The sequence below is a fragment of the Nelumbo nucifera genome, chromosome 4 (genome assembly GCF_055504915.1).
Source record: "Nelumbo nucifera cultivar China Antique chromosome 4, China Antique-T2T, whole genome shotgun sequence".
NCBI classification, from domain to species: domain Eukaryota; kingdom Viridiplantae; phylum Streptophyta; class Magnoliopsida; order Proteales; family Nelumbonaceae; genus Nelumbo; species Nelumbo nucifera.
Genome location: NC_142652.1, coordinates 68,575,661 through 68,719,839, shown reverse-complemented (window position 1 = coordinate 68,719,839; position 144,179 = coordinate 68,575,661). Strand labels below are relative to the sequence as shown.

Here is a 144,179-nt window from a genome sequence, read left to right as displayed (position 1 = left end):
TATTTTTCTAAAAGAAGTTTGTATGTTCCGAGCTGTGATTGTTATGAGAGGTTCAGCTTCTACCAACTTGGTGAAATAATCAATTGCTACCACTAAGAACCTCCTCTGGCCCGTCGCTGGTGGAAACGGTCTGAGTATATCGATCCCCCATTGTGCGAAAGTCCACGGGCTGGCGAGATACTTGAGGTCGGTAGCGGGCTGATGGTGGATATTGGCATGCTTTTGGCACTTGTCACACTTTCTGACGAGCTCGATCGCATCTGCTTTCATTGTTGGCCAGTAGTTCCCCTATCGTAGCATTTTTGGGCGAGGGCCCTGCCCCCCAAGTGTCCGCCGCATAGGCCCTCATTAGTGTCACAGAGCACGAGCTCGGCTTCGGAAGGTCGCAAGCAGCGCAGGTAGGGGAGCGTGTAAGATCTTTGGTACAGCCATTCGTCTATCATGACGTATTTGGCCGCCTGACGCTCTACCCTTCTAGCGGCATTGCGGTCTGCAGGGAGGGTCCCGTGTACCAGGAAGCTCGCGAGCGGATCAATCCAGCTTGACTCTGCTTGAACGACAGGAGTGACCTCCTCTGCCCCCCCCGAGAATGCTAGGCCGAGGCAGGTTCTCTATGTACACGGTTCTCATGGTATTATCACTGGTGCTGGCTAACCGGGACAGGGCGTCGGCCTCAGCGTTCTCCAATCTCGGGATTTGCTTGATGAAGTGTGACTGGAAGTTGAGCAGAGTCTCTCTTACTTTGGCTAAGTAGGCAATCATAGTTGGTTCGCGAGCTTCGTATTCGCTTAACACCTCATACTTCGATTCATTGTTGGATGCCGCAAATTCAAAGCGTAGTGCATACTCTAGTTTCGTACCGCTTGGGTCGTATAGAACGGTTCCGACTCCGTTGCCTTGCTGGTTTGAGGAGCCATCTACGTGAAGTATCCAGGGCTCCTCATCCTAGTTCGCGCTTGGCCTAACTAGGAGAGATGCCGCACTGGTTGCTACTTCATGGTGCTCGAGCTCAACCGGCCTAGGAGCTTCGGGATCGCCCGAGCTGGGGGCCTCGTGCTCGACCGGCCTGGGGACTTCAGAGCTGAAAGTGCATTCCGCGATGAAGTCTGCTAAGGCTTGGGCCTTGATAGCAATTCGCGGCTTGTATTGGAGATTGTACTCGCTGAGCTCAACGTTCCACTTCGTCAGTCTACCGGAGACCTTGAGCTTGAGTAGAACTTGCCTTAGAGGTTTGTTGGTGAGGACGATGACAGTGTGATCTTGGAAGTATGGACGGAGCTTCCGGGCTGCAATAACTAGTGCATAGGCCAACTTTTCTATCTCTGGATATCTTGTCTCTACTTCCTACAATACTTTACTAACATAGTAGATAGGTCGTTGGACCCGATCTACCTCTTTTATCAGTACCGAGCTGACCACCTCGTCACTTGCCGAGAGGTACAACTCTAAAACATCGCCCTCCTCGGGCCGGGTTAAGACCGGTATACTTGCGAGGTACTTTTTGAGCTCGTCAAATGCAAGCTGGCATTCTTCAGTCCACTCAAAACCTTTGCTCTTAATTTCCTTGAAGAAAGGTAGGCAGCGGTCTGCCGACTTGGACATGAAGTGACTCAGAGCAACTATTCGGCCATTCAGCCTCTGAGCCTCCTTCATTTTTCGGGGTGGTCTCCTGTCTAGGATGGCCTTTATTTTGTCCAGGTTGGCTTCAATGCCATTCCGGTTAAGGATGTACCTAGGAATTTACCCGAGGTAACACCGAAGACACACTTATTGGGGTTCAATTTCATGTTAAATTTACGCAAAATTTTGAAAACTGAATGCAAGTCATGTATTAAATCATGCGAAAATTGGGTCTTGATAACCATGTCATCTACATTGCATTCTATTTTTCTGCCAATCAATGGCTCAAACAATTTATTCACAAGTCGCTAAAAGGTTGCCCCAACATTTTTCAACCCGAAGGGCATGACCTTGTAATAGTACAAGCTGAGCTCGGATATAAAGGCAGTCTTTTCCTCATCAGCTGGGTCCATCCTGATCTGGTTGTAGCCCGAATAGGCATCTAGGAAGGTTAGCAACTCGTGCCCTGAGGTCGCATCCCCCAGACGGTCGATCCTGGGGAGTGGGAAGCAGTCCTTTGGGAAAGCTCGATTCAGGTCGGTGTAGTCGACACATGCACCATTTACCATTAGCCTTTTTTACCAGAACAGGGTTGGCCACCCAGCTCGGGTAGTGGACTTCCCTAATAAAGTTGGCTGCGAGGAACTTCCCGACCTCCTCGTCGATTGCCCTGCATCGCTCTGCGGCTAAGTTGTGTTTCTTCTATCTAACGGGCCTAACTACAGGATCAATATTAAGCTTGTGAGTTATGATGTTGGGGTCTATGCCGGGCATCTCTACCGCGGACCATGCAAAAACATCTAAATTTTCAAGTAAGAAGTGTACCAATTGAGATCGTAGGGGCTCTTCTATGGAAGCGCTGATCTGAAGTGTCCGAGCTGGATCCTCTGCTGATGCCGTGATGGAGACAGTCTCTTCTATGGGCGCAGCTCGCTCCTCGCACTGCTCCGTAGGTCGCTCCAGCTCGAGGTCGTCGGCCACCTTGTCTTTCCCTTTGAGGGTGGCGACGTAGCACTTGCGAGACTCAAGCTGGTCACCTCGCGCTATCCCGATTCCGAAGTCCGTGGGGAACTTTATCGCCAAGTAGTAAGTGGAGACCACTGCACGTAGGGCGTGGGTGATCGACCGACCTACTATGGCATTTTACGGGGAGGGGGTTGCGACTACTAAGAAGTCGTGGTTAAGCCTCACAATGCTAGGCCAGGTGCCAACTTCCACAGGTACTGTAATCCTTCCCAGGGGTCTAACTTCCTCTCCGCTGAAGCCTACCAGGGGAGTGTTCGCGGGCTTCAGGTCACTTTCTTGGAGCTGGAGCTAGTCGAATGCTATTTTGAAAAGGATATCTGCTGAGCTGCCGGAGTCGACAAGGACACACCTGACTTCAAAGTCGTTGATCTTTATCTTTATAATGAGCGCGTCACCATGGGGGTAGTGGACCCCGCCACGTCGTCCTCCGTGAAGAAGATTGGATCTTCCGTCCTTGGCCACTTCGGTGGGTTATGTTCTTCCCTAGCGGCCTCGCGAGCTGATGTTCGAGCTATAGCTGTGGTACAGCCCATGACAATTGAACCTCCAACGATTACATCGATAGTCCCCCGAACTAGTTTCTCTTCCGGGGGCTGCCTCTGCGGTTGCTCTGCTTGCCTGCTGGATTCGGGAGCATCTCTATTCTACTCCCCTTGCTGACCTGCTTTATTATTATTATTTTGTACAAAATTTTTCAAGTATCCATGACAGATGAGCTCCTCTATCTCGTCGCGGAGGTTTTTACAAATTTCGGTGCTATGACCGTGATCTTTAGGGAAACTACAATACAAATTTTTATTCCTTACACTAGGATCGGCCTTCAACCGAGGTGGCCACTTCACATACGGGGCGTCCTTGATTGCCATAAGGATCTCGGCCTGCTTCGCGTTCAGGGGTGTATAATCCATTCTTTTTGCTGCTGGAGCTCGGAAAGGCTGACTCGGCCTTGCCCCCCGAGCTGGGTATTTTTTCTTTTTACCGTCCCCTTGAATCGAGGACTCGCCTTCCCTTTTTCTCTTTTTGGGTGCACTTGCGTGCTTCTGGTTGATTTCCTCCTTTGTCCCTATAAACTGATCTGTGAGCTTGAGGAGCTCGGTTACAGTCTTGGGCTGGTTAACTACCACATGCCACTTGAATTCTTTATGAGTGATGCCTCGCTTGGCCGCGGTGAGATGAACTGTGGGGTCCAGGTCAGGTATTTGCAAACAAGCATCATTGAACCGCTTGATGTAACTCCAAATGGACTCCCCTTCCTTCTGGACTATGCCAAGGAGGCTCTCTTGAGTTCTTGGTCACCTCTTTCTGGTGACAAAGTGGGAGGTGAAGACTTGTACGAACTGTGCCAGCTTCTTATCGATCCGGGCGCAAGGTTTCGGTACCATGTGCGGGCCACCCCTTTGAAGGTGGTGGAGAAAGCCACGCACATACAGGATTCACTGGTCCTTGCCAGGTGCATCTGGGACTAGAAGGCGTCCACATGGTCGTTCGGATCGAAGGATCCGTCGTACTTATCCAGGGGCGGGAGCTTGAAATCTTTCGGCATAGGGACTGCAAGAAGTTCTGATGACAGAGGCGAAGGGACCGACAGGAGAGGAGTAGCTTTTACTTCATCTGAGCTTACCTCCTCCTTACCCTTGAGCTCGGGCAGGACACGGGTGGCGGTTCGGCAAGCTCGTCGGTGCCTCCGCTGTTGCTTCGTCAGCTCGGCGTTGGTGTTGCTGGCTTCAGTATTGCTGAGCTCGATGGGCTCGGATTGCTGATGATAGTTGTGAACTGAAGGGCCCTGCCTGTAATCTGCGGCTAGGACCTCAAGCTGGTTTTCTGCGAGCGGGAGCTCAAACTGAGAGTGCTGAGGTGATGCAGACCTAACCGGCTGAGAGGCCCCCGACCTGCCTACAGGCTGTGAGGTGGGGGTGATTGGTCTCTCCTTCCTGCCATGGGATGAGGCTTGGCTTTTGGAAGGATTTTGGGTTTGAGAGGCCTCTCCCCAGCAAGGACGTTCGCTCCGGTGACAGGGCTCGGCTTGCTTCGAGGCCGGATGCCGAGGGGGACGCGACTACTGGGCCTGAGGTAGTGAAGGGAACTGCTGTTGGTACTGGTACTGAGAAACTTGATGCAACACTTGCTGCTGGTAGAGTTGAAACTACTGGAACTGTTGCATTTGAGTCTGCATGGCTCGCATGCACTGCACCAGGTCTTCAAGCTGGTTTTGGTTGCTCACTAGGGGAACAACGGAAGGTTCAGTAAAGGTTGCTCCAACCGCGGAAGAGAGTGAAGCGTTCACAGGTGCCACTGTGTGAGGCACGTTCAAGCTGGGATTTCCGTCCGCGGAGAGGGGGACGGTGAACTGTCCGATGCAGATAGTGGGGACCTGAGGTTGTTCCCTAGAGGCCTTCCGGTCAGCACCACGTCCGACATTACTAGAGGAAGCCATGAATGCTAATTTTTTGAGAAGGAGTTGTGGAGATTAGAGGAAGGCTTTTTGAAGCGTTCTCACAGATGACGCCAAATGATGTTGCGCAATCCAGGCACTCCTAGCTGGCAGTCGACTGGCTCCTAGCTGGTGACAGACGGTACCTGAGAAGAAGACGGTGAAGGATTCCCTAGCGGACTTGCTCGGTGGGAATACTCCGATGCTTAAGTTAGAACACCTGAGAAAGCGGTAAGGAATGCAGAGAGAGCTAAGTGTGCGGGTAGCGCAAGATCAATGAAAGTTTGAGATTAACTCAAAATACAAGATGCAAGATACCTTCGCCCCTTTGACCCTGGGGTGTTTAAACACAGGTGTTCTTGTCAAAACGGGTGTAACCGCCACTGGCTCTCTGTCGCAGCCGTTATTTGCCAGGGCTGCGCAGGTAACTATTGTAGGGTACTGCCCAATCGGATGAGAGACACATACCCGAAAGAGACAGACATGCCACCACCTATCGAGGGACATGGGTGCAGTCTACTGGGTTGGCAGAGACTGCACCGTCAGCAAGGAGACGTGATGCAGTCTGACGGGTATGGTCTTGTCAGATAAGAAGCTTGTTGAGAACTCCGCGTCGCTTAAAGAGCTGCCTTGTAGGGAGCTCTTGGATGGGTCCCGAGGTGATTCTGCTTGAGGTTGCCTTTGGGGCAGTCTTCTTGCCTAAGTATTGGAGCGAGCTGGTTCTCTCAGCTCACGAGTTGGGATAGAATTGTCTTGGAGTATTCCCTTTCAGCATACTGGGGTTCTCGAGCTCGTGCTGTATCGAGCTATAATGTAGCGAGCTATCCTACGAGCTCGTTACTTAATGACGGGTTGTCGAAGCCCTCAAAATTAATGCTAGTCCCACAATAAATTTGTAGTAGTAGTGGTACTAGGTCAAATCCCACAGGGAGCTAGGGAAATAATTTCTCAGCCGAGTGTGCAGTATAAAGAGTGGGAAAATTAAATAATTAAAATTAAAAAAGAATCAAGAGAGCAATATCAACTTAAGGAAATCAGTCTTACTGAATTCTGATTCAAGGGTTTGGATTTAATCAATTGGTCATCGATACCTTAGATTTATTAGGATAGCCATAATAATTTGAGTTGCACATGTGATGGAGATCGTATCTTTATGGTGCCAAGGTCGGCATACCTTGAAATTTCTATTCTATTCAATTCTGGTCTGTAAATAATTTTTTTTTTTTATTTTTAGACAAATTGTATAGGAATTTGATGTTATGCAATAATAGAAAAATTAGGTTTTTCTATTTTATTTCCATTTGGAGATTGCTGGAGTGCGCAACTGATGAGAATGAAAAATATCATATTTTTCTCCCTTAATATTTAGTCTTTTATGCTTATTCGCCACCGTGTCGTAATTTGGGCATAACTCTTTCATAAGAACTCCGATTGAGATGATTTAAGATACGTTGGAACTATAAGGAAAAACTATACAACTTTCGTGTTTTGAGTTTTGATAGATACTAACTGCATCGAGGTCGAAATCGGGTCCGAAATAGCTGCAACCGCACTGCTGAAGTGCTGGAAACATTCCTTAGCCTGCAAGTTTTCATACGCGAAATCACCACTCTCCCACTTGCATTAGAACTTTATTTTATCTTATTTTTGAATTTTTTCTTGATAAGTCAGACTTGGAGACTGTTATCTAGAGAGAAATTTTAGAAGATTTTGTAGGCTTCTCTTGGGGGAAGTAGAGGAAAAGAAATGAAGAGGAAAACAAGAAAGGAAATAATCAGACCTAGGCTGCCGCCCCTCTCTTCTTCCTCTCCAATTCTTTCTTGAGTTTTCACCATGACCATGCCTGGCTAAACTCTGATACTTGGTTGAAGGAAACAGAAGCCTCAGAATCAACAAAACTGTGAGATCTAATTTGATTATTATTGTTTTATTTACACTTTGAATATTGAATGTTCTTCTATGTTTATGTTCATGATTGTTTTGTCTGATTGCTAGGAGGCCTACTATTTTATTATTCGTTGCAATCTACTGCTAGGTTAGATATCAGATCCGTAATTGTTTGATCCCTCTAATCTGCAAAGCAACTAGGGTTTAATGATTTGCTGCGTCAGAAATTGTTAGATCATAGGAAGAATACTCGACTAAATTAAATCCTATCTCGGATTGCAGAAGAAGTAACTGTAAAACCCTAGGTCAAATTCTTGTAATTCTAGATTAGTGTTTCCTCCTTTCTTAGTGATTAAAAAACCTCCTAATCCTATTAAGAGTTATCCCATTCCAAATCTGTATTTGGATTAGATAAGCCCACTCCTGATCTCATCAGGAGGTTAATCTTAATCCCATCTGCAGATACGCCCCCTTAAGTGGGTGATCATCAGCCCAGGTCGAAATGGGCTTTTAGGCCCATTAAGAAAAACAATGCTCAATAAGTTTCCAACTGCTGCCCAGTTGGGCTTCTTTGTATGGCGTGGGACCCAAGCATTCATCTACACATCAGCCACATAGGTTCGGCCCAGCCTTTGTTACAAGGCCTATCCGAACGGAGGTGTTCACGCCTAGGGAAAACACCAAAGACTGCTTCCACTGAAGATGACACAGCATAGGGTAGAGCAGAATCAGCAGGTGGTTCTTCAGCAAGAACCGGACTCTTCAGCAAGAATTCGATGGAGGGTGTGAGAGCATGACTTCATATCATTTTTTCACCAAAAACTGATATCAAGAACACTTCTTGATCACTCCTACTGGTGGAGAATGAACTGGCAATGGTGGCAGCAATAGAGGGAGGCAAGAGCAGAAAATGGTGTCAGTCTTACTAGAGTTGTCTTCTCTCTTGAATCTATAATTAGCTTGGGTGAATTGGGGTTCGCCCTCCTCTTCTATTTATAACCTTAAAGAGAGCTCCTCCTAATCCAATTAGGAGTTTTCTAATCCAAATCTTATTTGGATTTGGTCTCTCTTTAAGAAATAAGGATAGACCCTTATTTTATCTGCAGATAAAGATCAGCCCTCCTAATCTTATTAGGAGTTTCCTAATCCAAATATTTATTTGGATCTGAACTCTCTGAGTGGATAGGGATAACTCCCTATCCTATCTGCGGATCTAAATCCCCGAACTGCCCCTCTTTAATTAATCAAATTAAACCAGTTTGATTTGGTCTTTAGGCCTATTAAGTCCATGTGCTCACTTATCCTCCAAATTGCTGCCCAATTGGGTATCCTTGTATGGTGTGGGACCCAAACATTGATCTACACATCAGCCACATGGGTTCAGCCTAGCCTTTGTTACAAGGCCTGGTCGAATTCACTGTAGGAAACAGTGAACCGCTGAGTCCATCACCATGTGCTCTTAATGGGCCCAACACTTACACTAAGTGGTCCCTGGGTCAAACCACCTTATAAAAACCCAAGGACTGTGGGCAGATGCAAGATTATCCCATCAGGTATTACCCTCAATGATCTTACACTTAACCTCTCAGCTCATAATGATCAAATACTGCCTGACAGGAGAGGACCTCTCCCTCAACTACAAGGAACAGTGTTGCACTCTCTACTCACATGGATCTCGGGAATTAAAACCTTTTGCAAACATTTTGAAACGATAATATATATATATATATATATGTATATCTCTATATAAATATATTTTGCAAAACAAATTTCAACGATTGAAATCAACTGCTAGCAATTTTGGTTTCCATTAAAGAGAGTGCATCCCCGATCATTCACTTTGTCCGACAAAGGGGCTGATCCTGTCACTAGATCACCCACTCAAATGAATTCTCGGACTGTCCCAACATACCCAGGTTTTGACCCCCTCTAAGGATCTCACTGATTGGCATATCAAAGACAGCACAATCCGACACCTAGTGCAGTATCATAATCGAGTCTAGGGGTCAGGTGTAGCATTCCAATTTTGCCCATCAATCTCCAAGGTCCAAGGCAATACTAGAATTCTGGTCCGGTTCAGGGTTTCATGAAAACCCACACTGCATGTACCTCAGGTCTCACCCTGGCAGCTGAGAAAAGCCACCCCAACCAACTTGGTGGCACATCAGTGTCAGCCATGGCAGGATAAATCTCCCCAGATCTATCCTATGTGTCCAGTTTAAGGGTTTTACACAGAAACACACCATAATAACATGAATCAAATATGTACTTTATTCATTTACATTAAATGTCATAAGGTACCTCATTCTGATTGGAGCTAAGGGCATACACTGTCTAACAACGGCCAATTCTCAACAATTCGGCTATAGGCTTGACCCTCCATCAAAGCATGCTAATGAGGTAAATATCTCTTCCCTTGAACAACAAATTGCGAGTCTAACTTCTCTTGTTCGTCAAATGGCTGTAGGTAATATGCAAACGGTGAAGCCTTGTGGGATTTGTTCGGTAGTAGGGCATCCAACCGATATGTGCCCAACTCTTCAAGAGGATCACATTGAGCAAGTGAATGCGGCAGGCGGTTTTTCAGGGCAACCATAGAGGAAGTATGATCCCTATTTGAGCACATATAATCCAGGATGGAAGGATCATCCCAATCTCAGATATGAGAATCCACAAAACTGCCCAAGTTTCCAGCAATATTAGCCGCACCCCCCTAGACAACAACCAGCCCAAACTTCCAATTCTGGTATGTCTTTAGAGGATATTGTTAAATCTCTTGCCACTAACACTTTGCAATTTCAGCAGGAGACGAGGGCTAGTATCCAACGTTTGGACAATCAGATGGGCCAGATGGCGACCGCAATTAGTCGGTTAGAGGCGCAAGGTTCGGGGAAATTACCCTCTCAAACGGTTATGAATCCAAAAGAACATGCAAGTGCAATCATTTTGAGAAGTGGTAAGGAGGTTGAGGCTCCAGCAAGAGTAGCCTTTGCATCGTCGAAGCAAGAAAAGGAGAAGGACATCATTCCCAATGACGATGAAGTACCCAGGCGTAAGTTTCCACCTCTTTCTGATTATAAACCGGTACCTCCTTTTCCTCATGCTTTAGCAGGATCTAGAAAAGATGAGCATTTTAAAGATTTTTATGAGACTTTTCGTAGATGCGAGGTAAATATTCTCCTTTTAGATGCTATTAAAAAGTGCCTCGTTATGCTAAATTCCTGAAAGAATTGTATACACATAAGAGGAAAAAGAAATTGAAAGGATGTGAGAAGGTGAGAGTAGGGGAGAATGTTTCTGCAGTCATTCAAAGAAAACTCCCTGCAAAGTGCAAAGATCCAGGTATGTTCACTATCCCTTGCACGATAGGTAACACTAGAATAGAGAAGGCCATGTTAGACTTAGGAGCTTCTATCAATGTCATGCCATATTCTATATATGCTTCTTTGAAACTTGGACCTTTGAATAAAACTGGTGTTGTGATTCAATTGGCTGATAGATCTAATGCCTATCCTAAGGGTGTAGTTGAGGATGTTCTTGTGAGAGTAAATGACTTGGTTTTCCCTATTGATTTCTACGTGCTTGATATGGATAATGGTGATCAAACCATTCCTATTTTGCTAGGGAGACCATTCTTAAAGACTTCAAAGACTAAGATAGATGTTCATAGTGGCACACTCACCATGGAATTTGATGGTGAAATTGTTAAGTTTAACATTTATGATGCCATGAAGTATCCTGCTGATGATAATTCTATTTGTTTTGTTGATGTGATTGATTCTTTGGCACAGGAAGTCTTTGAACTTGATGAGAATGATAGATTGGAAATTTCCATTAGTAAGCATCTTGAGAAAGAGGAGTCAATGTTGAATGCTGATTTGTAGGAAACTGTTGCAGCATTGAATGATTCGCCGGAGTTACAACAATCAGGTAATGTTCCTTATATTATGTTGCCAATTTCTGACAGGAGACCTTTACCCTCTGCTTTGCAAGCCCCTATTCCAGATTTGAACCCACCCATGATGGATGAAAGGGGAGAACACCGGAAGTTACAACTACAAGAGTTGGAGGAGATTCAAAATGATGCCTATGAGAGTGCAAGAATTTACAAGGAAAGGACGAAGGATTTTCATGACAAAATGATCTCTAGGAAGGAGTTTAAAGTTGGTCAAAAAGTCCTTTATCATTCACGGCTTTGTCTGTTTTTAGGTAAGTTGCATTCTCATTGGATTGGACCCTTTGTTGTTACTAATGTTTTTCCTTATGGTGCAGTTGAAATTCAAAGTCTAGCAACTTCCAAAGCGTTCAAGGTGAATGGCCATAGACTCAAACATTTTTATGAAGGCTTCCAAGTAGAGAATGTGGAACAATTGGACCTTGAGGAGCCGATTTATGCTGATTAAAAAAAAAAAACAAGGAAGTTTGTTTTTTCTTTTTCTACTTGTTTTCGCATTTAGGTTTTAGTTATTTTTGTCTTTTCTTTGCATTTCACCTTACATTGGGGACAATGTAAGTTTTAAGTGTGTGGGGGGGATTTAGGTTGTGTTTTAAAATTTTAATTAGGTTGTGTTTTAATTCTGCATTTTTTTTGAAAAAAAAAATAGTTTTGCTCCTTGTTTTTGTGGTTTTCAATGATATTTTTTTTAGGTTGTGTATGCCATGAGCAAGATTCAATTAAGCTTGAAAAGTTCATAACATGATTGGATAAGTAATCTTCCAACTTAGAATTAATTAATCTAGTTATTTTCCTTGAGAATGGTATGACTAAATTTAGTAGACAAAAGCTGGTGATATTTTGAGCCTTTGGACTAACACATCCACATCAGTCCCACTATTTTTTTTCATGTGAGATATTCTTCCATGGATTTGTTTTTCTAGAACTTGCCTTGGTTTTCTTCAAGATCATATTGACACAAGCATGCATGAACATGATTAAAGCCCTTTTTGTTATAAGCTACATAAGCCAAGTAGCCTACCTTGTGATAAATTATCCCCTTTGTTGCACCCCTTTGAACTTTATTGACCCTTGTTGTTCATTGCAAACCCATGTTACAAGCTTTAGACCCAAGAAAAAAAATAATACCCTTACCCAAGCCATAAAACTAGTGGAGCATTATTCATCATTATGATATGTATGGATGTGCAAGTTTCAAGTGTGGAGGTGTTTGGATTCATGGTATGGTTGTGAATGGTGAAATGGAACATGTTTTCATTCTCAATTCGTGAGTTCCAATGGTTGATATGTTTTGAAAAAAAAACACCAAAAATAAAGAGAAAAAAAAGAGGAAGAAAGAAAAAAAAAGTAAAGATGAAAGAAAGGAATGGAGGAAATTGCTTTTGATGTTACATACTATCCATGCCCCTCCTAAAATTCCAAGAAAAAAGGGACTGCTTATACATAGAAAGGTGGAAGTTGTTGTGAAGAATTGTTCCCTACTGTAAACAAAAAGTGTTCATTTGAATGATCTCTTTTCCAATGCAGGAGTTTTACATGCTTTAAATGCATTAAAGCAAAATTGAAGAAGTTTCTGAATGGAGTGATTGGTTTGACATGTCTTATACTTTCGAGCTTCAGATGATTCAGTTTTGCTCTACTAGTTTCGATTGCTTTTGAGCTACATTCCCAAATATTCCCCACCTTGATCCTAAGCCACGTTACAACCCTTGAAAAGTCCTTTTGATTCGTGTTATGCATGTGATCCTAGTGGTGGAGAATGAGAAGATATGCAAGCCTATGGTAGACCATTTTCATTGGAATGAATTTGAGCGAAACACCTACCCTTCAAACATGAGAGTTGAGTGTTTATTTCCATGAGGATCTACTATTTAGTTTATTCCATCTTCGAGTGAAAATGCTTACTAAGTAATTGAGAGTTGTTAAGAATGTTTGTTCATGATGTGTTATGAGTATTGAAGAGCTTGGTTGTTCTCTATTGATGGCATTGTAACCTTGGTGTTTTTGGAAAAGTGAATTCGAGTTTTGCCCGAGGACAAGCAAAAGCTAAGTGTGGGGGGATTTGATGAGAATGAAAAATATCATATTTTTCTCCCTTAATATTTAGTCTTTTATAATTATTTGATGCCCAAATGCACTTATTATTCTTATATTTTGATTTAGGGAACAAATGAAGGCGTTAAGTGAAAAACAAGGCTAATCGGGTAATTCTGGACAGTTTCGGCACCACGTCGTAATTTAGGCATAACTCTTTCATCCGAACTCCGATTGAGATGATTCAAGATACGTTGAAACGATAAGGAAAATATCTACAAATTTCATGTTCTGAGTTTTGATAGATACTGACTGAATCGAGGTCGAAATCGGGCCCGAAATAACTGTAACCGCACTACTGACGTGCTGGAAACATCCCTTAGCCTGCAAGTTTTCATACGCAAAATCACCACTCTCCCACTTGCATTAGAACTTTATTTTATCTTATTTTTGAATTTTTTCTTGATAAGTCAGACTTGGAGACTGTTATCTAGAGAGAAATTTTAGGAGATTTTGTAGACTTCTCTTGGGGGAAGTAGAGGAAAAGAAAAGAAGAGGAAAACAAGAAAGAAAATAATCAGACCTAGGCTGCCGCCCCTCTCTTCTTCCTCTCCAATTCTTTCTTGAGTTTTCACCAGAACCATGCGTGGCTAAACTCCAATACTTGGTTGAAGGAAACGGAAGCCTTAGAATCAACAAAACTGTGAGATCTAATTTGATTATTATTGTTTGATTTACACTTTGAATATCGAATGTTCTTCTATGTTTATGTTCATGATTGTTTCGTCTGATTGCTAGGAGGCCTACTAGTTTATTATTCATTGCAATCTATAGTTAGATATCAGATCCATAATTGTTTGATCCCTCTAATCTGCGAAGCAACTAGGGTTTAATGATTTGCTGCGTCAGAAATTGTTAGATCTTAGGAAGAACACTCGACTGAATTAAATGCAACTGCTTGTGCTTGTGTTGTTTAGCTTCATCAATCTCTAATGCTTAAGGTTACTGCTGGATTAAATCTTTAACGCTTGTTTAGGGGTTGTTCAGTAGTAAGGGTTAAGAGGATCGCTTGTTTTCTGATTAACTGAGATTGGGGAGATGCAGGAAAATAATTCCTACGATGAATACTCAAAATCTGAATTGATATATCTTTGCATCGATGAGCAGTAGTGAAATTCTGATGGTGAATGTTGACATAGACCAAGACTCATTCTTTTGATTAATTTCAGTACTCTGAATTGCATTGTTTCTCATTTGATTTTCGTTCTTTTTAATTCTGATTTTCTTTCTTTTTATTTTTGGTTCGTTACATCCAACCCCCCTCCATCTTTGTTCATGTGACACACAAACTAGGTTAGATACTCTTTGTGGGGAAGATCCTTACTCGCACTACTGCATTTATTTTTAGGAGTATAGGTTTTACTTTTGGGTGCCTACGACAGCACACCAGCAACAAAGGAGAAGAAATTTTCGCAGAAACAAGTTCTGCGATCTGTGATTTTGCAGATATTGATTCTACAATCTGCGATTAACTGTTCTTTGCAGGTTTGCAAGATGTCCAAGAAAATCACAGTGCAGCCCTCTAATATTAGTTTCTTGATAATTTGAATAACTTGAATTAATTTATTTTTAGATCATTATTCTTGAATTAAATCTTGAACTAGACACCAAAACTTGGGTCGATTTACACGAGGTTTGGTCTAAACTGGTTGGACTGAATTGTTGGTTCGATGGGATTTGTTTTTCTAAACCTAATTCGATTCAGGCCAGAGAGTTGATGGCCAACTTCAATCTTTAATTCGGCCCACCTCTGTAAAAACTGAATTTTAATATGATAATGACTAAATCAGCCCTAAATTAGCTACATGGGTCGAACTGCCTTTTGCAGTACAACCCATGTACCTAGATAATGTTATATGATAACATTATGGGCTTTGTTGAGCTGATACTGATTTAATCTAATTAATTAAGGTTTTTACAAATATTCTATTTGATTGGATCAATTTATTTCTTGCATGTGATGTATGGATGTGTGATATGCTACGTACATGGACCATAAGTACTTAGCCCATGATTATTTCGATAGTGGCTCTTTTGCACTCCATGGCTGAATGAACATCATTGCCATGGTGTCCATAAAATCATTAGATGATCTCCCTGTTCGGAGGGCCCCATATCAGTTTCCTCCCCAAGAGGAACCGTGCGGAACTCTAGCCGTTTAGGGCCCATCTAAATCTGGCTTTGAAAAAGTCAGTGGGAGCCACTTTGGTTTGACCTAAATAAAACTAAGGCATAATATTTAGTTCCTTCCACTGAAATATGAGTTTATGTGATAGGGAGATTCATATGATGAACTCTCTAAAGGCCTTCCATCATTAATATTAAGATGGGTCATTCAGTAATGAGGAAATGCACCATAAAAGTGGGTTATCCATTTGCTGCTGGATCTGTTGGATTGTTTCACAAGATGATAGAGGCGTCACAAATACGATGGGTAAGCACTCATTGAACAGAAAGGTTTAACCTAAAATGGCAATGAACCTTGTCTGACAGAGGCCAAAGGGAAATCTCATGAGATGAGTGGATGTGATCCTTTATAGAAGGTGGTGGGGTTATGCAACTAAAATAGTTGTCTCCATGCACCCTATGTGGTTTCCCACATTTCTAGAGACATAGTTCACAGTCTTCGTCACTAAGATAGGAGGGAAATCTCAGAGATAAACAAATGGAAATGAAACATAGATTAAAAGCCATATCTATGTAGATAACATGAATCAAATCAGGTTGTGGACTAATATTTGCTTTGCCTTTTATCTGGATTGGGAAACGGACAATTCGCCAAACTGTTGGACGACAACAAGCTTAAGGTCCCAAATTATGCAGATTGGTATCGTAACATTATGTTGATCCTAACGTCCAAGAAATTGGACAAGGTTGCTAAGAACCCTACTCTGGATCGTTCGGGTGATAAGGCTTTTGAGGCCTGTAGGAGGGAGTATTAAGAATGGGAGGAGAAAAACTCTCTTGCCCGATGCTATATCATAGCCTCCTTAGTCAATCAGATAACGATAATTCGATCAGATCAAACTGTCCAAAGATATCTTAGATAGTCTAAGGGCAATGTATGAGTAGCAGAATCGTTCTACTCGTCAGAAGGTCCTAAAACAGTTTATGACCGCATAAATGTCCAACAACCAGCTATTTCATGACCATTGCCTTAAGATGATGGGGTACATCAATAAACTAGAGGCTCTTGGATTTGCACTAGATCATGTCACCAAAGTTGATGTCATCCTGAACTCTTTGCCTCCATCATTCAATCAGTTCATCATGAATTACAATATGAACAAGCTAAATGTTAGCATCCAGGAACTCATTAATATGTTGCAAAGGGCTGAGGAACTGATAAAGAAGGATGAGCCCATCGCCATGCTTGTTGAAAGTGGAAAATCATGCAAGAAGAAGAGGAAGGCAAAGAAGAAACCTCAGAAGAAAACTAGCAAGCCAAAAAGATAGAGGAAGGACAAGGCATCAAATGCTTGTCACTTCTGCAACAGGCCAGCCACTGGAAGAGGAACTGTCCTCAGTACTTGGAGACCAAGAAATAAGGTCATTTTGAATCCTTTGTCATAGAAACAAATATGTTGGTGACTTCTATTTCCTGGTGTATTGACTCTAGGGCTTCCACTCATGCATGTAACACATTGCAGGAGTTTAGGACAAGTAGAAGACTAAGTGACGATGAAGTGTTTCTTTACTTGGGGACTTCTGCAAGCGTTGCAACTACAGCCATAGGAACTATAGAAGTGTATTTCAGAGAAGGATCAATTACATTAAAAGATTGTCTTTATGTACTCAATTTGAGAAGAAATTTGATTTATGTTTCAAAACTGTGTGTGGATGGATATTTTGTTCTCTTTAGTAATATGATTACTATCAAAAGAAATAATAAATTCCTCGCATACGGAGAACTCGAGAATGGTATCTATGTTCTCCATCATTCTCTGGAAACAAATATAACCGAAACTACGTCGGATAATAACCCCAAGAAAAGAACCCGTGATATAGTTAATCCTACGTGCCTGTGGCATTACCTACTTGGCCACATTAACATAGATCGTATCACAAGGTTGGTAAATGATGGTCCTTTGGATTTTCTAACTGTAGAAGATCTTTCAACCTGTGAACCTTGCCTTCGGGGTAAGATGACGAAATGACCATTTAACGGTAAGCCTGAAAGATCAACAGGCACACTTGACCTTATACATACTGATGTATGTGGTTCCATGAATGTTATGACATATAACCAGCATGTTTATTTCATAGCATTCACCAATGATCACTCTCAGTATGGTTACGTGTACCTAATGAGTCACAAGTCTGAATCATTTGAAAAGTTCAAAGAGTTCAAGCAAGAGGTTGACAAAACAGTTAAGGAGACACATTAAGGCCCTTCGATCAGATCGAGGTGGCGAATATCTCTCTGACGAATTCAGGGACTACTTAAAGGAAAATAGGATAGTATCAAAACTAGCTCCTCCTGCTACACCACAATTAAACGGTGTGTCAGAAAGGAGGAACATGACTTTATTGGATATGGTCCAATTACTTCTCGTACACTCAGAATTATCCACATCCTTTTGGGGTTACGCATTAGAGATTGCGATATGCGTGCTAAACCGGGTCTAACCAAATCTGTTCCGAAGACTCCCTATGAGCTTTGGACTAGTAAGAAACCAAGTGTAAGACACTTGAAGATTTGGGGTTGTTCGGCACATGTTAAAAGAATAAGTGTTGACAAATTGAAATCTAAGACTACTCGTTGCCTATTTGTAGGTTACCCAAAAGGCTCTGTAGGGTATTTATTCTATGACCCAAGAGAACAGAAGGTGTTTTGTAGTCAAAATGTCGATTTCTTGGAGGAAGATTATATCCTGAACAATCATCGTTAGGAAGTTGTTAATGATGAGGAGAGCTCAGGAGTAGTGGGGGATGTCCCACAAACTCCAACTAACCTAGGAGATATACCCGGGAATCTAGGCCCCCAATTTGTTATGTCTATGGCCAAGAAAGCTACTTGGTGGAAGCCACAACCAGTGAGGAAGATCCCGTAACTTATACGGAAGTAATGTTGGACATAGATTCCTTCAAGTGGGTGGACGCCATGAGAGTTGAGATGGACTCAATGGAGACCAATGAAGTCTGGACTCTAGTAGATTTGCCCCTGGGGTAAAAGCAATTGGTTGCAAATGGATCTACAAGAGGAAGAAGGGCCCTAATGGTAAGGTTGAGAGCTACAAGGCTCGTCTTGTGGCGAAAGGGTATACTAAAAAAGAAGGAATCGATTATGAGGAAACATTTTTGCCCGTGGCCATGCTTAAATCCATTAGAATCCTGCTAGCTGTAGCAGCATACCATGACTACGAGATTTGGCAAATGGATGTCAAAACCGCGTTCCTGAATGGAGATTTTAATAAAGATATCTATATGCAATAACCACAAGTTTTTATAACTACAAATCAGGAACACATGGTATGTAAACTTAATCGATCCATATATGAACTTAAGCAAGCTTCTATGAGCTGGAACATCCGGTTTGACTCTATTATCAAATAGTTTGACTTTGAGCAGAATCCGGATGAGCCCTGTATTTACAGGAAAATCTGTGGGGATAAGGTTATATTCTTGGTTCTGTATGTAGACGACATTCTACTCATTGGGAATGATGTAGCAATGTCGACTATGATGAAAGTATGGCTTTCACAGCAATTCTCCATGAATGATCTTGGAGAAGCCTCTTACATCTTGGGACTTCGACTCTATAGAGATAGATCGAAGAGGATAATAGGATTATCCTAGTCTACTTATATTGACAAAATAGTCAAGAGATACAGTATAGAGAACTCCAAGAAAAGAAATGTTCCTTTCAAGCATGGAGTCACTCTCTCCAAGGGTATGTCTCCCAAGACATCTGAGGAGATTGAAGGCATGAAAGAAGTTCCCTATGCCTTTTCCGTAGGGAGCATCATGTATGCCATGCTGTGCACTCGGCCAGACATTGCTCAGGTCATGAGTGTGGTAAGTAGATACCAGTCTAACCCAGGACAAGAGCATTGGACCATTGTAAAAGAACATACTGAAATACCTTCGAAGGACAAAAGAGTTTTGTCTGGTATTTGATGGTAGTTTACTACAGATCCTTGGGTATACCGATGCCGATTTCCAGTCAGATCCAGATGATAAAAATTCTACATCTGGATTCATCTTTACAGTGGGGTCCTGTGTAGTTAGCTAGAAAAGCAGCAAACAAGGGTCCACTATAGATTCCACAATCGAGGCCGAGTACATTGCCGCAAGTGAAGCTACCAAAGAAGCTCTATAAATGAAGAAGTTCATTCAGGAATTAGGAGTAGGTCCATCCAGCACATCACCCATTCCATTGTTGTGAGACAACACTGGAGACATTGCTCAGGCTAAGGAGCCACGAGCCCACTCGAAGTCAAAGCACATCGAGAGGAAGTACCATGTACTACGGGAGATAGTTAGAAGAGGGGACGTCCTGATTCAGAAGGTAGCATCAGCGGAAAATGTAGCAGACCCATTGACTAAGCCAATGACAAAGAAAGTGTTTGAGAAACACGTGGAAAGTATGGAACTCCATCTTGTACCCGATTGGACCTAAGTGCAAGTGAGAGTTGTTAGATACTATATGCCCTTAGCTCCAATCAGCATGATGTACATTATGACATTTTTTGTAAATGAATAAAGTACATATTTGATTCATGTTATCTTGGTGTGTTTCTATGTAATACCCTTAAACTGGACACATATGAGACTCGTGTTAGTTTAGAATCTTCACAGTCATTGGATAGATCTGGGGAGATTTATCCTACCAAGGCTGACACTGGTGTACTGCCTAGTTGGTTGGGGTGGCTTGTCTCAGCTGCCAGGGTGAGACTTGAGGTACATGCAGTGTGGGTTTTCTTGAAACACTGAACCAAACCAAAATTCCAGTATTGCCCTAGACCTTGGAGATAGATGGGCAAAACTGGAATGTTACACCTGACCCCTAGACTCGATTATGATATTGCACTAGGCGTCGGATTAGGCTGCCTTTGATATGCCAACCAATGAGATCCTTAGAGGGGGTCAAAACTTGGGTATGTTGGGACAGTCTGAGAATTTATCTGAGTGGGTAATCATAGTGACAGGATCAACCCCTTTGTCGGACAAAGTGAATGATCGGGGATGCACTCTCTCTAATGGAAGCCTAAACTGTCAGCAATCGATTTCAACCGTTGAAATTTGTTTTGCAAAATATATATATATATATATATATATATATATATATATATTATGTTTTCAAAATGTTTGCAAAAGGTTTTAATTCCCGGGATCCATGTGAGTAGAGAGTGCAACACTGTACCTTGCAGCTGAGGGAGAGGTCCTCTCTTGTGGGGCAGTGTTTGATCATTATGGGCTGAGAAGTTAAGTGTAAGACCATTGAGGGTCATACCTGATGGGATAATCTTGCATTTTCCCACACTCCTTGGGACTTCATAAGATGGCTGGACCCAATGACCATTTAGTGTAAATGTTGGGCCCATTATGTGCCCTTAGTGATGGAGTCAGGGGTTCACTGTGTTCAATAGTGAATTCGGCCAGGCCTTGTAACAGAGGCTAGGCAGAACCTATGTGGCTGATGTGTAGATCAATGATAGGGTCCCACACCATACAAAGAGAGCCAAGCTAGCCAGCATTAAAGTGGAAGTGAGCCTGAAAGCTTAATGGGCCTAAAAGCCCATTTCGAACTGGGTTAATTAGATTAATTAAATAGGGGCGGATCTGGGATTTGGATCAGTAGATAAGATAGGGGATTATCCTTATCCACTTAAAGAGTCCAGATCCAAATAAAGATTTGGATAAAAGGAACTTTTAATTTGATTAGGAAGGCTGATCTTTATCTGCAAATAAGATAAGGGATTATCCTTATCACTTAAAGAGTCCAGATCCAAATAAAAGATTTGGATTTGGAAACTCCTAATGGGATTAGGAAGTTGTCTTTTTAAGGCTATAAATAAGAGAGCAGGGCGAATCTCAAAACATACATTCGCGGAATACAGAGAGAAGACAACTTAGTTAGACTGCTCTTGCCTTTTGCTCCTTTTCTTCCTGCTCTTGCCGCCCCACCCTGTTCGATCTCCAGTTCTTGGATTCGATCAAGATTGGATCTTGATATTATTTCTTGTGAGAAGAAACAATCTAGAAGCTGTGCTCACTGTCCCATTCAATTCCGGTTGAAGAATCTCTAGTTCTTGGTGAAGAACTACTTGTTGATCCTGCCTCACCCTAAGTTGTGTCATCTTCAGTGGAGGGAGGATTTGGTACTCTCTTTGGGCGTGAACACCTACGTTGGGAGAAGCATTCTTGCATGGATTCTATATCAGGTATATCTCTCCCTTAATTTGGTTTCAGATTTGGTATGGTTTGGTTACAAGAACGAACCTTGAAAATGCAGTTTTCTAAATTAGGAATAGGATTCCTAGATGGGAGTAAAGAAATTTTTACAATTTCACCCAACCTTCCTGCAAGGTTCGGCCATCCATATGATGGATCTCCCATCACTTCACTTGGGATATTGCAGACACTATTAAAATGAAGCAGTTTTTGAAAATCATTCTTGGAGGTCCCATCACCTCCATTTCTGTAACTGATGGGTGGCAACTCCATTCCCAGCCCCAAGTGAGCCATTTTCCCAATGCTCACAGGCGGTTGAGGCATGGTAGCCAAATTTTGCCTTGCCTTGGTAGCCTCAGTCTCAGCTTAAGTGGTGTAAGCCTCAGTTTTAGTGAGAAGTAGGCCTTTAGCCTTTCACCTCAATTTACATGAGGCGCTCGCCTCAAGTGAAAAGGGTTTTGGGTAGGGAAAACTCGAAGTCATGATGGGTAATTTTGGAAAAAAATAAAAGGAAAAGTGAAAACCCCAAAAAAATGTGGGTTTCCATCAACTAAAACTACTATTCCCTCTTTTTTGTTAAACTGAGCTCAAGATTTCAAAAAGACTTCTCAGTTCTCACAAACTGAACTCAAGATTCAAGATCAAGAATATTGGAGGGAGGAAGACAAATCGAATCGTGCATATAGAGGTACAGGTCCTCCTCCTCCTCCCCCTTCTCCTATATGAATCTAGATTCAATATTTCCTTAATTGAAATGCTTTCCAGAAATATATAGAATTTGGATCAATATTAATTTTTTATATTGTTAATTTGTGATTTACGTATTTATTAATTTGTTATTTCAATGAACATCATAAGAGTTGTAATGATACATGTTGCATACAATGAACATGATATTGTTATTTAATAATTTGACTATATATTTGTTATTCTCATTTGAATGTTTCCTTATTTTGTTGATTTATCCTTGGGTTATTTTTTATACAAATTTTGGCATGTTTAACTTGATTTGAACAATCAGAAATTATTGAATCATACATTAAGTCACAAACAAATGTATAAACTTTCAATTATTTATTTTTTCATAATTTTTAATTTTTTTCATTTGAGGCTTATGACTCAAACTGCTTCGAGGCTAACGCCTCACCTTTTTAGCACCAAACCGCCTTGCCTCTGCCTTTAGCCTTTTAAAACCTTGCACTAAGTTGCCCTTGATTGACACATGGAATGGAGGAGAGGTGTGTTGGCCACCAAACTGACACGGGAAGTTTTACGAAGTCCCATGATTCAAATCTGGCCCAAATGGGATGCCTAATTAGCCATGGCCTTAGCTGACGGAGCGAAATGGACCTTTACAGGAAACCACCATTTCGCTCCATCAAACCTACCCGTAACTCTAATCGGAATGTGATTCGCTCCAAGCATTGGGGGAGGTTATACTACCACACTATGCTAGTCCTACAGCCCGTACCTAACCCAAACTCTTAGAGCTCCATACGTAGTCAAATCCACTAAGTTGCCCCTGAGTGGCACGTGGACCGAAGGAGGGGTGTGTTGGCTACCAAGCAGGATAGGTGACTCTGTAAAGTCTTGTGGTTCACATCCAACATGAACGTGATGCCTAATTGCCCACGGTTGTGTTGGACTCATATATGAAATTTTAGGGCTGAGAACAGCCCCCATCGAACCACAGATTCGGTCTAACCAATTTGGTCCAATCTGGTTTGAATGGGTCTAGGGTTTGATTTTTAATTCAAGATTCAATTTGAGAATGATGATCTGAAATTAAATAACTGATACAAGATAATGAAAAATTAGATCGCTAACCAACAAAACAAAAATTAATCGCAGAATGCAGTTTCCAAAGTTGAAAATCATAGATGGCTAAACCCAAATCTGCGAAAATTTTTCCTTTGTGCAATCTGCTTCATCATCGAATGAAATAAAATAGAAAACCAACCTATTTTCTATTAATATTAAATCAGATTTAAATTCCTATACATTCTGTCTAAAAGTTAAAAAAAAAAAAATTAAATACAGACCAAGAATGAATAGAACAGCAGGTACGCAGATTTCTTGTGCCATTAAAGAATTCGATCTCCACTATACTAACAACCCAAAAATCAAGAAAAATATATAGAACAATTCTAAATATAAATCAGATTTATAAAGATTTAATTTCAGATCAATCGCCCAAAACTAGTAACCAATTTCCTAGAAAAACGTTAACTGTGCAAATCGGGTAGAACGCCTTCTGCCCATATGCGTAGATCCAAATCTGGTTTAATTTCGTTTAAGATTTGAACCTGGATTTGATACCACTGAAGGGATGAAAGATCCATCATATGGATGGCCGAACCCTGTAGGAAGGTTGGGCGAAATTTCAAAAATTTCTCTCTCTCCCATGTGGGAATCACATTCCCTATTTTAGAAAACTACATTTTCAAGGATTTATCTTGAAACAAACCAGACCATATCTGAAACCAAAAAGGTAGGAGAGGGATATACCTGATACTGAGTAATAGTAAACCCCCAATGAAGGTGTTCACGTCCAAGGAGAAAACCAAAGACTACTTCCACCGTAGATGACACGGTGTGAGATGAAGCAGAATCAGCAGGACGATTCTTCAGCAAGAATATGATGGAGGGCGGGTGAGCACGACTTCAGATTGCCTCTTCTAGCAAAAGGCAATATCAAGAACTATTCTTGATCACTCCCACTGGTAGAGATCAAACTAGGCAGGGCGGCAAGAGCAGGAACAAGAGCAGAAGATGGAAGCAGTCGAACTATGTATTGTCTTCTCTCTTAATTCAGCAGAATATCTGTTGTATTTGTTGTATGTCTGTAGGTTTGCCCTGCTCTCCTATTTATAACCTTATAAAAAGGATCTCCTAATCCCATTAGGAGTTTCTTAATCCAAATCTTTTATTTGGATTTGAACTCTTTTTAAGAGATAAAGTTAATCCCTTATCTTATCTGCAGATAAAGATCAGCCTTCCTAATCAAATTAGGAGTTTCATGATCTAAATCTTTATTTGGATCTGGACTTTTTGAGTGGATAGGGATAATCCCTTACCTTATCTACTGATCCAAATCCCAGAACCGCCCTCATTTAATTAATCTTATTAAGCCAGTTCGAATTGGGCTTTAGGCCCATTAAGTTTATGTGTTTACTTAAGTTCTTAGTCTACTGCCCAGTTGACTATCCTTATATGGCATGGGATCCAAACATTTATCTACACATCAGCCACATGGGTTCAGCCCAGCCTCTGTTACAAGGCCTGGCCAAATTCACTGTAGGAGACAGTGAATCCCTGAGTCCATCACCATGGGCTCTTAATGGGCCCAACATTTACACTAAATGGTCATTGGGTCAAGCCACCTTATAAAAACCCAAGGACTGTGGGCGGATGCAAGATTATCCCATCAGGTATTACCCTCAATGGTCTTACACTTAACCTCTCAGCCCATAATGATCAAACACTGCTCGACAAGAGATGACCTCTCCCTCGGCTGCAAGGTACAGTGCTGCGCTATGTACTCACATGGATCCCGGGAATTGAAACCTTTTGCAAACATTTTGAAACCATAATATATATATATATGTATATCTCTATATAAATATATTTTTTAAAACAAATTTCAACGGTTGAAATCGACTACCGGTTTTGGTTTCCATCAAAGAGAGTGCAACCCCGATCATTCACTTTGTCTGACAAAGGGGCTGATCCTGTCACTATGATCACCCACTCAGTTGAATTCTCAGACTGTCCTAATATACCCAGGTTTTTACCCCCTCTAAGGATCTCACTGATTGGCATTTTGGTCCAGTTCATGGTTTCAAGAAAACCCACACTACATGTACGTCAGGTCTCACCCTGGCCGCTGAGACAAGTCACCCCAACCAACTTTGCAGCACATCAGTGTCAGCCTTGGTAAGATAAATCTCTCTAGATCTATCCAATGGCTGTGAAGATTCTAAACTAACACGAGTCTCATAAATGTCCAGTTTAAGGGTATTACATAGAAACACACCATAATAACATGAATCAAATATGTACTTTATTCATTTACATTAAATGTCATAATGTACATCATTCTAATTGGAGATAAGGGTATACACTGTCTAATAGCTCCCACTTGCACTTAGGTCTAGTCGGGTATAAGCCGGAGTCCCAATGCTTTCCACGTGTTTCTCAAACACTTCCTGTGTCAGTGGCTTAGTCAATGGGTATGCTACTTTTTCCGTTGATGCTACCTTCGGAATCAGGACGTCCCCCTCTTCCAACTATCTCCCGCAGTACATGGTTTCCACTTGATGTGCTTCGACTTCGAGTGGGCTCGTGGCTCCTTTGCCTGAGCAATGGCTCCAGTGTTGTCACACAACAATGGAATGGGTGATGCGCTGGATGGAACTACTCCCAATTCCTGAATGAACTTCTTCATCCATACGGCTTATTTGGCAACTTCACTTGCAGCAATGTATTTGGCTTCGGTTGTGGAATCCACCGTGGACCCCTGTTTGCTGCTTTTCCAACAAACAACACACGGTCTTATCGTGAAGATATAACCAGATGTAGACTTTCTATCATCTAGATCTGATTGGAAATCGGCATCAGTATACCCTTGGATCTGTAGTGAACTACCATCGAATACCAGACAAAACTCTTTTGTCCTTTGAAGGTATTTTAGTATGTTTCTCACAACGGTCCAATGCTCCTGCTCTGGGTTAGATTGGTATCTTCTTACCACACTCACTACCTAAGAAATGTTAGGACGAGTGCACAACATGGCATACATGATGCTCCCTATGACTGAGGCATAGGGAACCTCTTTCATGCCCTCAATCTCTTCGGGAGTCTTGGGAGACATACCTCTGGAGAGAATGACTCCATGCCTGAAAGGAACGTTTTCTTTCTTGGAGTTCTCCATTCTGTATCTCTTGACTATTTTGTCAATGTAGGCAGACTGGGATAATCCTATTATCCTCTTCGATCTATCTCTATAGAGTCGAAGACCCAAAATGTAGGAGGCTTCTCCAAGATCTTTCATGGAGAATTGTTGTGAAAGCCACACTTTCACCATAGTTAACATTCCTACATCATTCCCAATGAGTAGAATGTCGTTTACATACAGAACCAATAACGTAACCTTATCCCCACTGGTTTTCCTGTAAACACAGGGCTCATCCGAATTTTGTTCAAAGTCAAACTGTTTGACGGTAGAATCAAACCGAATGTTCCAACTCTTAGAACATTGCTTAAGTCCATATATGGATCGGTTTAGTTTACATACCATGTGTTTCTGGCCTACAATTATGAAACCTTGCGGGTGCTGCATATAGATGTCTTCAGTAGGATCTCCATTCAAGAACGTGGTTTTGACATTCATTTGCCAAATCTCGTAGTCATGGTATGTTGCTACAGCTAGCAGGATCCTAATGAATTTAAGCATGGCCACGGGTGAAAAGGTTTCCTCATAATCGATTCATTCTTTTTGAGTGTACCCTTTCGCCACAAGACGAGCCTTGTAGGTCTCAAACTTACCGTCGGGGACCTTCTTCCTCTTATAGATCCATTTGCAACCAATTGCTTTTACCCCAGGGGTAGATCTACCAGAGTCCAGACTTCATTGGTATCCATTGAGTCCATCTCTGCTCTCATGGGATCTACCCACTTCAAGGAATCTATGTCCAACATAACTTCCGTATAAGTTACGAGATCCTCCTCACTGGTCGTAGTTTCCACCAAGTAACTTTCTTGGTCATAGTCGTAACGAATTGGAGGCCTGGAATCCCCGGTAGATCTCTTAGGTTGGTTATTAACTAGAGCTTGTGGGACATCTCCCACTACCCCTGAGCTCTCCTCATTAAGAATAACTTCTTGACGATGATTGTTTAGGATGTAATTATCTTCCAAGAAATGAGCATTTCGACTACAGAACACCTTATGTTCTCCTGGGTCATAAAACAAATACCCTACAGAGCCTTTTGGGTAACCTACAAATAGGCAATGGCTGGTCTTGGATTCCAATTTGTAAGCACTCATTCTTTTAACATGTGCCGGACAACCCCAAATCTTCAAGTGTCTTATACTTGGTTTCTTACCGATAAAAAGCTCATAGGGAGTCTTTGGAACATATTTGGTTGGAACCCGGTTCAGCACGTATATCGCAGTCTCTAATGCGAAACCCCAAAAGGATGTGGGTAGCTCTAAGTATACGAGAAGTGATCGAACCATATCTAAAAAAGTCTGGTTCCTCCTTTCTGACACACCGTTTAGTTGTGGTGTAGCAGGAGGAGCTAGTTGTGATACTATCCTATTGTCCTTTAAGTAATCCTTGAATTCATTAGAGAGATACTTGCCACTTCGATCTGATCAAATGGTCTTAATTTCTCTCCCTAACTGTTTCTCGACATCTTGTTTGAATTCTTTGAATTTTTCAAAAGATTTAGACTTATGTCTCATTAGGTACACGTAATCATACCGTGAGTAATCATCGGTAAAGGTTATGAAATAAATGTGTTGGTTACGTGTCCTAACATTCATGGAACCACACACATCAGTATGTATAAAGTCAAGTGTGTCTATCGATCTTTCAGGCTTACCATTAAGTGGTCATTTCATCATCTTACCCTGAAGGCAAGGTTCACAGGTCGGGAGATCTTCTACGGTTAGAAAATCCAAAGGACCATCATTTACCAACCTTGTAATGCGATCTATGTTAATGTGGACAAGTCGGTAATGCCACAGACACGCGAGATTAACTATATAACGGGTTCTTTTCTTGGGGTTATTATCCGCCGTAGTTTCAGTTATATTTGTTTCCAAAGAATGATGGAGAACATAGAGACCATTCTCATGTTCTCCGTATGCGAGGAATTTGTTATTTCTTTTGATATTAATCATATTACTAAAGAGAATAGAATATCCATCCGCACACAGTTTTGAAGTAGAAATCAAATTTCTTCTCAAATTGGGTACATAAAGACAATATTTTAATGTAATTGATCCTTCTCTGAAATACAATTCTACAGTCCCTATGGCTGTAGCTGCAAAATTTGCAGAAGTCCCCAAGTAAAGAATCACCTCTCCGTCACTCAGTCTTATGTTTGTCCTGAACCCCTGCAATGTATTACATGCATGAGTAGAAGCTCCAGAGTCAATACACCAGGAAGCAGAAGTCACCAACATATTGGTTTCTATGACAAAGGATTCAAAATTACCTTGTTTCTTGGTCTCCAGGTACTGAGGGCAGTTCCTCTTCCAGTGGTCAGCCTGCTTGCAGAAGTGACAAGCATCTGATACTTTGTCCTTCCTCTACCTTTTGGGCTTGCTAATTTTCTTCTAAGGCTTCTTCGTTGCCTTCCTCTTCTTCTTGCCCGATTTTCCACCTTCAATAAGCATGGCAATGGGTTCATCCTTCTTTATCAATTCTTCGGCCCTCTGCAATATATTGCTGAGTTCCTGAATGCTAACATTTAGTTTGTTCATGTTATAGTTCATGATGAACTGATTGAAGGAAGAAGGCAAAGAGTTCAGCATGGCATCAACCTTGGTAACATGATCTAGCCCAGATCCAAGAGCCTCCAGTTCATTGATGTATCACATCATCTTAAGACAATGGTCATGAACTAGCTGGTTCTTTGACATTTGTGCGGTCATTAACTATTTTAGGACCTTCTGACGAGTAGAACGATTCTGCTCCAAGATATCCTTAGATAATTTGATATAATCGAATTGTCGCTGTATCTGATTATCTAAGGAGGCTATGATATAGCACTGGGCAAGAGAATTTTTCTCCTCCCATTCTTGATAGTCCCTCCTACGGGCCTCAAAAGCCCTATCATCCGGACGTTCCAGAGTAGGGTTCTTAGCTACCTTGTCCAATTTCTCGGACATTAGGACTAGCATGAGGTTACAATACCAACCAGCGTAATTTGGGCCCTTAAGCTTGTTGTCGTCCAACAGTTTAGCGAATTGACTGTTTGCCATTTCTGATAAAGGGCAAAGCAAATATTAGTCCACAACCTTATTTGATTCATGTTATCTACATAGATATGGCTTTTAATCTATGTTCCATTTCCATTTATTCATCTCTGAGATTTTCCTCCTATATATCAGTGACGGAGACTGCAAATTATATCTTTGGAAATGTGGGAAATCACATATGGTGCATGAAGCCAACTATTCCAGCTGCATAACCCCACCACCTTCTATGAAGGATCATATCCACTCATCTTATGAGCTTTCCCATTGGCCTCTGTCAGACAAGGTTCATTGCCATTTTAGGTTCAACATTTTTGTCCAGTGAGTCCTCACCCATCATATTCGTGAATGCCAAGGTACCGTGAAAATCTTCCATTTTAGGATAGGCCCCACCCACATCGGTCTATGACGCCCCTATCATCTTATGAAACAATCCAATAGACCCAACAACAAATGGATAGCCCAATTTTATGGTGCATTTCCTCATTACTGAAGGACCCATCTTCATGTCAATGATGGAAGGCCTTTAGAGAGTTCATCACATGAATCTCCCTATCACATGCACTCATATTTTAGTGGAGGGAACGAAATATTACACCCTAGTCTTATTTAGGTCACACCAAAGTGGCTCCCATTGACTTTCACAATGCCAGATTTTGATGGGCCCTAAACGGCTAGGGATCCGCACAGTTCCTCTTGAGGGGGAAACTAGTGTGGGGCCCACCACGAAGGGAGATCATTCAATGATCTTAAGGACACAATGACAATGACGTGCATTCAGCCATGGTGTGCATAAGAGCCATATATCGAATCAGCATAGGCCAAGTACTTATGGCCCATGAATGTTGCACATCATACATCCATACATCACATGCATGAAGTCCATAATTGATCCAATCAATTAAATAACTGTAAAACCCATAATTAAAGCCCACATATCTTCATAATATTACTAATTAATATTATCTAGGTATATGGGATGAACTACAAAGAGCAGTTCGACCCATATAGCTTTTACGCTGAATTGGGCAAAAACAATTTTAACAGATTAAAACTAGGTTTTATAGATGTTGGCTGAATTGCATCTTGCAATTAATCATCAACTCCTGGACCCATATATGAAATTTTAGGGCTGAGAATAGCCCCCATCGGACCACATATTCGGTCCAACCAGTTTGGTCCAATCTGGTTCAAATGGGTCTAGAGTTTGATTTTTAATTCAAGATTCAATTCGAGAATGATGATCTAAAATTAAATAACTGATACAAGACAATCAAGAATCAGTAGGAGGGTTGTTCGTAGGACTACTACCCTACAAAACAAAAATTAGATCGTAGAATGCAGTTTCCAAAACTCCAAATCGCAGATGGTTGAACCCAAATCTGCAAAAATTTCTCCTTTGCGCAATCTGCTTCATCATCGAATGAAATAAAATATAAAACCTATTTTTCTATTAATATTACATCAGATTTAAATTCCTATAAATTCTGCCTAAAAATTAAAAAAAATTAAATACAGACCAAGAATGAATAGAACAGCAGTGCACATATTTCTTGCGCCATTAAAGAATTCGATCTCCACTATACGAACAACCCAAAAATCAAGAAAAATATATAGAAAAATTCTAAATATAAATCAGATTTATAAAGATTTAATTTCAGATCAATCGCCCAAAACTGGGAACCAATTTCCCAGAAAAACGTTAATTGCGCAAATCGGGTAGAACGCCTTCTGCCCATATGCACAGATCCAGATCTGGTTTAATTTGGTTCAAGATTTGAACCTGACTCTGATACCACTGAAGGGATGAGAGATCCATCATATGGATGGCAAAATCCTGTAGGAAGGTTGGGCGAAATTTCAAAAATTTCTCTCTCTCCAATGTGGGAATCACATTCCCTATTTAAGAAAACTGTATTTTCAAGGATCAATCTTGAAACAAACCAGACCAGATCTAAAACCAAAAAGGTAGGAGAGGGATATACCTGATATGGAGTAATAGTAAACCCCCAATGAAGGTGTTCACGCCCAAGGAGAAAACCAAAGACTGCTTCCACCGAAGATGACACGGTGTGAGATGGAGCAGAATCAGCAAAACGATTCTTCAGCAAGAACCGAATTCTTCAGTAAGAATATGATGGATGGCTGGTGAGCACGACTTCAGATTGCCTTTTTTGGCAAAATGCAATATCAAGAACTATTCTTGATCACTCCCACTGGTGGAGATCGAACTGGGTAGGGCGGCAAGAGCAGGAACAAGAGTAGAAGACAGAAGCAGCCGAACTGTGTATTGTCTTCTCTCTTAATTCAGCAAAATATTTGTTGTATCTGTTATATATCTATAGGTTCGCCCTGCTCTCCTATTTATAGCCTTAAAGAAAGGATCTCCTAATCCCATTAGGAGTTTCCTAATCCAAATCTTTTATTTGGATCTGGACTCTCTTTAAGAGATAAAGTTAATCCCTTATCTTATCTATAGATAAAGATCAGTCTTCCTAATCAAATTAGGAGTTTCATGATCTAAATATTTATTTGGATCTGGACTTTTTGAGTGGGTAGGGATAATCCCTTATCTTATCTACTGATCCAAATCCTAGAACCGCCCTCATTTAATTAATTTTATTAAGCCAGTTTGAATTGGGCTTTAGGCCCATTAAGTCTATGTGCTCACTTAACCTCTTAATCTGCTGCCTAGTTGGCTATCCTTGTATGGCGTGGGACCCAAACATTGATCTACACATCAACCACATGAGTTCAGCCCAACTTCTGTTATAAGGCCTGGCGAATTCACTATAGGAGACAGTGAACCCCTGATTCCATCACCATGGGCTCTTAATGGGCCCAACATTTACACTAAATGGTCCTTGGGTCAAGCCACCTTATAAAAACCCAAGGACTATGGGCAGATGCAAGATTAGCCTATCAGGTATTACCCTCAATGGTCTTACACTTAACCTCTCAGCCCATAATGATCAAACACTGCCCGACAAGAGAGGACCTCTCCCTCGGCTACAAGGTACAGTGTTGCACTCTCTACTCACATGCAAGGTACAATGCTGCACTCTCTACTCACATGGATCCCGGGAATTAAAACCTTTTGCAATCATTTTGAAACCATAATATATATATGTATATCTCTATATAAATATATTTTGCCAAACAAATTTCAACGGTTGAAATTGACTACTGACAGTTTTGGTTTCCATCAGAGAGAATGCATCCCTGATCATTCACTTAGTCCGACAAAGGGGTTGATCCTGTCATTATGATCACCCACTCAGATGAATTCTCGGATTGTCTCAATATACCCAAATTTTGACCCCTCTAAGGATCTCACTCATTGGCATAACAAAGACAGACCAATCCGACACATAGTGTAGTATCACAATCGAGTCTAGGGGTCAGGTGTAACATTTCAGTTTTGCCCATCTATCTCCAAGGTTCAGGGCAATACTGGAATTTTGGTCCAGTTCATGGTTTTAAGAAAACCCGCACTGCATGTACCTCAGGTTTCACCCTAGCAGTTGAGACAAGCCACCCCAACCAACTTGGTGGCACATCAATGTCAGCCTTGGCAAGATAAATCTCTCCAGATCTATCTAACGGCTGTAAAGATTCTAAACTAACACGAGTCTCATAAGTGTCAAGTTTAAGGGTATTACAAAGAAACACACCATAATAACATGAATCAAATATGTACTTTATTCATTACATTAAATTCCATAAGGTACATCATTCTGATTGGAGCTAAGGGCATACACTATCTAACAAGTGTTTGATCATTAAAGGCTAAGATGTTAAGTGTAAGAGACCATTAAGGGTTGTTTTACCTAGTGGGCTATATCTCAATTAAGTCCATTATCCTTGGGCCTTCATAGGATGGCTGGACTCAGGGGTTCACTGTGCTTAACAGTGAATTTGGCCAGGCTTTTCCACAAAAGCTAGATCGAACCCATATGGGCTTATGTAAGGTTATTGTTGGTGTCCCATGCCATACAAAGAGAACCAAATGGGCCAACAATTAAATAGGGTCGTGAGCCACTTTCTTAATGGGCCTAAAGCCCATGATTAATTAGATTAATCAAGTGGTTACATGACAGGTTAAGTCATGTGACATGGGCAAATATGAGTATGGATATGGATTTGGATCAACAATTAAGATAAGAGGATAAGTCTTATCCACTTAAAGAGTCCAAATCCAAATAAAGATTTGGATTAGGATACTCCTAATTGGATTAGGAGTGTTGATCCTTAAGGCTTATAAAAGGAGGAGGGCGAATTGCTCCAGTTGTCAATCTGCTCTCAATTCTCTCTTTCTACTCTTGTCGCCCACAAACCCTAGTTTGACTTCTAGTTCTTGAACTGATAAAGATCAGTTTTGATTTCTGACTTTTGCAAGAAAATATCATATTCAATTCCTACTCACCACTCTTGTTCGATCCAAGCTGTTGGATTACAGTTTTTGCTAAAAAATTGTGTTGCTGAACCGGCTTCAATTCAAGTTGTGTCTTATTCAGTGGAAGCTGGTTTTGGTACACTCTTTGGACGTGAACTACCACTTTGGAAGCTACACTTGTGGATTCCGTATCAAGTATACTTCTCCCTTCATTTTGGTTCCAGATCTGGTCCGGTTTAGTATAAGAACGAACCTTAAAAAATGTAGTTTTTTTAAAATTGGGAATACGATTCCTTGAAGGGTAAAAGAAAATTTTTGAAATTTTGTCCAACCATTTAGCATGGTTCGGCCATCCATATGATGGATTTCCCCTTCCTTCATCGTCTTCTTGACTCGATATTCTGATACAATATTCGCTTGAAGTCTTCAAGCACCCTCTAAAAAGCAACATTACCCATCATCTTCTCCACATAGAAGGATCAACTTCATGCGATCCAATCTTTTTTTTTTATTTTTTTTGGGAAAATTCCCGATAGGTACCCTGTACTTTAGGCCGAGTGCCAATTTACTACCCGAACTACAAAATACGACAATCTAGTAGATGGCAAGACCTTAACGACTCGCTTGTCGTTAAGGTCGACTATATTGATGACGATTCCGTTGATGCTGATGATCGTGATTCTTCTAAATCTCATGGTAGCAACTTAGCTATAGGTCTGGCCAAGTTCTTGCTATATAGAATCATCTCGAAGTCTCTTCAGTTCCTATAGCAGACCCTATCGGGAAAAGAAAAAAAATGTGTGTTGCTAAGGTTTCTTGTCTAGAGGTTCATGAATAGATTGAACTCAATCATGTAAAAGAATATTAACCTAAAAGAGAAAATAAAGAAGAAAAATAAAGGAAAAGAATATTCACCTCTTCTGGCCGGAGGAAGACGCACTCACCTAGAACAATAACGGTCCCAAATTGATCCAATATCTTCACAAACTCCAAAGCTTGATCGGAATTGGAGCAACCTTCCATACAGATCTGAACAAATTCCGAATATGGAATAGAACTCTTTTGGATCTGTCTCAATTTCGACTTTAACATTTCCAACTGTGATAACCTAAGCAATTTATGTGCGTCTTCAACCGAAATCCCATCCCTGGGATCCGTTTGCATCACTGGAGGAATCAAACCGTCTAATCGAAGACGGTCTTTGTTTATGTCCATTCCTCTCACCTTCTCCATTAACTTATCTCCGATTGGCAGAGAACGAAGCTCCAACGACATTGCTGGTTGAACTAGCGGCCTCTTATGAAGGAATCTCCGGAAGAAGCCATTCTCGCCGGAATTCGTTGAGGTGAGGAAGCCACACCGGAAGGTTGGGGTGGCGGGATTTGTGGGGACAATGTTTTCAAACGACGGAGAAGAGACAGATGAGTGTGTTAGTATTAGATTTGGGGAGGAGATTTTGGTTACATTGAAAAGACGGTGAGGTAGGGTTTACCTCAACGCCATTGATTTACAGAAGAAGATAACCAAAAAAAAATCTATATACAGAAATAGAAGAGGGAGGTGGAATGGGTTTCCTGTTTGGCACTCCAATTTTCGAGGGTGTATTTGTTTGAATTTCATGAACAATGGAGGCATTGGGACCTGTTTATATAGGTTCCAAGGCGAAGGAAGTTTGAAAGAAGGGGAGAGTATTTTATTAGGAGATGGAAAATTGGAAAATTTAACAAACTAGAGAGGAGAGGAGACTTCACTCGACTCCGACCTTTCTCTTTATTTCGAGCACACCCATTCCATCCCGGTGCCAGCAAAAAAAAATACCCTGGTTGTCTCTTCTAGCGCCGACAACAAGAGTCGTCTTCTCCGAAAACAACACTGGTTTCTTCGATTTTAACTTTTCCTGCATTGCACTCGAGCATCGATTTCAACTTTTCTAGTGGCGCATTTGCTTGACATAATCGGCGTGAGAAGCTGGTTTTCAAAATCTTAGGCAACTGCAAGTGTGATGGGTAATTAAGGCCCCGTTTGGCATGTCTTTCTACGCGGTCTTTCGGCTTCTTACAATCCGAGAAAACCAAAAATCGGTTTATTTCCATTTGGCACGCGGAAGATCTCGCCGTTAAAAGACGGGGCGTGGTAAAGACGTGGGAAGCCCATTTTGGGCTGATTTTGGGAAGCTCCAAATGAAGCTTTCTGCATCTTCTACGTTTTAATCTTGTGCGGAAAGACCCGAAACGATGCATGGAAAGATGTGCATTTGCCAAACGATCTTCGGGCTGCTCAAATCTTATGTCAAAAGCTCAATGCGTTTATGCATTTATTGACCTCAGAGCTGCGAGAAAATCTTCTCAAAAAGACTTGTCAAACGGGCCTTAAGTCTTTTTGTCTTCTAATTGACGATAAGTTAACGCTGGATACTATATTGCCACAAAATGAAAAATTGGATATTAAATTATCACGTTTTAAAATTCGAGTATTAAATTAACACTCGGCCTAATAAAGTATAGGATACCTATTGGAAAATTTCCCTATTTTTTCGTCACTTGAAAGTAATGTTCTATATTGATTTATAGAGAAGAAAAAGAGGAAGAATGGGCCGAAGCCTCTATTTTGTATTTGAACTAGAAAGCTAAATTTATTCGAATATGCGAATATGACTGAACTTTTGACTGACCTTTCGAGTCCTTAGCATATACTGTTGCTTCCCTCAGCAGATCCACCGATTTCTCCTCAGCTTTCCTCACTGTGTTAGGGAGCTATTTTGTAGGGGATTCCATCGTGGGATTCAAAACGCAGACAGGAAGAAGCGGACAAAGATTTTGGGAAGAAGTCTCGAGCATGGAAGCATGTATTAAATATGAGGGGCATTTTGGTAAGTATATTGATGACATGTAGTGGAGGTGGAGTTGAAAATAAAAACCAATTTATAAACCGATTGATACTGTAATTTGAGCCACCGTAGACGAAAATTTGAATTCTGCGGTGGAGAGATCGATAAAAACCTAGAATGTTTTGTTGATTAATAGAAATAAGGGTTCTTTTGTCATTACAGACTTTCTTTTGTGTTTTAAGTTTTTAAAGAGATTCTCTAATGGTGTTATGTAGTCTTATATCTAAGCCTCTCACGATGATTTACTGTTCTATGGAGGCTAATATTTCTTATTTTTATTTATATAATTTTATATCTTATAGAAGTAAGTCTAACGGTCTAACCAAACGATCAGACCATTAGCTCAGTGATCCAAATGTTTGTACGCTCTCTTCAAATCTGACAACATTGGTCTAGTGTATATAATAAGTACAAAAAAAAAAAGCCTTGTCACAGGTCTTGCTTACAATCCAAGGTCAAAGAATATTCTGGCAGATGGTGAGGCAAGTGACTAGCAGAATGTGTTTTTGAAAGTAATTATTCTGATGCCTTGAACAGCAGAAAATAAGGGCATATCAAAGATGTTCTTTTTGTATATTACAGTTTTTAGAGAATACCCAGCTTTAGTTCAAATGATTTCTCCAACCGTAATGGGGTAGCCCATGCTTTTTAGCTTTTTCATGTGTTTGAAGTTTTGTTTCTTTATGTTCAAAGAAATTTCCTTCCTCGCAAAAAAATTGAAAAAGTGAGTATTTGTGGGCACGATTTTCTATTAGCCAGTGGATTGGCTGGAGACAAATTCATGCACACCGGGCTCAGCTACATATCACGGATAAACACGGCAGTGTGATGAGACTAAAAAGCACCATATTTTTATCCCCTAATATTCACTCTTTTACATCAATTTAGCACTTAAATGGACTCATTACTCTTGTATTTCGATTCAGGGCAAGAAAAAAGGCAATTGGAAGAAAACTGGGCAATTTGGATGATTTTGCACAGTTTTGGCAACAATAGTCAGTAATCTTGGCATAACTTTCAATTCCAGACTCCGAATTGGACAATTCAAGAGGCATCAGAAAGATGAAAGAATGACCCACAACTTTTATGTTTTGGGTTTTGACAGGATCGGACCACATCGAATACGAAATCGGGCCCGAAGTCGGAGCAAGTTCGTAGCCAGACCCATTTCACAACTGAAGCCCAACTCGCAGAAGAACCATGTAGCAGCCCAAGTTTTAAAGCATCCCAACTCGAATTCAAGAGCTTAGAGTCCCAATTTCAAATGTAACCTCCAGAAGGAGAGTCTTATTAGATTTAAATTCTTGAATGTAATCCTATAAATATAAGAAGATTGGATTAAATCACTAGATAAGAGATAGGATAGGATTAAGTTCAAAACAGATCAGGACTTTCTAATTTGAGGTTAATCTCCTAGAAGGAGTTGGAGAGAGCCCCTCCCCCTAAAGCTATATAAAGGGGGGGAGCGGACCAGCTCTAGCATCACATCAATCCAAGATCCTAGAGATCATTCAAGCAACTCAAGCTACCAAGAGAGCAGTTCGGCCACTGAGAAGCAGAGCATGGAGAGTTCGAAGATCATGAGCAGCTAAACTTCTCTTTTCTGGTTCAAGGGGGGAGGTTCGATTGAGTCATTGTGAGGTTCTGTATTTGATTTAAGTTCTTGTTTTCTAATTCAAGTATTCATTGATTCTTGTGCATATTTTCATTGGATGATTAATGTTATTTAGTCTGACAAACTGAATTAATGTTGATTTTCCTACTGCAATTCATGATTCGGTGATCCGTAATTGTCACAAATAGTGGTACAAGTAGCAATTAGGTTAATATATTTCTGGGTCAATTGTTCGTGACAGCCTTTGACCAATGCATTGACATGTTTTAACCTAAAGGGAATCGATGGAACAGAATTCGATAATTGCAGCTATCTCAATTATTGTTATTTTGGTTTAACTATTTTCACAAAGCTTGATGCTATCATTAGTTGATATGGAACGCTATCGTACCCAGTTGATTAGTGATAAGTGTTGATCGAATGCTGGGTTTGGTCAGCTGATTTAGGAAAATGCAAGGTTTATTATGGCTATCCTAACAAATCTAAGGTTAAATGCTTGAATTGCAAGACCACCGAAGTTTACCTATGATTGATGGCCAACTAACTAAACCGAACCCTTGAACCAGAATTCGGTAAGACTGGTTACTTCTTGTTAGTTGAATTTTCTATTGCTTTCTTGTTCTTTCAATTTTAGTTATTTAATTTTCCCACTCAATTATATTATTCATTCGGCTGAGAGATTATTGTTTAGATCCCTGTGAGATTCGACCTAGTACCACTTTTACTACAAATATTTTGTTGTGAGACTAGTACTAATTTTGAGGGCTTTGACAACCCGTCAAAATTTTGGCACCGTTGCCGGGGAGCTACTTTAATTTCTTAGCTATTACATTCTTTTTGTTAACCTTCTTGTTTTATAACTCGTGCTTCTCAACGAGGTGAACTCGAGTACAACCCAGAAATTGAGAGGACTACTCGTCGTTTAAGAAAGGAGGCAAAGCAAAGGAAGGATCGTTCGCCTAAAAGGGTGAACTCGGATTTCGATCTACCAGCTTGTGATTTACCCATTTTCGAAGAAGGAGAAAGAATGGCTGACAGAGAGAGGACATTGAGGGAGTTGGCTGCACCGATTATAAACCAATAGCCCTTATGCATAACATATCCAACTCTTGAGGTAGCTTTTGAACTGAAATCTGGTTTAATACAATTATTGCCTATTTTTCATGGTTTTCCAGGTGAGGACCCTCATAAGCATCAAAAGGAATTCCATGTTGTCTGTTCGAGTATGAAGCCCCAAGGTATGACCGAGGACCAGGTAAAACTTATAGCCTTTCTAGTTACTTTACGAGATAAAGCAAAGGATTGGTTGTATATTCTTCCTCCCGGTTCAATACGCACATGGGATGAGATGAACAGGATATTTTTGGATAAATACTTTCCTGCATCCCGGGCTGCAAACATAAGAAAAGAAATATGTGGAGTTCGGCAATTTGGTGGTGAGACGCTATATGAATATTGGGAAAGGTTTAAACAACTTGTTGCTAGCTGTCCACACCACCAAATACCCGAACAACTGTTAATCCAATACTTCTATGAAGGGCTCCAGCCCATGGATAGAAGTATGGTAGATGTAGCCAGTGGAGGAGCTTTAGTGAACAAAACACCCGAAGCGGCCAGGGAATTAATTTCCAATATGGCCGAAAATTCACAGCAGTTCGGTGCAAGGACAGATGGTACCATTAGACATGTAAATGAGGTAAGCCATACTAATTTGGAAAATCAGATTTTAGATTTAACTGCTTTGGTTAGGCAACTCGCTGCAGGACAATTGCAACCAGCCAGGGTGTGTGGTATATGTTCGATCCCTGGTTATCCTACGGACATGTGTCCATCACTACAGGATGGATCGATGCAGCAAATAAGTGTCGTAGGAGGGTTCCCGGGCCAGCCCCAACGAAAATACGATCCCTACAATTACTACAATCCAGGGTGGAGAGATCATCCAAATCTAAGCTACGGGAACCAAGGAGGACAGCAGAAATACCAGCCCCAATTTTTCAGTCGACAGCCCCATTTTTCAGCACCTATCACAACGCAAGGCCAACCCCAAAATTCAGGTATGTTATTAGATGATATAGTTAAGGCTCTAGCTACTAATACTTAGCAATTTCAGTAGGAAACAAGAACCAGCATTCAGAATTTGGGGAACCAAATCAGCCAACTTGCCACTTCCATTAGCAAGTTGGAGGCGCAGTGCTCCGGGAAACTACCATCACAAATGGTAGTTAACCCAAAGGAGAATGCTAATGCAGTAGTGTTGAGAAGTGGAAAGGAGTTGCAGCCCCAACCAAGCTCACCATCGAAGGCAGCCAGGGAAGAGGAAAGACAAGGGTTAAACGACAGCCCCATTGAGGTAATATCCGACCCCCCTCTCCCTAAAGTTACTAATGTTGTTGTACCACCTTTTCCTAGCAGGTTGGGAAAGTCCAAAAAAGAGGAATATGAGCAAGAAGTGCTAGAAACCTTCAGGAAGGTGGAGATCAACATCCCTTTGTTAGATGTAATAAAACAAATCCCAAAATATGCAAAATTTTTGTAAGAATTATGCACTAACAAAAGAAGGTTGTGAATCGATGAGAAGGTAAGAGTTGGAGAGAACGTTTCAGCCGTGCTCAAGAGGACCTTGCTGAAAAAATGTGTTGATCCAGGAATGTTTACCCTACCTTGTGTGATTGGCAATAAACGAAGAACGTGCCATGCTGGACTTAGGTGCATCTATTAATGTCATGCCATACTCAATTTACTGTGCCTTGAGACTAGGTCCTTTGAAAGAGATTAGAGTTGTTATTCAATTAGTTGATCGTTCTAATGCCTACCCAAAAGGGATTGTTGAGGATGTATTGGTGCAGGTTAACGATTTAATTTTTCCAGCTGATTTCTACATCCTAAAGATGGAGGAGGACACAGCCACAAGCTCAACCCCACTTCTATTAGGCAGGCCATTCATGAAAACGGCCAAGACCAAAATAGATGTGGATGAGGGTACCCTCTCCATCAAATTCGACGGAGAGATTGTAAAATTTAATATTTTTGAAGGAATGAAATATCCTAGTGAATGTCATTCGATCTGCTCTATTGATACCATTGATTCGATTGTGCAGGAAGTCTTTGGAGAGGAGGACATGGATGATGAAATGGAATACAAGGCACAATTGGACAAGGAAGAGGAGTTCGATGCATCCTATGATACTCCGGAACCGATGTCGAAACAAGAGGTAAGTAATTTTGATATTCCATCGACAGTTTCTCACACGAAATTGCTGCCTTCTATTTTGCAGGCTCCGCAGTTGGAACTAAAGACCCTACCTGAGCATCTTAAATATGCATACTTGGGCGAAAAAGAGACACTACTCGTGATCATTGAAAAAGGGTTGACTAAGGAGCAAGAGGGGAGGCTCATCAAAGTCAAAGCGGCGATTGGTTGGACCTTAGCCAACATAAAGGGGGTCAGCCCCTCGATTTGCATGCATAGGACCCTTTTGGAAGATGGCACTAAACCTGTTAGAAAACCACAAAGAAAACTCAACCTGGTAATGAAAGAGGTAGTAATGAAAGAAGTACTTAAACTGTTAGATGAAGGGATAATTTATCCAATTTCGGACAGTAAATGGGTAAGTCCTATTCATGTTGTACCTAAGAAAACTGGGATTACTGTAGTAAAAAATCAAAATAATGAACTAATTCTCATGAGGGTACAAAGTGGCTGGCGAATGGTAATAGATTTTCGAAAACTTAAACTGGCCACTCGAAAAGACCACTTTCCCCTACCCTTCATCGATCAGATGTTAGAGAGATTAGCAGGTAAGGCCTTCTTTCGTTTTCTTGATGGGTTCTCAGGATATTATCATATTGTTATTGCGCAGGAAGACCAAGAGAAAACAACCTTCACTTGCCCATTCGGCACCTTTGCTTACAGACGAATGCCCTTTGGTTTGTGTAACGCTCCAGGCACTTTTCAAAGATGCATGATGAGTATATTTTCTGATTTTATTGAGAAATGCATTGAAGTGTTCATGGATGATTTTACTGTTTATGGTGACTCATTTGATGACTGCCTAAATAGTTTAAGTAAAATTCTGAATCGGTGTGTGGAAACAAATCTTGTCTTAAACTATGAAAAATTCCACTTTATGGTGAAGGAAGGCATTTTGTTGGGACATGTCATTTCAGCTAGAGGAATAGAGGTCGACAAAGCCAAAATTGATTTGATTGTGAGCTTACCCTACCCTACAAATGTTAGGGAGGTTCATTCCTTGGACATGCAGGGTTTTATCGCAGGTTCATCAAGGATTTTTCAAAAATTGCCTTACCATTGTCCAATTTGCTGCAAAAGGATGTGCCTTTCGATTTTGGTGATGAGTGCAAAGAAGCATTTGACAAGCTTAAGAATTTATTAACAATTGCACCCATTATTCAACCACCCGATTGGAACTTGCCCTTTGAGATCATGACCGATGCAAGCAACTATGCGGTAGGGGCTGTTCTAGGTCAACGAATTGATGGGAAGAGCCACATCATCTACTATGCTTCCAAAACATTGAATGTTGCACAGAGCAACTACACAACTACTGAAAAGGAGCTACTGGCTATTGTGTTTGCTTTAGAAAAATTTCGATCATATTTGCTTGGCTCTAAAGTACTTGAATTTTCTGACCATGCAGCTTTGAAATACCTACTAGCAAAGAAGGAGTCAAAACCGAGGCTGATAAGGTGGATACTCTTGCTCCAAGAGTTTGACTTAGAAATTAAGGATCGAAAGGGAGCTGAAAACTCGGTGGCGGATCATCTAAGTAGGTTGGTGAAAGATGAGGACTCCTCACCCATCTATGAGTTATATCCTGATGAGCAGTTGTTTCACATGAAAGGTATAGTTCCATAGTATGTTGATATTGTGAATTACTTGGTCACCTGATTTTTGCCTAATGACCTTAGCAAATCCATGAGGAACAAAATCAGGTACGAGGCAAAATATTATGTATGGGATGAACCCTATCTATGGAAATTCTGTTATGATCAAATGATTAAGAAGTGTGTCCCTGAGGAGGAGCAGATGTCGATTCTGACTTTTTGTCATAATTATGCTTGTGGTCGCCATTTTAGGCCAAAGAGGACTGCTCAAAAGGTCTTAGATAGTGGGCTGTATTGGGCAACCCTATTTAGAGATGCATACTTGTTTTGTAAAAATTGTGAAAGATGTCAGCAAACAGGTACACTATCTCGCAGGAATGAGATGACCCAAACACCCATTATTATATGTGAAATATTTGATGTTTGGGGTATTGATTTCATGGGACCCTTTCCTCCCTCTTGTGGTTTTTCTTATATACTTTTGGTAGTCGATTATGTCTCAAAATGGGTGGAAGCAAAAGCCACAAAGACTGATGATTCAAAGTGTGTTGTAGGGTTTATCAAATCTAACATCTTTAGTAGGTTTGGCATTCCTCGAGCCATCATAAGTGATCAAGGGACTCACTTCTGCAATAGACCCGTCGAAGCCTTGTTGAGAAGGTATGGGGTGCATCACCGATTCGCCATTGCCTATCACCCCTAGACTAACGGGCAAGCTGAAATTTTCAATAGAGAGGTAAAATCCATCTTGGAAAAGACGGTGAATCCGGGAAGGAAGGATTGGAGCCTACGTCTAGATGATGCTCTCTGGGCATATCGAATAGCTTACAAAACCCCAATAGGGATGTCCCCTTACAGGTTAATTTTTGGCAAATTTTGCCACTTGCCGGTCGAAATTGAACATAGGGCCTATTGGGCAATCAAGCGATGCAATATGAATATGGAAGAAGCCGGGAAGGAAAGGAAGCTCCAATTGCAAGAACTGGAAGAGTTGAGGTTAGAGGCATATGAAAATTCAAGAATCTACAAAAATAAGACCAAATTGTTCCATGATAATTTACTCTCAAGAAAACAATTTAAAATTGGACAAAAGGTCTTATTGTACAATTCTCGACTCCAACTCATGCCAGGTAAGTTGCATTCCAGGTGGATGGGTCCATATATTGTGACTGATGTGTTTCCTTATGATGCAGTAGAGATCAAAAGTCTCAATACAGGTAAGGTTTTCAAGGTGAATGGGCATCGATTGAAGTTGTTCCATGATGATGCAGATGTCTCTTCTACGGTAGACATCTCGTTGGACATTCCTCGTTATTCATCGAGTTGAAGAAGCAAAGGAGGACGTCGAGCATAACGGCGTTAAACAATTGCGCTTGTGGGAGGCAACCCATTGTGTTTAGTTAATTTTGTTATTTTGTTTGGTTTTGATTTTTGTGTTTAGCAAGAACCTAACAAGGTGAACAGGGAAGTACCCCCAAATCCTTCTACTTTATGCATGATCACATACATTGGGGACAATGTATAACTTATGTGTGGGGGGATTAGGGAAACCTGATGGAAATTTGTGATAACCCTAGCATGCTTCGATCATCACTTCTTAACCTTACCTTTTGAAATTTCTGCTCCCTGGAAGCTTATCCTTGAACGATTTCAACTTATCAGGAATCATGTGCCTATGCTGAATAGATAGGATAGGATGCAAGCATGACTAACTAAATCTCTCTTGGCTGCATATGGTACCTCATTATTTTAATCGATCAATAGGCAAGTTGCATAAGGGTTTGATTGATTTTTCGCATAATTATCTGTCAAACATGGTTTGATTATTCTAGAACTTGTTGTGTTAGGCATATTGAGACCACGATCAATAAATTCATGGATCAGGCGGCGAGACCCTGTGATTCTTGTGCATTAAAAAAAATAAAATAAAATTCGTGACTAATGTGAGATGGAGCATAAAATGCACTCACATCTAGAAACGAAAGCAAGGGTGAGATGGAGCATAAAATGCACTCACCCTAGAACCCCAACCCCATTCTAACCCTCAGATCCTTGGAATTCATACTAAGTGGTGGAGATGTGACACATAGCAAGCTTATGGCAATAACACTTCTTGTTTTGACCTAAGAAACAAAGAAAGATAATTGAATCTGGCTGAATAGGTTTGTTAAAGTAATGGGTACTTGTTCAGCCCAAGAAGGTTCAGCCGGTGGAAGGCTTGTTTCCTTGACTGTCGATTTAACTTGGTACCATGAGGAATGGTGATTTGCGATCACTCTTGGACGAGAAAAAGGAAAAAATAAATGGAAAATGGGAAGGATACCAAGTCTGGACCGAAGCATGCAATGGATCAGGCTTTATGTTGAGAGAAAGAAAGATTGAAAATCAGTAGGTAGTTTCTTTTGTTTTGCTTGAGTTTTGCCTTGCCCGAGGACGGGCAAAGTTTAAGTGTGGGGGGATTCGATGAGACTAAAAAGTACCCTATTTTTATCCCCTAATATTCACTCTTTTACATCAATTTGGCACTTAAATGGACTCATTACTCTTGTATTTCGATTCAGGGCAAGAAAAAAAGGCAATTGGAAGAAAACAGGGCAATTCGGATGATTTTGCACAGTTTCGGCAACAACAGTCAGTAATCTGGGCATAACTCTCAATTCCAGACTCCGAATTGGACAATTCAAGAGGCATCAGAAAGATGAAAGAAAGGCCCACAACTTTTATGTTTTGGGTTTTGACAGGATCGGTCCGCATCGAATATGAAATCGGGCCCGAAGTCAGAGCAAGTTCGTAGCCAGACCCATTTCACAGCTGAAGCCCAACTTGTAGAAGAATCTTGTAGCAGCCCAAGTTTTAAAGCAGCCCAACTCGAGTTCAAGAGCTTAGAGTCCCAATTTCAAATGTAACCTCCAGAATGAGAGTCTTATTAGATTTAAATTCTTGAATGTAATCGTATAAATATAAGAAGATTGGATTAGATCACTAGATAAGAGATATGATAGGATTAAGTTCAAAACAGATCAGGACTTTCTAATTTGAGGTTAATCTCCTAGAAGGAGTTGGAGAGAGCCCCTCCCCCTAAAGCTATATAAAGGGGGGGAGCGGACCAGTTCTAGCATCACATCAATCCAAGATCCTAGAGATCATTCAAGCAACTCAAGCTACCAAGAGAGCAGTTCGGCCACTGAGAAGCAGAGCATGGAGAGTTCGAAGATCATGAGCAGCTAAACTTCTCTTTTCTGGTTCAAGGGGGGAGGTTCGATTGAGTCATTGTGAGGTTCTGTATTTGATTTAAGTTCTTGTTTTCTAATTCAAGTATTCATTGATTCTTGTGCATATTTTCATTGGATGATTAATGTTATTTAGTCTGACAAACTGAATTAATGTTGATTTTTCTACTGCAATCCATGATTCGGTGATCCGTAATTGTCACGAATAGTGGTACAAGTAGCAATTAGGTTAATATATTTCTGGGTCAATTGTTCGTGACAGTCTTTGACCAATGCATTGACATGTTTTAACCTAAAGGGAATCGATGGAACAGAATTCGATAATTGCAGCTATCTCAATTATTGTTATTTTGGTTTAACTATTTTCACAAAGCTTGATGCTATCATTAGTTGATATGGAACGCTATCGTACCCAGTCGATTAGTGATAAGTGTTGATCGAATGCTGGGTTTGGTCAGCTAATTTAGGAAAACGCAAGGTTTATTATGGCTATCCTAATAAATCTAAGGTTAAATGCTTGAATTGCAAGACCACTGAAGTTTACCTATAATCGATGGCCAATTGACTAAATCGAACCCTTGAACCAGAATTCGGTAAGACTGGTTACTTCTTGTTAGTTGAATTTTCTATTGCTTTCTTGTTCTTTTAATTTTAGTTTTTTAATTTTCTCACTCAATTATATTATTCATTCGACTGAGAGATTATTGCTTTCTTGTACCACTTTTACTACAAATATTTTGTTGTGGGACTAGTACTAATTTTGAAGGCTTCGACAACCCATCACAGTGCTCAGTAAAGATGGGGTCATAGTAAACAATGGTGTGTCCACTCCTGATAGGTAGCCTAGCCTGATGTGCATGATTTTGTCTCCAACTCATCCAGACTGCCCCCTTTCACCCTTCATCTGGTTATTTGCATGTCGATTTTACTCTTTACTTTCTAAGTTAAATAAAGAAATTATCTTTTATTATTTCTGTTCATAAGCTCGTTTCATTAAAAGCCCTCTCTTCTATGTGCATAGTTAAAAGATATATCTATTAGACAGTGTATATGCCCTTAAATCCAATAAGATTGATATACATATACATTTATTGTAAATGAATGAAAGTACATTATTGTTTCATGTTGGCATTGGTATGTTTCTATGTAATTACCCCTTAAACTGGACACTTACGAGACTTCTGTTAGTTTAGAATGTTCTCAGCAATTGGATAGATTTGGGGAGTTTATCCTATCGAAACTAACACTAATGTGCTGTCAAAGAAGTTGTGGCAGTTTGTCTTAGCTACTAGGGTTAGAACCAAAGCACATGCAGTGTGTGTTTGGATGAAACACTGAACCTACACCATTTTCTAGTTATGCCTTGGACTTTGGAGATTGATTGGCAAAACTGAAAAGTTATACATAACCCCTAGACTTGATTATGGTACTACACTAGGTATTTGATTGGGCTGTCTTTGATATGCCAATTAGTGAGATCTATTAAGGGTCAAAACTTGAGTATGTTGGGGCAGTATGCGAATTCACCTAAGTCGGTGATCATAATGATTGGATCGGCCCCTTTGTCAGACAAAGTGAACGATAGGGTTTACACTCTCTCTGATGGAAACCTAAACTTCCGATAGTGAATTTCAACTGTGTTTGAAATCTGATTTTGCAAAATATATTTATTATATATATAATATAATAAATATAATATATTTATTATATTTACTTGCAAAATATAATATATTTTGCAAAATATATATTAATGTTTTATGAAAAATGTATGCAAAAGGTTTTAATTCCTGGGATCCATCCAAGTAGAGAGTGTGACACTACACTTTGTAGCCAGGGGAGAGGTCATTCCCTGTTGGATAGTATTTGATCATTATGGGCCAAGAGCTTAAGTGTAAGAGACCATTACAAGGTTGATTACCTAATGTGGTTTATCTTACTTAAGTCCATTATTCTTGAATCTTCCTAGGATGGCTGAATTCAATGATCATTTAAGTGTAAAGTTGGGCCCATATTGAGCCCATAGTGATGTGCTTAGGGGTTTCTGCGTTTAACAGTGAATTCGGCCAAGCCTTTTCACAGAGGTTGAACCAAACTCGTGGACTTACGTGAGCTCATTATGGGATTCCACACCATACAAATCAGGCCTAAGTTAGCCATGCAACACCCTTTGATCGTGAGCCTTATAACTGACAGGCCTAAGGCCCATAATTAATATGATTAATTAAACTGCCACATGACAACTTAAGTTGTCATCTGCCATGGGGCGAATATGGGTTTGGATCTAGGTATGGAGCACCTAATCTTATAAGAAGATATAAGGCATATCTCTAATTAAAGTCCAGATCTAATTTAGATCTGGATTATTTCATAATTAGATTAGGAGATAGCTCCATAAGAGATTATAAAAGAGGAGAGGGCGAACTAGTCCAAGACAGTTTTTTATTTTTGCAGTTTTTGGTTATCTTTACACTCTTTTGTCTCCCAGTTTTTTTCTAGTTCGACATTAGCTATCTAAGACTGATTTAGATAATTTTTTCTTTGATTTTTGCAAGAAAATTTCAAGGAATATTAGGCTCATCATCCTCACTTCAATCAAAGTAGTTGGATCTTAGTTTTACTAAAAACTATATTACTGAATTAACTTCACTTATATACTACATCATCTTTAGTGGAGGCTGATTTTAGGATTGATTTGGGTGTGAACTTTCTACCTTGGGATCTGCGTTTATAGTATCCATATCAGGTACAAATCTCTCTTTTTGTTTGATTTCAATATAGTCTAGTTCAATGCAAGACTGATCCTAAAGAATGCAGTTTTTCAAAATATAACGAATTCAATTCCTAAAAGGATTAGAAAATTTTGAAAATTTGCCCAGCCATCTAACATGGTTTGGCCATCCATATGATGGATTCTAACCCTTCCAACAATTTTTACATAGAACTTATAGAGTCTAGGACCCATTTTGGTATCAAGTTTGCACAACGATCCTTGCATTGAGAAAATAGGCCCCCCTATGGAAGATTTGATGATCTTAGTATCTTACCAGTAACAATAATAATAACTTCCTCAACAAAGTGTTGTACTTTGAAGTTTGAACTACAAAAATAGTGAGGCCATGTGCTATTTGGTCACCAATCAGTACTGTGCAATTGTCAATTACTCTGCATGAGCAGACCACTTATCCTTAGTTTGGCTCTGTAAAGAAATGAGACTCAAATTATACTGCCACTTTACACTCACCGTATTCAAAATCGATATCCTAATTATGATGACTAAGCTCCAGCAATGCATGATAAGCATTGTGTTAGATAGTTTTGTATGCCCTTAGCTTCAATCCGATTTGATGTACTTTTGTTATTTAGTGGAAATAAATAAAGTGCATGTTTGATTCATGTTGTTTGGTTTAATTCTGTGCAAAACCCTAAAATTGGACTTTTATAGAGATTCGTGCTAGTTTTAAATGTTCACAGCCGTTGGATAAGTCTGGGGAGATTTATCCTACCAAGGCTGATACTGGTGTGCCACCAAGTGTTGGGATGGCCTATCTCAGCCACCAGGGTAAGACCCGAGGCACATGCAGTATGGGATTACTTGAATCCTTGAACCGGACCAGATTTCCAGTGTTGCCCTGGACCTTGGAGACAGATGGGCAAAACTGGAAAGTTACACCTGACCCCTAGACTCGATTATGACACTTCACTAGGTGTCAGATCAGGCTGTCTTTGATATGCCAATCAGTGAGATCCTTAGATGGGGATCAAAACCTAGGTATGTTGGGGCAGTTTGAGAATTCATCTGAGTGGGTGATCATAGTGACAGAATCAGCCACTTTGTCGGACAAAGGGTAATGATCGGGAATGCACTCTCTCTGATGGAAACCAAACTGCCGGCAGTTGATTTCAATCGTTGGAATTTTGTTTTGCAAAATTAATATATTTATATATATATACGGTTTCAAATTGTTTGCAAATGGTTTTAATTCCCGGGATCCATATAAGAGGAGAGTGCGGCACTGTTCCTTGTAGCCGAGGGAGAGGTCTTCTCTTGTCGGGCAGTGCTTGATCATTAAGGGCTGAGAGGTTAAGTGTAAGACCATTTAGGATAATAACTGATGGGCTAATCTTGCACCTGCCTATAGTCCCTAGGTTTTTATAAGATGGCTTGGCCCAGGGACCACTTAATGTAAGTGTTGGGCCCATAGGGTCCATGTGATGGACTTAAGGGGTTCATTGAGTTTTTCAGTGAATTTGGCTGGGCCGAACCCATGTGGCTGGTGTGTAGATCAATGCTTGGGTCCCACGCCATACAAAGAAGCCCAACTGGGTAGCAGATTGGAAAGTATTTAGACACTGAACACTTAATGGGCCGAAAGACCATTTAGAGGTGGGCTGATATGATCACCCATCCATGGGGCGAATCTGAGATTAATGTTAGTAAAAGGATTGGGCCTTTAGCCTTATCCACTCTTGGAGACCAAATTCAAATTAGATTTGAATCTGGTAACCTCCTGATAAGATCAGGAGTAAGCTAACTTTATATGCAGATAGGATTAAGATAATCCCCTATCCAAATACTGTTTTGGATTGGGATAACTCCTCATTAGGAGCTTTCTTAATCAAGAAGAAAAGAGGAGAAACCCTAAGAGAGAGAAATCATCAGATTTCGAACCACCTTTTGAAGAGATATAGGATATCTCCTGCGATTTGAGAAAGGATCTCATTCATACTCCAGAAAAGGAAGAAGAAGCAGTTCAGCCCTTTTTCGCTCTTGGAGTTCTTCTCCTGCCGCCGCCATCTACCCTTCCAAGATTTGATCTTTGTAGAAAAAGAAAGTCAAGAAATCTGTTCTTGACATTAGTCTTGTAACAAAGACTAAAAAGATTCAGTGTTTAGTGTTTCCAGAGGATTCTTGTGAAGGATCCAGTGTGTAGGACGCACCCTGTTGGTTCTGTTCCATCCACAACTGTGTCATCTTCAGCAGGAACGGTTCTTGGTGCATTCTTTGGGCGTGAACACCAACTTTGGGAGATACTGCTTCTCCGGATCAGGTATATTCCTCCCATTTGTCTTTTGGTACAGCTGGTTTGATTATGGTTCAAGTATGATCCTTGAATATTGTTTTCTAAATTTAGGGAATATGATTCCCAGTTGGAAGAAGGTAGGAAAATTTTTGAAATTCGCCCACCCATTCCGCAACCTTTGTGGCGTCTATTAGATGGATCCTACCATTCTTTCACATAGAAATCATTTACAAGTCCAATTGTAGCATAGAAGAGAGATTAAAAAGAATATAATGAATCAACCCGAACTCATTTACAATTTGATTTGCTTCCAAACAATGAATCAACCCATGCTCATTTACAATTTGATTTGCTTCCAATGAATGCTTTTTTTTCTCGTTTTTAAGTTGCAATCATCAAATGACATTGACAGGCCATATGCAACTTAGGTAAAATGTCATTGGAAAATTATATACATATACCACCCTTCAATCCTTCACTTACATCTCCAATTTTTCCCCATATCTGTATCTCTCCAATATATCAGGCAGCGTTATCTTCCCAGAATTGTTGGGGTCGAGCTTGTTAAACTGATTGCAGATCTGTAATACATCTTTCTCACAAATTCTTCCCATCTCCTTGAGTTTGTAGATTACATACTCAGATTTACTGTAGGAAAATTGAGAATTAGAGGTCTTTCTAATAGGACTGAATAACAAAAGAAGTTAATTAATGATTGGAAGATAAACTATACATTAAAAGCAATATTAATCCATGCTTTTAGCAGAAATGGAGTAAAACAGAAAAAAAGGGTATCTAGATAGCCTAGCAGGGAACACGGTTCAACTATACTATGGATACTACTAGGAGAGATCTTACAACAAAGATAACCAAGCATGGTAAACTGTCACAGAAAATATCAAGTTACAGAGTTGTTAAAATAAAATTATTTAATCCACAACAATTTTGCCTAGAGTATCTCTTCTAGGAAGACTAATGGATCCATACAACCCTGGTTGCATGAGGTATTGTTGCTAAACCATTCAAATGATAAATAACACTTTCATTTGTAAAATTAGAGACATATATGGTCCCAACTATCCAGGATTTTGGGAGTGGACTTGATATCAACCAACCTTCATACTCCAAATAATGGCCCCTACTAGAGCCATATATGGATGCCAATATAATTTATGATGTAAATATTGTGCATTGCAGACTTCATTCAAGTGTAATTGTTCTAAGCTCTCCCATTTGTAGATTTGGTTGGGTAAGGTTGCAAAGATAGACCATAATTAAAATAGTTAAGTAAAGAGGCCCAACTTGTGCCAAGGTCCATCACATGGGAGAGTGCACAGGTTAAGCAAAATCCAAGGCATTGGAGTGGTGCCTGTGCAATACAAACATTGGTTGTAAAAGATGCCCTATATTTCATAGGTGAGTTATTAAATTCAGTTTCTTAATAAAATGGAAACTGAATTGGTTGTGGTTGAATTTAAATGTTCTATGTTTAATGCTTTTTTAAGTTCAAAAAAATCACAAATTCTAAGGATTAAAGCTTGTAAACTTATCACTCGTGGATAGAGTAAGAGATTGTTCTTCTTTTTACTTTTTTGCTAAATAAGTCTGATTCCTGAAGGCAGAAGTCATAAGGCAAGAAACTTAATTGTTGTATGATGATGAGAGTGAAAATTAACCACTTGGACAGAAGATAATGATGATTTAGCGGATAATGATTTTTTCTTCTATGTTGAGAAATGCAAAGATCATGATGATGATGTGGATGAGATCAACTATCTTCTATTTCAGTAAACAATTGTAATGATATAGAGGATTTTGGGATTCAATACCTCTCTATTTTCTACATAAACATTTATAATCTGATGGAAATCCATCCAAGTAAAAACTAGTTGAATAAGATACCTTTGTTAGTCTAGGCCATTTGTAATTATGCATAATATTTTGAAATTTGTTAGTTTCCTACTGTTAAAGTGTTAATACTGCATTCTTTATCTCAGATCACAGTCTGTTGGATCTGACCAATATCTGTTGATAACCACTATTGTAACACCTAGAAACAAATCATTTGCTCTGGAAAAATACGGTGAAAGTTTTGGAAAAGAGCCTATTCAGAAATCCAAATCACTGGGTATACTTCTTTTTTTAATTTTTCCAAAAGCAATCACTTAGAATGCTTAAAATGCAGACAGAAAAATGTGAAGTATTTCATGCTCTGGTCATAGTTGTCAACCCTCAACTTCCAAGTACAGCATTGATGCAAAAATTGAAAGACACGAAGTCATGCTATAAAGAGACAGAAGGAAACATCCAGCATAGATGTTTGTACTGGGCATCTCAACATTAATGCTGATACAATATTTTCAACTCAGCAATGTGCTGAATTTTGTTCAATTTAAGATGGTGTGGCCTAACAATTTATTTGGGTAATTTCTTAAAGATAAGTACTCCCACCAGATCAAGATGTCTCAGAAGCACCTGTGATCTGTCCCAGATAACCAGGAAACTTCTAGAGGTATTGCTCATGCCAGAAAATGAGAATCATTCCAAAACTACACATAAGAAATGGCTTCCTATCTGAGGATATCTTCAACATAATTTGCTTGGGTCTGCAGAGATTTGCTTGCTAGAGGTAACAAAATAGGCTTTACTATCAGAATCAATAGACAAAGAAAATTTATACCAAACTCTCTAAGTCAAAATAAAGTACAAAAATTAAAAGAACAGATAAAAGGACACAAGAATGTTATTCAAACACACACACACACAAACACACAATATTACTGCATTGATACAAGGCCATGTAGCAATTTACTGGGGAAAAAAGATTGCTGTTTGCTCCGAAGTCTAAAGTTCAACTACTACAATTACCATTTGGCACCAATGAAGACCCAAAAGCACTCCTTTAAGATCAAAAGTAATAACACCATAAAAAGGACCTAAAGAGTTTAAAATCAAACAAATTTGCAAAAATTAAACAACAGTCAGAGCCCTCTGGAAGATACAGTCACTTTAACTCAATCTACGCTAGTCCAATTTTGCAAAATTACCAGAAGATAGTTATCACTACCAGAAACTGAAATTGATAGACTATAACCATATGATTCCAGAAAGAACTTCAGGTTGAACTAGTATGATTCCAGAATTCTGAACTTCTGAAAACATGAAATATGTGGAAATCAAATTAGTGGAGAAAAAGAGAAGAAAATGACAACAGAAGACCCAACCTGATGAAGCCATTGTTATTGACATCAGCTGCAAGCAAGTCCTCAATTGTGATGTCCCGATGCAAAACCCACTTGGCAATTCTCCTGTGCCTCTTATCAATCCTCGCCTCCGCTAAAAACAGAAATGCCCGGGCCACCGCCAGGGTGGACAACAGAAGCCAAACCGAAGCAAACAACCTCCCGGACAAAGTCTTAAAGGCCCTATCCCCATATCCAACTGTCGTAACAGACATAACCGCCAAATAAACCGAATCAACCCAGTCCAGATTCTCCACAAAGCACAGAAACATAAACCCTGTGCCAATACACAATAAGACCACCCCCAATGCCAGACCCACCTTCATCCTGATCCTCATCCTTCCCTTCTCAACATCAAAAATGTAGTCCTTGGCCGAGAACCCACCATCTCTGTGGCTTCCACCGACTTGAATACTCGTTAAGATCATGGTTTCCTGCAAGTCAAGGACATAATTCACAAGCCCACTAAGCAATATATCTATGAAGCCAAACCCCACCAGTACGAACCCACAAGCGAAGACTTTGGCTGCCGGGGTCAGAGGAGCGATGTCGCCGTAGCCAATCGTGCACATAGTGACGATACAGAAGTAGAGCGCGTCTACGACGGGGTGGGTCTCGATGCCGGAGAACAGGTCGCGGTTGAAAGAGTAGATTAAGACGCCGAGAGAGAGATATACTAGGAGGAAGAACAAGGCCTGTCTGATGATGGAACCGGACTCGAGCTGTGGTTCCTGCATCTGGGTCTGATTCTTTTTTAGGTCTCGCATGACTGCCATGGCCGGGGCTGTCTTGGAGCGGTGGAGACAGGTCTTTTTACGGGCATCCGGTGGTTCGAACTCCGTTGAAGGTCCTTCGAGCTGATAAGAGGATGTGGAGACGATATCACCAAATTGATTTTCGATTTCTTCCAAGTCCAAGGTGACTTTGTTTTTCAGTGATTGAGGACTCTCGAATGAGATTTCTCCATCTTTGACAAGATTTTGGTTTATTTGGGAGTGGAGGAGCGGTTCACTATCCATCCAATTCGAAACGCATTCAAGATTTTCTGAAATTTTTAAAAAGAAACGGAAAACAATCACAGGAGAAGAGGAGGGGTAGGAGAATCTTGATAAACAGAGCAGCAATTAGTTAACCAACAGCAGTAGAGCCATCAATTAAAAGGCTCCAACTGGGAAAAAAAATCATGGATGGAGATGGTTAACGAGAACAAGCAATTGAGATTTGCTTGTGGGTCAGGCTATTCTTATTCCGTGGAATATTCAGGTCAATGATCGCCGGAGATGGCGTCGCAGAAACAACGGGAATGGACACCTGGAAGTCTTGGCCATCAATTTCCGAGTCTGGCTTCTGCTTTTAAAAATGAGTAAATAATACAGGACAAAAAGCATTAGTCATTAGTCATTACTCATTAGTCATTAGAAAATGAAATGATGGAAATGCAAAATACGCAATCCCCACTCGAAACTTGGGCGACTTTTGCATGGTGACGCAAATAAATACCAACAGAAGGCCAGGTATATTGCACAAAATTATTAAATTACATTATAACTTATAGTTCCAAAAGCGGTGTCTGATAAAAAGGGGCAAATAGCAGTACATTGCACATTCACGAGATAGCGCCTCGTTGATCTCATGGTGTAGTCTTGTTCACTGTTGCAAAAAGCTCTTGCAGATTTTTTTTTTTTTTTTTAGTTTTTAGCTCGATCCGTAAACTGGTTTATAGAAGGGAAGGTTTTTAAAATCAAACCGAAGAATAAACCGTTCAGGGTCCAGTTCTCGGGTCGAATGATCCGACCGTTCGAACTGAATGGATGCCCATTCTGACAAAAAATAAATAAATAAATAAATAAATAATAAACGGCCAAACCATTGAACGATTCGTACAGTTCGACTACCTGGATCTGTGGTTGCTGACCAAATCAATGGTTTTTGAGAAAATAATGGTCCTAGGGTAAAGCGTGACCGATTCCTGATTTTTCCGGTCCGACCATCTGGTCCAGTCCAATTTTGAAAACCATGATAGAAGGTCAACCGGATCCACTTGGTTCGTTGGAATAGGGGTTTAGAATTTATTCCTATTCCAACCGTTTTGGTTGGGTGGAATTGGAAGATTTGGATTCTTGGTGAAATGGCATTCCCTGTTTGTGTGAATAGCCATTCCCTCCCTTAGTAATGAGAATTTATTTCAGCCAAATCTGCTTTCGAATCCGATTCCAGCCTGAACCAAACAGTTAAGGAGAATAGGTCATTCCGATTCCAATTTTGACTAAAACCAAACAGAACCTCAAGACCTACACCATTAGCGATGGTAATTTCTACTATTATCTACCTTGATGGTGTGGCATTTTGTTTGAAAAATGGGTTTCGGGGTGGGGACAGGTTTTGGAATTTTCCAACCCATATACAATACAGTTTTAAGCTAGAGCATCCCAACCCTCACGATTCATATATTGTTAAAAGGCATATGAACTTATGTATTGGGTGTTGAATTAATAATATTTTGCATCTCATGTGAAAGATAATAGATTATGTATTTTTACATATTTTAATAAAAAAAATAGAAATTTTGATGTTTGTTCATGTTATTTTACTGATCAATTGCTTATATATAATAAAAAATTAGATGCAAGTTTTGGATCCAACCCACCAACCCGAATTACCCCACCCTTAAATGTGGAAAGGGTAAGGTCAGTAAGGGTTTTGCATTTTCATTTGCAAGAAGGGTAGGGATTCTGAAAATCCAACCCACCAAAGGTTTTGAGGGTATGGGTTGGGAGGTCTAAGAAGATGGATAAATTAGATGCGGATTTTGGACCCAACTGTCAATCTGAATTACCCCTCTAAAATGAAAGAAGGGTAGGGTTGGGGAGGATTCGGGTTGGGAGGTATAGGGAGATGAATAATAGGATATAAAATTTACAAAACCCTCCCCAAATCCGTCCCGCTGCCATTCCTGCCTACTACTATTGGTTGGCTCACTGTTGCAAGAAATTAGCAATCCTGACGGTTGAATCAATAAAACCCAGATAAAAAACATTGATCCGTATGCATAGCTATTCATTTATGCTTAAATAAGCAACTAGATGAAGGAAAGTGTTTACGTGCCCATCAAGAATTCCTGGTGTAGGAATCTGATACACATCCAACCTAGACAGTTCATGAGTGGTCATCATGAAAGGGATCCAAGGACGATAAAATGCAGCATAAGAAATGCCATAGATTCTATGCAAACAATAAAATGCAGCATAAGAAATGCCACCTACAAAGTAAGCCACATATACAATAAGAATATGTACAATATGGATAAAATGTTTCCAAGTGCCCTTCACAAGTGATCAATATGGCATTCAATTCAATGTCATAATCATCACCACTACCACTTGCGTACTCCAAATCTATAATTCTTGAGGAGATTTGCTCAGACTATCAACTACAAATCCGTTTAGATGTGGAGGATAGTAGTAATATGAATCATGTGCAAGCATCTGCAACAGGTAAAAAAGATCTTATTATGTACATACAAAAAATGGTGAAATTAAAATGCAAAGATAAAGTTTAATGGAAGTGTAACAGGTTAATATTATGCATTCGTACCTCCTGATAAATCAGGAGAGAATATTACACAATAACAGATATTTCTCAGTGATATCTGTATTTGTGAAGGTTAATATTTCTCAGTGGTTTTGCACTCCATGTATTGGAAATCGCCAGCATTATGATTAGATAATATTACACAATAACAGATGTTTCTAGCATGTTCACTGATACACAAAATAAGAATACTCTGATTGGATTTTCCTCGTCATGAATTCAGTTCAAAATCCATTCGACTTAAAGAAGCCAGTCTGTTGAAAATTCAAGAAAAGCATGGTTGGTTTACCTGTTCCTGAGAGCGGAAATACATGAATGGTGTATAATGTAGGAAATTCGAAACTCTAGAGGTGTATATATCCGCATATCTGCAAATGGAGGGGAAAGGAGAAACCAAAATTACCATTTGGGAAAGAATAAATGAAAGACATGGAAGAAATTCCAGATTGGAGAATGTCAATCATAACCACATACTTCTCAATTTGTCTCATCAAGTGACTTTTATCCCACAAACCAGCACGTGAGAGAAAACCCCACCTGATACACATCATGTTAGAGAGCTCCATGAGCCAAACTATCCAGTACAACTATCAGAAAAGATGGTAAGTCAGCATATAAACTCATGATTTCGATGAATTAAGTACTGATAGGTCCATTGAATCATGGTCCATGGCATCAAATGGCTCTGCTCAACTTAGAAATATGATTGGGTCAAGTTTTCCTGATCTGTGCATGAGTTGGTTACTCAGCAGCATGTAAGTCACATTTTATATTAGGGAAACTAATTAATCAACATTATGTAACATGATTACATGACATATATGAAATTTAACCGTTTGTGTGACTCATGAAATGAAAGCACACCAAGTCAAGCTTACCAGTTATTCATGGGGTTCCAGACTTGGCTTACCTCTCATTGAAGTACTCTCCATCTGCTTCTAACATGGGAGCAATTTTATCATCCAGACGTTGCATTACAATAAGCAGTTTTTGCATGCTTTCTGTCAACTCCTGATCATCCATATTAGTTGCAGCAAGAGTCTGGAAGAAACATTGTTAATTGCAAATGCTTTCCAATTCTAAAGGAATGTAAAACCAAAGAACAGAGTATGAAAAGTAAAATCAAAGCTAGGATGTATAACAGAAGATCTCAGTCTCATGACCCTGGTAAAACAATTTGGGTTTGAGAACCCTCGCAGGGATGAATATTCAGAATGGTTTTGAAAAGCACTTATTTATGCTGGTGAATGGAATCACACACCATCCCCCAAATGAAAGCAAGAAAGAAACAGCTCTTCCCATGCTGAAGACTGATGTCATCATTGCATGGTGCAATGGTAAAGTATCAGGCTGGCAAGCATGAGAATGCCAGATGGGACATCTGAATCCACTCATCCCCCCCTCCCAAGATGCCAGATAGCCAGGACAGGCAATAGATAATGGTTCATTTTGGGGATAACAATTTATATTGAATTAGGATATTACAAGCCAAGCTAAATTTTCAAAATTAAGCAAAAGCAACATGAATTTCTATATATTTTCCAAGTCTTTACCAAGATCAAGTTAATGCAAAGAAGAATTGGAGCCATTTCCCAAATGCAGGAATGTTGTCAATCATGTACATCAGCTCTACAAAGGAGTCATCCTTGTCAATGATTCAGGATTTATATTCATTTTGGACATTTTTTTTTTGATCAATAACAACAGATTTCATTAAATAGTAGTGAACTTACAAAGAAGAGGAGCTAAGGTATCTTAACTCCCCAGAAGTTGGGAATGCACCCAAACTGATAAAAACAACAATTACAACTGAGCCCAGAACCCAGAAACCCTATTAACCCCTTGCCTAGCTAATCCATCAGCAAAAGAGTTGGCATTTCTCTTTACCCAAGTATACTGAACTTCCATATTCTTGATCAGCCATTTGAACTTTCTCTTTTCATTACTGTAACTCCACATCTTAGAGGTGTCTTCTTTTAGCCAGTCCACTACGATCACAGAATCTCCCTCTATAATCAATTTCTTGACATTAAGGTCTTTGGCCCTTTGTACCCCTTCCAAAGCTGCTAACACCTCAGCCCTCAAAGAGTCTCCCACTCCAATTGATTATAGTACAAGACATTTTTTATTGGTAACCAGAAAATTTATTCATGTATGAAAACAAAATGACTATTAGTACAAGACATGTCAAACACCCCCATTGAGAGATAGGCTAAGCCCCAATATCATATATAGACTTGCATATAACCGTCCTGGGGGATGATCTCCAAATACAAATCTATTCTATTCACCCCTTGCCTAGCTGATCATTGCATCGATGTGAATGTCAAGCACAATTCCCTGGCCAGCTGTAGAGCTTCTGTAACGGTTTGTTCACATATCGAAGAACCATAAATTTTTTATTTTGAGTTAGCCCACTACTTGAAATTCCTTTACAATTCTTGGAACTTCTTCCTTGAAATGTACAAGATAGATCCAAGTATATCTAAAGTAGTCATCAATCAAACTAATAAAATACTTATACCCACCCTTAGACGCTATAGTAATGGGGCCCCAAACATCAAAATACTACGATGGGAAGAAAAAGTTCTACAATGTTTACTCAGTTGACATGTTTGAAATTGCAAATTTGATACTGAAATGGACTTAAATAAAGTAGCTAATAGAAATTTCAAAGACTCAAATGACAAATGATCAAGACAGTTATGCCACAAGTAAACTTGGCTTTTAGTTGACTGACTCAACAGACTAATTGACTCAAATCCTAAAACACACAAGAGTGAAGAAAGATTACACTGCAGTTCAAAGACATATTAAAGGTACTAATGGGCAATAGATTTATAGGAAGCTTAGGGACATGCAAAACATTTGTATCTGAAAGACCATGAAGGAGAGATAAATCCTTGACCAGCAATGGCAAATAAAAATCCATATGCTAGTCTCACTTTATCTATACTAGAAATAAGGCTATACGGTTGAAATAAATTTGGCTTACTAGTAATATGTTTGGAAGCCCCCGAGTTAATGAACTGAGACTTAGGAATATGGGAAGGCACATGGAAAGCAAAGGCTATGTTACCTGATGTATAGATGTAAAAGGAGCAGTCCCCATCTGGCGTAAGGCCCTACCATACAACTCCAAGTGGTCATGGAAGGAGTTAATGATATCCTCTTTGGAATTCGAACCAAAGTGATGTGCCTAAGGCGTACTAGTATCTGAACCGTTGATTTAAGACTCCTGAGATACCAAATTGGCTGGATTGTACTTCTTTTGAAGAAGTTTCTTATTTGGCTCTTGGTTCTTGGTTGCCCACTTAAGCTTCCCCACCAAATTCCAACAATTCTCACGAGTATGCTTGAATTACTGACAATGGGTACACCGCAATTTATTCTTATCATCATCTCTCTTTGGGGATCATTCTTCTTCATTCCACCACTACCCTTTGCTACTAGAGTGATTTGCTTCCCCTTAAGGAGATTCAGCACATTACTTCAATCTCTTCTAATTGAACAAGAGCATACACCTCCTAAACTAATGGAAGATCCTTACTTCCCAATATATAAAATCTAATGGATTCATACATAAGATTCAACCCTAACAAGAAAGCAAAGGCACATTGTTGTGATGACAACTCTTTGTAAGCCTTGGCGTTTTCTCATTCTTCCAATCAATGCTCTGATATTTGGACTCTAATGGGTTCATACATAAGATTCAACCCTGAGCAAGAAAGCAAAGACACGTTGTTGTGACACCAACTCTTTGTAAGCCTTGGTATCTCTTCCTCATTTTTCCAATCAATGCTCTGATATTTGGACTCTAATGGATTCATACATAAGATTCAACCCCAACGGGAAAGCAAAGACATGCTGTAAACAACTCTTTGTAACTGGATTTTTACGGTGAAAGTAGGCTTGGAAGGGAAAATAGAGAGATACAAGGCACGTTTGGTTGCTCAAGGGTATACGCAAACATACGGGCTTGACTACGAAGAAACTTTTGCACCAGTTACAAAATTGAACTCTATACGGGTTCTCTTGTCTATGGCAGCCAACTTGGATTGGGAATTGCACCAAATGGATGTTTCAAATGCTTTCCTGAATGGAACTCTTGATGAAGAAGTCTACATGAAGCTGCCTCCTGGCTTCAAAGACAAAGAAAAACTAGGATCAGTGTGTAAATTGAAGAAGTCTCTGTATGGGTTAAAACAATCTTGTAGGGCATGGTTCACTCGATTCAGCACAGTTATGAAAAGATTTGGATACACACAAGGACAGGCAGATCACACCCTATTCGTAAAACAATCAAGGGATGGAAAAAAATCAATCTTGATTGTGTATGTTGATGATATGGTAATCACGGGTGATGACAATGATGAGATTACGAATCTCAAGGGCCTTCTACAATCTGAGTTCAAAGTTAAGGATCTTGGAAAACTTCAGTATTTCCTTGGGATGGAAATTGCTAGAAGCAAAACTAGTATTTTCATTTCTCAAAGAAAATACATCCTAGATCTGTTGAAGGAAACCGGGAAGCTTGGTTGTCGTCCAGCTAGCACTCCACTAGAGAAGAATTGGAAGCATAAGATCTCTAAGAATGATCCTCCAGCTAACAAAGAGAGATATCAACGTCTTGTGGGAAAACTAATCTATCTATCACTTACTAGGCCCGGTATTGCCTATAGTGTTAGCATAGTTAGCCAGTTTATGCATGCTCCAACCGAGAGACATCAGTGTGCTGTTGATCAGATCCTTAGATATTTGAAAGGACCTCCTGGCAAGGGTATATTGTTCAAGAAAAGTGATAACCGGTTAGTTGAGGGATTTGCAGATGCTGATTGGGCTGGTTCGGTTGAGGACAGTAAGTCTACTACAGGATATTGTACAAAGGTTTGGGGGAATGTTGTTACATGGCGAAGTAAGAAGCAAACTGTTGTGTCCAGAAGTAGTGCAGAAGCAGAATGCAGGGCAATTGCACAAGAGATTTGTGAGTTAATATGGCTTGAACGACTACTGTTAGACTTAAATGTTCCACTTGATAGTCCAATGAAAATGTATAGTGATAGTAAGTCAGCAATAGCAATTGTACACAACCCTATTCAACATGATCGAATGAAGCATGTTCGCATTGACAGAAATTTCATCAAATCAGAGATCGAAAGTGGAAAAATTTGTCTATCCTATGTGCCATCTGGATCACATGAAGCAGACATCCTCACTAAACCATTACTTAGGGTCGGGTTTGAGACAAATGTATCCAAACTGGGAATGATTGATATACATTCACCAGCTTGAGGGGGAGTGTTGGAAAGGGATGACGGGGATTATTCCTTGTGGAATCCGAGTCAAAATCTTTCCTGTTTTTTAGTTATTTATTTTCTTATTTAGGCTGTGATTATTTTCCTTTTTTTGGCTATGATTTAGTTTCCTTTTTTTTCTTTAGGCTAAATTAGTGGGTTAGTTTCCTAGAATAGCTCCTAGATTGATTCTTAGAAGTTGTATATATTTGTACAGATCTTCTCAATGAAATGAGAACAGAAATCTTCAAACATTTGTTTCTGTTTTCACTCCCATCAAAGTTCAGCTTAATAAACTCCTCCCAAGGTGGCACCCATTCTACCACATATCTGTTCTTCCTAATAGAAGTATTAGCCACTGCTAACCAGCTCCTCCATTGGTCATCCATCAAAGGAATAGTTATCAAAAAGGTTTAATGTTTTCAGCCACTGCGTTGCCCTTGTCATAATACAATCTTTAACTTCTGAAAAGCTTCTTTCCCTTTCAACAAAAATTCTGGTGTTCCTTTCTTCCCAAACAGTCCACAAGATAGCTGCTCTGATGCACTTCCACATAATTCTCCCTCTCTTTGTGTGCCATTCTAATGTAGACGGACTAAACAACGAGCTAACATCAGATGGCAGGTTCCACCTACACTCAAACAACACAAATCCAATTCCATAAAGCTGCAGCAAAGGAGCAAGAGATTAGTAAGTGGTAATAGTCCTTGTTCTGATCTTTACAAAGAATACACCAATTAGGGGATAAACACCAATTTGGTCTCTTCCTTTGTAGGTTTTCAAAAGTAGTAATTTTACCATAGTAGACTTCCCAACAAAAAAAACAATCTTTGGGGGAATGGGTCTAGTCTAGAATTCTTTAGCTGGGAAACCCCAGGGTGCAGGAGTAAAGCAAAGGGATTTGAAAAAGGGAAAGCAGGTAAAGTTGCCTTTTGGATTAGGGGTCCAAATTCTTAAGTCAAGTTTGAGAGGATCCAAACAAGCAGACTCAAGTGATAACAGTTCTGGGACACAAGCAAATTCATCATCACGTAACCCTCTTCGGAAACCTGCTTGCAAACCAACTGGGAATAGAGCATTTGCTTATTGAAGGGGGCTCCCTGGTGATTGTGGGTTGGTTGTAGGATCCGGATTCTGTGATCTGGGGCTATAGAGATCTCCTCAAAAAGGTTAATTGGCTAACAAGGAATATGACAATTAGAGTTCAGTGGGTAGGCAAATCAACAAACTCAATGGCTGAATCAGTTGCAAAACATGGGGTTTCTCGAGCTTCTTTATTTTGGGCTACCTTGTAATTGTATTTGAATTTATAATTTTGTGACTAATCTTAAAAGAAAGGTCGCATTTCGTTCCTTTCCCTAGGTTAACTGCAACTCTTATTTGCTGGATTAATAAAATTTTACTCATTTATCAAAAAAAACCCCTCTTCGGAAACCAAAATCCCAATTTAAGGCTAAAGGAGAAACTAGGGAGGAAATAAACATGGAAATCGACTTTTTCTTGTAAAGGGAAAGAGAGTAAAAAGAGGGAGAAAGGTCTTTAAAGGGTTGGTTGCCCACCCAAATGTCTTCCCAAAGAACATTATTTCCAGAATTGACATCATACCTGACCAATCTGAGGAATTGAGGAAGGATCCCAGATAATTATTTCCACCTAAAGGAATGACATCCATAGAGAAACTAATATTGTCCATCCCACCATTCACTATCCCTTGAGAGTAAGTGATTCGGGAAGATGCAGAATTGTCTAAGCCATTAGGACAACCACCATAGTTCTTCAAGGGGCAAAAAGGGGGTTCAACAAACTAGCCAACAGCCCAAAAGCAGTAATTGATCAACAAGAAGGAACTACTCAATGTACTTTCAACTCCAAAGACCACCGGCAAACTTGAAACACTAGATAGTTTTCAGCCACACATTCATGACACCACAAAACAGAGTAACCAGCCCTAGCTACACTAGAGAGCACTTAGATTTCACAAAAAAGGTCACACACCTTCACATCTTCAACTTCTATCATCTAATGCTCACACCACACCTTTGGCACACATAACAACACACATACCTGGCTTGAGAAGGATACCAAAAACAAGGACAGTCACACACCCCCTCACAACATGTAGTCACCACCAAAGAATGTTCTTGGTGCTACGACCAACATGTAGTCACAAGGACAGTCAGCATGATTAACCAAAAACAAGGTCCAATGTTTTAAAAGTGCAAGGCACAAAAAAAAGCGCAAGGGCCATTTTACACCTAAGGCGCAACGTGCAAGGCAAGGCATGCACCTTTTTGAATCAATGCACAAGAATGGTAAAAAATTCAAAATATTAAAAATACTAAACACAATATTAATTAAAAAATATAAGTTTAAAATTTAAAATAATTGTTTTAAAAAACCTATTATCTCAAATTAAAATACATAAAAACATGTAAAACATATTTAAAATGAAAACTTAAAAATAAAATCAAGCACAACATATAAAACATATTCAAGCATGTAAACTCTTAATCTCTTTATTTTTTCCCAATTGCATTACTTTAAACAGCTAATATGATGTTAAATATCATGCATTCCTAATTCTATGAGTCGCTTTTGTACTAAGCCCCTTGAGGCAAGCCCAAACAAGACCATATTAGAGTCATAAATTCTTGATCCCTATAAAAGAAGGTTTTATAACTTTAAGTGTCTTTTATAAATATCTTTTATTAGGATGAATGAATGAGCAACATGAGCAAATATGGGGTTTTCGGAGTTCTAATTCGCTTGCTCACCAAAGCGGAGAGAACCCCATATTTGCTAATGTTGTTCATTCACTCATCCTAATAAAAGAAATTTTTAGAAGATACTTAAATTGATAAAACCTTTTCCTATAGGGATTAAGAATTTTAAGACCCTGATATGGGCTTGTTTGGGCTTGCCTTGAGGGGATTGGTTAGGGCATAAAAAAGCAGAAAAAAAATGCACAAGTTTTCAAAAGGTACACACTTGAGCTAAAGCACAAGGCACACCAGGTGCACCAGGCATGTGGATTTTGAAAGTTTTGTGCTTGGGACCTAGGTGAGGTGCATACCCTAAAAAATGCACCTTGCCTATGCATGCACCTAGCCTTTTAAATCACTAACAAGGCCAAAATGTTCTTCTGACCTTTTTGGGTGCAAATGAAATAGTGGATAGCTCCAAATGACATGGAAAGTCCCTTCAAGGACATTGTCTTTCACAACCCAAAAGAAGAGGGAAAATGTTTTGGAGAAGTACAAAAGCTGCTAGCTTTTGGTTCATTTGGCAAAAAGGAATACAAGAATTTTTAGGGATGTAGCTTCTACTAAAGAAACTTTAATAGAAAATATAATGATAAATGTAGTGCATTGGATCAAAGCATTGCCTTTATTCAAGCATAGTTGTCAAGGCGACGCCTATGCAAGCGCCTAGGCGACTGGTCTACACCAAGGAATCTTTTAAAACATTAATAAAAATGTTCTTCTGACCTTTTCGGGTGCAAGTGGAATAGTGGATAGCTCCAAATGACATGGAAAGTCCCTTTAAGGACATTGTCTTTTCACAACCCAAAAGAAGAGGGAAAATTTTTGGAGAAGTACAAAAGCTGCTAGCTTTTGGTTCATTTGGCAAAAAGGAGCACAAGAATTTTTAGGGATGTAGCTTCTACTAAAGAAACATTAATAGAAAATATAATGATAAATGTAGTGCATTGGATCAAAGCATTGCCTTTATTCAAGAATAGCTGTCAAGGCGACGCCTATGTAGGCGCCTAGGCACCTGGTCTCCACCACCAAGGAATCTTTTAAAACTAAATTTTTATGGGTGAAGTCTAGGTAATCCTGGAGCTTTAGGTATTGGGGAAGTTTTCTAAAACCATGAGGGGTGATTGCTACTCAGGACTATATAAGCTGAACAAATGGTAGTACTTCAAGAACTAAAATTGAGCAAGTCACTGAGATACAAAAACTTATAGTTGAAGCTAAGGATAACCATAAGGTGGTTAAGACATGAGGTAAACTGTCAAGTTCCATTAGAAAGACCTATATTAAGAGAAGGGGTCTTGCTTTGTTACTAAGAAGAAAACTATATCAGCAATATGTATTGAGTTTAATCAAGAAAATACAAAAAGAGGAGAAGAGAGGAAGAACAAAGTATAAGAAGAAGAAAAGATAGAAGAAAAGTGAAAAGAAGGAGAATCATAGCTCTCTCCAGCTCCAATTCAATCTTTTATTAGATCTTTAAAAAAAAAACAATATGAAATTACATAGATGCCCCTAATAGGGCATGACTGCAGTAATAGATGGTGTCCATGCAATTGCAATGGTTGATCTTACTCACATGTTGAGGATTCTGCAATATTCCACCAATTCCTTACAATATCATCTGTAGTAAAGCAATCAAACTCTAGCAAAGTTTTTGTTGGAATGCTTACTTTATTTTTTATGTATGTATTCTGCTGAGTTAGGGTCTGTTTGGTCTGGTTAAAGTGGTTTTTTATCATTGTTTATGTACTCTAACTTAAGTAGGGGCATAAGGGTCTTTTCCCTTTTAATTATGGTCGCCCTATATATAATAATATAAGCTGGCACTGCCACTCAGTTAGTTGACTCCAAAACCTTTCTCTTCTCTTCTCCCTTCTCTCCTCTCTCTCCTTTCTCTTCTTCTTATTTCTTCTCTCTTCTTCCGTTAATATGGTATCAGAGTGGTTCTACTAGGTCTGAGAGCAGATCGAACAAGTTCTCTCTTCCTTATCTTGCTGTCTTTTTCAACTGAGATCAGAAAGGCTGACCTACGACTGGTACGAACTTGTTCTATTACCTTTTTTCTTTTCTCTTGGTCGTGTACCAAGAAAAAGCAAATGAATGAAGACTGCTGAATGTCGTCAGAGAAGTTGTGAGGTTCTAACCTCTTTTTTATGGATTGTATGATCCCATACCTGAAAATAGAAGACCTGTATGTTATGGATGGCCTGTTTTTTAACATTTGTTGTGTGATGGTACTGTTTTATGACCCCTCCTGGTAGTCGATGTGTTTGGATGGTCTGGAAGTTGGTGGAGTGTGACTGTTAGGGCAGTACAGCACTGAAATCAACCTAAAATCTTGTTCTTTTTTGGACAATCAAAGCTGGTTTGTATTCAGATTGTGTCCAGATTGCAGTGTGTGCATGTGGGCTGCATCTTTGGTGTGTTTCTAGGATTGTTTCTTGGTGTCAGGAGGGATCATAAGGTGTGTGTAGGATCTGAAATGTGTTTGAATCATGTCTTCTGAAAAATCTGCAATTTTTGGAATTTCAAGAGGTCAAAATGGAATGAGTGGGGGAATGGATATGAATTTCCCCCATGGCTGTAATCCCCTTTGATGGACTGAACTACTTTTAATGGTCTAGGGGAATTAAACTTTACATTACTGATAGAGGGAAAATAGGGTATATCAATGGTAAAGTGAAGGAACCAAAGACTAGAAGTGTTGAACATGATAGATGGGACCAAGAAAATAGCATGGTGATGTCATGGCTCTTGGTTTCCATGCTGCCACAAGGAAGACATTTATATGGGCTGAAACAGCTTGTGAAATATGGGAACAAGCCAAATCTACCTATTTAGAGCAAAGGCATTATGCAAAAGATATATCAATTAAAAGTTGAATCCTCCACTTGCAAGCAGGGGGAGAGGAGTCTCTTGGTGTACTACTCAGATCTGACATCAATTTGGAAGGAACTTGACCATTATCAAAATGTGAATTAGAAGTGTGATGAAGATGTAAAGGCAACAAGTCACTTGTTTCCCAACATATGAATCCACGAGGGTACAAATCTTAAGAAGTAAGAACTTACCTTCAATTCAAGAAGTTTATGCCTTCGTTCAATCTGAAGTGAGTAAAAGAAGTGTGATGAATTGTATAGAGGGGGAGCCGGTTGCACTAGCTGTCCGAGGGGGTACAAATTTAAATGTTGGAGGTTCTTTTAAAAGGATTGATTCACAGAAGAGAGTGGATGACAAAGATAAGCTTTTGTGCACTCACTGTCAGAAGTCCAAGCACACTAGAGACACATGTTGAGATCTTCATGGCAAGCCTAAATGAGCTCAGGAATTGAATAAGAAATCAGCATAATCAGCATTTGATCCGAGTAAGAAGCCAACCCAGCAGAGTTAGAAGAAATATAATTCAGCAAATGTGGCATCTCAAGAGACTAGTCCCATGGTACCCTAGGAGCGACACTCTGGTTCTGAACCCAAGGAAGAGATCAACTCCTTTCGTGACTACATGGAATTATATGGTAGGACACTTCGCTAGGACTCTAGCACTACTCCTTCTACCTCCTTTGCGTCTACATTAGGTAACACTGCCACAACTTTCCATGTGTCATCTCAAACATCTAATTCCCCTTGGATAATTGACTCTAGAGCCTTAAACCACATGATTGGTAAGTCAAATTTATTCCAGGCATATAACCTCCTCTCTGGGAGAGATAAGTTGAGACTGGCTGACGGGTCATTTTCCACCATAGCTAGTCAAGGAACCATCTCCCTTCCTCTTTGGTCTTACCTTCTCTAATGTGTTGCATATTCCTAAATTTCCTATCAATTTACTTTCCATTAGCAGTATTACCCACTCCTTGAATTTTTCAATGACCTTTCCTTCTTCGTGTGTGTGTTTCAAGATCTAGCCTCGGGGAAGACGATTGGTAGAGGAAGCATGGTGGATAGTCTCTATGTGTTGAAGAATAAAGCCGGTCTTGTGGCTATAGAGTCCTTAAGTTCATTTAGTGAGAGTCCTTAAGTTTCTGTCAATTAAGCAAACATTGTAGAAATTCTTTTTCTTTAAGAAATAAAAGATCTGAATTTCCTTTTCATATGTCTATTCTGATGTTTGGGGCCCTGTTACTCTACATTGTGAGACTGGATATAAGTATTTCATTACTTTGATTGATGACTACTCTAGATATACATGAGTTTATCCTATGTGATCAAGAGAGGAAGTGCCAAAGATTGTGAAAGATTTTCAACACATGATTTTCACTCAATTCCAAACTGAGATTCATATCTTCCAATCGGACAACGCAAAAGAGTACTTCCATAGTGATCTCATGGTGTTCTTTGCTTCGTGTGGATCTCTTCATCGGAGCTTTTGTGCTAGGACACCCCAACAAAACGGTGTCGCTGAAAGAAAAAATCATCTTCTCAAAGTAGTTCATGGTTTATTACTCCATATGAATGTTCCGAAATGCTTTTGGATGGATGTTGTTATGTGTACTGCATATATCATCAACCGTATGCCATCTCAGTTGCTAGAGTATAAGGCCCCACATCAACTTTTGTCCCCTATTCCAATGCGTGTTTTTGGGTGTCGCTACTTTGTTCATGATTTGTCTCCTACTCGTGGTAAGCTTGATCTTCATGTCATTCTCTGTGTTTCTTGGTTACCCTTTATCTCAAAAGGGTTACCGTTGCTATGATCCTGTATCACGCAAGTACTATGTCTCCATAGATGTCTCCTTTGAGAGTCAACCTTTTTTCTCGATTTCTCCTCAGGGGGAGAGTAGGGTTGAGGAGGAGAAACACACCCATGCTCAGACTCAATTACCTCTGCTTCCTGATCCTCCTCCATTTCGTGTCTTTCTTTGCCTCCATAAGAGCCAACAAAGTTCAAGAGCCTTGGAACCTAAAACTGTGCAACCAACATCATCAAACTCTCTAGTGGCAGATCCTCCTCGTCAACTAGGTACACTTGCTCCCATTGATATTCCTGAACCTCTTGATTGTGATCCCCCTGCTATTAATGATCTTGATGTTCCTATTGCTAAGAGAAAGGGTGTTAGATCTTGTACTTTTAATCACTCTATCTCTCACTTTGTGTCCTATGGTCATGTTTCACCTTCATATCGTGTGCTCCTTTCCTTTGTTGACAGTGTCTCTATTCCTAGGAATGTGGCAAAAGCTTTATCCAAACCTAAATGGACAGATGCAATGAAGGAAGAAATTAATGCCTTACACAAAAATGGCACTTGGGAGTTGGTGGATTTTCCTGAAGGAAAGGAACCAGTGGGATGCAAGTGGGTATTCACAGTATAGCATAGGGTTGATGGTTCGGTAGAAAGGTACAAAGCCATATTGGTGGCCAAAGGGTTTACACAAGTATATGGAGTAGACTATGTAGAGACCTTTGCTCTAGTAGCCAAGACGAATTCGATCAGAATCCTCCTTTCACTAGAAGGTAATCTTGACTGGGAACTTCACCAGTTGGATACTAAAAATGCATTCTTGAATGGTGACCTAGAGAAGGAGGTTTACATAACTCAACCTCTATGCTTTTGTGCCAAAGGTAGTGAGAAGAAGGTGTGCAGGTTAAAAAAATCATTATATGGATTGAAACAATCACCTCGGGCCTGGTTTAGTAAGTTTCACTTAGCTGTACAACAGATGGGGTTCAAACAATGCTAGCCAGATCATGCTTTGTCTGTGAAGAAAGGTGAAGGGAAAATTGTAGCTTTAATTGTGTATGTTGATGACATAGTGGTCACAAGCGATTGGAAGACTAAAATACAAAAGCTGAAGAAATTCCTAGCCACACAATTTGAGGTGAAAGATCTAGGCCCTTTACGCTATTTCCTTAGGATTGAAGTCGACCGCTCTCAAAAGGAAATTTTTATTTCCCAAAGGAAATATGTACTAGATCTATTAGAGGACGCAGACAAGTTAGGGATGAAGCCAATTGATTCACCCATTGAACCTAACCATTAGCTAGGAGACAATCAAGGGGAGTTTTTGAAAGATGTGAAGAAGTTCCACAGACTTGTAGGGAGACTCTTATATTTGTCTAGGACTAGAACTGATATTGCCTATGTAGTGGGTGCCCTTAGTCAGTTCATGCATAACCCTAAGACAACTTACTTTGAAACTGTAGAAAGGATCCTTAGATACCTTAAGAAGTTCCCAGGAGCTAGTTTGCTATTCCAGAAACATGGGCATTTGTAGGTGGAGGTGTATACAGATGTTGATTGGGCAAGGGTAGTTGATGATAGAAAATCTACCAATGGGTATTGTATACCTTTGTGGGAGGAAACTTAGTCACCTGGAGAAGAAAGAAGCAAAGTGTAGTATCTAGATCCAGTGCTGAAGCAGAATATAGAGCTATGTCTCATGGAGTTGTTGAAATCATATGGATAAAAAACTTGTTAGGAGAGTTGGGTTTTGTAGTTAACAAACCTATGCCACTCTATTGTGACAATAAAGTTGCTATCAATATTGTTGCTAACCCAGTCCTCCATGATAGAACAAAACATATTAAGGTGGACAAGCGTTTTATTAGAGAAAAACTTGTGAGCTAAGAAGTGTACACTCCATATGTCAATTCAGAAGAACAACTTGCACACATCTTCACGAAGGGTCTTCATCATGTGTGACATAATAATTTGTGTGACAAGTTGGGCATGATTGACATCTATGTCCCAACTTGAGGGGGAGTGTTTGAATGTATTAACAACCGAACAGAGGAGAAGAGAGGTAGGAGAAGAGAAGAGGAAGAGAGGAGAGAAGAGAAGAGAGAGATTTGGAGTTTGCTACAGTGCTGGCGGCGCTAGCTTATATTAATATGTATAGGGCGACCATAATTAGAAGGGAAAGGACCCTTATGCCGCTACTTAAGTTACAGCATAAAAAACAAAGAAAAAACTGCTTTAATTTATCCAAACGGACCCTAACTCAGCAGAATACAAACATAATAAATAAAGCTAACATTCCAACACTCCCCCTCAAGTTGGGACATGGATGTCAATCATGCCCAACTTGTCACACAAATTATTATGCCGCATGTGTTGAAGGCCCTTCGTGAAGATGTCTGCAAGTTGTTCCTCTGAACTAACATAAGGAGTGCACACTTCTCCGTTCACAAGTTTTTCTTAATAAAATGCTTGTCCACTTCAATATGTTTTGTTCTATCATAGAGGACTGGGTTAGCAGCAATGTTGATAGCAGCCTTGTTGTCACAGTAGAGTGACATAGGTTTGTTAACTGCAAAGCCCAACTCTCCTAACAAATTTTTTATCCACATCATTTCAGCAACTCCATGAGACATGGCTCTGTATTCTGCCTCAGCACTAGATCTAGCCACTACACTTTGCTTCTTACTTCTCCAGGTGACTAGGTTTCCTCCCACAAAGGTACAATACCCACTGGTAGATTTTTTGTCATCAATTGCCCCTGCCCAATCAGCATCTGTATACAACTCCACTTTCAAATGCCCATGTTTCTTGAAAAGCAAACCAGCTCTTGGGAACTTCTTGAGGTATCTAAGTTACAGCATAAAAAACAAAGAAAAAACTGCTTTAATTTGTCCAAACGACCCTAACTCAGTAGAATACAAACATAATAAATAAAGCTAACAATCCAACATAATGTTTACTTTATTTTTTATGTTTGTATTCTGCTGAGGTAGGGTCTGTTTGGTTTGGTTATAGTTTTTTATCATTGTTTATGTACTCTAACTTAAGTAGGGGCATAAGGGTCTTTTCCCTTTTAATTATGGTCCCCCTACTTAAGTTACAGCATAAAAAACAAAGAAAAAACTGCTTTAATTTGTCCAAACGGATCCTAACTCAGCAGAATACAAACATAATAAATAAAGCTAACATTCCAATAGAATGTTTATTTTTTATGTTTGTATTCTGCTAAGTTATGGTCTGTTTGGTCTGGTTAAAGTAGTTTTTTATCATTGTTTATGAACTCTAACCTAAGTAGGGGCATAAGGGTCTTTTCCCTTTTAATTATGGTCGCCCTATATATACTAATATAAGCTAGCGCTGCCAGTCAGTTAGTTGACTCCAAAACCTTTATCTTCTCTTCTCCCTTCTCTCCTCTCTCTCCCTTCTCTTCTTCTTCCTTATTTCTCCTCTCTTCTTCTGTTAATAGTTTTCACCCAATGCATTATCCTTAATGCTTCCTTTGTATGGCCCCTATCTTTCTACAAAATATTTTTATACATTCTATTCTTTCGATCAAAAACAAGAAGAAATAAAGAAAAGAAGAGGAAGAAGAGAACATAGTTAGGGCTTCAACACATTGATTAACTATATCCAACAAGAAAGATGTTTTTTCATATTACGAGAAGAAAGACCTAAATTACAAAACAGGCCATGATAGGGATGATATTACAAGAAAGATCCTAAATACATTTTAATTTCTGAAATGCCATTTATTCCTTGTAATAGTTGCATTTTAAACATACCATCTCTTTAAGTAAAAAGGCCATTACCCAATGTTGGTTCTTGGTCCTACTATTTGGGGGGGGGGGGGGGGGTAGATACGGTCCTAACCTTGGGCATTTTTTTGCACAAAAATGGCTATTCTCATAGTCAAATCCACACTCACACTTGTCAGCCCAAGATTTTACCATTACACCAAGCAATCACCCCTATATATACCATCTCTTTTAAGTATTTGAGATAATTTATAAACCAACAGAACAATGAAATAATGGAATATTTCTAAATGAAAGGAAAAATAGAAAAAGATAAGCATTAGAACAATGAGAAAATAACATAAAATAACTTATTATCACCTGAGCAGGGCGTCCTTTTGTCCGGCGTTGTGAAGCAAGGCGAAGCTGATTAAAAAGATCCCCTACAACCTCCTTTTGATTTATAAGCTCAATAAGTGCTACTCGATGATCCCGACTACGAATCATAGCATGGTACTGAAATTTTAAGTTTCAACAGCACAAGAAGCAAAGCAGTCAATTAGAACCAATAGACTTGAGATGTCAAAATAATCAATGGAGAAAAAGAGAAGGAAACAAAAATGAGGAAAATGATTTGAGGATATCCTATTGACAAGGGGGATACTAATCAAACAGTAAGTATTTTTAAGAGACAATTAGACAAAAGTACCCCCTATGTATTAAATTCTTTAACATTACAATTACACTAGGACATGCATGACCTATTTGTAACAATATTTTCAAAAGAATGTCTTTTAAAAATATTTTGCTTCTTGGTGATGGTAATAGTTGAATTTCAACAGGGAATAAAATTTATCATACTTGTAGTTTCAAGCAAGCTAAATGATAGGTACTGTAGCACGCACTTCTCCATGGGCTGTTGTATGTGTTCAAAGTTCTCCATTATCTTTCAAAGTAATAAAATCTTCTTTATTCATAGAAAAAAAAATGATAGGACCTGCTTTATTAATCCAAAGGACATAGCACATGTAAAACATGTGACTCATAGCTCATCAGACAAAAGGAAATATATGGTCTAACCTCTTTTTCCAGTTCCCGGCAAATCAGTGCAGTTCGCCATCGTAGATGGACCTTTGATTGACTCACGTCTGTATAAATATGGTCACCAACATATAATATTTCATCTCCATGAATATTGAGGGAACTCTCAACCATCTGAGCACTTCCCCCAGAATACAAGGCCCCTGTAGAGAAAATAATGAGAAATGAAATTGTTAAAACATTTTCTTAGCCAATAAACAGTATATCTCATCATAAAAACCATCATGACTCTCATCCTTCTAAGGAAATTTGCAGGCCCTAGTCAAAACTTCTCCAGATTCAGCTGAAGATATGCACATTCAACATCATGGAACTTATCGATGAAGTTCAAACAGGGATAGTCATATTTCATATATGCTGGATGCATGTTGAACCAAGCATCATTAGAAAGGAATCAAAGGATCAATAGCATTGAGAGGAGAGAACATAAAGAAATAACAAGTGACAGAAGGAACTCAGAAAGAAATCAAGCTCAATAAGTGCAGGGCACTTTATTAGAGCAGAAATTACAGCCTTAGTGCAATCTCAAGTCAAGTATGGAAGGAAATTCAAGTAGAAGGGGATTTTTTTGATAAGCAACTTTAAATTTTATTGAACAAACATCAATATATGCAAGCAGTACAAACATCCCTGGAGAGGTGCAGGAAGAAACCTCACACATAAATAACATCATAAAAAAAAAAAGATTACAACTGAGACCAATTTAAATGACCCTATTAACCCCTTGCTTAGCTATCAGCTATTCCATTAGCCGATATTTTTTTAACCATCCTATCACCACCTTGGAATCCCCTTCAACAATCAACTTGTCCATGTTCAAGTCCTTTACTGTCAGCACCCCTTGAATTACAGCAAGTAATTCAGCCCTAATAGAGTTCCCCACACCAAGTGGTCCTAAGAACAAAGATGACCGTCTTTATCTCTAAATACACCCCCTACTCTAGAGAGACCCGGATTGCCATGGTTGCTTCGATCAAAATTTAGTTTGATGAATTCTTCATAGGAGGTGACCAAAAAGAAGATAACAATTTATTTTTTGAAGAGCTTTTTTCCACCTAGCCCCAATTCCTCCATATATCATCAAAGAAAAATTGTGAAAAAATGTCCATTGTTCTAACCCAATATGTCAACCTAGTTGTTACACATTCCTTCATCTCTGCCTGCTTTTTTCCTTCTCAAAAAAGTTTTTGTATTCCTTCCCCTTCCCAAGTAGAACGGAATTCCAAAATAGTCATCAGCTGGATGCATTCTTTAGCTCAAGTCCACTGGATCTTTAGACACCCAATAAGGGAAGCCAAATCTTTAGCAACTGGGATGAACTGCTCATTCACGTGGGTACCAAGACAACCAACAAAAAACAACCTAGCTAGAGAGGGTATTCGGCACTTCCTATTGTTTTGTTATATTTTTCAGTGAAGGGGATATGTACGAACAATTATCTGTTATCCCCGATCTTCGTTCAACTTGAAGGAAAGAGGGTCATAGTGGTTGTATTGTTTCCTGATTTCTTCTTTTTGAAATGGTAAGGTATTGTATTGATATGAGAGTATGACATTATATCAGAAGTTCAGGGGAAATGTGCAAAAAGTATGATTGTGTATCTTTTATGACAAATAAACCAAGACTGAGTATGCATGACAAAATAAACCAGAAATCACCAGGGCGGGCCTTGAAGCATGGGCGCATTAAACCTTCACTAGTGACAACCTCATACATTGGGTGTGACATTTGGAAGAACTCTGGCTTCCTTGCTGAGACTATGACCTACATAAAAACAAATAGATTAAAAGAAGTATGATAAAAGGCACACCAAGGCACATTTAGGATCACAGGTGAAGCTCAATTTGTGGGATATGCCTTGCCTCAATTTGATGTTGAATACGTAATTTACTAATATTTTTAGGTTCTACATAAGATGCTTATTATTTAAACAGTTTAGCCATGTAGGGCCTGAACATGCAAGACTACAACCTTTGTGATAATAACATGATACTCTAACCAATCAAATAAACAATAGGATGTTTGAAATGTTTATTTCTTCCAGAATTTAGACTAACATATTCTTGTATATTAAGTTTTTTACTTTTCTTTTGCAAAAAGTGTCACCTCACTTCATTGAGGCATACACCTCACCACCTCACCCTGCTCCTTGTGCTTCAGACTCTAGGAACCCCTTGTGCTATAGTTGTCCTTTTGACTTTTAAAACAATGACTAAAAGATCTTTCTCAAGCAATTTCACAAATATCTTCATTATCTTGTGTAGAGAGACTGGGCCGAATGGGCCCTAGTGCTTGTTTTTGTTAAGTAGTGTTCTTTTTATTTGTTATGTGTTAATGCCTAATGGGCCTTTTCTTTATGGGCCTGTTAACTTCTTTTTAATTTCTTTTAGGTTATTGATGAGCTGGCTGCCCACTTAAGGGCAGACTTGTAATTAATCCTAATTAAGTTAGATAAATGAAAGATTAGTGAGAGAAGAAAAGATCATTGAATCCTCTCCTCCTTTCTCTTCTTCTTTTCTGCCGTGTTCCTCTTTTCTTTCTTCCTTTTTTGTTGCTATAATCAGAAATTAATATCAGATTTAGAGGACAAAATCACATCTTGGTATTGGAGCAGTCCTTCCTTTTTTGTTTCTTCTTCCTTTTCCCATACACCCTTCGATTAGAAGTGTATGGAGAGATAAGTTTCTGATTAATCAGATGACTTTTTGCCTAGTTGGTAAAGGGTTTGGAGAGTCAAAATCTAGTTGTAGATTGCCAAGAAGTGAAGCTGCTGTTTTTTGCCCAAAACCCTAGCCAACTAAAGATTTCCAGTTACAAGTTAAAGAGAAGGATTGGGTGTCGCGCTCAAGACTTGGGGGCTTCCTTTTGATCTCCAAAAGTGGGCGGTTGAGGTTGGAAGAAGTTTGGAGAGCTTCGGTAGGAGTGTCTGCTTCTCCATTTCTCCCAAGCAGTTGGGTACAGTGAAACCCTAGTTTTTGAACCTTTGGGTATGGGACTAACCTCAGTTAGGTCCATAAAGACTGAAAAACTTATTTTTCTTGATTTTTTTTTATTAATGGAGTAATCTGGAAGTGAGATGAAACAGATTCCAATATCCGAGGTTGGTACAGTAGATTCCTTTTCGATTGGTGTGACTACAATTAAATTGGATGGAACAAATTACCTAGCCTAGGCACAATCTATACGGATTTATGTTTGCAATAGAGGTAAATTGGGGTATCTCACAAGCAATAAGAAGAAACTTGAAGAGTGTGAAGGTTTATTACTCCATGTTAAAGTCACTGTGGTAGGAGATTGATATTATGGAGACAGTTGTGTGGGAGAGCACCAAGGATGTAAAGACATTAAGGAAACTGGTAGAAAGAAACAAAATGTTTGAGTTTCTTACAGGACTCACCTCTGAGTTTGACATTACTAGGTAGAATATTCTGGCCAAAGATGAAGTCACTCTTGCTCAAACATATCCTATGGTGAGTAGTGAAGAAAGTAGGTGGCAAGTACAATTATAAGGACCACCTTTAGAGCATTTTGCACATGTTGGGATAAATCCAAAAGGGTAGAATAAGAAGAAAGAAGTGATATGTGAATACTGCAAGAAACCGAAACATACTAAGGATACTTGTTGGAAACTTTATCAAAATCTTCTCTTAGAAAGGTTTCGAAACAACAATAACAATAATCTTAAGAAGAATGGCCAGATAGGGAAGCCTAAGAATGCAAATGTTGCTATAGTACCTGAAGAAGGAAATAGGTTAACTGAAGAGAAATCAACTAGAAGCAGATGACAATAGTAAAGGCAAATTTTGAAAGGTACGAGAGGTCAATTAATCATTTGGAGACAACTATTGCAACATCCAACTCTTCAGGCAATACCTCTTTATCCACATTTTCCCACTCGGGTACTCGTGTTTCTAAAAGTCATGCTACTATTTAGATAATTATAAAATCCCTTGGATTATTGATTCTGGTGCATCAAACCATATGACCAGCACATCTAACCTCTTTAATTCGTATCAACTCCTCTCTAGTAGAGAGAAGATATTGATGTGTGCACAATTTACATATAAATTCTGGTGTTTATGCATTGTTTTGATGCTGATTTGTGTGAATTCTTAGCCCAATTGAGCTTGATTTCAGGAAATTGTCAAAGGGGACAAGTTTAGGGAAAGAGAGCATAAAACCATGCTAAAGGAGGCCAAATTGAAGGTGATACAGCCAGCTGGGAGCAAGGCCCAGCCGAAAGGTCAAAGGAGGGCTATTCGGCCCTTAAAGCCCATGCAGCACTCTTTGGGAGAGCCAAAAGAGAGAGCCCATTCGCAGCCTTCCAAGGGAGCCTATTCGACCCAGCAAGGAGGCCCATTTGCAGCTTAAGAGCAGCCCAAATTGCAGCTCAAGAGCAGCCCAAATTGCAGCCCAAAAGAAGCTAGGGGCAGCAACTTCTAGAAGGATCAAGAGAAGCTAAAGGCGCCAAACTTTCTGGATGAGAGAACTTTTTAGATGAGAGAAAGGAGTTGAAGAGAAAGCTATAAAAGGAGAAGAGGAAGAGGGGAAAAGGGGTCAAAAACCTTTTGGGGAGAAGAGAAAGATAGGCGCAAGAGAGGAGAAGAAAGGAGAAGATTCAAGAATATTCAAGAGAAGAAGAAGCTGATTTCGAATTTGGAGAAGAAGCCATTGGAAGAGATCAATCTAGGTTGTCTTCTTCCTTGATTTCTGCACAAGTGGTAATCGAATTCAGCTAGGGCTTTCATGTTTATTTTCTCCATTAATTCAATCTTTCTTGCTGTAATTGAATGATGTTTCATGTAAATTCAGATCTATAATTAGTTCTCTAGGGTTATTCGAATGGATTAGATTCAATTTTGATGTTTCTTGATTAGAAATTTAATTGTTAGAACTGCTAGCCGAATTGATCTTAATCTTTGTAATGTCTGAATTGTTTGAAAAAGAATTTAGGCAATCTCAATTCTGTTTGGTCGAACTGTTCTTCTTTCTTGGAGTTTTTAGATTGCTTGAGAAAGAGTCTAGAAATTCGGATCTGTTAATCAAGAACCGAATTGAGTGCAAAGTTAGAGATAACCTGCACAATTCGGTTGGTAATCATTCAATCTGAAATGATGCCCTAGAATTTCTAGATCTTAATGCATACATGGGGATTAGATTCTTGCTAGAGATAGAAGAATCATCACTCATGCATAGAATGAACATGCGCTTGAGAGAGGTTGTTCATTGCCTTGGGGTTTCACCAAACCAAGGCTGAATCCTAATCTAATCGAATGATCTAGAGATCTAATTGCTGAATCAATTCTGTGCATAGTTAGCTTGTCTTCTCAATTTGCTTGCAAGGTATTTGATCCAACATGTTAAAGGTAATTTGCTAGTTAGGATTTCAGTTTTGCATTAAATTTACAATTCGGCTAATCAGATAAGAGTAGGCTGATATACTACTAGTAGTTGCTGCATAAGTCCTCGTAAGAAATGACACTCTATTCATCACTCTATTACTTGTGTGGCTAGTGCACTTGCTAGTGTAGCAAATACGCATCAGATATCCCTTGTTATATTGGGTCTCTTGCTCCCATCTCTGGCAAAGGAGATACTAAAGCCTCTAACACCCTTGTTTTATCATTTGTTCTTCATGTCCCTAAGTTAAATACCAACCTCTTATTTGTTAGTAGCATGACTAAATCAATGAACTGTAGCATAACTTTCTTTCCTACTCATTGTATTTTCCAAAACCTAAAATCTCAGAGGATGATTGGAATTAACCATGAGGCGAATGGAATATACTTGCTAGATACACCTGATAGAAGTCTTGAACCACCTAATGAAGTAGCTTTAGAGTTTGTTTTATCAGAGTCAATTGATAGAGTCATGTTATGTCATTTGTGTTTTTGGTCATTTACTTTTTTCTACTTTGAGACATTTGTTTCCCGATATGTTTAAGGGAATATCTTTGTCTAGTCTTCATTGTGAGTCATGTGAACTTGCAAAACATTGTAGATAGTCCTATTAAGTGAGTAATAAAAGAACAAAAGATCAATTTCTCATTTCCATATTGTGCACTCTAATGTATGGGGGCCATAACATTTATCTGCTATATGAGAACATGGTCCAAAGTAGCACAATCTTCGAGAGTAAGAGATAAAGTAAGGCTGGAGTGAAAACCACCTGAAGGCAATAAAGTAAAGCTGAACTTTGATGGGTGCTCATATGGAAATCCAGGCATCTCAGGAATAGGAGTATTAAGAAATTCTGACAAAAGGATATTGGGTATGTTCTCAGGACCGATTGGCAACGGAAACTCGCTAAAGGTTGAACTATTGCCATTACTACAAGGGGTAAATCTAGCCAAACAACTAGGGTGCAGGCATGTCATGGGCAACAAATAGCAGCCACACCCCATGGATGTTTAAACATGTGATTAGGGAAGTGGAGAAAATTGCAAAGGAGGTTGAGGTTGAATTTGAATGGGTCTGAAGAAGTGCAAATGGGCTAGCTGATGGATTAGCAAAACAAGGGGCATTGAGACAACAATTATTTTGGGCTACACTGTAATGAGGGGTGAACAGAGTGATTAAAGGGGATAAACAGTCCCATCATCAAGTTGTATAAACTACTTACAATCTGAATTTCAATAAAATACATATTTACTGATAAAAAAAAACATTTATCTGCTATATGGGGTTACAAGTATTTTATCCTTTTTATTGATGATTTTTCTCTCTATACATGGATTTTACCTTGTGAGATCCCAGGATTAAGTACCAATTATTGTGCAAAAATTTCATGAACTTATTTTTACCCAGTTTAACACTCGGATCAAAATATTCCGAACTGATAACACCAAAGAATATTTTGAGAAGAACCTTCATCCTATTTTGATGCCTTTGGGGTTATTCATCAGAGTTCTTGTTCCTACACTCCACAACAGAATGGAGTGGAGGAAAGGAAGAACCGCCATGTGGTTGAGGTTGCTAAAAGCCTCCTCTTTGCATTTCATGTTCTTATTAAGTTTTAAGGGGATGTTGTTACTGCTACATACTTGATTAATCGTTTGCCTTCCCAAGTTCTGGGTTTCAAAACCCTCTTTAGCCTTCTTTTTCCGGATGAAGTCTCTTCTCTCTTCCTCTCCGAGTTTTTGGGTGCACCTGTTATGTGCATGTTCATAGCCATCTGAGACACAAATATGAGCCCAAAGCACACAAGTGTGTCTTCCTAGGATATGCCTCCACACAGAAGGGATATTGTTGTTTTGGTCCAATACGTGGCACCCGCCTTGTTTTTAGGGATGTCACAATTGCTGAGTCTATTCCTTTCTTTGGAACTTCTCCTTGAGGGAGCATTCTGAGAAGTTGTTTGCTATGTCCTCGGTTGTTCCTCTTCCAGTTCCTATTAAGTCTTTTGTTGAGTCATCTACTTTTATTGTACCCTCCCATAGTGCCTACTTCACATGTTCATGCTCCCCCTCCTCCAGCTCATCCTCCCACGTTTTCTTCACATCCTATTGTCCAAAGGTGGTATCAAAGACAAAGACTCGGGTATGAGAAATTTGTTTCCACTCCTTCAACAAAGCTTCTTGCACCTCCCATCACTATTGAGGTCACATGTCCTCTAACCCTTTTGATACCTTCCCAAACCTTGATCTTCCTATTGCCCTTCGGAAGGGCTAATGGAAGTGTACAACCCATTGCATCTCCAAACACCTATCCTATAACCTTCTTTCCCCAACCTATTATTCCTTTCTTACCTCTGTTTCTACACATGTGATTCCCAGATCCGTACCAGAAGCCTTATCTAGACCAAAATGGAGAGATGCTATGATGACTGAGCTAAATGCTTTACATAAGAACCATTGCATCTCCAAACACCTATCCTATAACCTTCTTTCCTCAACCTATTATTCCTTTCTTACCTCTGTTTCTACACATGTGATTCCCAGATCCGTACCAGAAGCCTTATCTAGACCAAAATGGAGAGATGCTATGATGACTGAGCTAAATGCTTTACATAAGAACCATACTCGGGATATTGTGGACTTGCCTAAGGGGAAGGAACTAGTTGGTTGTAAATGGGTGTTCACTATCAAGTGTCATTCTGATAGTACTATTGAGAAGTTTAAGGCTCAGTTGGTTGTTAAAGGCTATACTCAGATGTATGGTATTGATAGCTTGGAGACTTTTGCTTGGCCACTTCACCAATTTGAATGGAGACCTACATGAAGAGGTCTATGTCTTTACCTCCAAGGGTGTATGGGAAGGAAATGCAAATCAAGGCGTGTAAATTAAAGAAATCCCCTTATGGTCTCAAACAGTCTCCTAGAGCTTGGTTTGAGAGATTCTGGGCTGTCCTTTTTTCTTTTGGATACACAGACTCAGCCTTATCATACTTTATTTGTTAAGAGGAGCAAGTCCTTGGTGACTTTTTTGATTGTTTATGTTGACAACGTGGTTACTGATAATGAGTTTGAGATGATAGACTTGGGAGATCTCAGATATTTGTTGGGAATTGAAGTTGCTAAATCTAAGGATGGTATCTTCATTTCCCAATGCAAGTATGTTTTTTATCTACTTACAAAGATTGGCAAACTTGGTGCTAAACTGGCCTCCACCCCAATAGACTTAAATCACAAGATTTCTACTACTGATGGTGAACAATTGTCTGATAGGGGAGTGTTCCAAAGACTGCTTGGGAAGTTGTTATATCTTTGCATGACTCGGCCAGATATTTCATATGTAGTGTGTCATTAGTCAGTTTATGCATTCACATAGAGATACACATTTAGCAGCTATAAAGAGGATTTTGTGTTACTTGAAAGGTACTCCAAGGAAAAAGTAATTTGTTTGCTAAACATGGCCATATGGAGTTGGAAGCATACACTGATGTTGACTAGGCCGAATGTATTGATGATAGGAAGTCCACCTCAGGATTGTGTGCTTTGGTGGTAGGGAACATTATCTCATGGAGGAGTAAAAAGTAGTCTGTAGTATCCAGATCTTCAGCTGAGGCAGTGTATAGGGCAATGGAACATAGAATTTCAAAATTATTGTGGCTTAGATCACTTTTGAGAGAGTTGGGTATTAACTGTGAGAAGCCAATAGTTATGCTATATTGTAACCAGTGTTTTAAAAGCGCAAGGTGCAAAAAAGGTGCAAGGCGCAAGGCGGGGCGCGCGCCTTTTTGAGGTAAGGCGCACAACTTAAAAAAAAAAAAAAAAACTAAAAATTCAAAACAAATGAAAAAATAATTAATAAAATGCAAAAAATTCAAAAAAATCAAAAAATTATAAAACATAATATTAATAAAAATATTAACTTAAATTTTAAAATAAATGTTTTAAAAAACCTATTATCTAAAATTAAAATACATAAATGTAATATGTAAAGCATATTCAAATGAGAATTTAAAAATGAAATCAAGCATATAAAACATTTTCAAGTATATAAAGCCCACAATCTCTTTTTTTACTTCTCAATTGCATAAAGTAGCTAATGTGACATATTACATTCTTAATTCTACGAGCCACCTTTGTGCCACGCCCCTCGAGGGAAGCCCAAACAAGTCCATGCTAGGGTCTTAAATTCTTAGATTTCACACAAAAAATAATAATTTTATAGTTTAAATTGCTTTTAAGAAGATATTTTATTAAGATGAATGAATAGACAACATTACCAAAATGGGGGATTCTCGAAGCTTCGGTGAGCAAGCGAATTGGCCTCGAGGGGTGTGGCATGGGGGTCTGGGCGCAAAGCCCCCAGCCCAACGGCCAAACTCAAAAAAAAGGAAAAAGCAGCAAATTTTCAAAAGGCGCACACCTGGGCTAAGGCGCAAGGCGCACCAGGCGCAAGGCGCACCAGGCGCACGCCTAGGTGCACACCTGGTGCACCTTTTGAATGGGCTGGGCCTAGGACCTGGACGAGGCGCCTACCCTAAAATGCACCTCGCCTGAGCACCTAGGCGCGCCTTTTAAATCACTGATTGTAACAACTAGACAGCTACCAACATTTCACAAAATTTCGTTCAGCATGACAGAACTGAGCACATATAGGTTGATAGACATTTTATATGGGAGAGAGTTGCTTCAAGGGAAATTTGTTTACCATTCATTGCTTCAGAAGAGAAGTTGGTTGATGTCTTAACTAAAGGTGTTCCAAAAGGAAAATCGATACACTATATAAGGAAGTTGGGCATGATTATATATGCTCAACTTGAGGGGGAATGTAGAGAGACTGGGCCAAATGGGCCTTAGTGCTTGTTTTTGCTAAGTAGAGTTCTTTTTATTTGTTATGTATTAATGGGCCTTTTCTTTATAGCCTTGTTAACTTCTTTCTAATTTCTTTCAAGTTACTAATGAGTTGGCCGCCCACTTAAGAGCCTTAGTGCTTGTTTTTGTTAAGTAGTGTTCTTTTTATTTGTTATGTATTAATGGGCCTTTTCTTTATAGCCTTGTTAACTTCTTTCTAATTTCTTTCAAGTTACTAATGAGCTGGCCGCCCACTTAAGGGCAGACTTGTAATTAACCCTAATTAAGTTAGATTAAAAAAAGATTAGTGAGAGAGGAGAAATCATTGAACCCTCTTCTCCTTTCTCTTCTTCTCAATCTTCTTCTTTTCTACTATATTCCTCTTTTCTTTCTTCCTTTTTTGTTGCTGTAACCAGAAATTAATATCAGATTTAGAGGACAGAATCAAATCTTCTTGAACATATGATTTTCAGAAAATGCAATGCATTTCATCTGCATATTGTCATCTTTCCAATTTAAATATTTAGCAACGAAATATTTAGATTTTCTGTTTTCACATGTACAGTAATGTATGTCCTTTACTGTTTTTGCTGATAGCAACAGCCAATATGGGAGAAACCAGAAATGAAAACTGAAAAGGGAAGTTTCAAATTCCAGAATGAATTTTCTATGTCAAAAAACAGAAAAATGTTATGTACATAACAGTGTATACATTGTATATCAGTCTATGCTTTTCTTATGATTAATAAACCGGAACAGTCGATGACAAAAAACTGGAAACATAATGAGTTTCTAAATTTTTCAAAATTTTCATTGGCACAAAGGTTTTTATTACAAACATATTTAAATTGGTTCATCCAGCTAAAATCATAGTGAGTGGAAAATAGCAAGAAACCGGAAAATATTATGGCTTTTCAAGCTCAAAATCACAATTTATTTACCATGTCAAAAAGATCTCGCCAACCCATATCATTGGGGAGGAATCTATTAAAGGCATGTTGCATCATCTTGTCTGTATAATGATAGTCTGAGTTGGTGATAAGTAGCAGCCGCTTACCAGCCTGACACATAGGATATTGAAACAAAGAATGAGAATATGAAACAAGCTGGTATGCTAAACAAGAAGAATAAGTTAAAAGGAAAACCTCCTTCTGATCTAGAAGTGCCAAAGGAAGCTCTGGATCAGGCTCTACAAATCGTTCAGGCTCAGACATTATCTCACTCTACATGGATGTTCCACACAAATTATGTACATGATTTGCAAGCCAAACATTTAATCATGGAAATGCTTCAAGAAACTACCTTAAGCTGACCCTCTACATGTGCTCTAAAGAGGGCCTTCCCAACGGCCTGAAAAACCATGTCAAAGGTCAAAAGCGATGAAATAGATGGAATTTGGAACCACCATTTAAAAATAGAGTTGCCCAGTATATTGCCTTGTAAAGTCCTTTATAATCAAGTGGACCAAGTTCTGGTAGTATAGCTCCTGCATCCAATCTGTCAACCATCTGAAAAACAAATAATGTTACATTAAGTAAAAGGTGTTGTTTGGGTAGTTATACTAAGGAAGGAAGAAACATGAAAAAACATGTTGCAAAAATCTAAGATAAAAAAATAATAGAGCATTACATGTTAAATAAGTTGGATAAATTACATCTTAATCAAAAATCCTCAATATTCACAAGTGTGTTAGACAGTGTATGCCCTTAGCTTCAATTAGATTGATGTACAGATACATTTATTATAAATGAATAAAAATACATTATTGTTTCATATTGATTTTGGCATGTTTCTATGAAATTACCCCTTAAACTGGACACTTATGAGACTCGTGTTAGTTTAGAATGTTCTCATTCGTTGAGTAGACTTAGGGAGTTTATCCTGCCAAGGCTGACACTGATGTCCTGCCAAAGAAGTTGGGGCAACTTGTCTCAACTGCTAGAGTTAAATCCAAAGCACATGCAGTGTGTGTTTGGATGAAATACTAAAACCGGACCATTTTCTAGTTATGCCCTAGACCTTGGAGATTGATGGGCAAAACTGGAAAGTTACACATAACCCCTAAACTTGATTATGGTTTTGTACTAGGTATTGGATTGGGCTGTCTTTGAAATTTGCCAATCAGTGAGATCCATTGAGGGTCAAAACCTAGGTATGTTGGGGCAGTCTGAGAATTCAACTGAGTAGGTGTTCATAGTGATAGGATAGGTCCATTTGTCGGACAAAGTGAATGATAGGGCTTACACTCTCTCTAATGGAAACCGAAACTATCGGTAGTAGATTTCAAATGTGTTTGAGATTTGGTTTTGCAAAATATATTTATATGATATATATTATGTTTTATGAAAAAATGTTTGCAAAAGGTTTTAACTCCCGAGATCCAACCAAGTAGAGAGTGTGACACTGTACCTTACAGCCAGGGGAGAGGTCCTTCCCTATCAGGCAGTGTTGTGATCATTATGGATCAAGAAGTTAAGTGTAAGAGACCATAAAGGGCTGATTACCTGATGGGCTTTATCTTACTTAAGTCCATTATCCTTAGGTCTTCATAGGATGGTTGAATTCAAGGATTATATATATATATATATATTATGTTTTATGAAAAAATATTTGCAAAAGGTTTTAATTCCCGAGATCCATCCAAGTAGAGAGTATGACACTGTACCTTATAGCCAGGGGAGAGGTCCTTCCCTATCGGACAGTGTTGTGATCATTATGGATCAAGAAGTGTAAGAGACCATAAAGGTCTGATTACCTGATGGGTTTTATCTTACTTAAGTCCATTATGCTTAGGTCTTCATAGGATGGTTGAATTCAATGATCATTTAAGTGTAAATGTTAGACCCATAGTGAGGTGCTCAAGGATTCACTGCATTTAGTAGTGAATTCGGCTAAGTCTTTCCACAGAGGTTGGGCCAAACCCGTGTGGACTTATGTGAGGTCATTGTGGGGTCCCACGCCATACAAATCAGGCCTAAGTTGGCCATGAAATACCAGGGTCGTGAGACTTATACTTGATGGGTCTAAGGCCCATAATTAATATGATTAATTTAGTTATCACATGACAACTTAAGTAGTCATGTGGCATGGGGCAAATTTGGGTTTGGATCTGGTATGGAACACCTAATCTTATAAGAAGATAAGGTATATCTCTAATTAGAGTCCAGATATAATTTATCTCCTAATTAGATTAGGAGATAGCTCCATAAGAGATTATAAAAGAGGAGCGGACCAGTTCAAGACAACTTCATATTTTTGCAGTTTTTGGTTCTCTGCACCCTTTTGTCTCCCAGTTTTTTTCCAGTTTGACCTCAGCTATCTGGGACTGATATAGATCAGTTTTTCCTCTGATTTTTGCAAGAAAAAATCAGGGGATATCAAGCTCAACTTCCCTAGTTCAATCCAAGCAGTTGGGTTGCAATTTTGCTAACTGTGTTGCTGAATCAGCTTGACCTATACACTACGCCATCTTCAATGGAGGTTGGTTTTAGGACTGATTTGGGCGTGAACTTTCACCTTGGGATCTGCATTTGGTATTTGTATCAGGTATAAATCCCCCTGTTTGATTGGTTTCAAATCTAGTCCAGTTCAGTGCAAGACCGATCCTGAAAAATGCAATTTTTCAAAACATAGGGAATTCGATTCCCAAAGGGATTAGGAAATTTTTGAAATTTTGCCCACCCATCTAGCATGGTTATCTTTTGGGCCTGAAATTAGCAGAACAATTAGAAGCAAGAAAATTGGAAGTGGAAGGGGAGTCGCTTTTGGTCATCTTTTGGGCTAAGCAAGCAAAAGCAGCACCATGGAAATACAGACATGCATTTAGGGAAGATTGGCATTCTTGCTAAGAGTTTTAACACTACATTTGGGTGGGTTAAAAGGACAGCAAATGGAACGGCAGGTACTCTAGCAAAATAGGGAGTTGATAGGCCTACTTTATTTTGGGAAAAATTGTAACTGGTTGTATCAAACAGAGGAGTGTTTATCTATGTAATATGAGAGTTTTTTTCTTTCTTCTTTCTTCTTCTCTACTTTGACCTAGAATCAACTAGGGTTTATTCACATGGTATCAGAGCAATAAGGTCTCGTGTTTTCTTGCTGCTGTCTTCTTCCTGGGTTCGCCGCCAGCTTCACAGTAGGTTTCATCATCCTACAGCTGACCTGATTGAAGACTCCATAAAGGGCTGAAAAGGAGTTGCCGTTTTGAGGACCTGGAGGTGAGAATGCCTCTGGCCGGTGCTGTGGTGGTCGTTGAAGTGGTATACTAGACCCTCTATTCAGTGTACGAAGAGGGCTGGACGTATACAGATATGGACACTGCTGTCGTGTGTTCAGAAATGGACTGTGAATGCTAATTTTTTTTTGTGCTTCAAAAGTTAGTTGTTGTGGTGCTGGGTGAAACTGATACACATATCAGTCATGTTCCTTTGTTTTCTTGCTCGCATGTGTGCTGAAAGAAGAGTAGTAGACTGCTGATGTCCACGACAGCAGTGGTATGGTGTTGGTTGTGTTGTGGTGGCTGACATATCTATGATTCTAAATGCTTAAAAGTGAACCCCTAGACCTTGTGTGTAATCAGTTCTGCAGTATGAAGAACAAGTGTTCGATGAAATGACTGAGTAATTTCAGTCGTGGTGTGTTGATGGAAAATGGTTCTGCGGTGTGTAGTCCAAGTGTTTGATGTGTTGACTGAATGATTTCAGCTTTAGAGTGTAGTGTGTAATGTGCAGTTGAAGAAGGTAGAGTTGGTGGTATCATAAGTGAGATAAGTCTTGTGACGAGTGTGAGATTGTGGTGTATATTCAAAGGTGAAATAATTGAGATGGCTTCAACTGTAGATGGGAATGACAACAAAACCAGCATCATGCTTTCTTCAGATTATCTAAGTGTTCAAATGACATCCATCAAGTTGAATGGTGAGAACTATGTACCATGGGCAAAACCTGTGGAGGTGTTCTTGAAGGCCAAGAGGAAAGTAAAACATGTGAGGGAGGAGAAACCTCCCTTTGATTTTCCTGGGTTCAGTGATTGGGAACAAGATGATGCACAGATAATGACATGGCTTTGGAACAGCATGGAACCAAAGATTAGTGTGAACTTCATGTTCCTAAATACAGCCAAAGAGATCTGGGATCATGCTAAAAAGTTGTACTCTGGACAAGAAAACACAACTAGGGTATATCAGTTATACCAAGAGTGCTTCAATTTGAAGCAAGGAAGTCAAAGCTTAGAAGAGTATTATGCAAGTTTGAGGAACATCCGCAATGAGCTAAATGTGTATCACCCTCTAACATTAGATGTCCAGATCCAACAACAGCAACGTGAACAGCTTGATGTGACTAGGTTTCTTGTGGGCTTGAAGGCTGAGTATGAGCCTGTCAGAGCACAGATATTGGGGGGATCAGCTCTGTTATGGACGCCTTCCTCGGGAAGACGTACCATCGCCGCCGGCAGGAATAGGCACCTGACCCACCGCCAGCAGCAGCAGTGATTCAGTGATGCTCATCCTACCCAGTTCGGCAACAGCAGCCTTATCTAAGATTAGATTAGCCCATTTTGCTTGTTCTTATCTTATTGTTCTTATCTCTTATCTTATCTTGTTAGTAGCTTATCAGATTAGGATTAGCTTATCTTATCCTTAGCAAGATAGAACTGGAAGTCTCCCTATTCAGCAAGGAGACTCCCTTTGATTAGGACTCTTGTAATCTCCTATTTAAGGAGACCCCATTATTGAATGAGATATCAAATATTCAGTTGAAGAAGTGAGTTAGGAGAGTTGGTGATCTCTTGAACAAATCACCAAAGGCGCCAAGATAGGTTCATCAAGAGCAGGAAGGAACAAGGGAAAACAGAAGGTTTTCCCCGTGGACCAACCCGTGACGAGATCCTATTCCCAGGCCCTCAACAACTTGGTATCAGATCAAAGCGTCATGGGTGATCTAGAGCACCTACCATCCAGGGTCCACGACCTCGAGCACCAACTCGTGGAGACCAGCTCCGAAGTCCGTGAGATCAAAGACGAAGTGAGGGAGCTGCGATGCCTGATGGAGCTATTCCTTTCTAGCAGGGAAGGGAACTCTGAAGGAGGGACAGCTGCCAATGGCCGCCGACCAGATCTGCCAGAGTCTTCCGGCGAGCAGCAGTCCGTTAGCCAAAGAACCGCAGTCGTCCCCAAGTACAGCAGGCTGGAATTCCCGTCGTACAACGGCAACGAAGACCCCTTAGGCTGGCTGTATCGCTGCGAGCAATTTTTTCGGAACCAACGGACAGATGACCGGGATAAGGTAAGTCTAGTCGCCTTTCACTTAACAGAGGAAGCACAACTTTGGTTTTATCGGTTAGAGCAAGAAGAACCCGGCTCAGTTGGCCCCAGTTTAAGTCCTATTGCCTTCTTAGGTTCGGACCCCCACTGGCCAGCAACCCACTGGGTGAGCTGATTAACCTTAAACAGACTGGCACAGTGGCTGAATATCAGCGACAGTTCCAAACCCTCCTCGCGAGGGCATCCTCCGTGCGACCCGACCAGCAAGTGGATATGTTCACGGCAGGGCTATCAGAACCCCTGCGGGTGGATGTCGAGATGCAGAATCCCCCAAATTTGGTCACAGCCATGAACTTAGCCCGCGCGTTCGAGCGCAAACTGCAGCTCAGCCGCGGAATTTTTAATGTGGGTCGGCCACCAAACTCATGGGTACTACCCCCAAGATCAGCAGCAACGACCCCCTCTTCTACTACGAGCTGAGAACTGAAATCTCCCACCACCACCGCCTCTAGACCAATGACAAGTACAGGTAGCAACATGGCCGCTCCACCCATTAAGCTTCTGACCAGGGCAAAAATGGCAGAACGACGAGCAAGAGGCCAATGTTTCAAGTGTGATGACCTCTACTCGGCAGGACATAGATGCAAGGCTCTACTCGCGCAGCTGATGCCTTGTCTAGGCGAGATGAAGACACGATGGTTCTGTGTAGCATTTCCCAACCTCAGATCTCTCTGTTTGACGACATTAAGAAGGCAGCACCATAGTCCCCAGAATGGTCGCTCTTGCTACACAAGATCCAGTCCGGCACCACCAACCCCAATTGGTCGCTTCAAGACGGGTTGGTACTGTATAAGGGACGAGTCCATCTTCCACCAGACTGCCCGTTGATCCCCACCATCATCACCAGCATCCATAACTCCACCCACGAGGGCATTCAAAAAACACTACACCGCGTCCGGACTTATCACAGTCCCCGGAATGGTCGCTCTTGCTACAGAAGATCCAGTCCGGCACCGCCAACCCCAATTGGTCACTTCAAGACGGGTTGGTACTGTATAAGGGATGAGTCCATCTTCCACCAGACTGCTCGTTAATCCCCACCATCATCACTAGCATCCATAACTCCACCCATGAGGGCATTCAAAAAACACTACACCGCGTCCGGACTGATTTCCATTGGCGAGGTATGAAGACTTCTATTCGAGATTTTGTCCAGAATTGCTCCACATGCCAACAGCACAAAAGGGAAAACCTACACCCGGCAGGCCTCCTTCAGCCCCTTACCATCCCGACAGATCTGGGCCGACATCTCCATGGACTTCATTGAGGGACTACCCAAGGTAGGTGGCAAATCAGTCCTCTTCGTGGTAGTCGACCGCTTCTCTAAGTACGCCCACTTCATTTCTCTATCACACCCGTACAGTGCCACTTCGGTTGCCCTCGCCTTCTTTACACATGTCTTTCGCTTACATGGGTTACCAGAATCCATAGTCAGCGATAGAGACCCGGTTTTCACTAGTGCCTTCTGGAAAGAGTTATTCCGGCTACAAGGCACCACCCTGGCCTACTCATCAGCTTATCGGCCACAAACCGACGGTCAGACGGAAGTGGTTAACCGCACAATCGAGATGTATCTCCACTGTTTCGTAGGCGATCAACCACAACGGTGGGTGGATTGGCTCCCTTGGGCCGAGTACTGCTACAACACAGCCTACCATTCTTCCCTCAGCATGACTCCCTTTCGCGTCATATATGGCAGGGATCCTCCACACTTGCTGTCCTACGAGCCGGGTTCTACTCGTTTGGAAGAAATTGATCACTCCTTACAAGAACGTGACGCCCTCCTAGCCGACGTCCGCCTTCGCTTACAGCAAGCCCAGCTCCGCATGAAGCTCCACTATGACAGGCACCATCGGGAACTGTCATTCGATCCAGGACTATTTGTTTGGTTGAAACTCCAGCCCTACCGGCAACGCTCCTTGCGCCACAAGGCTGCCCCAAAGTTGGGCCCTAAGTTCTATGGGCTCTACAAGGTTCTACAACGGATTGGCAGTGTGGCCTACTAGCTAGAATTGCCTGAGACCAACCGAATTCATGATGTCTTCCACATCTCCTTGCTGAAGCCATTTACGGGTGTTCCCCCGGACCAAGTTCCCTCCCTGCCACCCTTGAAAGATGGCAAGCTGGTCCCCCAACCTAAAGCTGTCACCCGCACTCGTTTCAATCGTGGAATCCTTGAAGCCTTGGTGGAATGGTGTAATTTACCATCAACAGAAGCCACATGGATCCCATTGGCAGAGTTCCAAGCCACATATCCAGAGTTCGAGCTTGAGGACAAGCTCGTAGTCCAGGAGGGGAGTAATGTTATGGACGCCTTCCTCGGGAAGACGTATCATCGCCGCCAGCAACAACAGGCACCTGACCCACCGCCAGCAGCAGCAGTGATTCAGTGATGCTCATCCTACCCAGTTCGGCAACAGCAGCCTTATCTAGATTAGATTAGCCCATTTTGCTTGTTCTTATCTTATTGTTCTTATCTCTTATCTTATCTTGTTAGTAGCTTATCAAATTAGGATTAGCTTATCTTATCCTTAGCAAGATAGAACTGGAAGTCTCCCTATTCAGCAAGGAGACTCCCTTTGATTAGGACTCTTGTAATCTCCTATTTAAAGAGACCCCATTATTGAATGAGATATCGAATATTTAGTTGAAGAAGTGAGTTAGGAGAGTTGGTGATCTCTTGAACAAATCACCAGAGGCGCCAAGATAGGTTCATCAAGAGCAGGAAGGAACAAGGGAAAACAGGAGGTTTTCCCCGTGGACCAACCCGTGACGAGATCCTATTCCCGGGCCCTCAACAAGCTCTCCCCTCACTTGAAGAAGTTTTTGCCCATCTTAAGAGGACATCCATTGAGTCGGTGGAAGATTCTTCCTTCTCTGATAGATCTGGTTTGGTAGTGACTAAAGGGAGTGGTTGTGGAAGTAGAAGTGGTGGTGGCAGCAGTGGCCCTCCAAGCAACTGTGGTGGACACATGTTTAACCGGGCTAGTGGCCGGACTGGAGGCCGAGAGTCAGGGGGAGGCCGTGAAAAAGGAAGGAGTAATGCTCAGAGAAAATGTACACATTGTGGCTTAGAGGGGCACACAGTTAATTTCTGTTATGATTTGCGTGGTCCACCCAACACTTGGGCTAACCATGCTACATCTAAGAGTAGTAGCACAATTACTGAAAGCCAGCAAACTGCCCCAACCCCCTCCACACCCGCTTGTGCTTCCGGGTAGGAAATGGTGAGTGTACCACGGGCAATATATGAGCAGTTCCTTCAAAAGCCCCTCACCCTGGATCATTGATTCTAGAGCCTTGGACCATATGTCTGGGACTCTTGATGTATTTTCTTCCCTTTCTCGCTCCTCCACATCTCAGACAGTTACACTTGCTAATGGTTCTACATCTCCTATTTGTGGTGTTGGTGATGTTGATCTCTCCTCATTGTCTTTAGCATCTGTTTTATATGTTCCTAAGTTCCCTTTTAACCTTATGTCTGTTAGCAGATTAACCAAGTCCCTTAATTGTTCTGTAACCTTCTATCCTTCGTCTTGTGTGTTTCAGGATCTCACGACGGGGAAGAAGATTGGTGGAGGGCATGAAGCAGGTGGTTGGTATTACCTTGATGGTGGTGGCCCCCCAGTGGCTTTTCAATCGTCTCTTACTCCTCTCCAATGGCACTGCAGACTTGGTCACCCCTCTCTCAAGGCTTTGAAGCTGCTAGTTCCTTCCTTGAGTCATCTTTCATCATTAGATTGTGAGTCATGTCAATTGGGAAAACATCATCGAGTCTCATTTAATCCAAGAATTGATAGTCGTGTCTCAAGTCCTTTTGCTTTAGTTCATTCTAATGTATGGGGTCCAGTTAAAGTGGTGTCATACAATGGGTTTAAGTATTTTGTAATCTTTGTTGATGACTTTTCAAGGATGACATGAATCTATCTTATGAAAGACCGTAGTGAATTGTTCTCTATTTTTCAGAAATTTCATGCTGAAATACGCACTCAATTTGGTGTTCATATGAAAATACTTCGCTCCGATAATGCCAAAGAATACATCTCCTCACCATTTCAGCAATACCTAGAACATCATGGAATAATTCATCAAACTGCTTGGTCCTTGATGATCAATATGCATGTCCCAAAGCATTTTTGGAGTGATGTTGTTCTTACATCCTGTTTTCTGATAAATCAGATGCCCATGTCAATCCTTGGAAGTCAATCCCCTTTCTCCGTGTTGTTTCCCACTTTGTCTCCCTTTCCTCTCACCCCAAGAGTCTTTGGCTGTGTTTGTTTTGTTCAACACTTGGGGCCTGGAGTAGACAAGCTAGACGCTCGAGCTACGAAGTGTATTTTTCTTGGCTACTCAAGGACTCAGAAAGGGTATAAGTGTTATAACCCAAAGTTTCATAAATCATTTGTGTGCCCTGATGTCACCTTCTTTGAATCAATTCCTTTTTTCTCAGATGCCGGGGTCTCTTCTTCTCCCTCTGTGGTTCCTCTTCCTGTACCGGTTGTGCACCCTCTCCCCGTAGCTCCCATTCCTACTACAGATGCACATCATATGCCTGTTACTACAGAGAGGCCGCCAATTACTCAAGTGTATACCCGCAGAAGTGCTTCAGCACCTGTCGACAGATCCTGCTACTGCTCCTTCTCCCTCAGATCTTGATCTCCCTATTGCTTTGCGGAAAGGTAAACGTACTTGTACTTCTCATCCCGTTTCAGACTATGTTTCCACTGCTCACCTTTCTGCTTCTCATTGCAAGTTTATATCATTACTATCATCGGTTCCCATTCCCAAGACTGTATAGGAAGCCCTTACCTCCCTAGGGTGGCAGCAAGCCATGGAAGAACTCTCTGCTCTACAACATAATCACACGTGGGAACTCACCACCCTTCCTCCTGATAAGCACACTGTTGGGTGTAAATGGGTATATACAGTGAAGCATCTTCCTGATGGCAGTGTGGAAAGATTGAAGGCACGGTTAGTGGCCAAGGGCTATTCTCAGTTATATGGTGTGGACTATATGGAGACATTCTCTCATGTGGCTAAAATTGGTTCAGTTAGGGTGTTGATCTCATTAGCTGCTCTGTATGATTGGCCTCTCGTACAACTTGACATCAAAAATGCCTTCCTACATGGTGATCTTGTTGAGGAGGTGCATATGGAGCAACCACCAGGGTTTGTTGCTCAGGGGGAGGCTGGTAAGGTGTGTAGGTTCAAAAAGGCAATCTATGGACTAAAACAATCTCCACGTGCATGGTTTGGCAGGTTCAGTGAAGTGGTGAAGGCCTTTGGGATGAGACTGTGTCAGGTTGATCATTCTGTGTTCAGCTATAACTCAAAAGATGGGAAAATCTTGCTAGTCGTGTATGTGGATGATATTGTCATAACTGGAAGTGACAGCAATGGAATTGACAGGCTGAAAAAATTCTTACAGGACCACTTCAATACGAAAGATCTGGGGAAGCTAAAGTATTTCCTAGGAATAGAGGTTGCGAGGTCAAAACAGGGGATTAACCTATGTCAGAGAAAATATGTTCTTGATCTACTTGAAGAAACAGGGTTGTTAGGTGCTAAACCAGCAAAGACTCCTATGGAACTCAATGCCAAGTTAAGTGTGGATGCAGGTGAAGAGTTTGATGATCCTGGAAGATACAGAAGGTTGGTGGGAAAGTTGAACTACCTGACCATTACCCGACCAGATATATCATTTGCTGTGAGTGTGGTGAGTCAGTTTATGCAACATCCCCGGGTTCCTCACTAGGAAGCTGTTCTGAGAATTGTTAGGTACCTAAAGGGTGCTCCAGGTCGTGGTTTGTTATACCAAAAGGGAGGAACTCTTGAGATAGTAGGGTACACAGATGCTGATTGGGCTGGCTCTATATCAGACAGGAGGTCAACCACAGGGTATTGTACCTTCCTGGGTGGCAATCTTGTAACTTGGAAGAGCAAGAAGCAAACAGTGGTGGCAAGAAGTAGTGCGGAAGCAGAGTACAGGGCTATGGCCCATATCACATGTGAACTAGTATGGCTGAAGAACTTACTACAGGAGATGGGTTTCTCAATTGACAAACCCATGAAACTATATTGTGATAACCAAGCTGCTGTTCACATCTCATCCAATCTTGTCTTCCATGAAAGAACTAAACATATTGAGGTGGATTGTCACTTTGTGAGAGAAAAAGTGATAAGTGGGGTAATAACTACATCTCATGTGAGCTCAGGAAATCAGTGGGCAAATCTCTTCACAAAAGGATCGTCTCGGGGAAGAATAGATTACATTTGTAACAAGCTGGGACTATATGATATATACTCTCCAACTTGAGGGGGAGTGTTAGAATGCTTGAGTCAAGGGTATTCTGGTCATTCTGGTGTATCTTCTTGAAAGTGAAAGGTCGATTGTATTTGAGTTTAAGTTGTGTGTCCCATCTTCTATGAGGGACAAAATTGTCTTTCTTGTAACTCAAGTTTTATGAATAAAAGTCAAGTGGGTCGGCTAGGAGAGTGATTTTTTTTACATTCTCTCTTCTAGTCTGGCCGAACAGTCTTCTCCTCTCCTTCTTCTTCTTCTTTCTCTTTTCTTTCTTCTTTCTTCTTCTCTACTTTGACCTAGAATCAACTAGGGTTTATTCACAGTAGGCAACCCACTCTTTTCAAGATGTAGTAAGATGCCTCTCAATTTTTCCGTCATATCAAAGGTGTCATGAGTAGAGGAGGCTTGAGCAAAAGAATTTCCCTCAAGCTTGTGAGCCTGAGAATCATGACTAGTTGTAGCAACACGAGCATTTACCTTCTTTCTGGTTTTAAACTTCTCAGGCTTTAAGTGGGGATTTAGTTTCCAGCACCTATCCTTGGTGTGCTTTGGCTTCTTGCATTCACAAACTACCTCTTTAGGTTTACCTTAACTCTATTTGGGTTTTGTAGACACAAGAACTGTGTGCTCACTAACAGGAACTTGCATCATGGCAATCCTCCTACTCTCTTCATTCTACATCATATAATATGTTGTGGAGAGTGACAAAATATCAACACTAAGGATGTATTGCCTAGTGAAATCATAATCAGCATTCAGTCTAGCAAGAAAATCAAAAACTCAATTTTTCTCAATGCACTCACTAACAGGAACTTGCATCATGGCAATCCTCCTACTCTCTTCATTCTACATCATATAATATGTTGTGGAGAGTGACAAAATATCAACACTAAGGATGTATTGCCTAGTGAAATCATAATCAGCATTTAGTCTAGCAAGAAAATCAAAAACTCAATTTTTCTCAATGCACTTCCTGTATTGTCCAGCATCAACAGAATCCTTCCACTCCAAAGCTTCTAAATGATCCATTTCTTCCCAAACTGATTGTAAGGAAGAGAAATACATGGCCACCAATTTATCCCCCTGTTGCATATTACATGCTTCTCATCACAACTGATAGATTCTAGTAGTGTTCTTCGCTTGAGAATAAGTTGAAGTACACCTATCCCAAATGTCCTTAGCTGTTGGAAAGAACATATAGTTGCGGGCAATGTGACGCTGCATATAGCATACAAGCCATGACATAACCAGCAGATTATCCTGCTCCCAATTGGAATAATTTGGATCTTCAGGCTTTAGCTTAGCTTCCATACCGGTAATAAACCCAAGCTTACCTCTTCCTTCGATTGTAAGCTTACCTAATTGAGACCATTCAAGAAAATTTGCTCCATCAAGTTTTACAGTAGTAATCTGCCCTCCAACATTGTCGTTACTTCTCGGGAGGACATAGGTAGGTACGTACACATCTTTGTGTGAGTCCATTGATCACCACCCCTCTAAAAACACCTTTCCCACCAACATCATAGTATCCCAACACTAGCTGAACACCCAAACACCTTTCCATGAAGGTTAAACACGGGTTACAAAAATAAAACAAAGAAAAAAGAAGGTGCTCGCGACAAAATAGGGGAAGAAAAAAATTCCCAAAAAATCTGAGACTACTTCCTGTAGTCTCAGAAATTTACCATGATTAAAATATAAGTGGACCAACCCACCATGCAAGCATGCAAGCCCTAAACTCCAAATCTGTATTTTTCGCCAATTTTCATCTGAAAAAATCTAAGAAAATTGTAAAGAGCTTCAAACCTCCATTGAATGTATATCAAAATTCCTCTAAAACGAGGCGCATCAACGGGTTGCTAACGTCAACAGGTTCGTTTGTGAGTTACGACCAATGGCTAATGCTCTCCTTGATCTTCTGATGCTCTGATACCAAGTTAAAGTATTCAAGAAGAAGAAGAAGAAGAAGAAGAAAAGGTTTTTGCCGAGAGTCTTAGGTGTGTTACTGTTCACACCTTGAAAATGTTTTACTTAACACATTGAAGAGAATTACAAATGGGCCCTTGAATAGGCGCCCAAATACAAAAAAACATGAAAGGACATTGTTGAGTTTGGGCCGATTTTAAGTTATTGGGCCTAGCTTTTTATTTAAGTTGTTAAGTTAGGAAGTTATTGGGCCTTAGGCCCATTAGTTTATGTTATTTTAAGTTCTGACTGTTTAGCTACTTAAAGTAGCCGCCCTACTAAGGGTATTCTTGTAATCTTTCATTCTTTTATTTTAAGTATATAAATCAAGAGGGGTTGGCAGCCAAATCTATTCAATTCTGGCAACATCCCACTCTCTTGTTTTCTTCTCTCCTCTTCTCTATTGCTGAAACCTTTCAACTTCTACTTTTCTTCACAAGACATTCATCTAAATCAGCTATCAGCAATTTCTACTTGGTATTAGAGCAGGCCAAAGGTTTCTTGAGCTGCTTTATCATGCAGCCCTAGATAGGCCGACTGCATGGTGATATGAGAGGCTGATCGAAGACCCAAGTAAGACCAGTTTTTAGATTTTTTGATCTGTTTTGCCCTATAACTGGTCTACGGTTTCCCATCAAATTCAGGAAGAACTGAAGAAAGGGGGAGAGTCTTGTTTTTGTAGGACTCCTCAATTTTGACCTAGGAAGTGGCGCCCTAATTTTTTAGGGTTCCTTGGAGTTTTTTGAAGGGGGCGGTTCAAGTCCCATCTGTTTTGGAGACCTCTGGAGGGAGTGGCTGCTTCTCTCTCTTCTCCCGCTCCCGCGAAAAGGGAATCTTTTGTAGAAGGACCACCTAGGGTTCTAGAAGGGTGTGCGGTGCCTGAAGGGGATTATTTCTTTTTTCTTCATCTTAGAGTGATTTCTAACCCTTTGTTGGGAATAATTGAGGGTCACGAAGTTGAAAACAAACCGGGAAGTGAAACGGGACAAGGGGGAGGAGGTGTCAGAGACCTTTTCGGGGCTGGGACCATCACTACATTTAAGTTGGATGGTACAAACTTTTTAGAATGGTCACAATCTACCAAGATGGCCATTGGTGCTCGTGGGAAGTTGGGGTATATCACTGATGAGGAAGTGAAACCCGAGACTAATAGCTCCCGGTGGGTACAGGAAAATTATATGGTAATGACTTGGCTGTGCAATTCTATGCTGCCCCATATGAGTAAAAACTTTTTGTGGGCAAATACAGCTAAGGAAATTTGGGATGGGGTTGCAGAAACCTAGTCACAGAGTGAAAATGTTGCTAGGGCCTATCAGTTGAGGAACCAGGTTATTGCTACTAGACAGAGAGATAAACCTATTGTTGTTTATTTTTCAGCCCTTAAAACCCTATGGCAGGAGATTGACCATCTGGAGACAGTGGTTTGGGAAACTACTAAGGATACAGCTGCCTACTAGAAGCTCTTAGAGAAGAATAGGGTTTTTGAATTTCTTGTTGGCCTTAATCCTGAGTATGTCATTGCAAGGCAACATACCCTTTCCAGGGATAGTGTAACTCTCTCGTAGGCATATGCCTTTGTATCAGGGGAAGAGAGTAGGAGGAATGTGATGATGAAGAATTCGGATCTTGAACAGTCAGCCATGGTCAGTATTGTGAAACCTAAACAGAGTGGAGACAGGGGTGGCAGTGAAATCAAGAAAGAAGATAAGAAGGATCTGATTTGTGACTACTGTAAGAAGCCTAAACACACGAGAGATACCTGTTGGAAGCTTCACCCTCACCTTGTGCCGTATAGACTCAGAAACAAGAAGGGAAATGTTAACATGGCAGTCACTGGTGACTTACCTAGCCCCCTACTACAGCTACTTTGGAGTCTGTTGCAGCTGCTACAGTGAGGACCGAACTTGAGAGATATGGGTAGTTACTAAATCAGCGAGATACAATCAGCCCTAATCCGTTATTAGGTGGACAGTTAGGTACAGGTGGTTCTGGTGGTGGACATTTTACTTCCTTTGCTCATATGGGTAGTTCACGTGCCACTGCAAACAATGTTTCTACTACAGGTAAGGAGGAACCTCCTTGGATTATAGATTCTGGAGCCTCAGAGCATATGACCCATAATTCTACTATTTTCTTTTCTTACCAACTCTGCTCTGGTAGAGACAAAGTTTCCACAGCCGATGGATCTCATGTTCCCAATGCTGAGAAGGGGTCTATCAAGATTACTGATTCCATTTCCCTACCCTCTGTCCTTCATGTACCCAGATTGAGTACTAACTTATTATTTGTTAGTAGTTTAACCAAGAACTTGAATTGCTCAATGATTTTTTCTCCTGGCCATTGTGTTTTGCAGGATCTGGTTTCAAAGAGGACGATTGGGAGTGGTCGTGAGATGAATGGAGTCTACCTTCTAGATGCGCTTCCTCATCATCAGTCACCATGTTAGCAGGGATTTTGAGTCAGAGTCTGTGGGTCAGATTATGCTTTGGCATAATCGTTTGGGACATTTGTCTTTTCCTTCTTTGTGTTTCTTGTTTCTGAAGTTATTTGAGTCTGTTAATTTGCCTAGCTTAGAGTGTGAAAGTTGTCAGCTTGGTAAACATTATAGACATTTGTTTAAAGCTAGTAATAAAAGGTGTTCATCTGCTTTTGATGTTATTCATACTAATGTGTGGAGACCATACCATGTTCCTTCTATGGGTGGCTACCAATATTTTCTTTTATTTGTGGATGATTTTTCTCGGTATTCTTAGATTTACTTAATGAGATCTCGTGATGAGGTTTCGTCCTTGGTCCGATAGTTTCATCAGATGGTACTAACACAGTTTGGGGTATGAGTGAAGGTGTTCAGATCAAACCATGCCAAAGAATAGTTTGAGAAGAACGGGAACCTTGCTTTGTATCTGTTAGAGTATGGAGTAGTCCATCAGAGCGGTTATTCTTACAGTCCACAGTAGAATGGTGTAGCAGAAAGGAAAAACAAACACATTGTTGAGATTGCAAGGAGCGTGATGATCACCTATTGTTCCAATTCGGTTTTGGGGTGATGCAGTTCTCACAGTAGTCTTTATGATTAATAGGGTGCCCTCTCATGTTCTTGGATTCGACACCCCATTCAGCCTCCTTTTTCCTGAGGGGGTAATGTTCCACATCCCTTTTTAGGGTTTTTGGTTGTGTTTGCTTTGCTCATGTTCTTGGTTCTCACCACACAAAGCTTGATCCGAAGGCAAAGAAGTGTGTTTTTCTTGGGTATGCAGAGAATCAAAAAGGGTACTAATGCTATGACCTAGTCTCTGGGAGTCGGTATGTTACTATGGATGTCACCTTTTTTGAGTCCACATCTTTTTTCCCGAAGAGTTCTTCTCAGGGGGAGTGTTTTGGGGAAGTAAGTGAGCAGTCTATTCCTCTTTCGGTTCTAGTTCCTGTGTCCACTCCTGTATCTGACCCTCCTATGTCACCTAACCACCTCCCTTGTGTCCTATTTCTCAGTGTTACTCACGACAGCACCTACAACTTCATAGGGAGGTTGATTCCACTACAGAAGAACCCACATCACTTCCTATCGGTTCCTTGGAGACTCTAGATTCGGCTAACATGGACTCAGGTATTCCTCTTGATCCCTTTAAGGTTTTTTTCCTATTGATTCTACTAATCCCATTACAAATGACCTGGACCTTCCTATTGCACTCAGAAAAGGGAAGAGAAAGTGTATTGCTCATTGTATCTCACAGTATCTATCCTACAGTGGGCTTTCTCCTTCTTATCGAGCTTTCCTTTCTTCCCTCGACTCTATGTCTATACCCAAATGTGTCAGTGAGGCTCTCTCCAAACCTGAGTGGAAGACAACTATGCAGGAAGAAATGGAAGACTTAACTAAGAATCAGACATGGAAGATTGTGGATCTACCAAAGGGCAAGGAGACTGTTGGATGCAGATGGGTTTATACAGTTAAATACAAGGCAGATGGAAGTATAGAAAGGTATAAGGTCAAACTGGTTGCAAAAGGATACACTCAAACCTATGACATTGATTACTTAGAGACCTTTGCACCAGTTGCAAAGATGACTTATGTTCGGATCCTTCTCTCTTGTTGCTACATACTTTTGGCCCTTTTTCCAACTTGATGTAAAAAATGCCTTTCTGAATGGGGATTTGCAAAAAGTGTATACTTAGAGACCTTTGCACCAGTTGCAAAGATGACTTATGTTCGGATTCTTCTCTCTTGTTGCTACATACTTTTGGCCCTTTTTCCAACTTGATGTAAAAAATGCCTTTCTGAATGGGGATTTGCAAAAAGTGTATATGGATCTTCCTGCTGGTTTCTACAGTGATGCTGAAAAGGAAAAGATATGTAGATTGAAGAAGTCTCTTTATGGTTTAAAACAGTCTCCCAGAGTATGGCTTGACTGCTTTTGGCTATACTCAGACTCAACCAGACCATACTTTGTTTGTGAAGCGGAGGGTCCCTAGTGTCAGTTCTGATTGTTTACGTGGATGACATTGTAGTTATAGGAAATGACCTAAGTGAGATTGACAGTTTGAAGAAGAATCTGCACAAAAAATTTGAAATTAAGGATCTTGGGGAGCTGAGGTATTTCTTGGGCATTGAGGCTGCAAGATCAAAGCATGGAATTTTTATTTCTCAGAGGAAGTATGTTCTGGACCTTTTACAAGAAACAAGGAAACTTGGAACAAAGGTAGCCAGTACTCCTAAATTAAGGATCTTGGGGAACTGAGGTATTTCTTGGGCATTGAGGCTACAAGATCAAAGCATGGAATTTTTATTTCTTAGAGGAAGTATATTCTGGACATTTTACAAGAAACAAGGAAACTTGGAACAAAGGTAGTCAGTACTCCTATTGATCAGAATCATAGAATTAATGCATTAGAAGGTGAGCTGGTAAAGGACATTGAGAGATATCAGAGACTTGTTGGGCGACTGCTATATTTTTGTATGACAAGACCAGACATCTCCTATGCAGTGAGTGTGGTGAGTCAATACATGCATGCCCCATGAATCCAACATTGGGAGGCTGTTGAAAGGATTCTTGCTTATTTGAAGGGACACCCAAACAGAGGTATACTATTTGCTGACCATGGATAGTTGAAGCTAGAGGCTTACACAGATGCTGATTAGGCAGGATGCCTTGATGACAGGAGATCTACATCAAGAGTTTGCACTCTTGTTGGGGGTAATCTAGTTTCATGGAAAAGTAAAAAACAGACAATTGTGGCAAGGTCAAGTGCAGAAGCTGAATACAGAGCCATGGCACATGGAGTTTCAGAGCTTCTTTGGATTTGTTCCTTGTTAGGAGAAATCGGTATTAAGGCAAAAGAACCTATGATGCTGTACTATGATAATCAAGCAGCAATTAACATTGCCCACAACCCAGTTCAGCATGACAGGACAAAGCACATTGAAGTGGACAGACATTTCATAAGAGAAAGGGTGACTTCAGGGGAAGTTTGTCTCCCATACGCTTCTGATTTGCAACTTGTTGAAGTTCTTACAAAAGGTGTTGCAAGAAACAAGCAGGAGCATGATCCACGCAAATTGGGAATGTTTGACATTTACTCCCAACTTGAGGGAGAGTGCTGAGTTTGGGCCGATTTTAAGTTATTGGGCCCAGCTTTTTATTTTTTTTATTTAAGTTGTTAAGTTAGGAAGTTATTGGGCCTTAGGCCCATTAGTTTATGTTATTTTAAGTTGTGACTGTTCAGCTACTTAAAGTAGCCGCCCTACTAAGGGTATTCTTGGTAGCCACTCTCTTTTCTTCTTCTCTCCTCTTCTCTATTGCTGAAACCTTTCAGCTTATACTTTTCTTCAAAAGGAATTCATCTGAATCAGCTATCAGCAATTTCTACTGACATAAATGCACTTACACTCTCAACAGGTCATCGGGACATTATTTCTGCCTATCCTCCAACTGCATATTAGCTCCTCCATGTCTTTACCCTCTACATGCTGGGAAAAAATCCTTAACCCCTCCATTAACTAGAACTGAAAAATGACAAGATTATATTATACATCCATTCACCCAACTACACCACCTATCCCCAAATCCACATCTTCTTAACACATTCATTTGTTATAAAGATCTGATCTATAATTTGTCTACCCTATACAAAGGCTCCTTGAGCTTGAGTAGTGAGTGAGGGAAGAACCTTTAATCCTCAGCGGTAGCACTTTTGCCACAATCTCATGGATGCTGGTCGCCAAACTAATCGGCCTGAAATCTTTAGGATGTTTTACATTTAATCTCTTAGAGATAAGAGCTAAGAGCTAAGAAAGTGGCATTAACTCTACGACTTCTCCCATTGGCCACAGCATGAGAGAACTTGGTATTCCCATCCCCTTGATCCATTTATGCCTAGATTTTTTTCTCTAGGAGATCTACCTCCAGAGGACCTCTTCTAATTCTTTCTTCAACTTCCATCTCAATTCTCTTTCTTGTACACTCATGGTCCTTTGATACTCCTTTGAATCAAAGTCCTCAATTTGGGTTGACAGTTTGGCTTTTAGCTCTTCCAATCTACCAAATTTCTCCCTATTCCAATCTTTTAGTTTAGAAAGCTACTTCCCTTCTAGCACCACATTTTTCAATCTTAACTTACACAAATCCAAACCACCTATTTCTTTGCTTATACTGTTATCCAATAAGTTAGATGGTCTCTATTGGAGTTACCCAATAGCTTTTTGATGAATTAGATGCATGGTTCAGCTACTTAAAGAAAAGAAATTTTATGTTTAACTTGTTTTCTAAGGTGTAGAGGCGGGCACACTGTAAAGCTTTTTTAGAGGGTATGTTTATATATAACTTTTTCATTACACATAAAAGAGGGGGGAGAGGAATTGCAAATGCAACTGCAACTGGAAGATGCCAACAAGCAATAGAATATAGACGAGAACAGAAACATTTCAAGTCAAGCAGCTAAAATTTATAGACAAAGAAACTATACTAAGGAACATGAGAGCAAAATGGAAAAAGAATAGAACAGGTTTCCAAGAAAAAAACATGTTCAATTAGAATTAGTAAGTCAGACCAGAATGATAAACACCTGCATATATGCAACTGCTTCTGAAACAGAAAAAAATGTGTTAAGGAATTCCCATCTGCCCTCCTTCCGCAGATCCACCAGTTCCCTACCATATATTTCACTTCAAGATGCAGAGAGAAAACAACCATTAGAATAAATACAGCACCATCTTTGCAACATAAGATGCATTAAATGCACCATAAGGACAGTCCAATGCTGAAAAATCTTTACAAGACATGCGCATATAGTGCATGGACCTGCCATTTGGTAGTGCAAATGTGTAACCTTGAAAACCCTCCAAAATTGGAAGAACCAGAACAGACATTCCTAACTACATAAAATATTAGCCATTTCTGTACTTATCAGAGCATACAATAAATCTTTCTTTTTATCAATAACAATAAGCTTTATTAAAGATATGAAAATTTAATTACAAGAGAGGGGGGAGGTAAAATGTCTTAAATCCCCACCAGCAAATTACAAAGAAAGAGGAGTTAGAAATTAGCCCAAAACAAAGAATCCCTATTCACCCCTTGCTTGGCTAACCCATCGGCAAGTGAGTTGGCATTTCTTTTACCCAGCTGTACTTCACCTCAATAAATCTGATAACCTAGATGATTAAGATCATCTTATTGGACCCTTTACCAAGAGATTCCTAGGTAGGTGCAATGACATATGAAACTTTCTGCATGTGCACCATATAACTTGGTATTTGCAGTTTGTTGTTCTAGCAAAGAAACAGGCAACTCCAAATGCTTATCAACTATTCAAGTGAAAAGGTTCAAACCACACCTGACAGCTCGAGTGGATAGCATTCTGGTCCCATGCATAGCCCTCTTCACATAACCAAATCGATCAGCCTTAACCAAGTTGCCTCTCTCTTTGTCCATTACCAGGCCTCTAATGACCTGCAGAGGAGCAGAATGAGCTCAAGAAACATGGAGTGAAGTTCTAGAAAAGTTAACAGTCTGAAAATCGTAACGTCTTCCACATGCACAAAGAAAAAAATAATGTTACCAAGTTGGGGTCGAATTCAAGTCCATCAACTGGGAAACCCATACTGCTTAAGTTGTCCATACAGTAGTCGTAAGCCCGACCCTCCCAAGCCTGCAAGGACACAAACATATGGAGACCTGTACTGCCCATTTAAACACTTGCAGTAGAAGCAGACAAGCAGTAGAGCAAATCTTAATATAGAGCTGGTGATGAAATCTAATTGTTCCTGCACTGCTTCCGTAAAAAAAAATAAAGCCAATGCCATTTGATCTGTGAACACATATTTGGCACTAGTGAATGATACTCGTCAACTTTGTGGTTTTCATTTATCAAAAACATGCGGCATATATGACTGTATAAGAATCAATCATGAATTATGAGTAATAACAATAAACCTCACATAAAGTACTAACATGCATAATTAAGAGATTTATCAAACCAATGCAGCCCCATTTGGTATAGCTTAAGCTGTAGTGTGGTGACTTTTCCCTAAGCAGTGCTTGAGGAAAGCCCATCTGTCTGCCCCTGGGGTGCTTTTCCAAACAGACAATTTTCTAATCAAGTACTGCCAGATGTCAGCAAATCTCAGTAAGCAAAGCTTTTTGACTGTCTGTGCAGCTACTTCTGGAAAAGCCTCTCAAAAATGTACTAGGTGGATATCTGCCCAAATTTTAAGCAAAGGATGTATATCAACTATTAGAAAGAAGGAAGAAGAGACAAAGAATTAACTTCCAATGGAATAAACCAAGCACCTGTATTTTGGAAGGACTGACCATTCAAGATCCCACCTAATACATTTCCAAGTCCAAGAATTGATCTGATTGGATGATCATGACATTCAAAAGTATCACCCTTCTTGAACCATCATCCTTTTCTTTGGTCATCAAAAGAAAACAATAGAACATACATGTGCTTAAGCACCCTATAGATCCCTATATCAGACCCCTAAGCCCAACTGTCTGCTTAAGCACCCCCTATGATGCTTATGCAACCAAACTTCTAATTGAGTACAGCTACCACCATCCAATACAGACCTATTTGAGGCCATCTATAGAATCCATTTAAGTGCATTACATGTGCTTCCATTGTGCATTGCCAACAGGCACAAGGACTCAAGGAGTGAAGGATCAGTCAACTCAACATTAGACTTCAATAACACAAAAATAACAGCAGGATATATAAACAATATGACAGATATGAAAAATAAAAAAGTAATAAAAAAAGCATAAGGTATAGGCATGGTACCTTTTTACAGCAGTCAAAACCACCCAGTACCCTTCCACATTCTGATGTGGTTTCGCAACCAAACAGGTCTCACATGTCCCTCTCTTCACCCTCTATTTATGAGGTAATTTTTTGCATAAAACCCATGCACATATTCTGAATTAACTCCCTTTGAAGGAGAATGAAGGCCATATTTAATGCTTTAAAACCAAAAATAGGAGGTGCAAGGGATCTGAAGGATTTCAAGCCAATTAGCATGGTTTGTAATTTCTAGTGTAGCAAAGGCCATATTTATTAAGGCAGCAAGCATTTTCTAGATACCATGACATTTTTGCACTACACTACATTACATTACATTGCAGTATGTTGTTCTAATGTATTTGTGGAAAAATAAAGAGGAAGAGAAGAAGAAATGAAGAATGAGAGAAAAGAAATACTTCTGTATTGATAATATGTTGATAAAACATGTTGAGCATACAACTTAAATAAGAAAAGATAGGAGAGACAAACTCCTAGGATCTCTCTCAATTACTCCTAGAATCTCTCTCAATTAGGGATTGATTAAATCTTTCCTTAATCCTAGGATATGATTTTCCTAATTTTATTCAAATCTAATCTTTCCTAAATTTATTCAAATCTGTAATCAATCAAATCAAATCTTTCTAAATTTGCAGCAAATCATATCTTTCTTAATTTGCCGCAAATCGTATCTTGTCGACACTCCCCCTCAAGTTGGTGCAAAGATATCTATCATGCCCAACTTGCTAACTTGAAGTTCAAATGGCTGTCTCAACAAGCCCTTAGTCAAAACATCTGCAACTTGCTGAGTGGTTGGTACAAACGGAGTGCAAATTATTCCTTCTTCAAGTTTCTCCTTTATAAAGTGTCCGTCAATGTCAACATGTTTAGTCCTGTCATGTAGAACCGAATTATGAGCAATGCTGATAGCTGCCTTGTTATCACAATACAGTTTCATAGGAAAACTCACTGGTCTCTTAAGATCTGCTAGCACCCTCTTTAGCCAAAGAACCTCACACACTCCTTGAGCCATTGATCTGAATTCAGCCTAAGCACTGCTTCTAGCAACTACACTTTGCTTCTTGCTTCTCCAAGTAACTAAATTGCCCCAAAGAAATGTGCAGTACCCCGAAGTTGACCATCTATCAGTGATTGAGCATGCCCAATCCGCATCTGTATACACTTCAACCCCTCTCTTCTCATTTTTCTTGAAGAAGAGTCATTTTCCTGGTGTGCCTTTTAGATACTTAAGAATTCGATACACAGCTTCAAGATGTTCTTTGTACGGGGAGTGCATAAATTGACTCACCATGCTCACAGCGAAGGCAATGTCAGGACGTGTATGTGACAAGTAAATCAATCTTCCTACCAGCCTTTGGTATCTACCTACATCTACTGGAACCCCATTTTTAACTTCTTCGAGTTTAGCCTTAACTTCTATCGGAGTGTCTGAAGGTTTGCATCCACTCATTCCAGTTTCTTTCAAGAGGTCTAGAATATATTTTCGTTGCGAAACCACAATGCCCTTCTTTGATCTAGCCACTTCCATTCCAAGAAAGTACCTTAGCTGGCCTAAGTCTTTAATCTCGAATTCCTTGGCTAAGCTCTGCTTTAGTCTGCTCATCTCTTCAATATCATCTCCAGTCAAGATTATGTCATCAACATAGACAATCAGAACCGATACCTTGTCTTTGGTTGATCATTTTGTGAAAAGAGTATGATCAGATTGTCCTTGACTATATCCTTGATTTTTAACGAACCTTGTGAATCTTTCAAACCAGGTTCTGGGAGACTGTTTAAGTCCATATAGAGACTTTTAGCTTGCATACCTTAGTTCCAAACTTCTCAGTGAAACCAGGTGGAGGCTCCATATATACTTCTTCTTCCAAGTCTCCATTCAAAAAGGCATTCTTCACATCCAGTTTATTCAGTGGCCAATCAAGGTTAGCTGCAACAGATAAGAGTACTCGAACTGTATTTAGTTTCGCCACTGGAGAAAAGGTCTCAGAGTAGTCCACTTCATACGTCTGAGTAAAGCCTTTAGCTACTAGGCGAGCCTTATATCTCTCCAAGGATCCATCTGAGTTGTACTTCAGAGTGAACACCCATTTACAACCAACAACTGTCTTTCCATCCGGCAGATCCACTTTCTCCCAAGTAGCATTCTTTTCCAAAGCTCTCATCTCCTCAAAAACAGCTTTTTTCCACTCGGGAACATTTAGAGCCTCCTGGATACTGTTAGGAATGGAAACACTAGACACTTGTGAAATAAAGGCACAACATGAAAGTGAAATATTTTTGTAAGATACAAAATTTGACAGAGGATGTTTTGTACAAGACCTAACATCTTTCCTAAGAGCAATGGGAAGATCAAGCTGACTAGAAGAATTAAAATTACCTGGAGGAATATTTTCAGGTATTTTTGGAGAATTATCATGAATTTCATGATCCACCCGCAGATCAGATTCTTGTTGATGCTGCGGAATAGTGCCTCTCCTTTTCAGTGCTAGATGTTCCCTTGAATATACAAGGCCTTTATACTGTTTCGCACACATCTCTGTTGTTTCAGCTTTTTTATTTTGAGATGGCATCACCGAAGGTTGTTCATTTTCAATATTTAATTCATTTGTATCCACTGATTTTGTATTTTCTGCCTTACTTTCTTTCGGTGACTGGTTGTGAGGAACATCATTATGGACAAATTCAAATATTAAATCAGAACCAACTAAAAGACCATCTTCACTAGTGTTGCTCTCCCCCCTGAAGATGGGGTGTTTGTAGTAGGAAGTTCCTTCAAAGAATGTGACATCCATAGTCACAAACATCCTTTTCAAAACTGGATCAAAGCATTTGTAACCTCTCTGATTAGTGGGATAGCCTACAAAAATACATTTATGTGCTTTTGGATCAAATTTTGAACGTTGAGGATCATGGTCATGAACAAAGGCCACACTTCCAAAAATTTTTAAGGGAATGTTTGTCACTAGCCGAGAGTTTGGAAAGCAGTCAGTGAAAACCTGTATGGGTGTTTAAAAATCCAAAATTCGTGTAGGCAGTCTATTAATCAAATAAGTGGCTGTTAAAACGGCTCTAGCAACTTAGGGCTCTAGCAACTTCAAGGAGATGTTTGTTTTTCCTTTCAGCCACCCCATTTTGTTGAGGTGTATTATTACACGAACTTTGGTGTACAATTCCTTTCTCAGCAAAAAAAATTCCCTAACACATGGTTAAAAAATTCTTTTCCATTATCACTTCGAAAAATTTTAATCTGAGTCTGAAATTGTGTTTGAACCATGTTATAGAAAGTTTTAAACACAGTTTCAGCATCTGGTTTCTCTTTTAAAAGGAAAACCCAAGTGACCCTAGTATGATCATCAATAAAAGTAATGAACCGATGCTTTCCAGAAAGAGTTGTTACTCTAGAAGGACCCCAAACATCACTGTGAATCATGGTAAATGGTTTTGATTTTTTATATGGTTGGGACGGAAAAACAGCACGATGATGTTTTGCTAATCCACAAGATTCACACTTAAAACACGAATGATTTTTATTCATGAATAACTTCGGAAATAGATGCTTTAAATATTGAAAGCTAGGATGTCCTAACCGATAATGCCATAATAAAACTTCACTGTCACTAGAAACCGAGATAGAGCTGAAACAAGTCTGTCAGTCTTGCCTTCCAAAGGTTGATCTTTTATTAAAGAGGTAGAGGCCACCATCCAGTTTAGCACCCCCAATCATCTTCCCCGAGGTTAAATCCTGAAATTCACAACAAGAAGACCAAAAATTAACCCGACAATTATGATCAAGGGTTAGTTTGCTGACAGATAAGAGATTGTATGATAGGTTAGGAACATGTAGAACATCTTTAAGATTTAGAGAAGGAGAAATAAACACAGTTCCTTTTCCAGCAACACAGCAATTTTAACCTTTTGATTCCCTGCACAGGGTGTATATGAAGAGAAGAATTGTGAAGTGCCGGTCATATGATCAGTGGCACCTGAATCTAATATCTAGGAGCCATTAGATTTGGTATAAGCAATGGCTGTAGTGAAATAATTACCTGACTGGGCTAGAGAGCAAGATGGGTTAGAGTTTCTCAACGCTTGAGATTGAAACATTTTATATAAGTGCTCTATTTGTTCTTTTGTGAAAGGAAGAGACTTCGAGGATGATTGCTGCCCTGGATCAGAATTGCTTACTTGAAGCGCGCGGACATCTCCCCCTGACTTGTTGTCACTGTCTGATTTTTTCTTCCAACCTGCTAGTTTCCCGTGTAGCTTCCAGCAGGTTTCCCGAGTATGCCATGGATTTTTACAATGATCACACCAAGGTCTTTGTTTTCCTCCTCGTTTATCTCCGTCTACGTCTGCACTTCGGGCCACAAGAGCAGACCCCTTCATTCTCAGTTTTTGTTTCATTAACATTCTTCAACATCACTTGCCGCCGTGCTTCTTCTCTACGCACTTCTGAAAAAACTTCTCTTATAGTAGGCAAGGGCTTTCACCCTAAGATACGTCCCCGAACCTCATCGAGTTCTTTATTCAAACCAACCAAGAAGACAAAGACCCGGCCTCTTTCTATCTTCTTTTTGTACCGAGCACTGTCACTCGGACTTTCCCATTCTTCTTCAAATAAATCTAGCTCCTGCCAAACAGCCATCATCTCATTATAATAAGCAGTTATGTCACGCTTACCTTGCTGCATCTTCCACATTCGGGTATTCAGTTCGAACAGTTGTGAATGATTGTCCAGATCTGAATAGGTTTCCTTAACAGCTTCCCACACATCACGAGCAGACGGCAGGAACATGAATGGTTTTCCAACCACAGGATCCATAGAGTTGATCAGTCAGGCGATAACCATAGAATTTTCAGAACACCACTGCCTGTACTTTGGATCATCAGTGGCTGGCGGTTTTACTTCGCCATTCAAATAGCCGAGTTTCCCTTTGTCGTCGATCACCAACCGCACGGACTGAGACCACTCAAGATAATTCTTTCCATTCAATTTGTGAATGGTAATTTGAAGAGAATTCTCAGAGAGAGAGATGACCGCTGACTGAATACCTCCCTCCAAAGATGTCACACCACTGGTAGCATCCGAAGAGGTTGAACCAGAGCCAACCATGGCGGCCTTAAAATTCATGATCAAACTCTAAGGCTTTGATACCATGTGGAAAAATAAAGAGGAAGAGAAGAAGAAATGAAGGAGAGAAAAGAAATACTTCTGTATTGATAATATGTTGATAAAACATGTTGAGCATACAACTTAAATAAGAAAAGATAGGAGAGACGAACTCCTAGGATCTCTCTCAATTAGGGATTGATTAAATCTTTCCCTTAATCCAAGGATATGACTTTCCTAATTTTATTCAAATCTAATCTTTCCTAAATTTATTCAAATCTGTAATCAATCAAATCAAATCTTTTTAAATTTGCAGCAAATCATATCTTTCTTAATTTTCCGCAAATCATATCTTGTCGACAGTATTGTATTATAAATCATATGATATATACATATATTAGTAATGATGTAGTGAAGGATTAAATGCAAAATTAGATCTATTGGCAACTGCATTAGAAACAAGAGGTTTTTAAATAACTAGTACTAAACGGAATATATATATACATATACATATATATATATAGGATGAGGTAAATGAAAAGATGCATCCGGAGTCTTATATGATAGGCGAAACTTCGGACAAAAGGAAAATTCTAAAAACAGTTGTAAGGCCATCTATTTTGTATGGAGCAGAATGTCAGGCAGTTAACAAACAACATATCCAAACAATGAGTGTGCAGAAATGCAAATGCTTGCATAGATGAGTGGTAAAACATGAATTGAGAATAAAAACAAAGTCATATGAAAGAACCTAAGAGTAGCTCCAATAGGTGATAGAAAAGGGAGAAAGTAGATTGAGATAGTTTGTCACGTGCACAGAAAACCATTTACAACACATGTTAGAAAAAGTGATCAGTTACAAGTTGAAGAGGCTAGAACAGCTAGGAGCGGACAGAAAAAGACATGTGTGGAAGTAATAAGAAATTATTTAAGCGCCAATAATTTAACAATGGATATTGACACTGAACAGAACAGAACAAGAAATGATTTAGCCAACCTCATATAGTTGGGATAAGGCTTGGATGATGATGATAGTGACACTGAACAGAACCAAGGTTCGCATAGTATCATACATATCATATTGGTATTGAAAGTCATCAAAATTCGAAATATTGAGATTTAAGAGATATTAACAGTTTGAACTATTAATACTCATCCTAATAAGCCTATCTGTAAATATCAAACAGAAAAAATAAAATAAAAAAAGGAGTACCAACCCTTTGACATGCACGATCCTCAATTTCTTTTCTTTTTTTTTTGTATTGTGCATGTTGATATTTTAAACCTTGAACAGAACAGAATGGCTAAACATTATTCATGTAACCGACCCCATATATTTAGGACATGGCTTAGATGATGATGAGTTATATTAGTATGATGTCCATTACTTATTTTCTTGGATTCTTATACTTCTTTGCTGGATTTAATGTGTCATTTCTTTGCTTATTTGCCTTGGATTCAGTATGTTGTAATACACATTTACTTGGATCAATTATGCTATTGACTTATTGCTTTGTTTATTTCTTTGAATTCTTTCTATATGAAAACTCGTGATTTTGTCTTGTCGCTTTCTTGAATGCAGTTGACTATATTGTGTATGGAATTTGGAATATTATGTTTTATGGTAGAGAGTAACATGGCCTCATGAAACTAATTGTGTAATATGTCTTGATATGGAAAATTCATTAATATTAACTTTCTTTTAGCATTTTCAATATAAAACAAGAAGAAATTAAAAATATTGCACATGTTAACATGAACCATATCCAATAAATTGAAGGTGTTATTTGTCAAAATTACCACCTAACTAACACCTAGGCACTTGGATTGTAGTGAGATGAACCAAAAACAGTACAGATGCAAATAATTAAGACTTACATAACAATGAAATTCTATGTAGTATTTAAAAAGACAATGATTACCATCACATTATAATGTATTAAAGTATAGTCCATGTCATATCCAATAGCACTGATTGACCGAAGATTAAGCGTTCGGCTACAAAATATGCCACGAGGAGAATGTCTTGATGAGAAGGGATCCTGCATACCAAAATTAATTGTTAAAGAACAATTAAGTATGCACCGCTTCATAGGTAACAAGTAAGAAATAATAATGTTAGAGAGATTTCAAAATATAACTGCTAGCTAGTATATACAGGGTAATGAGAAGGAACATCTCAATAGACTTATCGCACGCAGCAAATTGAAATGAGGACACCTCAAAATAAAACTTTTTTTTGAGAATAAAGCATAGATCTCCATAAGTGCTAATACAAGCTGCTCAACTGATCAGATAATTAAATCCTAAGAAACCTACATCACTAGATAATTTAACAAAATTTAACATCACTATGGTCACATTGCATTAGTTATTCTTTGACTGTCTGTCTTCCCAATCTTTGATTCCAGCGCATTTGTCAAGGTGTGTGGGCAATTCTAGGCAATAGTAGTGTGCCTAGTTGCACAAGCAACTGCTCAGGTTTTGCCTAGGTGAAAGAATTTTACAAAGAATAAACTAAGTTAGGTTCTACATTAGTTTCCCAGTTTATTTACTGATCACATGCATGTGAATTATATATATATAGACAAATAGATAGATAGATAGATAAAGCAATGCCCTTTACTAATAAGTAATAACATTAACTTCCTTTCAAAACATAGCCAATCATTACATTTAAAAGACAAGCATTTCAAATCTACCAATTTCAATATTTCAAATACAATATTATAATATTACAAATATTTAATAGAAAAACTACATGTCAAAAAAAATATTAGCGATTAAAGAAGGCCAAATTCTATAAAAATAAAATTTTCTAGAAATAAAGAATACCAAAAAGGGAAAATAACAGGGGGAAAAATAATTAGGGTGGGTGGCTCCCTAAGGAGTCAAAGTTGGTGATAGGGTGGTTACAAACAAGTAGTATGGGGATTAGGATTCACAGGAAAACCATGAGAGAGACTAGAAGCCTTTCAAGAGAAATTGATTTACTTGTTAGATGGGTTAAAAGGTCAACAAATGGTTTGGCTGATACATTAACCAAACAAGGGCTAAATAGGAGAGAATTATCCTGGGCTGAACTGTAATAATGAATTCTTTTTGGGGTCAGATTCCTTAACTCTAGGGACTGAAGCTGTGTATTCTTATTTAAGTTTAATTTAATGAAAGTTACTTTTCCTAACAAAATAATAATAATAGCAACAACAACAACAAGGGGCAAAGCCCCTATTCTTTTCAAAACCCATGAAACATGGTGTACTGGTCAATTTGAATTTCGTATTCTATTTCTATTGTTAATAAAAATATTTCTTATTTATCATACTTATTTTTGTTTAATATGATAGATATATAATATTGGAGGTGTACACAATTTTCTCTTTTTTTGTAATTTCTACAATTTTTATTTCCATCTATTTTTGAATTTTATTATATAATTATGGCATCATGGGTTAACCCATTTAAGTTGAAAGAAAAAAAAAACAATTTAATTTTTCAGTACTTTAGATTTTCTATTTTATTTCCATAATTAATTCTAAAAAAATCTTGTTTATCCTACCCATCTTTGTTTAACATGATAAATATATAATATTTGAGGTGACTTAAATTTCTCCATAATTTTTCTATGTTTTAGTAATTTTTATATATTTCTATCTATTTTTATTATTTAATTATGACATCATTGGTTATTGTTTAATCTAGCAAATGTAGAATGCCCATAGGGTATCTCTATGAATCATCTGACCCTTTTCTGCAAATTTTACTCTAAAGTCTGGAATCATTTCAGAAAATTTGCTCCAGTTGTTGGGTGCTTCTCAGATTATGTGAAGGCCTTGTTAGCTGGGTGGAGGGTGCAAGAAATGTCCAAGAAAGGGAGAACTTGCTGGGATGTGATTCCCCCTAGCGGTTTTGTGGGTAATCTGGTCTGAAAGGAATAGTATAATTTTTTTAGCAAAAATCGAATCCAGAGGAGGTGGTTATCAATTCTGCAGTTGACATCTTGAGAGCTTGGCTTTCTACTCTTACATGTTTCAGTCCTGATGACCTTTCTTCCTCTTTCTTGAATGTAAATTTTTTGGGGGCTGTTATAATTCGGCCTGCCTTTGAGTTCTGTTAGTCTGATAACAGCTAAGAAGAAAGAGGAAGAAAGAAGGAAGAAAGAGAGAGAAAGGAGAGAAGAAAAGTCTGGTTCGAATTAGGGAAAAAGTTCCTCTCCCATTCGGCCAGACATGTTTTTATATTATTAATATAATGGGAAAGACACATGTGCCCTTATTTAAGTGAGGGACACTAGTTCTACTATAATATTACAAATCAGCAACCTCAACATAAGTATAAAGACAGAAATACCCCTACACTAACACTCCCCCTCAAGCTAGTGAGTATATATCATATAATCCCAGCTTGTTACATATGTAGTCCACTCTTCCCCAACTCAACCCTTTTGTAAATAAGTCTACCCACTGGTTTCCTGTATTAACGTATGCAGTGTCTATCACTCCATTCAGCACTTTCTCTCTCACAAAGTGACAGTCAACCTCTATGTGCTTGGTTCTTTCATGAAACACCGGATTAGAAGAAATATGAACTACAGCCTGATTGTCAAAATAGAGCTTCATTGGAGTATTAATGTTGTATCCTATCTCCTGTAGAAGGTTCCTTAACCACACTAATTCACAAGCAGTATGTGCCATAGCTCTATATTCTGCCTCTACACTGCTTCTTGCCACGATTGGTTGCTTCTTACTTTTCCATGTCACCAGATTACCCCACAGAAAAGTGCAATAATAACCTGTGGTAGACCGCCTATCAGACATAGAACCGGCCCACTCAGCATCAATATACCCTTCTATTTCAAGTTTTCGACCACTTTTGTATATCAAACCACGACCAAGGGCCCCTTTTAAATACCTCACAATTCTTAGAACCGCATTCCAATGAGAAACCAGAGGTTTCTGCATGAACTGACTTACCACACTAAGCGCAAATGAAATATCTGGCCGAGTAATGGTTAGGTAGTTCAGTTTACCTACAAGTCGTCGGTATCTGCCAGGGTCTTCAAACACTTCACCCATATCACTGCTCAGCCTAGTATTTGTTTTCATAGGTGTTTCAGTTGGTTTAGCACCTAACAAACCTGTTTCTTCCAGCAAATCAAGCACATATTTCCTCTGACACAAATTAAAACCATACTTAGATCTTGCTACTTCTATCCCCAAGAAATATTTCAATTTACCAAGGTCCTTTGTTTGAAGATGTTCCTGTAAAAAAGTCTTCAACCTGTCAATGCCCATTTTATCATTCCCAGTAATAACAATATCATCTACATACACCACCAATAGTATTTTTCCTACCGGAAAGTCATGACTGAAGACGGAATGATCAACTTGGCACTGTTTCATACCAAACTTCTTTACCACCTCACTGAACCTACCAAACCATGCTCGATGAGATTGTTTAAGCCCATATATAGCCTTTTTTAGTCTGCATACCTTACCATCCTCCCCCTGAGCAACAAACCCTAGTGGTTGCTCCATGTAGACCTCCTCGAGTAAATCACCATGCAAAAAGGCATTCTTGATATCAAGCTGATATAGGGGCCAATCATACATAGCTGCAATAGTATTTTTCCTACCGGAGAGTCATGACTGAAGACGAAATGATCAACTTGGCACTGTTTCATACCAAACTTCTTTACCACCTCACTGAACCTACCAAACCATGCTCGATGAGATTGTTTAAGCCCATATATAGCCTTCTTTAGTCTGCATACCTTACCATCCTCCCCCTGAGCAACAAACCCTAGTGGTTGCTCCATGTAGACCTCCTCGAGCAAATCACCATGCAAAAAGGCATTCTTGATATCAAGCTAATATAGGGGCCAATCATACATAGCTGCAAGAGAGATCACAACACGAACTGACCCTATCTTAGCAACTGGGGAGAAGGTCTCTGTGTAGTCAATACCATAGGTTTGAGAGTACCCTTTTGCAACCAATCAAGCTTTCAGGCGCTCAACACTACCATCAGGCAAATACTTAACAGTATAAACCCACTTACAACCGACAGCCTGCTTCCCAGGAGGAAGAGCGGTGAGGTTCCAAGTATGATTATGAAGTAGAGCTGAGAGCTCTTCTTCCATTGCACAGCACCACCCTGGAGAGGCAAGGGCTTCCTAGACATCCTTAGGGACAACAACTGAGGATAACAAAGAGATAAACTGGCGATGGGAGACGGAAAGGTGAGTGAGTGAAACATGATTAGAAATAGGATGAAGGGTGCAAGTGCGTTTACCTTTCCGCAAGGCAATGGGAAGATCAAGATCAGATACTGGGATCGGGGCTGGTGTGGAGACAACTGCCGGATCTGTTGACGGTGATGGAGCCAGAGAAGTAGCAACCAGTACACGTGGGCGATGTGTATACACTTGACGGATAGGTGGGCGTTCAACAAGTAGTGGCACTGGAGGCAAGGACTTGGTCACGGCTGGAACAAGGGGAACAGAATCAGCAACTGGAAGTGGAAGAGGGGGAGGTGATGAGGAGGAAGAAGCATCACCGGACCCCAAGAAAAACGGAGTAGACTCAAAGAAGTTAACATCAGCACACACAAAGGAACGTCGAGAACTAGGACGGTAACACTTATACCCTTTCTGGATCCGAGAATAGCCAAGGAAGATGCACTTGAGGGATCGTGCATCTAACTTGTCGTTCCCAGGGCCCAGATTATGGACGAAGAAGACACACCCAAATACCCGAGGAGAAAGAGGAAACGGAGACAAGGTGGGAAACAAGCTGGTAAATGGGGAATGACCATCAAGGATAGACGTGGGCATCCGATTAATCAAGAAGCAAGAGGTAAGCACCGCATCACTCCAAAAGGGTTTGGGAACATTCATGTGATGCATAAGCGATCGTGCTGTTTCCAAGAGATGACGATTCTTTCTCTCAGCCACCCCATTTTGTTGTGGGGTGTAGGTACATGAGGTCTGATGTATAATGCCATGTTGGTCCAAGTATTCTTGAAATGATGAAGATTCACGGCCATTATCAAAACGAAAAATTTTAATGTGAACACCAAATTGATTGTGAATCTCAGCATAAAATTTCTGGAAGATGGTAAACAAAACTTCTTTCTTTCATTAAATAGAGCCACATCATCCTTGAAAAATCATCAACAAAAATGACAAAATATCTATATCCATTGTATGACATCACTTTATAAGGACCCCAAACATCTGAGTGAACCAAAGAAAAAGGACTCGACACACAGTTATCAACCCTATAACTAAAGGGAACACGATGGTGTTTCCCAAACTGACACGACTCACAATCTAAAACAGAAAGTTAACTCAACGAAGGAACTAAAGATTTCAAAACTTTCAACGAAGGATGACCAAATCGAAAGTGCCACTAGAGAGGAGAGAAAGATGACTGGAGAGCTATTGATGTTCTTCCACCACCGTCAAGATAATACAATCCACCAGCTTCATCCCCTCCACCAATCTTCATCCCCGTTTTGAGATCCTGAAAAACACACATAGAAGGGTAAAAGGTAATGGAACAATTAAGTGACTTGGTCAGCTTACTAACAGACATAAGGTTAAATGGAAATTTAGGGATTGTGATGTTGAGCAATGAGAGGGAAGAAAACACACCTGGAGTTCCAGTCATGTGATCGGAGGCTCCAAAGTCAATAATCCAGGGATTGGGTGTGGATGCCAAACAAGCCATACCTGAGTGTGCGAAAGTAGCCGTGTTCTGTTGAGATGTGGATTGGACAAACCTCTCATACTCATCACGGGGAACACTCACCATCTCCTTCCCGGGACCACCTGTGGATGTAGAAGGCATCTGATCAGCTGAACGATTCTCTTGTCTGAAATTGGAACTGGTGTCACTAGTCATGGCATGATTGGCCCAGGTTGAGGGTGGACCATGCAAGTCATAGCAATAATTAATTGGTATGTCCATCCATACCACAATGAGTACACCTCGGACCCGAGCCACGTCCTCTACCACGGGCTCCCCCTGAATCTCTACCTCCAGTACGACCACCACCACAGTTATATGTAGGTCCACCACCACCACTCCGGCCATATACCGGACCATTGCTACCACCACGGCCAGACTAAGCTCCTCGAGCTCCACCTCTAACACCACAGCCCCTTGACACTGCAAAGGTTGATCTATCTGAGACAGATTTCTCAGTAGATCCAATAGAAGTCCTCCGAAGTCGAGCAAACACCTCTTCTAAAGAAGGGAGAGCTGACCCTCCTAGTATCTGAGCCCGTACTGGTTCATACTCAAATTTCAACCCTACCAAAAATCGAGTCACGTCAAGTTGTTCTCTCTGTTGTTGCTGAATTTTGACATCAGAAGTGAGGGGGTGATAAACATTCAACTCATTACGGATGTTTCTCATACTAGCATGGTACTACTCAAGACTTTGATTGCCCTGTTGCAGATTAAAGTATTCTTGATACAGCTGATATACTCTAGTTGTATTGTCTTGACCAGGATACAACTTCTTAGCATGGTCCCACACCTCTTTGGCAGTGTCAAGAAACATGAAATTTACACTAATCTTGGGCTCCATACTATTCCATAACCACGTGATAATCTGTGCATCCTCTTGTTCCCAGTCTTCATACTCATGAGAATCAGTGGAGGGTTTCTCCTCCCTTATGTGTTTCACCTTCTTCTTTGCCTTCAGAAAAACTTCTACAGATTTAGCCCAAGGTACAAATTCTCACCATTCAGTTTAATGGAAGTCATTTGAACATTCAGGTAATCAGTAGGTATCATCACATTAGATTTGCTATCACTGTTATCTCCCATTGCTGAATTCTGTTATCACTGAATTCGGCACACTGCACACTACTTGATCACACTAATCACACTGGTTTCAGCACTTGTTATTGCTGAAGGTTGCACTCTTTACACCACAAACCCTACCCTACGACTACCTGAAATCTCACCACTATATGAGCACCACTCCTCCTTCGAATCACAAAAAAAAACAACATAAACCCTAGCACACTACAGTCTGAAATCCCATCATACGATCTGAAACATACTTTTTATTTGATTCATAACAGAAAATATGCATAGAAATCTCTTACCTCATCACCTGAAAGACAAACCACACAAGAAGAAAATCAGTCCACACAAGACACCCACTGCACCACACGAATCAGCCCTCTTCTCTTCATCGATTAGGGGAGGGCTTCTTAGAAACCATAGCAACCGACCACACAAGACACAACTGGAGGCATAGAAACCTCCAAGGAAAGAGGGCGATCACTCCTTTTCATCCCTTTCCCTTATCTCCAATGGATGGCAGGGAAGTCAAGGGAAAACCCTAGATTGAGTGCGCAGAGAACAAAAATCTGGGCAGATCCGAGTTGCTTAGTTGTACTCTGATACCACGTTATAATTCGGCCTGCCTTTGAGTTCTGTTAGTCTGATAACAGCTAAGAAGAAAGAGGAAGAAAGAAGGAAGAAAGAGAGAGAGAAAGGAGGAGAAAAGGAGAGAAGAAAAGTCTGGTTCGAATTAGGGAAAAAGTTCCTCTCCCATTTGGCCAGACATGTTTTTATATTATTAATATAATGGAAAAGACACATGTGCCCTTATTTAAGTGAGGGACACTAATTCTAATATAATATTACAGATCAACAACCTCAACATAAGTATAAAGACAGAAATACCCCTACACTAACAGGGGCCCTTAAAGGTTTTTCTTGTACAAAATACTCTTGTACAGAGGACCATACTTGTATATTTCTTCAGTTAATACAATTTATACTTTACTTTTCTGAAAAAAAAATTATGACATCATTGGTTGACCAGTTTTGTGCAAATGGTTGGACCGCTAACACACCACTTAAATGGAAAAAACAGTTTTTTGTTCGAGTTAGTTTTAATTTTTATTATATTTCCATTATTAATAAAAATAATTCGCGTTTATCACATTTATTTTGGTTTAATATAATGAATATATAATATTAGAGATGTATCCAAATGTTTTCTACAAAATTTCTATATTTTTTAATAATTTTGTGTGTTTATATCTTTTTTAACATTTTGTTATTTAATTATGACATCAGAAGTTAACCCATTTGACCTAAAAGGTTGAATATTGACCGACTACTTGAATAAGAAATCAATTTTCTTTCTAAGCTGATTTTTAATTTTGTATTTCATACTTCTTATTTATTATAATTATTGTTTGTTTAGTATGATGGATATATAATATTAAAGGCGTGCCCAAAATTTTTATATTTTTGTATTTTTATTTATTTTTAATTTTTTACTACTTAAGTATGACATCATGGTTTGACCCATTTAACCCAAGATGATTCTTGAATTACTTACCTGCCACCTAGGCAAAACAATAATTTCATTTTCAAGCTAGTTTTAAACACATAAGTTTTGTATTGTTAAATTATTGGATTTAGATTTAATTAGTAGAATTTACCGGTAAAGTGGTGAGAAATAAAAATACCACAAATATAGGATTTAATGAGTATTCTTGCAATTTTATATTATTATTTACTTTTAAATTTTTACTTAATTATGACATCATGGATTGACCCATTTGACCCAAATGATTGAATTACTTACCTTATCAAAGAACAATTTCGTATTCAAGTCAGTTTTAAACACATAGGTTTTATATTGTTAAAATTATTGGATATAGATTTAATTGGTAGAATTTATTGGTGAGAAACAAAAATACCTCAAATATGAGATTTAATGAGAGAGAATGGGAGATAACACCTTAAATATAGGACTTAATGAGAGGGAATTGAATGAAATGAAAAGTAGTGGTTCAAATTGTGTTTTTTGCCCTTGTAGTCTAAGAGGGACCAAATTCAGAAGTGGGGGTATTTTTTGATGAATGATAATAAATTTATTAATTCAAAAGAAGATTTAGAGTGAGTTCATACAACATCCCAGGGAGAGGCGCAAGATGCAGCTCCTCCTTGAATCTTACAAGTAAACTAGGAAAGAAAAGCAAGAATCACAACTAAGCCCAAAACAATTCTTCCCTATTTACCCCTTGCTTGGCTAACACATCTGACAAAGTATTTGTTGATCTCCCCACCCACTATACAGTGACCAACATATTCCTTGTCAACCAACTAAATTTCTTCATTTCATTCTTGTAACGCCACATAGCCTCTTCAGGATTTTTCAACCAACCCACCACCACTTTGGAATCCCCCTTGATTGTTAGGTGTTGTACCCCCAGTTGGTTTGCAAATTGCACCCATTGTACAGCAGCTAAAAGTTCTACCCTGATGGAGTCCCCAATTCCCAAGGGACCTGAGTAGAGCAACAAAATCTCTCCCTTCTCATTTCTCAAAGCACCCCCCATTCTAGATAATCCTGGATTGCCCATGCTACTTCCATCAAAGTTCAACTTCAGTGAGTCTTCGGATGGAGGAAACCAGCTTGTAATTGATTTGTCCTTTAGGGGTGAACACCTCGCTACTGCTGACCAATTTCTACAAAGGTCATTAAAGGAGAATTGATGAAAGATTTCCAAGGTCTTCAGCCAAGGTATTGCCCTATTTAACACACAGTCTTTCAATTCCTGACTGCTCCTTTCCTTTTCTTGAAAAATTCTAATATTCCTTTCTTCCCAAAGAGTCCAAATCAAGGCAGCACGAGAACATCTCCACATAATTCTCCCTATTTTTGTGTAGGCCAATAAAAGGTAGAATGGTTGAAGAGCATGTGAAGTTCTGCTGGTAGACTCCAACTACTCCCAAACAACGAAAGTAGCCAAACCCAAAGGTCTGATAGAAGTGGGGGTATTTTAGTTAGGAAAAAGTCCACAAAGCTCATTCATTTAATATACCTTAAATATAGAAGGAATGGAAGTTAATACCTTAAATATAGGACTTGAAAGGGAATAGGATGAACTCAAAAAGTAGTTCAAATTACATTTTTGTCCTAATAATAATGAGGGACAAATTCAAAAATAGAGGTGTTTTAGTCAAGAAAAGTCCAGAATCTAGACCTCATTTCCACTTTTAATAGTAGTATGTGTGTGTATATACCATGACAACTATGGACTCCAATGAGCCATTGTGCTCTAGGATACCTGTTTAGTTGGTTCTTCTTCAAAAAACCTGCTTTGAACTTTTTTAATACAATGTTTTATAATTAATATAACTTGTAACCATAAGAATGAGGTATGGTAGGAGAGTTTCCTGTTCTGAAGAACTAGGGATCATGCACCTCCATGAGGAGGGAAAGGGACTCTTTTGTAACTTTGTCACAGAAATAAGCAACATTAGCAGGTATCCCTTATAAGTAACATGTTGCACCAGAAGCAAAATGATAGAAGAGGACTTATATAAGCAAACTCATATGCAAGATAAAATGTGACAAGAGAATTGATTCTAACAAGTGGGTCTCTCTCTTTGGCTGATAGATGGTGGAAGACACCAGCCATATTAGTCATTCATCAACATTCCATGTACCTCAATAACATGGCATGGCTAACATTTGATATATTAAACTTCTAAATAGGAGTGTTTGTGGGATTCATAGATGGGGGTTTTGATAGAAAAAAAAAATGTATCCAACATATTTCCTATCAGCTGTAAGAAAGATAAAATTTCCATCATACCATGATTCCTAAGTTACTAAGCAGATCCTCAGCTTCTTTTGCCTCCACCCTGGCTATCTCCTCAATGGGACCCTCTAAGGTTGCTCGGCCATCAATACCTACACAGGAATATTAAAAACATGCATTATAGCTGAGCTTTTAGGAACTGGTTACCAAAATATACAGAGTTCAACTTCTTTGCTCCTGATTGTTAAAAAGATACATGGCAAAACATTTTCACTTTAAAATCTTAACCATAGAGGCAAGTACAATGCCAGATAATTCATCTTCTATTATGGGACTGAAGTGCATAGCACAAATTTTGGAAGGACTATCAACTGCATCAAAAACTTAGGCAACCAAAAGATTATTTGGAAGATGCATCCTGGAATCAAATGAAGCAATACAACCAAGATGTTAAATTGACTCATTAAACACATATCATACGAAGCAATACAAGTAATGCTGGGAACTCTCAAATCAAAATAATGGTCATGTAGAAAAGTTCTTAGTTCATTTTGTTTGTTATCTTGGCATTTTTTTTTATTTGAGGGGATGATGTAGGGCCTACCCAAACAGCCTCTGGTTAAATGGGTGAAATGAGCCTTAAGCAAGCTTAAAGCAGGTTTACGAAGCCCTCAGATTGCTAGTTGAAACTTGGCATTAACTTTCCCAACAAATTAGGCTGGACAAAATTTAAAGAGATTGAATGGTCACCAGAACAAGCAAAGCAGAACTGAAGATTGGGTGAAAAGGAAATCAAATAGTAGTGAGGATGGCCACTGTAGTAATTAGAGAGGATTGCAGAAATTCAATAAAAAATAAAATACAGAAGGAAAGAAAGGAAAAAAATGGTAAGTAGGACAATGCGTAAGGAAGCTGAAGAGATAATCCAAAAATTGAAGAACATAAGAACAACAATTAAAGAAAAAGATAAACCTGAAACAATAGAACAGAGATTCAATTTTGTATGTGTTATCTATTTTCTGCTAAGTTCATGTGCTTGAAAGCATTTTTCTGCTTTTAACCTACTCAAGGTTTCTAGAGTAGACCTCTCCACATGAAAATAAACAACCAAGCCAAGCACTGTTCTCTTCATTGCATTTCTTAGTTTTTGCTTATGACTTATGAATGTTCTTGGAAATGCTTAGGCCTCACTACTAAATTGGATTCCCAAAACTAATCAAACTAAAGCCGAGCAAGTTTGGAGAGATCTCTCATCAACTATTTCAAAGGGAGAATTCTGCTTTTCTCAATTAATTAGGCCTCATGTTTTACCAGTACTGACTTTGTTAAATATGAGAGAGAGACCCATGGACAAAATAGAGTCGATCAGAATGGAAATATGATCAGATATGAATTTCGAATAAAGCAAAAAATTTACATGGGTCTTGCCCCATGCAGTGTAATATAGATTGAAAATAAAAAACACTGCAATACAATAGTATCATTACAAAAGTTCAAAAAGAAAAATAAGAAAAAAAAAAGTTATACTACATCTCAACAAAGCTTCATAGCATACTTTCCAAACATCAACTAGAAAATTTTATCCATCAGTTTGAAAGAAAATATAAAGGATTGTAACTATATTTCAAATCTCACCTAAATGATGATAAGTCCGAAATGCACCATTAAGTTTATTCTGGTCCAACATATCAACTTTAGAACTCCATTTAGTGAACAATTTCAAGAACATGTTGCAACTTATATCACGTCCATCATCCTTCCTGAGTTCACTCTCAGTTGCTCCCATTCTTCTGGATCAACTATACTGAGGTCATACAACCGGTCTGACTATCCTTCTAAAAGGTCTAGTTGTTTAATAACTGGGTCTTGTGTAGCAGCCATTACTTTTAGAAGGTATCGTTAATATGCTAGAATTTATTGTTGACTGGACCCCCATTAGTTCATTACTTCATATATTACTTCATAGAGCAAACATTGCCCAGAGGCTCATAAGCTACCGAGTAAAGTATATTTTTCCTTGGTTCGCGAGTAAGGGAGAAAATAAACAGCAACAGCATTTATGATGAAAAGACAACATTAAATTACAAATAACAAGTTACAAGCACAGGTGCTCAAACTGAGAACAAAGGAAATACTCTGTTTAACTTTAACTAACATCCGCTAAAGGATATAGAGTGGACGTTACCAAAAGCCTCTAAGTGTTCCTTCGTAACATTTAAGTTCCCTTTCGTGCTCTCTCCAAGATAATCAACATCTGACTTGCTTGATGAAGTGACCGAAAATACTTCCCCACTAACCGGCTTTGCATCGACAGTGCAGGAACATACCATAGTTGACTTTGCTGAGCCTGAAGCAGCAAAACGCAGATGATAAATCGGTCTTGCGGCAGGACTTCTAAGTTGACTCGTTACTAAGACGGGAGATTGAACTATCACTGAAAATCGACTTGAAACCTCGATAAAATCCATCCTTCTCTTGCTGAGATCTCTCTGGGCTTCGAGGCAAATGGGTTTCACCGGAAATTTCTCCGCCGCTGGTGGAACACCGAGAGAGAGAGAGAGAGAGAGAGAGAGAGAGAGAGAGAGAGGGATTTCACTGCGATGAGTGCGATGGGTCTATCTGGTCTCAGATATCGGATTTTTTAGGGGGAAATGTTCATTGCTTTTGGAGGGCATTTTCGCCAGTTAAAAGTATAAACAACCGTTGAAGTCGGGCATTTAGTGCTGCAACCGAATCTGATATAAAGATATGATTCGAATCGAATACTATCCGTTGGATTTATATAGTACGGATCAATTTTGGATTGCAATATTGAATATCATTAATAAATTAACAGAAAAAAAAAAACATTAATAAATCTATTCATAAAAAGGATAGCATTAATAAATCAAATTAAAATAATTAAAATATTATATATTAATAAAATAACTAATTTTTTTGTGAGATTTAAAGGAATTTTTTCTTTTCTTGTTAAAAATGCAATATTAAATCAAATATATAAGATATAAACTTTAAATAGAGAGATAAATTTAGGCTCTCCTCTCTTGGAAAAAATACAAATATAAATATATACAATATAAATACATAGAAAATAATATAAAATACAAGACTTTGCACTCTTTATAATTGTATTTGTATTCCTTCCAAACTGAGCATTAGCTGTACTTAGTTGCAATGTAAATAAATTTATTCCGATGCAAAACCATGGTAGTGCAAATGATTTGAGTGTAAATTCTAAATTATTTTTGTTCCAAATTTTATCTTATTTTGTTTTGTTGCAGTACAAATAAAGTAAATTAAGACATGAAGTAGAACAAAGTAAAATCTAAAACAAATTAAATCAGAATTTGCATTTTTTATATTTGCACTCCCATGCATTTGTACTAGTGCAAATAAAATTGCACTGCAACCAAACACAACATTTAAGGCAAATGGGATTATTTGATCCGGTTTTAAACGGATCTATTTCAAATGACCCTTAGGCTGTGTTTGGTTGCAATGCAAATGAATTTTCATTGATATAAAACCATGGCAGTGCATATGATTTAAGTGTAAATTCTGACATATTTTTGTTTCAAATTTTAGTTTATTTTGTCTGTTGTAGTATAAATGAAGTAAATTAAGGCATGAAGAAGAATAAAGTAAAACCAAAAACAAAATTAAACAAGAATTTGCATTTTTTTTACTTTAGAACTCTCCCATAGATTACGCGATGTTAAAGGACCATTGTTATAAAACTTTGAGAGATTTTTTTAGAAAACTCTAAGGCTATGTTGGGTTTGAAGGAAAAGGTAGAAAAAGGAAAGAAAAGGTAAATAAACTTTTACAAACCGTGTATAGCTTTCCCTATCATTCTCTTCCTTTTTCCTATTTTTTTCCTTTAAACCAAACACAGCCTAAGAGAATTGAATAGGTATCCGAATGAATTTCATTTTGAGGAAATTGGATTTGGTTCCTGATGAGGGCAGATTTGGCCCACCAATGACATTATGACACCTGGCACCTCAGAACAACTAGGTGACACCTAGGACCACTTTGACAACAGCTCGCCTTTGCTAAGTTGATGGTGTCCCATCAGACGGTCTGGCACAGGCGCGAGCTGGCAGCCTGGCCTTGGCACGACTTGGCAGCATGGCCCTGGCGCAACCTAGCCCTGGCACGAGCAGGTGACCTGGCCCAGGCGTGACCTAGCGGCCTGGCCCAAGCACTGACCTGGCGGCCTGACACAGACGCCAACCTGACAACCCCGAGGAGCTCACCACCGTACCCCGCATTTTACGGGATTGTGACTTGTAACGACTATATTAGCTCACCCACTCCCCGAGTCAGGCGGAAATGGGCAACCTTACTAGTTTGTGGCTTTATCCCCACCTAACACGAAAGCAAGTCCCATCACAGCGGGAATCCAGGAACTGCTCCACCTAACCCACGAGGACTCTAGTATATAAAAACCTCACCCCCCAGGGGCGAAGGAAGGATGGGTAACCTCTGCTCTCTAGCTTTCACATTCTCTAATATCATTCTCAGCTCGCCACTAAGTGCTAACTTAGGCATCGGAGTGACCTCGCCGGGTTAGCCACCCCGGGTCCTCTAACATTTGGTTCCTTACAGGCCTCTTAAAGAGCAACAAAGCTCATCCAGGTAGCTCACCACCAGGTAGCTCATCAAGGTAGCTCACCTCCAAGCAGCTCATCAAGGTAGTTCACCACCAGGCAGTTCGCCGCCAGGTAGCTCACCACTAGGCAGCTCGGCACCAGGTAGTTTGCCACTAGGTAGCTCGCCACCAGGTAGCTCGCTACTATAAGGAACTCCACTTCAGCCCCTTAGTCACAGGCCTCTGGCGAGCAAACAAGCTGACGAGGTACTTAGCCAAAAAATTGATACGTGACCAGAAACCGTTACATCAATTGGCGTCGTCTGTGGGAACACGCTACAAAAAGCTAAGTTCTCATCCTACAAAAGCTAAGTTCTTACCTTACAAAAAGCCAAGTCCTCTTCTCTCAGAAAGCTAAGTCCTCACCTTTTTAGAAACTGAAGCTCTCGCTTTATACTTTCCGTTTTTTATAAACTCAAAGAAACTGAAGCTCTCGCTTCATAGCTCTAAGGCGCCCACCTGGCGGCCTACGCACGGCCTGCCGGCCTGCGCGCGGCCTGGCACATGCGCCGACCTGGCGCGACCTGGCACGGGCACCGACCTGGCGGCCTGACCTAGGGGCGAACTGATAAACTAATAAAAGACTTCTTCATCACTTAATACCCAATCGCCTATTCGGCATGGCCAACCAAGTCCCAGCCACCTCGTCGGCATGGGCAAAGTCCAGGAGTGGACCATAAGTCACTCCCAAAACCTAAGGGCCAATACTGCTCAAGACCCAATCGCCTCATCGGCATGGGCGAAGTCCAGGAGTGGACCATAAGTCACTCCCAAAGCCTAAGGGCCAATACTGCTTAAGACCCAGCCGCGTCGTCGGCATGGGCGACATCCACGAGTGGACCATAAGTTGCTCCCAAAGCCTAAGGGCCAATATCACTTAAGACCCAGTTGCCTCTTCGGCATGGGCAAAGTTCAAGAGTGGACTATGAGTCACTCCCAAAGCCTAAGGGCCACAATACTGCTTAAAAACCCAGTTGCCTCTTCAGCATGGGCAAAGTTCAAGAGTGGACTATGAGTCGCTCCCAAAGCCTAAGGGCCACAATACTGCACAAGACCCAGCCGCCTCGTCGGCATGGGCAAAATCAACAAAAGTGGACTATAAGTTGCCCCTTAGAGCCTAAGGGCTACAGTACTGAGCTGGTAGAGACGCTGACGCCTCACAGGCAGCTCGACACCCGGTCAGCCCGACACCTCACAGGCAGCTTGGCACCCGGTCAGCCCGACACCTCACAGGCAGCTCGGCACCCGGTCAGCCCGACACCTCATAGGCAGCTCGGCACCTGGTCAGCCCGACACCTCACAGGCAACTCGGCACCCGGGTAGCCTGACACCTCATAGGCAGCTTGGCACCTGGTAATCCCGACACCTCACAGGTAGCTCGGCACCCGGTCAGCCCAACACCTCACAGGCAGCCCGACACCTGGTCAGCCCGACACCTCATAGAGACCTCACCGCATAAAACCTAGTTGCCTCTTTGGCATGGGCAAAATCAAGGAGTGGACTACGAGTCGCTCCCAGAGCCTAAGGAATAGAATCAGCACTTACGAGCTCATCGACTTACGGGCCAAAAGGAGAAATCTACTCCCTTCGCCGAGTTACTTTCAGCTCGGAAGTGGGGGGCAAATGATGAGGGCGGAATTGGCCCTCCAATGACATTATGACACCTGGCACCTCAGAACAACTAGGTGACACCCGTGACCACTTTGACAACAACTTGCCTTTGCTAAGTTGATGGTGTCCCACCAGGCGGCCTAGCACAGGCGCGAGCTGGCAGCCTGGCCCTGGTGCGACCTGGCCCTGGCGTGACCTGGCACTAGCACGAGTTGGCAGCCAGGCCCTGGCGCGACCTTGCCCTGGCACGAGTTGGCAGCCTGGCCCTGGCACGAGCTGGCGGCCTGGCCCAGGCGCGACTTGGCGGCCTGACCCAAGCACCGACCTGGCGGCCTGACACAGGCGCCAACCTGACAACCCCGAGGAGCTCTCCACCATACCCCGCATTTTACGGGATTGTGACATGTAACGACTATATTAGTTCACCCACTCCCCGAGTCAGGCGAAAATGGGCAACCTTACCAGTTGGTGGCTTTATCCCCCCCTAACACGAAAGCAAGTCCGATCACAGTGGGAATCCAGGAACTGCTCCACCTAACCCACGAGGACTCTAGTATATAAAGACCTCACCCCACAGGGGCGAAGGAAGGATGGGTAACCTTTGCTCTCTAGCTCTCTCATTCTCTAATATCATTCTCAACTCTCCACTAAGTGCTAATTTAGGCATCGGAGTGACCTCGCCGAGTTAGCCACCCCGGGTCCTCTGACATTTGGTTCCTTGCAGGCCTCTAAGAGAGCAACAAAGCTCATCAAGGTAGCTCACCACCAGGCAGCTCATCAAGGTAGCTCACCACCAAGCAGCTCTTTAAGGTAGTTCACCACCAGGCAGCTCATCAAGGTAGCTCACCTCCAAGCAGCTCATCAAGGTAGTTCACCACCAGGCAGTTCGCCGCCAGGTAGCTCACCACCAAGCAGTTCGCCACTAGGTAGCTCGCCACCAGGCAACTCGCTACGCTAGGGAGCTCGCCACCAGGCAGCTCGCTACGCTAGGGAGCTCCACTTCAGCCCCTGAGTCACAGGCCTCTGGGGAGCAGACAAGCTGACGAGGTACTTAGCCAAAAAATTGATACGTGACCAGAAACCGTTACATCAATTGGCATTGTCTGTGGGAACACACTACAAAAAGCTAAGTTCTCATCCTACAAAAGCTAAGTTCTTATCTTACAAAAAGCTAAGTCCTCTTCTCTAGAAAGCTAAGTCCTCACCTTTTTAGAAACTGAAGCTCTCGCTTTATAGTTTCCGTTTTTATAAACTCAAAGAAACTAAAGGTCTCGCTTCATAGCTCTAAGGCGCCCACCTAGCGGTCGGGCGCGGCCTGCGCGTGGCCTGGCGCGACCTGGCACTGGCACTGACTTGGTGGCCTGGCCCAGGCGCAAATTGACGAACTGATAAAAGACTTCCTCATCACTTAAGACCCAATCGCCTCTTCTGCATGGGCAACCAAGTCCCAGCCACCTCGTCGACATGGGCGAAGTCCAAGAGTGGACCATAAGTCGCTCCCAAAGCCTAAGGGCCAATACTTCTTAAGACCCAACCGCTTCGTCGACATAGGCGAAGTCCAGGAGTGGACCATAAGTCGCTCCCAAAGCCTAAGGGCCAATATCACTTAAGACCTAGTTGCCTCTTCGGCATGGGCAAAGTTCAGGAGTGGACTATGAGTCACTCCCAAAGCCTAAGGGCCACAATACTGCTTAAAGACCCAGTTGCCTCTTTGGCATGGGCAAAGTTCAGGAGTGGACTATGAGTCGTTCCCAAAGCCTAATGGCCACAATACTGCACAAGACCGAGCCACCTCGTCGGCATGGGCAAAATCAACAAAAGTGGACTATAAGTTGCCCCTAGAGCTTAAGGGCTATAGTACTGAACTGGCAGAGACCCCGACGCCTCACAGGCAGCTTGACACCCAGTCAGCCCGACACCTCACAAGCAGCTCGGCACCCAGTCAACCCGACACCTCACACGCAGCTCGGCACCCAGTCAACCCGACACCTCACAGGCAGCTCGGCACCCGGTTAGCCCGACACCTCACAGGCAGCTCGACACCCGGTCAGCCCGACACCTCACAAGCAGCTTGGCACCTAGTCAGCCCGACACCTCACAGGCAGCTTGACACCCGGTCAGCCCGACACCTCATAGGAAGCCCAACACTTGGTTAGCCCAACACCTCACAGAGACCTCACTGCATAAAACCTAGTTGCCTCTTTGGCATGGGCAAAATCAAGGAGTGGACTGCGAGTCGCTCCCAGAGCCTAAGGAATTGAATCAGCGCTTACGAGCTCGTCGACTTACGGGCGAAAAGGAGAAATCTACTCCCTTCGCCGAGTTACTTTCAGCTCGGGAGTGGGGGGCAAATGATGAGGGCGGATTTGGCCCTCCAATGACATTATGACACCTGGCACCTCAGAACAACTAGGTGACACCCGTGACCACTTTGACAACAACTTGCCTTTGCTAAGTTGATGGTGTCCCACCAGGCGGCCTGGCACAAGCACAAGCTGGCAGCCTGGCCCTAGCGCGACTTGGCCCTGGCACGAGTTGGTAGCCTGCCCTTGGCGCGACCTCGCATTGGCACGAGCTGGCAGCCTGGCCCTGGCGCAACCTCGCATTTGCATGAGCTGGCAGCCTGGCCCAGGCACCGACCTGGCAGCCTGACACAGGCGCCAACCTGACAACCCCGAGGAGCTCACCACCGTACCCCGCATTTTACGGGATTGTGACTTGTAACGGCTAAATTAGCTCACCTAGTCCCCGAGTCTGGTGAAAATGGGCAACCTTACCAGTTGGTGGCTTTACCCCCCCCCCCCCCCCCCTAACACGAAAGCAAGTCCCATCACAGCGGGAATCCAGGAACTGTTCCACCTAACCCATGAGGACTCCAGTATATATAGACCTCAGCCCCAGGGGCGAAGGAAGGATGGGTAACCTCTGCTCTCTAGCTCTCTCATTCTCTAATATCATTCTCAGCTCTCCACTAAGTGCTAATTTAGGCATCGGAGTGACCTCGCCGGGTTAGCCACCCCGGGTCCTCTGACATTTGGTTCCTTATAGGCCTCTAAAAGAGCAACAAATCTCATCAATGTAGCTCACCACCAGGCAGCTCATCAAGGTAGCTCACCACCAGGCAGCTTATCAAGGTAACTCACTACCAGGCAGCTCATCAAGGTAGCTCACCACTAGGCAGCTCATCAAGGTAGCTCACCTCCAAGCAGCTCATCAAGATAATTCACCACCAGGCAGTTCGCCGCCAGGTAGCTCACCACCAGGCAGCTCGCCACCAGGCAGTTCGCCACTAGGTAGCTCGCCACCAGGCAGCTCGCTACGCTAGGGAGCTCCATTTTAGCCCCTGAGTCACAGGCCTCTGGGGAGCAAACGAGCTGACGAGGTACTTAGCCAAAAAATTGATATGTGACTAGAAACCGTTATATCAGTTCCCATAAAACCTTTTTCACACCATTCTCAATATATTGGGATTATCTACCCTGAACAAAACAAATAAGTATCCAGATATTCTCAATGCACTGTTGAAAAAACTGTAAGGACAAAATCCGATTTAAGGGGTTTGTGGAACGGTAGAGCAAGCTATGGCTATTACCCACCGGCACCCATGAAGGCCTGAAGTAGTGGAATCGACGAAACATCTCTTTTGGAAATGCCTTCTGTTTCCGTCATGTTTGGATCTTATTTCCTAATGTAAACGAGTGGTTGAAGAATTCTATCTTGGATGATTCTCGAGATGATGAATTGAATGTGACAGTGTTTGAGCACTTACCTGGTGACACAGCGCCGAGTCTGCTTTTGCTTTCAATTTTAGTATGGAGCTTTGTTCCGCTATTTTGCTTCCTCTCGTATACACCTCCTACACCCGAGTTGAGTGTTGAAGCGCCCTGTGTTATCACTGCGATGAGTGCCGAATCGGTAGAAGCTATGGATGTTTATCCGGCTATCTCCTCGTTGGAGCGTTAGTCAGTAGTCATCTCCGGCTGTGCGTCGAGTTTCCGTCATAATGTAATAGTCCAGACACTTGTAACTTTGAGTTTCGATCTCGCTCAGAGGCGTTACTCGGTCTCAACGCCCCCTCCCAATGGAATTCGGATTTACTCCTCATCACAGAGCGCGCCTCACACATCGAAGATGTTCTCAATGTAAGGCTACGATGCACTGTAAGGTTGTTGGTGTAAGGAGCGAATCTGATATCTCCTCTATGTCTGATATCCTTTCTTTTGTTCTTCTTAATAAATTGACTCTATCTTCGCTGGAAAAAGAATCAGAGAATGCAATTGAATAATGGAATTGGAGGCACCACATGAGACAAATGGGTGAATGAGAGATCCGACAACGGGCTGGCTTTTTACTACGGAGATATGCCGCGATTGAGAATTCATATCCCCAGATCAAATACATTAATGCACAATCCACCAGCCCGCGTGAAAATGACATCCACTCTTTGAGCCAAATTACGTGATCGGATCAGTCAGTCGCCCACAGAGCGTACCTCACAGGCGCCCCACAGGCCACAGCTATCCCCCTCCAAACGTCTTCCATGCTTGTCATGGGAAATATTGCCAATTCACGGAGGGGATTCGCTGTGGGGTGCGCTATGTGGCCAGTTGATCCTGTCTACAAATTACGATGTGAGGTGGTGTATATTCGAATATATATGCCAACAGTATACCTTCCCTTCCAACTCTCTACCAACATGATTCGAGTACTACATCTCATACACAGTGGGGTCCACCTTTTTACCGTGAAATTATGTGCAGTATCAAACCATGTTGCTTGGAAATGTTAGCAAGAGATGCCAACTCCGCAAATTCACAAAACCACCCCTTTTAGCGAGTTTAAATCATTCCCCACAAGATTGCCCCTCACAACGTCCCATAGCACATCCTCGCCATGTATTGGGAACATCTTCTAATGATGACATCATCATTTCTGAGATTATCATTGAAAGATACTCCCAATACATGGCAGGGATGTACCGTGAGACATTGTGGGAGGCTGATTTGATCTCTTTTTTACTGTCTTTCATGGGTTTACTTGTAAATCAAAACTATTAATAGTTGATTCTTCAAATCATCAAAGATCAAGTGGGATATATTGCTAAATTTTCCTACAAAACTGAACATATGGCCATTTCATTCAGTTTCTCGAGTGGACATCTATTTAGCCATACAAGAACTCGGACTCAGTCCTCACAAGACCATGGTGTGAAAATATCTCTCCATGAATAAAAACATACAAATAAGGAGGTATTCCTAATACATGATTGCAAATGACTATGAATTAGGGATGCAAATGGATCAGAGTGGACATCTATTTAGCCATACAAGAACTCGGACTCAGTCCTCACAAGACCGTGGTGTGAAAATATCTCTCCATGAATAAAAACATGCAAATAAGGAGGTATTCCTAATACATGATTGCAAACGACTGTGAATTAGGGATGCAAATGGATCGGATCGGATTCGAATCAGGGTATATTTGAATCCAATCCGACATTGTTCAAGTTCGACTCAATTTGAATTCGAATGCTATCGGTAAGTTGGACCTTTGGATCTGATCTGACTCGACTTGTTTTCTTTAAAAATTAATAAATTATTAAAAGAAAAATAAAATATACCAATTTAAATAAAATAAAAACAAAAAATACAAGTATCAAGTATTTTTTTAAATATTTTCATCACATATACATGTTTTTTATAAAAAATAAATAATATAACAAATTTATAATAATATAATATTCATATAGGGGGTGATCGAATCCGATCCGATCTAGTCTGAAGATTCGAACATGGGTAATCTGAATTCGACCAAATAGGATCGTATCAGATCATGATCCAATCCATTTACACCCCTACTCTGAATACAGTGTAAGCACAATCTTGTGAAGACAAATCCGATCTTGACAAATGCCATAAGATCCATCCATGTGGCAAAACTAAGGGCCCATTTGGCACATCTTTCCGTGTGGTCTTTGGGCTATTTACAAGCTGGGAAGATCGATTTTTGGTCTATTTCCGTTTGGCTCGCGGAAGATCTATCTACCAAAAGACGGTGCGCCGAAAAGACGTGAGAAGCCCATTTCGGGCTGATTTCAAGAAGCTTCAAATGAACCTTTCCGCATCTTTTGCGTTTTAATCTCGTGCAGAAAGACGCTAAACGAGCCCTAAGTTTTTTCAAGTTTTCTTTCACTCCTCACATATGTGAGAAGCTTATCTGCTACCCACGCACACTCCAGTCGGATGTTCATGTGCTTGAATGTTGCCATTCATAGAACATGTTCCCAATGTGTATGGCTATATTAATGTCTTGTAGAGTTGTGAGTAATGTGGGTAGCCATCTTGCAGGCAGCAGATCCAACTCTTGTGTGAGTATAATTGATATAAGGATGAATTAAATGATTCCATATCTACAAGCAATACATGTTAGTTTGAAGGAAAATGTAAGAAAAGGTAGAGAAACTTTTACAACCCTTGCATTGATTTTTTTAATCTTTTCTTTTCTTTCCTTACCTTTTCCTTCAAACCAAACATAGCCTAATTTCTGTGAAGACCATAAAAATTCAATTAAACACAAAATAATCTGCTACCAACACACACTCCAGCCGAATGTTCCTGTGCTTGAATGTTACCGTTCATGAAACATGTTCCCAATGTGTATGGCTGTAGCCTGTATTAATGTATTGTGGGTAATGTGGGTAGCCATCTTGCAGGCAGCAGATCCAACTCTTGGGTGAGTATGATTGCTCACAACGATCAATTAAATGGTTCCATATCCACAAGCACTACGCATCTATTTGCATTTATGTATTTATATTTATTTATAATGTCAATATTTACCTTAATTTCCGAGTAGGAACATGTTTTGATTTCTGTGCAATTCATAAAAATTGTAGTTGTATTTGGATAAGCTTTCACTTTGTACTTTCTGGCTTTAAACAGCCAAAAAAATGTGCTTTGGAGTTGGTATCGACTATTTTGCAAAGCAGTTTTTGTCAAAACAAAAACACATTGTAAGTCACAATTATGGGGATGTAATTGCCACTACCCCAAATTAAAAGGTAGTAGTATGTAATTTACTCTTATGAAATGAAGACACTATTTTATTTTTTATCATAAGTCAAATGAAGAATTTATTTTTTAGTTTTAGAGGCAATGATATTTTCTTGATTCTTTTCCATGATTTCAGAAGAGGTTCTTCCTCATTAGTTCTTTTATCTCTCTATAATTAGTTGATTTTGTTGTGAAAAGTCCCTTAAGCTAAAGTAAATTAATAGAAACATATAAGAATAGACCATTTTTTTATATTTCAATTTTTAAATAATTAATAATTATTTATATTTTATATACTACTTTTAATAATTTTTTATAATAAAAAAAATGATAACAATTAATTTTAATTAAATTAATAGTCTAGTCTCTAATGAATAATAATAGTTTAATTTTCAATAATTATTAAAAAATACATAATTATTGAAAATAATAAGTAATTATAAAAAATACATAAAAAATACTGTGAGACTCTTGTGATGTTCTTTGTTGTGTTAGGTATTTTTGAAGCTTAATGAGGAGACTTGAAAACTATTTCCAGCTTGAAAATTCTAAGGTATCAGAATTTCAGTCTTCGGGAAATAAACATAAATAACTTGAAATAAGTACTAAAATCCATTGAAAGCTAATTCTTTAAAAGAAAACGATCTATATATATACACTAAATTAGCTCAGACCACATCAGATGGCCTCTCCTTTATTCATTATCGTAATGGAAAACTCTCGTACCCTCTTTGTTTTAGCCTTTTTCCTCTCTCAATTAATTCCATCACTGCTTGGCCCATCGTCCACCCACCTCGCATTCCCTAACCATGAGAGGAATCCGCTTACAAATCTTCAGTCTTCTATAAAAACGTCAGGTCCGTTTGGCATATCTTTCTGCATGGCCTTTTGGCTGCTTATAAGGCGGGAAAATAAAAAATCGGCCTATTTCCATTTGATACATGAAAGATCTAGCCGCCAAAAGACGGCGCCAAAGAGACATCATAAGTCCATTTTAGACTGATTTCGGGAAGCTCCAAATGAAGTTTATCACGTCTTTCGCATTTTAAAAAACATGCATCTGCCAAAGGATCTTCAAACTGCTTACATCTTACGTCAAAAGCTCAATGCGTCTTTTAACCATCAAAACTACAAGAAGATCTATTCAAAAAATCTTGCCAAACGGGCCTACAATAGTTTTTCCCTTCATTGTTGTTTTCCTTTCAACGAACTCCAACTTTTCTCATCGTATTGGCCGAAGCAGGGGAGGGAACGGATAAAAAATTTCTCAGCCCTTTAATGTGTTTTCACCACAACTTTAATGTGTTTTTGAAAGGTCTTTCCCTTCACACGAGTTTAGGGCAAGTTAAAAACATCTCATTAACAGAAACAAATCTTTGTACCGAAGCTTGAACCAAACCCTTCTTTGAATTTCGTTGAATCTCCTGCGACCATTGGTTGGGATTGAAGTTATTAGATCTCCTTGAAGCTCCATTTGAATCACAGCTATGCTCTTTTCTTTTATATTTTTTTGTTTTTCGGTCTATTAAATGCAATATTATTAGGATTTTATTTTCTGTGTTCGTTTTTTTTCCATTGTCGGTCTGTTTTTGGATCGGTAAATCACATTTACATGTTCGGTCTGTTTCTGTGTTCGCTCTTTCAAGTGAACACTATTTCCGTTAAATCGGGCGAAGAAGACAATCTTCGCATTAGGTATTGGTCGGGTTTGAATAGGTCAACCCTGTCAATTTAACTGATGTGACGTGGCAATTCAAGTTAAAAGGACCGGGTTCTAATCGAATATGAGCGTCAGACGACCCATGTCCGGTCCGTACCCGATTTAACAGAATTTTTATTTATTTAATTAACGATAATTAATTACTATACTTATTAACGATAATTAATGACAATTTATTAAATAAAAGTATTGTATTTATTAAATAAAAATACATCATTAATTAAATTAAAATACAATATTTATTAAATAAAAATACTGTATTTATTAAATCAAAGTACAGTATTTATTAAATAAAATACAGGATTTATTAAATAAAAACACTGTATTTATTAAATAAGAAGACTGCATTTATTAAATAAAATTGTGGTATTTATTAAATAAAAATATGGTATTTATTAAATAAAAATACAGTATATATTAAATAAAAATATGGTATTTATTAAATAATAATACAATATTTATTAAATAAAAATATGGTATTTATTAAATAAAAATACAGTATTTATTAAATAAAAACTATTTATTAAATAAAAATACAGTATTTATCAAATACAAATACAATTTTTATTAAATAAAAATACGGTATTTATTAAATAAAAGTATAGTTTTCATAAATAAAATTACTGCATTTCTTAAATGAAAATACAGTATTTATTGAATAAAAATATGGTGTTTGATGTAACCGTTTCCGGCCACGTACCAATTTTTTTGTGATGTATCGATTTTTTAGCTAAGTACTTCGTCATTTGACCTGCTCCCAGGTGGCCTGTGACTCAGAGGATGATGGAATTCCCTGGTGGCTAACTGCCTGGTGGTGAGCTACTTGGTAGCGAACTCCTTGGTGGTGAGCTACTTGGTGACGAGCTCCTTGGTGGTGAGCTACTTGGTGACAAGCTCCCTAGTAATGAGCCACCTTGATGAACTGCTGAGTGCACTGCCATGGTGGCGAGCTCCCTGGTTTAGTGCAACCCGACTGCCCTCTGCATGAGATGATCTGCTCCTCTTTGTAGACGGCGGGAGCCGAGAAACCTGCGAGAACTGAATCAGAGGACCCGGGGGTGTTTACCCGGTGGGGCCACTCCGATGGCTAAGTTAGCACTCTGATAGTAGAGAGCTTGAAGATGATGTTAGAGAAATGAGAGAGCTAGAGAGTAGGGGTTACCTCCATTTTTTATCCCCCTCCCCTCTGGGGGGTCGGAGCACTTATATAGAGGTGTTCTGACAGATCTGGCGTAACCGCCTCTGATTTTCTACCGCAGTCGTTACTTGCCAGGGCTGAGCTGGTGGGCGCAGGTAACTATTGTAGAGTACGGCCCTGCCAGACAAGGGACACCTCTCAGGGGTGGCAGGCAAGATGAGAGACGTGAGCGCAGGTCTCCAGATTTGGCAGGTACGGTTGTCAGGTAGGAAATATTCCTACGATATGCCGAGCTGCTCTACAACGAGCTACCTTGCGCCGAGCTACTTTTCATCGAGCTGCTTTTCACCGAGCTACCGGTAATGTGCCGAGGTG

At 40.1% G+C, this 144,179-nt stretch overlaps 3 protein-coding genes and 1 pseudogene across 4 annotated transcripts; 1 reads left to right on the top strand and 3 right to left on the bottom strand.

The window, feature by feature from the left end:
* Nucleotides 1–9,712: 9,712 nt before the first annotated feature.
* Nucleotides 9,713–11,367, top strand: LOC148800675 (uncharacterized). Its single transcript, XM_088903818.1, has 4 exons — nt 9,713–10,132; nt 10,210–10,844; nt 10,932–11,173; nt 11,237–11,367. Exons 1-4 carry the CDS (start codon nt 9,713–9,715, stop codon nt 11,365–11,367), a joined length of 1,428 nt encoding a protein of 475 aa, XP_088759944.1.
* Nucleotides 11,368–23,427: 12,060 nt separating this feature from the next.
* Nucleotides 23,428–35,298, bottom strand: LOC104586056 (calcium uniporter protein 3, mitochondrial-like; annotated as a pseudogene). Its single transcript, XR_016085323.1, has 2 exons — nt 34,711–35,298; nt 23,428–34,571 (listed from the first exon to the last, which is right to left on the bottom strand). The product of XR_016085323.1 is annotated as a calcium uniporter protein 3, mitochondrial-like (transcript).
* A 16,356-nt stretch (nt 35,299–51,654) lies between these two features.
* Nucleotides 51,655–56,167, bottom strand: LOC104586054 (two-pore potassium channel 5-like). Its single transcript, XM_010243155.3, has 2 exons — nt 54,621–56,167; nt 51,655–52,044 (listed from the first exon to the last, which is right to left on the bottom strand). Exons 1-2 carry the CDS (start codon nt 55,655–55,657, stop codon nt 51,876–51,878), a joined length of 1,206 nt encoding a protein of 401 aa, XP_010241457.1. The 5' UTR covers nt 55,658–56,167; the 3' UTR covers nt 51,655–51,875.
* A 1,668-nt stretch (nt 56,168–57,835) lies between these two features.
* Nucleotides 57,836–130,284, bottom strand: LOC104586053 (HAD-superfamily hydrolase, subfamily IG, 5'-nucleotidase). The gene is made up of 17 exons (XM_010243154.3): nt 129,815–130,284; nt 127,684–127,781; nt 116,960–117,079; nt 108,686–108,775; nt 108,461–108,576; nt 107,690–107,789; nt 87,476–87,547; nt 87,342–87,389; nt 87,185–87,262; nt 86,981–87,100; nt 77,458–77,563; nt 75,779–75,942; nt 75,080–75,214; nt 59,140–59,270; nt 58,704–58,766; nt 58,519–58,597; nt 57,836–58,123 (listed from the first exon to the last, which is right to left on the bottom strand). Exons 1-17 carry the CDS (start codon nt 130,095–130,097, stop codon nt 58,034–58,036), a joined length of 1,893 nt encoding a protein of 630 aa, XP_010241456.1. The 5' UTR covers nt 130,098–130,284; the 3' UTR covers nt 57,836–58,033.
* Between the last annotated feature and the right edge of the window lie 13,895 nt (nt 130,285–144,179).

Bases quoted from the DNA above. Each gene is read 5' to 3' on its own strand.
- LOC148800675 (XM_088903818.1), top strand. From the start codon at position 9,713: ATGTCTTTAGAGGATATTGTTAAATCTCTTGCCACTAACACTTTGCAA. The intron at 10,845-10,931 runs GTAGGAAACTGT...AATTTCTGACAG, and splicing joins TCAATGTTGAATGCTGATTT to GAGACCTTTACCCTCTGCTT. The intron at 11,174-11,236 runs GTAAGTTGCATT...CTTATGGTGCAG, and splicing joins ACGGCTTTGTCTGTTTTTAG to TTGAAATTCAAAGTCTAGCA.
- LOC104586054 (XM_010243155.3), bottom strand. From the start codon at position 55,657: ATGGATAGTGAACCGCTCCTCCACTCCCAAATAAACCAAAATCTTGTC. The intron at 52,045-54,620 runs GTTGGGTCTTCT...ATTTTCCTACAG, and splicing joins AATAACAATGGCTTCATCAG to TAAATCTGAGTATGTAATCT.
- LOC104586053 (XM_010243154.3), bottom strand. From the start codon at position 130,097: ATGGATTTTATCGAGGTTTCAAGTCGATTTTCAGTGATAGTTCAATCT. The intron at 117,080-127,683 runs GTATGATGGAAA...TTTGGTATGCAG, and splicing joins TTAGTAACTTAGGAATCATG to GATCCCTTCTCATCAAGACA. The intron at 87,390-87,475 runs GCAATATACTGG...ATGGTTTTTCAG, and splicing joins ATTATAAAGGACTTTACAAG to GCCGTTGGGAAGGCCCTCTT.